Raw genomic sequence first — 144,179 nt, forward strand, 5'->3', positions numbered from 1 at the left:
AAAAACAAAGCTCAAAAATTTTCGGGTCCCTTCCAACTCCCTCCCCTTTCCCCCCAATTCAGTTCCTACACAAAAAAGTTCTCTTGACTCTCTTTTTCAGGACCCCTTACGGTCAGGACTTTTTTCTTCTTTTTCAGGAATTTTTGCTTTTCCCCACTTTTTGCTCCGTACCGTGCGAAGGTTTGGTTTGGGTCCCTTTTCTTCCACTTATAGGCTGATTACTGAATAGTCTGTGGCCTTTGGCTCATGCTATTTGGGAGTCCCAAATTGGCTCAAACTGTTTTAGCAAACGGCAAAAATTGTAATGTTTGGCTACAAGAGGGCCCCGAAAAAAATGTCTGGCCTGGGGCCCCCGATATTTTAATCGGGGGTTCATGTCGACAGATTCTGGGGGTTCTAGGGATCCCAGAACCATTATAAGCTTTACAAACTAAGTTTGATTTACAAAATTTTTTAATAAAATTGAATGACGACAAAGTTTAAAAATTTTCGGGTCCCTTCCGACTTCGGGCCACTTCCGCGCTGCGGAGTCGTGCGGTACGTAGTTACGCCAGTGTGATATAGATATCGTGAGGCGGGTGCTTTGGGGTTTTGAAATGTACATTTATACTTGATTTCCTTGTAGAATAATGCATTGAGATCGTTTTCATTTCAAGCTCAAATTTCTGAAGAACACACAAAAGTATTTAAGCAATAAATAACTTTTCCTAAACATTGCACAACTTCTATTTTACAATTTTATATCATAAAACAATTTAAAAAAAAAAGGACGGGAGGAAATATCACTTTACATACGTGAGAAAGTTTGAAACAATTTCACATTCATATTAAAGAACCAAAATGTTTAAAGTTATTATAGTACAGTAAGTAAAGATTGCAACAAAAGTTTTTCATATAAAATGCATTTAATACCATAACCTAAGAATATACATTAAAATGTACAACACAAACATTAAATTAAAAAAATAATAATAAGTTTACTTATTATAATTGGGCACATAAAAGTCCTGATTTTCCCCTACTTAACTAATACTTTCTACTGTAATAGACACTGTCCAGAAATTTTTGCCATTTTTTGGGAGGGGGGGGGGATAGGCAATTCCATAGTGTCGGACGTAAAAAATGAAGAAATATTTCTCAGTTTTAATTCTATTTACCAAATATAAACTGATCCAAAATGATTAAATTTATTTACAAGATACTTACTACATCCCACTGAATAAAAAATCATGTTAGTTTTTCAAAATAGATCCCTAAAGTATAAATTTCAAGAGTTGGTGTCAGACGTAAACACACAAATAGTAAAATTGATGGTTCACTTATTAAAAGTCTGAATTGGCTTACGTTTTAGTTTTAAAAACAGCTTAATTCTTAAGTATACTTATGATTGAAGCATATTTCAGTTTTCAATTGATATTATAAAGAATAAAATTATTAAAAAGATTTTTTTCCCTTGGTGTCGGATGTAAATTTTCGGTGTCGAACATAAATTGTCCATATTGTACATAAACTATTGCTCTTAAATGTAAATGCACAACAATGACTTCAGTTATAAATATATAAATTATAGGTTACATATACTGAAATAAAATTTAACAAATAAATTCAGAAGTAGGGCTGGTTGGGGGAAGTGGGTCACCTCCCTAAAAATGAAATATGCATATGGTTTTTAGAATTTTTTCTATTGATCATCTCATGGTTCATTACACTGATTGGTTTTGCAAAAATTTGGGTTTCGTGGAATTTTTTCTAGGTCAGAGAACTTAATCAAAAAAAAAAAAAAAAAAATTCTGAAAAATATTTTTTGGCGAGTTCAAGCAACATTTTTCAAAGAAGTATTTCCCGATTAGCTTTTATTATTCTCTTATGATCAATAAACCTTCATATACAGTTTAACTTAACGTACATACTGCAACCAGAATATTAGAATAAAATATTATTAATAACTGTTTTCATGGAGGGGTCCAACCTACGCTGCAAATTTTTGCTATAAGCAGTCCTCTCATTATGGGGTAAGTGGTTCCCTTCATAATAGTGAGGATTTGAAAATCGAATGAAATATTTGTATCAGTGAAATACAAGACTGCCATGATGACTTAGTAGGAATTGATAGTTAAGCTATAAAAACTGCTAAAGCTGGTAACTATTTGTGAAACTTACATGAAAAACACCCAATAAGATTTATGTAAGTCTAATGTTGATAATGGTTCTTCCATAGCCAAATTTACAGACGCATTTTTATTTAGTGTTTCCAAATTCTTTTTCAACTTAGTTTTGGCTAATTTGCTAAAATTGATCTTAATTGACTACATTGCTTTCATTTAACACTCCTTTATATGTAAAAGTAAAATATGTCTAAAAGCTTTCAATAAATTTCAGATGAAATTGTTTTGTTTTTAGTTTTGAAATTTTCCTTGATACAGATTTATAAGATAGTAAATACCTCATAAATGGATGCATTTGCTAAAAATTAATTCACACTAAAAATTTATACTTTATCATATAAGACTCCCCTTATCCTTTTTTTAGATATGCTTCATTTAAGTTTAAATAAAAGGGGGATGACCCACTTACCCCTTACTATGGGGTAAGTAGGACATCCATTCAATTTTTAAAAAAATATAATTGTAAGGAATATTTTAAGCATTATTTTAGAAAATAATGATAGACTTTTGTTTATTAATAATGTCCAAAATAAAATAAGACAATAAGTTTTTTTTTTGTTTCAAAACTTTTGTATAAGGTTTCAAAAACTAACTATTCTTGAAAGGGGTCCTACTTACCCCTACCAACCCTATAATTTCATAAGGTTGTTTTTGATGCATGTTTCACTTTTACTTTGAAATTAAAGGCAAAAAAGGAGAAACAAAGTTCAAAACATATGCTGTTTAAAGGAATGCAACAGTGTTGGATGTAAAAATTCTTTCACGTCCAGCACCTAGATTTTAGTAAAAATTATTCACTTGTTACAAAATGAAAATAGGTTATTTCAATGAGATTAAAAATCTTACTTTGTACACAAAAATACATGCATGTAGCTTTAAAATTATTGGCTCAGCATAATTAATTGCGCATTTTGGTGTCGGTTGTAAAACACGTAATGTACCCCAGAGGAATTCTTTTATAAACCAAAATGAATTATATTTTGACACATTTTTGCAACATCACCAGCAATACATTGTATATTTAAATGGTTATTCATCTCAATTCATAATTTTAGTATATATTTTTTGGAAAAAACAGAATTCCTTTGAGAGTCACCAAATATGGTTTGAAAATACTCAAGATGTTGACCTTAGTTTAACCTCCTGTAACTTATTGATAATTGAAGTCGTGAAATTTTAGACAGGCATTTCACAATGTAAAACTTGTTACCTTTAAAATGATATCTTATTTGTTTAGAAATTTTAATTTTGAAAATTTGGTCATCTGGTTGACCTTATCATGGAATTGACCTGAAGTATGTACGGCAAAATCAGAAACACAGGGGAAATATTAGTTTCATGTGAAGTTAACAATATGTAGACAATCAAGCAAGCAAATATCGGCAAAGTTGGGACTTCAGTGGCTGAGTGGTAATGTCACTGAGAGCAGAGATTTGATTTCTGCTTTTTTCTAGGGTTCAGTTTTCAACTGCTTTTAGTTTTCAGCTTGTAGAAGAAGTAAGATTTGTTTATGAAATCAGCAAGTAAATTGTAAACTTTTTAAAAAATGTAATAGGACAATGTTATGACAAGATACATTCCAAATTGCAAGATACATTCTATACAAGCACAGGCTGTATTTAAGAAATGTTTGAAGGAACTCACAAGGGACTATATCTTGAGGACAGTGCTCCCCCCCCCCCCAATGACACTGAATATGAGGCTTATTTATGGGAAACTATGTAGAGGCAAAAGATTTTTTTACCTTCTGACTGTATTATAAAAACTATTTTTTATTTTTATATAAGACTAATACTTATAAGACAAGTGTGTGAAAGTTTACAAGCCTGAGCATACACATATAACTGAATTAAATAAATATCGCAAAACACATGTTTGGAGAGTACAACTAAGCCAGCTTATTGGGATTGGTGAAAAGAATGTCCGGTTTCATGTAATGAATTTTTCAATGTCCCAAACTGTTGCAATTTGTCCTTTTCAACCTAGATATAGGAATATCTTGCTTATTAGAATAACTTTTCGTGGGAAATTGTCTATTCGATTAAGCAAGCACAACCGTCCAAGAAAAGTCCTTATCAATTCAAGAATTCCTCAGCTTAGATACAGGGTATGGCGATATATATCATCATATATATCACAATATATATCCGATATTTTTGAAAATATCATGATATTTTGATATTTATTTTTTCAACTACGGTGTATTTTCAATGTAAAAATTATATTAATCATACTAATGTTGTTCATTTATTATTAAAAATAACCAAAAAGTTATGTACTATATTTCTAAGATGTATTAATACATCATTAATGCAGCAAAGTAATTTTTTTTTGTTTTATATTCATAAAATTATCAGTAATGTTAAAATTTTAATTATATTAAAAGTGCCTAATTAAATATTACATGTTGGTCGGAAAAAAAGAAATGTCTTATGACTGTGCAGTGACAAATGCATATTTTTTATTTCTGAATTATATAACTGTGTAAAAGTAGCTAATAGAAGAAAAATGAATAAAATAGCTAATGCTAAATTAACTCCATTAAACTTGATAAAAATGTAAAATAAAATATTAAATTATAAATAATGAAAGTTACCTTAATTTTAAGATAATTTCAGAGTGATTTCGGATGCATTTACTATTTTAAAGACTTATATCAAAATATCTGATATATATCAAAATATCTGATATGTATCAAAATATCGGACATTTTCTATATTTGGAAAATATGATATTTTTTAACCCTGCTTAGATATCAAGTATTTAGCATCAGAAGTAGCCCAATCTATGACTTTCAAAAGCTTTTTCTCATATTTCGAGGTACATATTACGATTATCCCCTAAGATCAGGATAAAACCCGATGACAAAAAGCAGTTTCAAATCAAAATTAACTCGATCTATGAGTTGTAATTTAGAAGTCGATGTAAAACACACAGAAAACATCAACATTGTTATGTAATGAATTGATTCATCAATCTACATTTTTGGTTTTATAGGATATGTGGAAGATATAAAAATTAAATACCACATAATTTAATTGGAATTTGTAAAGAAAATGAGAAAAAAAAGGGATGCCCATTTTATAAAATTTAATTTTTTTCACAACCTGAAATATTTCAAGCACAGAAGCAAGTAAAAATTCTCAAAGCAGAAAGTTTTAAAAATACAATGAATGCATTACGTACATGGCAGTCAAATTACAATGCAATTTTGATAAACTAAAATCTTGCTTTGTAAAAAGAAGTAAAAACATATAGTCATGATTAAATTCCATTGTTTACACCATAATTGAACTATGCCTCACATAACACATTTTTTATACTGCAAAATTATTTAATGATTGGTACTTATAGTGTTAGGTAAGGAATGAAATTTTAATGATTCTGACGGCGACGCAATGCTCTTTGCTTGTCAAATCTCAACTCCATTTCCTCAAGGACTTTAGGAGTGTAACGAACAACTAGTTTAACTGTTCCTTGAGCAGCTTTCAGTAATTCCACAGCCTTCTCATGATTTTCTCCCTCCACGCTAACTCCATTGACAGACAGAAGTTGATCTCCTCTTTTCAAACCACCATGACGATCAGCAACCCCACCAGGAATTATTCTGGAAATATAAATTGGTGAGTTTTGTTCACGGCCTCCCATAACATTGAATCCCAACCCTTCATCAGTTTTTGGTAATTCAACAACACGGGGATGGGCGTGGCCTTCACTCGCAGCAAATGCAGCCACAGTAGCTTTAGCTGTAGCACTAGCTCTAATATCAGGACTACCAGAGATATCAACTGTTTCATACACATGTTCATAAACTTCTCTAACTGCAGTGCAAAAATCGCTTTGTAGAACTTTTTGAAGAGCAGCTAACTTTTGGTTTGGAAGCTCTCCACTTTTTTGTAACTTTTCTAACAACTCTATAGCTCTCTTCACATCTCTTTCAAGGGTCAGAGGTTCAGCAACAGATGCCATTCTTTATATTTGTTCTTAAAAAACGTCAAATCAAGTAAATTTTCCAAATAACAACACGGAAAATTTACGTTTGTTTGCAAATTCAGCATTCACAATTTTGACAGTTACAGTCATGGTCTAGTTCTTGTTCTTAAATAATTATTCACTGGGTATGTTCCAATATAGTAGCCGGACAACCACGGTTAATTGATGCTGTAATTTTATTGAGGTTTTCATCGCAAAATCATAAATTAGATCACTTCCACAATGCTCAGAATGTTACTAAAACTAACTATTGAACAATGACTCGTGTGCTTCAAATGTATAAAGGTTTGATTTAAGATTAAAAAAAATATATCAGTTTTGTTAACTGTCATTTTTTACTCCCTCTCCGGCAGAATTTCCATAGATCCCTTCAACCGTAACCATAAGCGCTGCTTGGATTCAACATTGTCATGGCCACACAAATGCTTGATGTTAAAAATGTCAGGATTCCAACTCCTGGGGATAAAATTTATAAGGATGAATGCGTTTTGTGTTTTGATACCCCGGTATTTATAATTAACTGCTCCATTCTTTGTTTAATGGTTTATGTAAAGAAAAAGCATTGCTAATTTTGCAGTGACAAAGCTGTTTCGTTAATCTTCACAGTTATTGTACGTTTAGCTTTAATAATATGAAAGAGTTTGCGTGTCAGATAGCCCTTTACATGAAAAAATAAAATTATACTTTTGCCATTGTAATAATTTTCACGTGTTTACCTTTTTGTCCACAAAATATTTTGTAATTCTGTAAGCTTCCTTTGCATTGTCAATCGATGATATTATTGACGAAACAAAAGCAATTATTCCATGTTCTCTCATTTAAATGGGTATTATACCAATTAGCCGTAAAGGTCTTGGAACGGATCAGTTACATCATTAAAAACTTGATTTCCCAGTGTTTGTTTCACTGGTTCTGAGAAAATGATGCGTATTTTCGTGTAACTAGAATAATGTTTCAGCTTCTGTATATATTTTTTTAAAAAATTACTTAAGGAATCTGTTCAATAGTGTTGTGTTGCAGCGACTAAAGTAAATTTAAGCGAAAGGCAATTTTTGATGTGGAGGCCCCAAAGCAGAATTCTTCAATTTGCAACATGTGTTGCAAAAGACAATGCTGATTCCTGCTGATTTTCTACAAATTTCTGATAACTAAGCAAATAATTTTGCAGGTATTCTGTACATTTTCATCATTTCTTTAAACAAGAAGAAAATTTAAAACTTCCGCAAGTTACGCTTCATGGGCAGGAATGTCAAATTTTATGGGCCATTTGAAAGAATTTTCAAATTTGAAGTAATCTGCCGAATTTCTTCAAATTACATCTAAAGTTAGAAGATATTTGCAGAAAATCAGTGGAGGTTCTGCATAAAATCATCTTTGACTGCTCCATGCCCCTTAAGCATCCTGGGTGATCAAGCCATATGATGGCTGGGTCAAGCAACTATTTTCTATTCAACGTCTTTGTGTAGCAATTTCTTGGTCGCATTATTAGCCATGTGCTAATACTGTGAGGGGAAACACTGCTTCTTAGCGAGACGAGATACTTGAACATTGTCAAAGTCACTTTCCTATGCCGGGCTGATGAGTGCTAATAAGCACGAAACTGCAGTCCTCGGCTGGAAATGACTGAGCTGGCAGTGTATTTCATGTATTGTCAAAATGTTCGGAACTGTTCCATGTTTGGAGGAACAAAAACCAAAGTGCCAAGAATGTGCATGAACTTTTAATTTGTAAATGTTTTTTTGCTGTAAGATTGCAAACCTAACAAATAAATGAAATTATTATTTTTTTCTCCTATCTGTATAAAACAGTTTTGATTTTTGGGTTAAGGTTTTTGAAAGAGGTCATGTTTCTCTGTATATAATTGCATTTTTTGTTTACCATTATGTTCCATGATATTCTGAAAGTAAATTTATCTTATTCTGCTTTGGAATGTGGTGGTTATCGGAAATTTGGGTGGAAGAATAAGTCGCAATATGTTTTGGTTTCTTGAACTTTAGTGTCTATTCTTGGATTTAAAAGAATTTTCAATGTCCCCTTCCCTCCCCCCACTTCTTTAAAAAAAATTTTTCATTATAGTCAGACAAATATTACATAATTTAATTATTATTTTAAGTTCTAAAACCAAAGTACTTAACATTTTACAGCAGTGTTGATCAGTGAAGAATGTCAGTTCTTGTAATTTATTTCAGCTGTTCTTTTCCAAACACATTATGATTAACTTGCCTCAGTTCACTGACAACTCCATTTTTGCATTGATAAAGAGGTTCTGTCACAATTTTGAAATAGCTATCTATCTATAGCTCTTTCTTAACAAATCATACTTTTATACTGTTTTTTCATGTTACTTACATTATCCTTATTTGTTTAGGAAAGTGAATTAGGTTTATATGTCTGCATGAACACTTTCTTGGGCTTTTGCCGGAAGCATGTTGATCTTTACTTTGCAAGAACCTCAAATTCCATTTTTCTTCATCTCAAACGATACAAAATTGAAGTAAGTGTTTTTCATAACTATAAAATGTCATATTTGAAAATATTTAATATTGTATTAATATATGTTTTTAAAATATTTTCTCAAAATGTACACATGAATTAGTGTTGAATTATCATTTAGTATCACATGCTACGTACTATACAGCTGGGTTATCACATTCAGAGACTGCAGTTTTGTTCTAACTAGAACTCATCAGTTTGGAATAGTGAATTACCGAGCTGGAGGCAGATGTCATCTCATTGAAGCTGAGAGTGCCATTAAACTGGTATATAAAGTGGATTTATCCTCACCAGCGAGGGTTCGTAGCAAGGTGCGGTTCAACTTGTGAAATGAAGACAAAGCTTGGGTATTTAGCAGTAAGTTATCGTCCCTAAGCCAGGGCTAAAGCAGAACTACATGCAACATAGCAGACAGTTTGGTTACATTATAGCCCTGGCTTAGAGGCAATAACTAAACTGCTAAATACCAAAGCTTTGATTTCAATTCACAAGTCGAATCGCACTATGATGTGTACACTCGCTGGTGAGATAAAATTCACGTTATCTACCAGTTTATAATAGCACTCTCAGTTTCAGTGAGCTGACATCTGCCTCCAGCTTGGTTATTCACTATTCCAGACAGATGAGTTCTAACTAGAATGAAACTGCAATCTCTGGATGTGATAACGAGGCTGTCTGATATATTGCAAGTAGTTCTGCTTAGCTCTGGTTTAGGGGCGGTAATTTAAATGCTAGATTTAGTACTAGTTTATCAAATAGATCTCAATACATTCAAGGTGCAATTGTACTACAGTAAATAAGTCGAGTCATTCACTTGGTTTGTTTTAATCAAAAGTTTTTCCTTGAAAACGATGAATTCTTTTGTTTGCATTCACATCCATGATCTACAGCAGCGTTTCTTAATTTCTTTAATTTGCGAAACCCTTTTTAATGCTCACTTTTTTTCGTGGAACCCCTGGTTTTTCGCCAAAAGTTTACAGTGGTGTAGTCAGGATTCTGTTTCAGAGGGATCTCTGAGAGACTATCGCATGAACTATTTGTCATTAAATTGCTAATTAAATAGAGTTCTTTATAGATCATCCTAATTATTGATAATTGTTATTTGTTGTAGAATACCAATGCCCTCCTATTTGTGATTCTGAGTATGTGATTATTTTCTTATTAGGACAAGAATAACTAATGTGTTTTACCTTCAATAGTGTCAATACTTTACATAAATGAACACAGAAAGGTTTTTTATTCTTAAAAACTAAAATGCCTCTTATTTTTCAACAATTTTTTAATTTTTTATAAATCAAAAGACTTTGTTGTCACTGTGTAACAGACTCAGACACAACTAGAAAATTTAGACGCTTTTGACTAGTACCGCTGTGTTAAGCACAAAAGCTGAGCTCAAAATAAGAAACGCAAAGTTTTATGCGTATTTGATTCAAGTTCCACTTTTTCAGAATTTTTTAAAAAATATTTCCCATTCACAAATAGCCCCAAAGCATTGTATAGGATAAGTAAAATGAGTTGAGAACCACCTCGTGACAATAAATCAATTTTAATAAAAAGTACAGATATGACTTTTGTGCTTATCATGGCAGAGTACTGCTTCTTAAATTGGTCCTTACTAGTTAAATATTGAAATTCTCCTTTCAACTGCTGTCATAGATACTGAGAGAGTAGCTAGTATGAAGAGCAGAAAATTTGAAATTGAGATAAAAATCGTAATTTTAGGAAATATTTAGTAATGTTGTAGGAAAAGGAGTTAGGGATGCCCTCCCGAAACTTTTTCAACATTGAAGTCACTTTTCAATAACTTCTTTCGGAATTTTTTCAAAATTAAAGTTTTTAAAATGCATTTTTAGGCTACTTTTCGAGCCATGAGGTGAGAAGTGAGGAGTAATAATGCTCAGATTTATATACAAAAGTAAAAGGGAATTTACTTTTAAAATTGAAAAGGCATTATTTTTATCAATATTTTGAGTTAAAAATTTGAAATGTGAAAAAATAACATTTATGTCTCACGGAACCTCTGAAAGAGCTCTTTGGAACCTTGGGGTTCCGCAGAACACAATTTAAGAAATGCTGATCTACAGTATGGAACTGATTATCTGAAATGATTGTCTCAAAACTATTCTGGATAATTTTTAATTGGGGCAAACCTAACCTGTCAGAATTGTGAAGGCTCTGCAGATCCTTAGCACAGCATTATGAAGCTGCTAGGTTAGGCTTGCCCCAACTATATTTGTCTTCTGTCTTTTTCATTCCAAATAAATGACAAAAGAATAACTAGATGAGGAACAAGATACAATCAAGATGTAAAACAACTCTCTGGAAGCAATAACTACTATGAGATAATGCGGAAAAATAGTGCTACTTAAAAAAACTTGTTATTTCTAATATTTTTATCTTTTAAAACATTTGTCTTTTATATGCTGAATTATTTGTTTTTGACTTATTCGTATATGTTTTTTCGGCGCTACTTTGTATGTCTAATATTAATTTTTTGCTTTTGCTATATTTATTCATCAATCTTTTAGCATCTGTTTTGAGTTTCAATAGCACACAACAAAAAGCGCCCATGTAGGGGGGCAAGGGGGGCTTGAGTCCCCCCCCCCTTTGAAATTAGAACTTTCGTGCTTTTAGTACTTGTTTCTTTTGCAAAAATGTAAAAACATTTTTTCTCCAGCCATTAATGAATAAGTTATTAAATATGTCAAATTTCAATGACTCTAATCTGCCCTGAAATCAGTTTCCACATGGTAAATATCCAGCTAAACCACGTCGAAAATATTTGAGCCCCCCTTTCAACTTTGCATATGGGCGCCCATGCCGCTTAAGAAGTTGCTCTTTTTCTTTTAGTATCATTCACAGAGTAGTGTATTTGCTTAGACATCTTTAATTGTAAAGAAAACTCACTCTGTCTCTCAGGAACTTATTAGCATATGATCGAACTAAGGAATGGAGTGGAACACATCTTAACTTAGATCCACTTTAAATAAAGGTAAAATCAGTTGACTTGACAACTTGACAGCTTAAAAGCAAATTCATAGTCCAGTAACAAGTCAAAGTGCAAACAGTACAGTACAATAAATTTCTTTCTTTTTTTTCCTTTTCGTTCTTTTGATATAAATCTCGAATCATCTTTGAAAAACAGTAATATTCAGTGATGTTCCCATCAATTTTTCTGAGAGTATACTCCCAGTAATCTATTATGCACAATTTATGTATGTGATCATATCAGGGTTCGTACGCTCCGGGAATTCCGGGAAAACCGGGAATTGTCAGGGAAAATGACACTGCCAAAAATGTCAGGGAAAAGTCAGGGAGTTTTCAAATTTTGTCCACCAAAATTTTTTTTTCCATTTTTTTCCCAAGGAATTAAGTACTATGAGATCTAGTCTTCGTTTTTATTGTGATTTCACGAAAAAAATTGTAAATTTTTATCTAAACCGACGCTGGCACTTAAAAACTGCAATCGAAAAATGAACGTTTTTTTTTCACAACGAAAAATGCGCCAAAAGAGCGAAGATTTTCTTACATGGAGTCAGTGAGGGGAACGCATTTCTTTCTACTGCCTTAAGTTTTAGATGGGTTGCCACAACATTCTGTTCGGTTCAGGGTTCGTACGCTCCGGGAAAACTTGGAATTATCAGGGAAAATGACTTAATCAAAAATGTCAAGGAATTTTCCAAATGTGCCCCCAAAATTTTTCTTTTCCCAATTTTTTCCCAGGGAATTTCGTTTTATAAGATCTAATCTTCATTTTTATCGATGTATTTAAAAAAAACTGTAACAATTTTAAAGCAATGAAAAAAGTGGCGACCCAAAAAATCTTCAGCAGCCGCCATTTTTGGCTCTCAGTAGTTCCCAAGGGAAAAAAAAATCAGGTGAACAGCAATTATGCACAAACTCAACAGGAGAGAAGACAATTTACTGCTTCGGAAGCACAACCTGTAGATGGGAGGGTCGATCGGGGAAAATGTTTTTTTTTTTTGTTGATCGGAAAATCATTTCAGCTACGTGTTAAACGTAGTCGCCATCTTTGGTCATTCACAAGATGGAAGTAGATACGATCCAAAAATGCCTAAGTTTCTAAAAACAAAGCAGAATTGGATGTTTTCTTTAATTGAAAACTGATGAAAACAACAAAAAATGGTCTGCAAATTGTTTTTGTATTATTATTTGAAATAATTTTCTTGAGAAATGAAAAATTTTGTTCTTAAAACTTAATCTTATCCTCACTGCCTCGGACGCAAATGTGATAAAAACTTTTCAATGAATTGTAGTATCATGAAGATTTATTATTTTTTAACTGTCTTCATGCAACAAATTAAAAAAAAAGTTATTTCTTATTTTTGGGCATAGCCGCCATATTTGGTCATTCCCAAGATGGAAGTACACAAGCCTTTTTCAAGTGCCTAAGTTCCCGAAAACGGCATTAGATGTTAATTGCAATGCAAACTATTGAAAACAACACAAATTGTGCCCTTTTTTCCGGATAATTTGTAATTATTTTCTGGAAAAATGCAAAATTTAATCTTCATAACATTTTTTTTGTTTTAATTGATTTAGACTCTTATGTGCTAAATGCTGACTATTTTGCTTTTATTGTAGTTTTTTAAGGATTATTAATTATTTATTACTACTTTTATACTACAAATCCAAAAATCTACTTATTATTTTAAATTTTTCACTTTGTCGCCATATTTGATCGTTTGCACAATGGAAGTAGACTTAAACTTCCAGAAACAGAATTGGATGTTTATACCAATGTGTAATATTGAAAATAACATTAAATGTGCAAAAAGTTATGAATTTTTGAAAATTAACTATTACTTTCTGGAAAAGAAAGTTTGAAATTTTAATGTAAGCGTCCTTTAATATGTGAAAAAAAAAAAAGATTATTGGCATTGGCCTATGATTGGCGGATGTTGATTTTTGTTACTATGCATTACATGGTACGCCGATTGATGCAACAAGTTAATCATATTTATACTGAAATTTAGCTTTGCATTTTGCTCAATATGTCTCGTTTAACCTACTTATAAGAAAATAAAATGTATTGTAAACCAAAAGCGGATGCTAAAAGGTTGCTGCAGGACTACAGCAAAATGCTATAATATTACGCGTGACATCAAAGAAACGCTAAAATAAGTTGAAAGTACTCTGTTTTCAACAAATAGTAAACAAATTAAAACAATTTTGAACAAAATGTTTAAAAAAACTTAAAATTTTGACAGAGAAAACAAACAAAAAAAAAAAAAACAAGTTTTTTTTTTTAAATCTAAGGGGAGAAGTTTCAGTTCTTCTGCATCGCTACTTTAAACAATTTTAATTATTTTGAAAATATTACTATTTAAACTTAAATTTTGAATGAAGCGAGTAACCTGGAATTTTCTAAAAAACAACCTGGAAAACCTGGAAAAGTCAGGGAACTTTTTTTAACCAAAAGTGTATGAACCCTGTCATATGCATAGTATGTCATAGTATGAAAATTTATGAAGCTTGAGGGTATATGCTAGGGTGTCCCAAGAAATAACGGCAAAAAAAAAAAAAAAAATTGTAAATTGAATACGCATACACTCCAAATTTTTTCCATTTCACCTCAGAAACATGAGAAAATTTTTTAATTACAATAAAATAACGGGAACCCTAGCTGACTTGAGGTCAAAGTTGGACCTGAAATCCTGTACGGCGACTACAATGGAAAGATTGCTAACAGTATAATTCCTTACTACAAGCAACATCCATTTGCTTAAAGCAGATATTTACAACACTGCAAGAAATATTACTGTACATATTTTTGTGTCAATGTTTGGTTTTTGCAGTCTGGATAGATCTTCCGATGCTCTTGAACGCAGCGTAACACAAATCGTTTTTGTTCCTCATCAGCTTTTAGCAAACCATGAAAGTCCTGTATCATTTTTACCGCTCTTACTGCTACTTCCTTAACTGCTCTAAGCAATGAGACTCTTTTTTGCATCCAGGAATGAAATATTAACCCATAAAGAGAGATTCTCGTTGAGAAAACGTTCATCTATTTTAAGTCAAGTAAACAACGACTGGCTTTTGGCTGATGTGAAATCACCAGTTGTTTTCTCTGCAAAATAATAAAATAACTGTTAACAAATACACAATATAAAGGGATAATTAATTAAACAACTAGATGAAATCAATGTGCAAAACTTACCATACCTACAATGAACCACAAACATCTTCCTTTGATGGAATGTATCTTTTCTCATGGCTCGAGAAGTCCTCTCTACGTAAATCTGTCATCATTTTTGATTTTGTTTCTTCTTCTACTTTATCATAAAAAAGAGCTAAGATTGCTATTTTGTCAGACAAATACCATAAATGTTGGGTGAGTTTTTGTACAGCAGCTTTTGAGATAATTGGGTCCACGTTTTTGTACGCTTTCAAAGATTTCAAAAAGCACAAATTTTCGTTGGGTGCTTTGACTGGCAAAATGCATTGAAGCCATGGTTTTACGTATATTGTCACTACAAACAAGCAGACATCCAAAAATGCTTCATTTGCCTTCGTATCTAATTTTAGTTCTGAACTAAATAGTAATAGTTTTAGGGAGTAAATCACTCGAGCTATTCATCGAGCTTTATGTATGGCTCCAAGTGGTCTGATTTTTAAATTTTTCTGTATCACACAGAAAAAGCCAAGTAAATTTTCAAGTTCGAGTACAGTTCTAAACAACCCCACAGCCCCTCTATAGCACTGTAATATAGTGGGATTGATGGTTTTTCCAAGACTCTCTGAGATTTTTAAAGAGTGGAATATCAGAGCTTGTTGACTAGCATTATTTTAACTTCGAATACTGCCTTTAATACCAGTTCATGTATATGATGGCAGCAAGCAAAAGAATGCATTTCTCTATCAAATATTTGCTCAACAAGGGCGCGAGGGGTGGCTTTCCCTATGTGACTTCACTACAATAGGTACATCGTATTAAAAATCAATTTGTATTATTTCCGCGCGCTCCTTCCGCTTTTTGGTTCTCTTTCTTTTAATTGACAATTTACTTATCGGAAACCCATCAATGTTACACCCAAGTGCGTCAATAGTAGCTTCAAGAATAAACACAGAATCTCGTATACTTAACTGACACCTGTCCAGTGCAGCAGCTACTTTGGAGTTATAAAATCGTGCCTCATTACATATTTACTTGTTCCAGGTTCTGATTTACTTACTCCAGATTCTGATGTACTTGTTCCAGATTCTGATATACTTGTTCCAGATTCTGATATACTTGTTCCAGGTTCTGATATACTTGTTCCAGGTTCTGATATACTTGTTCCAGGTTCTGATATACTTGTTCCGGGTACTGATTTATATGTTTCAGGAAAATCATCTAAATGTATATTTAGAACAATGTTCACAAAATTCCGAGGATGTTGAAGCCAAATATATTTCAACATGACTATTTTCTTCATTGAAATCTCGAAATTGAGCCCTTTCCTCTTTGTCGGCCAGTTTTTTTATTCATTCCACCTAAGTGACCGCGTCAGCCAGGCTCTTTTTGGAGTTGCTAGAAAATCCTATCTTCCTCTATTTTGATTAACTGAATTGCATCAGCATGTGTGATATCGAATAAGTTGTCACTCACAAATTCGTGTTGGCACTACCTGAATACTTCTTGTAGTTTCTTTGCATTTATTGGACGTTTCTTCAAACTTGATACAGGTTTTTAAGTTTCTGCTCACAATTCGACAACGTTTTGGTGGAAATGCGTGCCTTTTCCCAGATTTGCACTTTCACTGATGGTTAAATTTACTTCTCGAATGTTATAAAACAAAACACACAGAACTTGTTCGTTATAGGGAACTTTTGAGCCTGTAATTTGATGTTTTACCACTCCTATTAAAATTACCTCTTTTTTTGAACTATGCAACTCCACTGCCATGTTTCGTTCACTATGGAAGTACTATACTGCGCTCGCTGATCGGAGTGTATTCGTACTGACACATTTGAGGGTTTGCACATTGCCAATGATAAGCCCCCAAACATCTGTTTTGACTTCTTTTCTGTGAACCATATATAGCTGTTTTTAGTTTCTCAAAGTATAGCGTCGCCAGCGTTCGCTCGCTTAGGAATACACGTGCTAGTTACACGTTTAGTCGCAAGTCGGCACAGGTTACCGTTCTTCAAATCGTCTGAAACTTTTTTTGCTATGGTTTTGATATAAAAGTAAAAAAATAAGAGGGTATTTGTTAAAAAAAAACTTTCATTTTTTTTGGGACACCCTAGTATACGCTATGTGTCTAAAAATGTTATACGGAGACCCTGTATGGGAACACCACTGGTAATGTTCGAGTTATCGGACTTTGAGTTATCACGAATTGACTGTATATTGTGTAGTAGACATCGTTAGAAATCGGTAAAAAATCCTACTAGTCCTTCAGACCACCACCATGAGTACTCCGCAGACAATATCACTGTTCCACTTTAAATTTAGCACAAAATTAGATAACCTAAAATTAATGATGGTATTGTTTAAGGTATTTTAAATATAACTGTTTCGTTTTCAGCGAATTAATAAAATATGAAATATGACGTTAACTTGTAGCTATAAATATAGAGATACTTAAAATATGCAACATTGCTGTTCTGCAAGAAAGTTCAGAATGTAAACATAAAATTAAGTTACAATGGGAACATTCAATATTAATTAGCAATGCAAAACGAATAAGCAAAAAACAACATTTTTCTATTGATGAGTATTTTTCAATAAACTTAATGTTTCAAAATTAAAAATCTTTTGTCTGCAAAGTTTGGCAATAAACATTCAAATCTGCTATCTGAAACAGCCAAATGAACCTAAAAACCGATTTCATTAAGCATCCTATAAAATAAATTACCAAAAATTTTACACTTTAATTTGTCTACTTTTATTTAGAATCAGGACATTATTTCTCTCCTTAAGTGTGATAAACATTGAGGAAAATGGATGAATGTTTTAAAATTATATAAAACTATTTGAAAAAAATAAAAGAAAATCTTTGTAAAAAAAGTCAACCAACGGTTTTGCTTATAAATAGCCAAACATCGGCTAGGCTAATGCTTTCAAATTTTTTCTACTCATGTGTGATCAAAAATAGGTCCCCCGTACTACTGAGTATTTTTGTATGGTAGTCTGAGCCAAGTTTCACTGGTCTGGGACCAGTGGACCAGCAGTGATTCTGAACGCTACATTTGTTTCTATTAGGTATTAAAAAACATTCTTAGACACGAGTAAGTCACGATGCAGATTATATGGCAAATGCATGTTTTAGGCCAAAAAAGGCTGTGTGTTTCTCACTTTATAGTAAAATATCTCATTAAAAATATTTATTAAAATAACATTAATGTTTATTAGTAAACGATAAGGTTACATTAGTAAATTTGAAAATTATTAGCATAATTGGGACCTTTTAATATAAAGATTCAGCAATTGATCAAAATTAAAATTCTGGTTGATTAGTTTTTGGTTAACTGGTTTCAGAATAAGAGGTTTTGATCTGAATTTAATAAGTTTAAACATTTAGTACCGCTGATGTAGTTCTTAATGGGCATTTTTATTATCTAAAAATCAAATGAAGAGTTGTTAGCAAACATTCAAGAACTGTCAGCAAACATTCAAGAATTGTTAGTGAACATTCAACCTTTATTTCTGTAATCTGATTACAATAAATCTTTTATGTAAAACTTTTTTTTTTCCTCTTTCAAATTTCATGCATAATTGAATTATTTTATTCCTCTATATCGCTTTTATCTTTTAAAAACTTTTTAAGTACATTAGGGCCATGCCATGAAAAAGAATAAATTTTGTTCCATATGTGGTAGATCTTTGTGTAATTTCAAAATGCAATAAGCCAAAAAGTTTCTCGAAAGAAATCAGACATCCATGTGCGTTTTCTTGGGCAAAACATCTTTGTTTATTGCATTTCTTAAGTACCCACTACTTTTGATAGGAAATATAGAGCTATCATGTGACCCAGACCAGTGAGAAATTTTAAGTAAATAGAGGAAATCGTTAACTCATGAATCTTTCAATGAAAGTTATATTGTGATTTAATTATTATTTTAAGTTCTAAAACCTGAGCAGTTTCTCACAAAATGGCCGATTTTCTATGGAACGGCGCACTTTTTTTTTCTTTTTGGTACTATCACTAAAAAAAAAAAAATTAGTAAGAAAGCAAAATATATATTTAATAAATTTCTAACTACAGAATCGGAGGATATATTGTTATAATGAAGGCTGAAGAGCTTTAAACTTCTCTGGTTCAAAATGTGTCCCTCATGTGATAGGTAAACTTCATTAAAAAAATGACTATTAAAAAAAATTAAGATTTCTTTTTCGCTCATCAAAACGTTTGAGTCAAGTACTTTTACTTGTTCACCAAATTTTTAACTTTCAGCTTTTATTATTTTGTATATATTTGAAATTGTTAGAAAAATTTAGTCAAAATTGTTGTGACTGTGGAATTACCCATAACATTAATGTTTTTCCAAAATAACTCCACAATGTACTTATATTAAATTGAAATGTAACTTAAATACAGTACCAAATGTACTACAACTATTTATTTTGTTTTATTTATTAATTATTTATTTTAAACTCTTAAAAATCATTACTTTACTTTTAATTCTAGATTGTATCATAAATTTAGTATTTACTTTTGCTTTTTTGTTGTAATGTGTATTGAACATTTTATTACAGATTGAAAATAAAGAGGCAGAGAAAGTTCCAACCAAGCTAGCTATTGGTAATAATACAGATTTTTAATTTATGTAGTATTTTTTAGCGTGAAAAATAGCCTTTGAATCATTTCTTACTTTATTTTGCCAATTTTATTGCTCTTGTAGACAAATTGAAGCTTAAAATTTTAAAATTGTTGATGGGAAAGTTTTTTTGATGGCTGTTTGAATTCCTTTAAACAAAAATATTTATCATTTAAAAATCACTAAAAAAAATAATAATGCTAAATTATCACAAAGCTTTCAAAAAAAAAAAAAAAAAAGCATTTGCTTTTTTTTTTTTCAATGTAACAGAATTATGAGCTTTTTTATGTAAAAACATCCATCAAAACTGGGTGTCATAACTGGGCTGTGAGTATTTTGCATGGATGGATATTTGTTTAAAACTAAAAAAGGACTTTTTTTATGATTTACGATCAAAATTTTACAATTGAAATTCATGATAATCAGAAAAAAATGCCAAAAAATGATGAAACTGAGAATTGGTCATGGATTTGGAGTGAATTTGGAACAGTGGTGACCATCTTACAGGCCGTAAGTTGATCCTTGTGGCCTGTTACGTTCAATTTTATAAATTGAAAACCATAATTAGTCGTTATATATAAATTTGGACCCAAATATTCTGAAATTCACATCTGGAGAACTGATTACGAACTTAATAAATAGAATAAGCATCTAGTAATGATGATAACAGTTCATTGTTTGTAATTGTCTTTCATTTCCATGTTTCCAAATATTGTTGTTGCCATGTTTCCAAAATTATATGGGCACTGGCATGTGTGAAAATCTTAATATAAGTTGCTGTCCTTTGATAAGAAAAAAAAGGTTGGGTGCCACCGTGCTAGAACAAATAAAGTACCAAATGTTGTTGACCAGACATAAATTTTATGCTTTTTTTTGTTGCTTTTTACACTTCAGTGCTTATGTTCCCATTTTTAAATGCATTTTCCATAAAGCTCTCTCGTTTTTGTGTCATATGTGATTCCATTGCATCTACTGTATCTGTTTCTGTGATTCTGCAAATATATTACATGTTTCTGTTTGATTTGCTCACATTACACGAGATTTTATTTGTCTTTAGGCCTTGAAGGAGGTTTTGATGTTTGTGGAAAGAAATATGAATACGAAGACAAAAATAGTTTAGTTCTATTACCAGCATTTAATGTGATTTCTCTACCATGTGAATCTTTAGCCGAAATTGTAAGTTTCACTGGATATTAAGTAATATAGTATAGTTATTGTAAGGTTCCCTGCATGTTTTTACTATTATATTTATTTAAAAAAATAATTAATTTCGGTGGATTTAGATCTGTAACTAATTTACTAGATTTATCTTTTCGTTAGCTTTTGAAACTTGAGTTTTGAGTATGATTAAAATGTTTTTTTTTTTAAAATCAGTATTGAAAAGATTTTGGTTGAATAATATTTAAGAATGAAATTTTAATTTGAAGAAGTGCACTATTTTTTGAGGTATAAGTTTAAATCTGAGCATCAGCAGGGGTCTGACCAGAGGATGTTTGGGTCCGTTAACGGACCCTTCGCGAAAATCCGATTAACCAAAACGAACCTTTCACAAAATCCCTATCAACCAAAACAGACCCTTCACAAAATTCTGATAAACAAGAACGGATCTTTCACAAATTGTTTGTCGAAAGAGCAAATCTGAAAGCCAAATAACACATATTTGGGTGGATAAAACGGATAATATTTTTGGAACCTTTTTTAAAGTCAAATTAGAGGGATCAGCTTATACAAAATCTGCTAATTTTGCAAAGAAAACAAAAATTGGCATTCTTGTGATGCTCCTGCAAACGGTAAATAAGTTACAGGATTATTTTGCTGCTGCCAAATAAATATCATGCTTGTTGTTTGTTTCTTGGAAGGAAATTTAACAGCTGAAAATAAGTTTGGTTTTAAATAATTTTGTTTGTTTTATCAGAGCTAATTAACAGCGGTGTTGTTGTAAACTTTTCTGAAAAGGCTTTGGTACTAAGCACTTTTCTCCCCTCTCATGATTTAATAAGCAATAATAATACATATCAGCGAAATGAACTTAGAACTGCAAAGGGATAGCAAGGGTGATGGGGAAAAAAATATGATTGCTTATCGCCACTTATCCACTTATCGTTTGGTGTTAAACCTTTATAATGACTTGATTAGAAAATGTTCTCAACATTTTACCAGCTCGTCAATGTTTGCATTTTTAGTGTGGTGCGATATTCAACTTATTTTGGAAGAAAATTTTATGGGTTTGATTTTTGGGTGCTAACAAGGATGATTAACTTTAAATCAACTCTTTTACTTACCTTTTTTTTTCTTTAGATGTCTACATTTTGAAAAATGCAATATTTTAACATTTGATATGAGAATCATATTTTGTTCTTTTTTCAAGTTAACTTCGCTTTATTAAGATGCAAATAAATGGAAAGTCTTTTTTTTTTGTTGTTAGAACGCTCATTTCAAGTTTTTAGAGCAAAATTCAATTTTCTTTTATGAGTCAAAAATTGAAATGCTGAATCGATTGTTTAATTTTTTTTTCTTCGCTTCAATTGTGTCCACAAATATTAATGATATGTTTATCTTAGGACTCTAAAATGCAATTTTAAAATAATTTCATCGAAAATATTTCTTTTACTAGCCGTTTTTATACTTTTGATGAACTTTGAGAATTACGATCTCTTTGCATCCGCTATGAGAATCCGATTTTTTGAATTTTTGATGTTTAGTACACTTTGTTAAGAGGTAAACAAATAAAATCTCTTTTTTTTTTGTTAAAATCACATAATTTATAAGTTTTAAAAGAAATTCTGTGCTTTTAAACAATGTCTTTGATCAAAAAGTTAGATGCTGAACCCTTGTTTGAATTTTATTTATTTTTTTTTTTGTTACAATTATTTGAAATACTGTACAGAAATATTTCTGGTATAATTTTAACATAGTGTAAAATGGTAGATGAATATTGATACTTGAGAAAGCGATGCTGTCTCTCCCCCCCCCCCCTCCCCCGTCAAATACTATAAAAACATCCCAGAATGATATTCTCAACAAAGAAAAGGAAACACTCGACTTTAAGTTTGAATGATGCAGTTTGTACCATCTCTAAATTCTAAAATTTCGTTTTAACAATTTTTTTTCGTTGCGAAATTATTCGACTATTTACAAAATTTATTTTTTACAAAATTATTTGATTTTTCACAAAAAACGGACCCTGTGAAAAATCCTGGACAGACCCCTGATCAGGTACCAAGGACAAATATTGTAGAAGTAGTGTAATTGCTGCACCAATTGCACCATACTGTATCATTTTGTTGAATCCTGTGCCATACTGCTCCCAAATGAAAATTTTTGGTAGGGTTGCACTAGTTTATGCCAAAATAGGTGTTTTTTGTTCGCAAAGTTGCATTATCATCAAGGTCTGAGTACTAAAGAAGCCTCTGGATCAAGGTTTTTGTTACGGTCGCAATTTTTACAAAATGCGAAAATAGTATCTCAAGTACGAAAATAAAGCAAATCATTTTCACTTTTTTGCTAAATAAAAAATTAATTGAAAAAAAAAAAACCTGCATGATCCGAGAGAGGAAGCATGATGATGGGTTACTTAATCTTTCTAAAATCTTAGCTAAGATGTTTAAATTAGTTTTAAGTTGATCAATACCTAGTCTTAATGGGCATTATATCCCTCCGAGAATTGCATTCTTTGGAGGATTAGACTTACAACGTTTTAAAAACCAAACATATGTTTTCATAATAGTAAGAATAATCAAAGATATTTTATTTCTTTGAAGATATAAAGGAAATTTGAATTTAATTTTCAACTGGAAATAGAGCACACTAAGACCTTCAGAAAGATATGAGAATGTGTAACACTTCAACATTTTGCTAAAACCTTTTTCTTAATTTTAGCTTTTGTGCTAAAGAACATTAAAACTCAACTTAAATTAGCCCTACTCTGAACCTGGTAGCAATCCTTTAGCATCTGATTTGATTTTCCCCTCTTAAAAGCATATAGTGCAAAGTAAATTTAGCTTAAATGTACTTGTATTTTTTTGCAATTTTTCGGCCCTTGAGGCCTCTTAAAACTGGCCTCAAAATATAATATTGTTATTCAACTAAAAGCAAAATGTACTTTGGAAACAGAACATGATGAATCCTCTCTGAATTAAAATTAAAAAATAAATAAATAAAATTGTCTTTATGGCCCCCTCTTCACCAGTAAATTTATTATATCATCATTGATACATATTTGAGGATTCTTTTATTCTTGGAATCCAATTTAAAGTACAGTCAATTTGTGATAACTCTTATGTCCGCTAACTCAAATATTACTGTAACTCGAAGTTTTTATGAAGTCCTGACCCCTTTGTCTTTAATTACATACTAATTATTCTCTATATCTCAAAGTTAACTTCCTTTAACTCAAAGTTTTTTCAAAGATGACTCAAAACTTATTTTGAAAGAACAAAAAAAAAAAAAAAAAAAAAAAGTGAGAAAAAAAAATTAATTCACCTTCACTTGCAATTTCTGCACAATAGGACTCGAACAGTCCGAGAGCCAGGTACAAATTTGGTCAATCATTTCCTCTTGAACGATAACACAAGTCAACATGAATTTTGTTTCTGGCTTCTGAGTATTAAATTGTGGTTTGTTTAATGTTTCTAATAAAGAGAAAAATAATTATTTAGATCAAAGTTTGGTTTTGTAGAAACTAGAAGAATATTTTGAATTCTTAAATAAAATATAGGATTTTTTTTAAGGACTCAAGTAAAAACTTTTTTTCCGAACACTAGTGCTTTTAATTTAAAAATAATACAATAAATAACAGTTCATAAACGTAAAATAATAAATAATCAAGCTCAAAAATTAATAGTTTTGGTGAATTTTTGTGTTTGTATGGACTGTCTTGTATTAAACCCTAAATATAATCCCCCATCATATTCTCATTATACTGCCCTTTGTAACATTTTTCAAAGCCCAGCACATCTTATTGAAAATGTTCTCCTTGCTCCTTTGAGTGGACACCCATATTATCTTTAAATTGGTTTGGTAACAGTTAGATGTCTTAGTGTTATTTCTGGGATTAGATATCCTACTGTTGCTCTGAGGCGACAATATTAAGTTTGAAAGACATTCTACAGCCCCTAATTTTAAAGCATTTCAAACATGTTTTCAATCAATTTTTGATAGTTGTTAGCTCTTTTATTTCCAAGAAAACCATTCACTACTGCTTTAAGACTCCCAAGCTTGTTTTTCATTAGGATTGAGTAATTGTGTGAACTCATCACTGTTTATTATTATTTTTTAATTTGTGGGCCAACGAAAATACTTGATTTAACGTTAGCTTCAGATAGTTTGGAAAAGAATTTCTTTAAATATTTAAAAGCTTTAAAATTTTTATCCAGAGTTTTCACAAATTGCCTCATTAGGCCTAAATTTACATGTAATGGCGGCATCAATATATTCTTAGGGTCCACAATTGGTTCCCATTTGACATTGTTTCCCTATATGAAATTCGACTTGATCAGGCCATGTACCCTGTAGGTAATGTACTGAATCTGCTCTGCTATCCCATTAGCAAAGATACTTAGTATACCCGCCTTGGATTCTCACCAGAAAACCAACCATATTGAAATCTTCTACTACTGGCCCAATCATATTCTGTATATTTTAATTTCTCCAGTACCATTTTAACACTAATGTATTTTTCCTTGCACATAACCGAATGTGCTAAGGGAAGACTGGGTAATGGATTACCATTGTGAAGAAGGACTGCTTTTAAACTTTTTGAGGAGGTTTCGATGAAAAGTAGCCAGTCAGAAAATATGCATGGTATGCCTATGTCCTCCAACAAACCCGTCACATAATTACAGTAATAAAATCCATCATCTTTGGTGAAAAAACACAAAAACAATTTATGACGATCTCTTTGATCAGTTATTTTTACATCATTTTCAAGCAAATTCCACTGTTTTAATCAAGAAGCAAGGATCTCTGCTTTATTCTTGGGCAGGTTGAGGTCTTGTACTAAGTCATTGAACTCTGTCGAGCTGATGAGTGGGGCTCTGGTGTTGACGCTATGAAAATTTCTCCAAGAATCTTTTCTTTTATTTTAAAAGGGGGGAAAGGGTACCAAAACGAAGTCTTGGCCTTGTTCGAAAATGAGATAGTTACGTCCCTGAGCAGATGATAAATTAACAAAAAACAGATTCAAACAACAATTTTTTTTCCCCACGCTAATCAGATAAAATCTTCAAAACATACTTAAAGACATAAGCCAGACAAAAACAAACTTTGAATGCTGTGGATGGATATTTTAGTGTTTTTCGATGCATAGTATCAGAATTTATGCATTAAAACAGAAACACACAAAAAAAAGTTTTTTTTGTTGACCTGTGTAATTGGTGAGAGGCATCAGGGAATGGCCTATAAAAGATGCCTAAGCAAGTACTCTGTCAATGATATTAAAAGAAAACTAGTATGTTGTGGCCATCACAAAACTTTCTTCTATATTTTTCTTTTTTTTTTCTGATCCTTCCCCATGCTTGATGAGGAAGCAATATTCCCAACAAAAACAAAATTACACATGCAAAAACTTGACAACCATCCCAATGTCTGAATTGCAAAAGCAAAGCAAAGAGCGAAAATTGAAAGTTATTTTAAAAGCCTTGCTTGGATTAATAACTACCGATTAATACTTGCTGATAAATTTTTCTTCCATTCCATTCATTATTTCTTGAGATACAGCAGTCACAATTGACGACAAAAAAACGTTCTATAGCTCAACCCCCGTTTGAGTTATTGACACCAAAATTGAATCAGCACCTGTTCTTGTTAATGGCAACATATGGACCAAATTTTGTTTGATTCCGCCTGTTACTTCCTGAGGAATAGCAAGCACGCCTAACTCAAAAAACCTCCCATTGCTCCACCCCCCTTGGAGAAATTTGCGCCAAAAACCAATGGGCATATTGTGCTTAAAAACTTTTAAGTTCTGTAATTTTGTCTGTTATATGTACATATTAATTAAAATATTCGATGGTTTTTAATAATAAAATGTCGAAAACCGAAACTAGTTGTAAGTCAAACTTCCAATAAGTCGAAGTTTTCGGTCATTCCCTTTAGATTGAAGTTATCAAGAATTAACTGTATATATTTTTAGTGTTTGAAAAAATTATTTTGTATTGTATCAGAGATTTTTCTGAGAAAAAAACATTGTATACATAATTGAACTATTTTCCAGGAAAAAAGAAAATTCACAATTTTTTTTTAGAAAAATAAAGAAAAATCTCAAAAATATTTTTTTTTAAAAACAAAATAGGGCCCAAAAAATGAAACCTGGATTTACCCCTGTAAATAACAGGTTATGCTGATTGCTATGTAGATACTGACAAGGAAAGAGCAATAAGAAATAAAGTGATAACTCGGGTTGTTGTTTTTTTAAAGCATGGGAGATGGAAATTTTTGAAAAAAATATTTTTTTGAGATATGGCATTGTGTAGGACTATATTGAGTTGGCTTCATTATAGATTGCTTTCTATATGGAAGCTTTTTGTTTAGACACAATTATGGCCGTATAACAAGATTGGTGCTTTAAAACAAGGACACTTAATCTAAGTTTGACTGATTGTTTGTATTGTTATTGATTTCTACATCTATATTTTGCAATAATTTTTAATTAATTCAAATTGTGATTTTATAAATTTTGAACTATCTAAGGATACTGATATTGGGTACACCGTAACATAGAAACTGACCATCTCTGTGCTCAAAGTGCCCAATGTAAATTAAAATTTAAAAAAGAAAAATATACTCTTAACGTGTTATGAGCAAAAATTGTGCATTGGTTACCATTGTTGTCTATGGGTATTTGAATTCTTGTGGTGCTGTTACTTTCCCATACATCGCACTGTATTGTTTTCCTCCAATTGGTTTTAGATTTTGCTTAGTATTTCTGCAATTCTTGAACACGATGCTGCAAGTAAGCAAGAAGAAGCTGATGCAATGGCAGGAACATGGGATGGCATGCAGAGAGAAGTCACTAAGTATGAAACTATGAATTTATTTGTATAAATAAATATAGCAAAGAAAAAATTAGTTCAAAAAGAATAATAACAGCTGCTCCTCTTGTTTTTCAAAGTAGAGGGTGATATTTTATTTAATCCTTTTATTTGTTGGTTTTTCGAACTTGATAAAAATTTGAAAAGTCCTCCCCCCCCCCCCCCAAATTAAATATTCCTCTTTATGTTTTCTCTTGTACTTTCATGACGAGCTGCAACTCCCTTTTGTTTCTTATTGCATACTTTATCAAAGTCTATTTCATTTTGTTTTAGGCATGCAAATACTTTAATACAACTTGATAATGGTGTTAAAATTCCGCCAAACAATTGGCAATGCCAAGTTTGTGGCTTGAAAGAAAACCTTTGGCTCAACCTAACAGATGGTGCTATTCACTGTGGAAGAAAATATTTTAATGGCACTGGTGGTAACAATCATGCTGTTGAGTACTATGAAAAAACAAAATATCCCCTAGTTGTGAAATTGGGAAGTATCACATCTGAAGCTTCAGGTATACTTTTTTTTTTTTTGTTGATATAATACTTTTCTCCTTCAGAATAATTTGTTACAAAATATCTTTTAAACTTATCTTTTCAAAAAAAAAAAAAAAAAAGATCAATTTATAAACTTGTGTCAACATATTACAGGGTTCCCACGGGCCCTCAGAAACCCCTATAAATTGTTTTTCTTACAAATAGTGAACCAAATAAACCCCGTTTAAACAAAAAAAAAAAAAAAAAAAAAACCCTAGTTGAAACCAAAAAAAAAAAAAAAAAAACTTTTTTTATTGACCCTATTTTGTTCTTTGCTAATATATATTGAAAACAATGCTGGCAAGAAAAGAAAAAAAGGCTAAGAAGATCAAATTAAACAAAGCTGAAATTTGCATTGGCGGCTGGCTCATTTACATTTAACTGTTGTCCATTTGACTAGCTCAAATTTTCTGCATTCTTTTTTCTCTTGCTGTAGCATTTTATTGATATAGACTGTTTACTTGTCACATAAATTTCTAAAATCATTTATTAAATGAAATTGTCTAAAAATATTCTTGAATCAAATAGGGTGTGAGAGAGGGGAACATTTATGAATGAAGCATATAAGAGCTATTGACATTAAAATTGCGTTAAACTAAAAAGTGGGAGGACACTTGTGTTGAAGTTAAAAAAAAGGTTGGTGAACCTCAACCACACACCATTGTTTAGAATATACTGTTCAGTATCTAATGTCAAGATAGTTTGACGTTTGTCCTTATAAGACACTTTGTTTGGAGCAGAACTAAAATGAGAAGTTTAAGTTTAGATGTGCTGTTATATAGTTATACAATGATTTAAAACTGAATAATAAAAATTTTTGTTTTTAAATTAATATCACTCTTGCATATTTTTATTTAAAAAGATATTTTAACTTTTAGTTTTAAAAATAGACATTTTCTTTTGATAGTTTGTCATTTACAGCAATGCTGGTGTATGAGAAATTTATTTTATAGGTATATTTCCTTTGCAGATGTTTACTCTTATGATGAGGATGCTATGGTTTTAGATCCAAATCTTCCTGATCATTTAGCACACTTTGGAATTAATATAAAAGAATTAAGAAAGGTAATTAAAAATGTAACAATGTTGTAGTTTTACTAAATTGATTTCTAAGCTTATTGTTTTCGTTATTCTAGTCAAGTGGCATTCAAATCTATAAAATATTTAAATGGTAAAACTTTTGAAGAAACTCAAAATGCACTTGAACCTTAATTAACATAAACATATTAAATATGAAAAGTTTGTGTTTTCCATGCCAAGTTTACTTACTCTTTAAATTCTTGGGAAATGTTAAGAAATTTTTGTTCTGTTTGATTTTAATAATTATCATACATGAATACTCGTTTGCTGTTAAATAACTACCTTTAAAAGAAATGCTGCATATGAACTGTATAAAGCATATTTGTATTAAGCACACAATGCCTTGATTTTAGAATTTACAAAATAATATTAATTTCTATGTATTTATTGATTTTTAATATGGATTTTTAAAAATTATTCATGCATAGTTTAAAAAAATTGTTCAATTTTTCATTGGGGAAAAAATAAGGAGGGTATTTTTTATTCAGAGGGTAAATCTCTCCCCAATGGTGGAAATCTAATTTTATGCACCCTCCCCATTTAGAAATATACACAGTTGAAATTTCATATGCATTTAGCATACGAAGTTTGCCAAATGATATGACATGTTTTGTCTGTCATATCAGACAAAAACATGAGAAATTTGAGGCAGCGAGGATGAAAAAAGTTGAGTAAATTGTGTGCTAACTTCAATCCATAGCTAGGCTTTCATGGAAAAGTTGTTCTACATCGTACTGCATAGCATCTCATAATGCAAAACAGATGAGTTTCTTTAATTATTTGTACTAGTTATCCCCTAACTTTTAGCTTTGGCACTTACACCCCTTTTCATCTAGGTTCTTTATATGTTATGTAACCTTTTAATTAACACTTGATTGCTCTAGATCAGGAGCCTCTAAACTATGACTTGCATGCCAAAAGTGGTCCTCAAGCATACAAAATCTGGCCCCCTGGCTTACAAGTGGTTCAGAAAGGCTGAGAAAAAACTAATTTTGTTTCAATTTGCTTTGCAGTTTTTACCATTGGGTATTTTTTCAGTGTCCATGTATAGCGCACTTAAGCTCTTTTAGTTATTATTTAATGGTACAAAGAACTCCTACTCTTAATATACGTTGTGCTTAATGCATAATTATATGCTAATTTCCAATCCCATATGCACAACAAAGTTGCAGAGAATTAGTCCCAAACAGGATTCAGCATTGTTAACTAGATTCAGCTCTCATTTTTTCTCCTGGGAATGTAAGACTATCATTCCTTAGTTAGACAAAAGATCTATAGTTTTTTTCTAACAGTTTCTTTTATTGTTTTAAATCTAATAAGTATTTCCTTTTTTTACAAATGTCTTTTATTTTTTAAATGATAATTATTTGTAAGATTTCATGAATGAAGATAAATATTGTTTCACTGTTTTTGTATTGTTTTATTGTAATTTCATGTTAAATATTTAGTAGCTTAATTCCAGAGTATAAATATGTTTTGGTTAGTTAAATCTGTATAATCTAACAATATCGTTTTTTTTTTTTTCACTTGCACCGTTCAAGTGCTTCCCTGTAGTGTGGTTAACTTCTTCATGATTTAGGAGAGTGCTTATTTTGTGTTTTACAATAGTGTATACCCCGTATCATCAGTGTATTTTCACTACTACTAAACTTCGTTTTTCTGTAATTTTTAGTTAGAAAAAAATGATTATTCAGGTCTTTAAATATTTTTTCTTTTTTATCCAACAAAAGTGTTCTAAGTTTTTAAATTAATTACTTGTATTTTTAAACATATCAAATTTTATTAATATTCCTCTATTTTTGAAATAACATTGTGTTACTTTTAATAATATTTTTAAAAAGAAATCTTATTTTAGACAGATAAATCAATGACAGAACTTGAAATTGATTTAAATCAAAGAATTGGAGAATGGGCTATAATCCAGGAAGCAGGAACCAATTTAGTTCCTTTATATGGTCCTGGTTACACTGGTCTTGCTAATCTTGGAAATTCCTGCTACCTCAATTCCGTAATGCAAGTTGTTTTTAATGTGCCAGATTTTCAGAGATGGCAAGTATTATGTTTTTCTTTTAGTGCAACCAGCATGCTGCATAATTTATTCTAATTAATGGATATTATTATACTGAGGAAAAGGCAAAGGGCTGATCATCATAATGTCTGTCAAATGTATTTCTTTTAAGTTTTTCTGTATTTCTGGGAGGAAATGATTGTTGTTTGATGCTAAAATCTTCCACATTTTCCCTCCCAATTTGGAACAAATTTTCATATTTCCAGCTTCCCTTCTTTCCATTTCTGTTATATTTCTTCTGGTTTCAGAAGTTCAGTGTGAAGTGATTAAGTTAGCGCCAAAGTGAGCCTCTCTGCACTGTAGTGAGCTCCATACCAATAAAATCTAAAGTGCTGTGCAGTTTAATAGACTTTTCTCTTATTAGTCAAAAAACATAGTGTGCTTTTTCAATGAAAACTTATTTACACTGCTGTGGTGACGATCTTTCACAATCTGAAGAAAGAAATATGTTTAGAATATCATGACTCATTTTTGCCATGAGAAAAGCTTAACCCAAAACCTTTTTATCTCTAGGCAATATTCTTATTTGACTATGTTTTTCTACATTGCATTATAATTTTGAGCCAAAATATGTCTAATTTTCAAACTGAACGTGCACATTAAATATGAAAAAGAAAAAAAAAAGATTTTGAATGATTTGAAATAGGTAATTTGTAACTTATGCGACCTTTACATATTTTTAGGTGGATCTCCTAAAGTACCAGTTATTAGAGGGGAGAAGATTTTTTTTTTTTTTTTTTAACAAGTGCTTATGTATGAATCCTTTAGTTACTACAGCAGTTTTGGCATTATTTTTACCCTTTAATGGTCCTGGGTCATGAGTAAGATGTGTAACATTCTTCACCATAAAAATTTTTTTTTGGAGTAACTTGCCATGTAAATCAAGTGCCCTACCTTCTATCAATGCCTAGCTAACGCCCTGCGCCTCAAACCATCTGACATTGACCATTTAGCATCAGAAAAATAAGTGTAAAATGCTTTTGAAACATGCTTACTAGGGCATGATAAGACTAGGGCATGGTTCGAAACCATCATAGAGTTAATAAGCTGTAGAGCTTCATTAATTATTCCACTCATGACTTGAACTCCATCACTATAGATATCAATTAAGTTGTGTCATAGAATTTCATTGTCTTTGAGAAAAAAAAGGAAAAAATGAAAAGACCAAATATTTCCCATCCAGAATCACATTTCGGCATTGATTTGTTTGACAAAGAGCCTTCCAATAATGAATTTTTGAACTAATACCTAATGCTGTCAACAACTTTGTGAGTCTCAGCTATAGCAGTAGATTTGCAATGAAAATTGCACAGTTTGAGAGGAATAATGTGTCCGTACTTTTTATTGCTTATAGGATCGGAAACTCTGATCTAGTTAATGAACGAAAACAAGTTTGTTAACATTCTTCTTTTTCTAAATTTTGAAAATTATTTTTATGGATTTTTTAAGGGACTTAAAGGTTAGAAAAATGAAGAATGAGTTTTGTGGAAACCTTTATTGATCTCTAACTCTGGGTTAACTAAAGCAGAACATGCTTTAGTTAACTCAGCTTTGAATATATTTTCTCATTTAATTAATATTTAGCTTTGGTAGTATGATTGAACGTTTTTTTTTTTAGTTACTTTCAAGCATGTGATGAAATATTTTCACAGTCAATTCTTGATGCACCAAGGGATTTTAACCTGCAAATGTAAGTGCTAAGTATCTATCACTGGAGATGTTTTTTGTTGTAGTCTGTTATATATATTATGTAATTTTGGTGTATTTGTTATGCTAAAACACATTTGTGTAAAAGTATGTATGTATATCCTTTGAAATACAAAAATTCATTTTTTTAGGGCTAAGCTTGCATATGGCCTGTTGAGTGGTGCATATTCTAAAGCTCCCGAAGGAAAGTCAAAAGAAATACCAGAGGTTTTACTTTACTTAAAATTTAATTAATATATTGGGTTTTTTTTTTTGGTTGAAATTTTTGTATTTAGTTGATGTAATGTTTCGATGTAAATCAAAATTATTCCTAAAAACAACTTCATTAAAAAGCGGTTGTAATAAGTGTTTTCATGTGGTGAAAAAACTGATGTCCTGATTCTTGACTTTTGATTTGATATTCTTGACTTTTTAAAAGCAGTGGTGTTCCCATAGGGTATACTCCATATATGCAGTATACTCTCAAACATTTTTTAGACATATAGCGTATACCCTCAAGCTTCATAAATTTTCATATTATGACATACTATGTACAGGTAGTTATCAAAATAATGAAAACACTTGAGATTTATAAAGAATTCTTTATTAGTATGATTATGGACCACCATTGGCATTTATTACAGCTTGGATTTGTCGAGGAATTGATTCATACAAGTGTTGAATAGTGTTCAACGGAATTTTGTGCCATTCTTCATGGAGACATTGAGAAAGCTCTGGAAGAGATGCTGGTGGAGGATTCCGTATCGATTGCTCTAAAATAGACCATAATGGTTCAATTATATTGAGGTCAGGTGACTGTGCTGGCCGAGGCAGATGTTTAACTTCGTCTTCGAGTTCATCAAACCATGATTGGACAAGTCCTGCTGCATGCATAGGTGCATTATCACCTTGGAAAATTCCATCTCCCGCCGGAAACAAAAATTGTATCATAGGATGATCTTGGTCAGCTAAAATGTCTCTATACTTCTTGCCTGTGATCTTTCCTTTTAGAGTTACGAGAGGTGCAGCGGAAAACCAAGACATAGCTACCCAGATCATGACAGATCCTCCTCCGTGCTTGACAGTTGGGAGGAGAGCGTCACGTTCTTATGCTGGTGTCCTCCAAACGTATATCCGTCCCGTAGTAGGGAAAAGTGTGAAAGACGATTCATTAACTTACTTTTTTCCAGTCATCAATCAACCAGGATTTGTGAGTGTGGCACCACAGTGGATGACGTTTAACGTTAACATCTGTGACAAGTGGCTTGGGAATCCCTACTTTGCCATAAATATTTTGTTCATGAAGGTGCCTTCTAACTGTAATCACTGACACTAGTGAATTCAGATGTTGATTGAACTCTGCGGTCACTTTTGCTGCGGTTCTTCGCTTTTCAGACATTACAATCTGCTTTAATACCCGTTGGTCTCTTTCACTGAGCTTCTCCTTCCGCCCACTATTTTGCTTTCCCGAGCTTGTCTTACCGCTCTGTGTGTATGCTTTCATAATTTTAGACACTGTACCTCTAGAAATGCCAAAAAGTTTAGATGTTTTAGTTACACTTGCTCCAGCTAGATGCACTCCAACTGTTTGACCTCTTTGAAAACTTGAGAGGTCTGACATTTCACGTGATTGAAAAATCTCCAAGACTTCCAGAACTTCAATTAAGCTACCATACACTTCCAGAACATGTACATTGCCATTTATGAAAAAAACCTGGTAGCTGTTTTTATTCTTTTATGCTTACAAAGCTTATTAAAAAACATCAATTTTATTCACAGATGTTTCCATTATTTTGATAACTACCTGTATATGATCACATACACAAATTGTGTGTAATGAATTATTGGGAGTATACTCTCAGAAAAATTGATGTGAACATCACTGATTAAAAGTACATATTATTTTTATCAAGATAGTCTAGTCCAATGGTAGAGAAGTTCAATTTGGAAGCATAATGGATATTGTTTTAACCTTTCAATATGGGTCTGAATACACAATTGAATATACTTAATGTTCCCCCTTTTACTATGTGAGCTTTAATTGCTACATGTGGATTTAAATATACATTATTTTTCATTAACAGGGTTCCCAGGGCCTTTGAAAATTCTTGAAAAGGCCTTGATTTTTATTTTACCAACTAAGGACCTTGGACTTGATTCTACCACGGGTCATTGATTAATCTTGGTACATTATTTTTCTGACGGGTCTTTCAAAATAAATGACAAACTATTTTCAGGCTTTTCTCTTTTTTAAAATTACCTGTAAAATTTATGAGTTTCTATAATTTTTTTTTTTTTTTGCACTCCAGTCCCAATTTTATATCCAGTTGCGTTCACCTTTGTGAAAATAGACTGTTTTGCTTTATATGTGTGGACATTACTGAATATATGTTTACCATTATTTTCAAACACATTTTCTGCAGTATAAAGGACTTTCATGCTGGTCATTTTCCCACCCCATCAAAAATTTCGATTAAGTGTTTTTCTTAAGTTTATAATGATTTTAGAAAATGAAATTGTTCAGAAAGGTAAAGATGAAAGAATGTTTAGGATGGAGATAGCATGTTTAAATCTGGAAGTTTTGATATTGAAATTATTCATAAGTTGGAAAATTTTGAAAGTTAAACATTGTGTATTTTGACTTTTCTTAACATTTCATAACAAATTGCAAAAAAAAATAAAAATAAAAGTGATGTTTTTATTTTGTTTAACAAGATAAAAGAGCAGATTTTTAGTTATTTTTAGTTACTCTAATCTTGAGACATTTACATTAAAATATAGCTTTCAACCTTTTCTTGATTTGATTTTGAAGACGGGCAGTAGGCATCATGTTTGTATGTAATAGTTCTTGAAAATGACCTTACTAATTGTATAGAAAACACAGAAAGTGTTATTCATTAATTTTCCTTCCCTAGGAATTGCCAGGCATTGCACCTCATATGTTTAAAAGCCTTATCGGTCAGGGACATCCAGAATTTTCTACCAAGCGACAACAAGATGCCCAAGAATTCTTTTTGCATCTCATTAGCATCTTAGAGGTGAGAAAATAAATTAATGCTTGGATTTTTTTTTCTTTCTCTATATTTTGTAATAATACCAATTGAGTTGTAAAAAAAGATTTTCAGGTTATGTTACTAAGCCATGCCCAATATATAATGTAATTAAGTTTCTTATTCATTATTTTTGTAAACTAATTTGTGCAATAAATCTGAAATTCTTTTGGAACTGAAATCTTAAACTTTTACTTAAATCAGATATCACCACCATACTATCTATTTTGCCACTTTGGGGGCTAGTTAGATATTATAGTGTGTCATATTGTTTGAATTTAACAGAAGGTTTTAGAAGTTTCTGTTAAATTCAAATGATTTCATGTGAATTTAATGAAAACAGAAATCATTTCAAAACTAACAAAACTTTTTAAAACCCATTGTCAATTATAAAATTATTTTTCTTGTCTCTATTTTATAAAATTGTTATGGGTACAATTAGAGACATCACAGTTGTAATGATATTTTTGTATAATAAACTAAACAGTATTAAAATTGTAAAATTTTGAAACTGGTTCTTTGTAAGTTTGTGTAGTAAAATGTAAAACTTGAAAATTCTTCAAAATCACTTTTCTAATTAAAACTTGAGTTTTAATGTAGCTGAAAGATTCTTGACGCAGAAATTATTACTAACTGCATATTTTTTTAAAAAAAGAATGTTAAATTTATCGCTGCAAAAGTTTGATAAAATTCCCTAGAAAACCTTGAAAAATCTAGAAATTTTGTTGAAAAGGTTAAAAATAAATTTGCTTAGTTGGTGGACAGTGGACACCCTGAATAAACATTTTGTTATTGATTTATTTTATTGAAACTAAAATCTAATGAACAAATTAAAGATTAAACTTGTGTAAGATTAAATTTCGGTGCATGTATCTGAGAGATTTTTTTTTAATGATAGGGATTTTTGGTTTTGTGTGTTGGCAATTTTTGTTTATTTATTCTATTTCCTTTGCTATTCTCATTGACAATCTAACTTGAAGAAGGAAATGAAAAGTGTTCAGAATTCTTACTTGAAAGGAATTCTGGGATAAAAGGGTGGGAGCAAAAGTACTTGTTAACTATTTTATGGCAGATTCTTATTCAAAGCCACATTTTGGATGGCATAAATTTGATTTATTAAGATCTGTTTTAAGGGCACAAACGCATAATGTTTTGTGTGTTATTTATTTAGCTTATGAGGTTTTTTTTTTCCCTTAAAGTTTGAGAGCTTTTTTTTTTCCTTTTTTGCACCAAAAGGCTGGTTTTTTCGTTATTGGTTTCCTTTGACCCATGTTGCTGTTATTGAGACCTAATACTAAAATTGTATACTGATTTCCAATAAACCTTCTAAAGCTTTTCACTGTTTATTAATCTACTTTGTCATAATTGTTGTTTTGTTTTAGCGTCATGCACGTAGTAGAGAAAATCCTGCAGACGCACTGAAATTTGAAGTAGAAGAAAGGTTGCAGTGTGGCAAATCTGCAAAAGTGAAATATACTACAAGGACAGACTATTTATTATCACTCCCTATTCCTTTAGATGCTGCCACCAATAAAGGTATAGTGTTATTTTTGAAATTTTTCATCCATTTTATCGAAGCTTATTTTTTAATTTTTGTTTTTTTAAAGTCAGTAGAGAAATCTTAATTATATTGAAAAATAAATAACATTGGTATGGGTATAATATTACTTTTAATAATGTTCTCTTTTCATGTTTATACACACTAAAATACAGTGGGGTGCAAAAGATTAAGCACAATGCAAATTTTTAAATAAAAAGAAACCTATTCAACGGAATGCTTTCAAATTTCTACTGTAGATGACTAGTATAATCCTAAACATATGTCTGAAAATTTGAAAAATATAACCGTAACCAATATTAGAAAGTACAAATGACAATTTTTTGACTGTCGCAAAAGTTTGTGCACAAATCAGATTTTATGCAAATATCTTTTGAAACGTGATGTGCAAAGGACCAGTGTGGTTCTGTTCAACGAATTATAAAGTGTAGCAATGGCTTAAGGTCTTAACAAGATGCTGAAGTCTCTACAGTCCTAGCCTGAAGAAGTTGCGAATTTCTGGAAGTTGAAAGCTGAAGATAAATCCGTTATGGAAATTTCAGTGGTTTCAAATCGGTTTAAACGTGGTATTTATAATGTTTTGAAATATGGAAAGCAATTCAAACCTGTGTATTGCTCTGGAAGAGCGAGAAGAACTACCTTTCTTTAGAATAGAAGAATTAAAAGAATGGCTCTAACTGAAAATTTGTCTCTTAATCGGATAAAAATTCGATTTAGATCAAAAATATCACTTGGCACCATACGAATAACCGAATCAGGATTTAGCAAAAAACAAAAGCTAGCTCATAAACCTTTTCTAAAACAGAGTTACAAACAAGCAAGACTGCAGTGGGCACATGCATTATAGTGACGAATGGATTATTATTGTATTTTCAGATGAAAAAAATGGAATTCAGATGGTCCAGATGGGTTCTCATAATATTGGCTTGACATGAGGAAAGATCCAAAGTACATATTCAGTAGGCAACAATGTGGTGACTCGCTCATTGTATGGGGCACTTTTTGTTTCAATGGGCAAACTTCGCTTAGCTTTCTAAACCGCAGACAAAACTCAGAAGCGTATCAAAATACTCAAAGCAAGCATTTGTTGTCGTTTGGGGAAGTCCAAGAGGGTACTAATTGGATTTTCCAGCAAAGCAATGCATCAATGCATACTTCCTGGAGTACAAAAGAATGGCCTGCTTCTCAAAATATTAGTGTAATGAACCTCGCTCACGTGACGCATGCCGGAATGGGAAGCAGCATCCCTCTGTATAAGAGCTCATATCTGCAATCCAGGAAACCTTGTACAGACTCACTCCCGAAACATTCCAATATCTCGTTCTATCAATGGAAAATTGGGTATTCGAGCACATCAGATGCAATGGTAACACCATATACTATTAAAATACTTTTATGCTTTCTTAAATGTAAATATTTTGTTGTTTTGTGCCTAAACTTTTGTGACAGCAAATTTTTTATTTTTTTATGAAATCTTACTTTGATTTCTATGAATTGTTTCCAAATTCGAAACATGAATCTGTAAGCTGATTGTTTAGATACAGTAAAAATTTCAAAGCTATTCCTTGTAGACTTTCCTTTTTATCACAAGATTTCGGCTGTGCTTAAATTTTTGAGCTGCACTGTATTTTATGTATGTATGTATTTATTTATTTATTTTTTGCAGATGAAGTAGCTTTATATGAAGCAAAGAAAGCTGAAATACTTGCCAGAGGTGATAAACTGTAAGCATTTATTTAAAACTGGAGTAAATTTTTAATCCTGACAGTGTAATCTATATAGAATTTCTTGATTGTATGGATGCAGAAGATACTTTTATTTCTTTTTTTTTCCCCAAATGAAGACAATCAATTTGTTTTTTAACTAAAGCAGTTAAACCTTTTGCTGATAGGGATGAGATTTTTCTTGCTTTCTGTGTTAGTTTTTAAAACCTTTCCTCTTTCTTTTTTTTTTTTTTTTGTCTTTTTCAGATCTCACAACTCATTCTTTTTTTTTTTTTTTAAATCTGAAAAGATTCCTATTTTTCCTAATTTTTGGTTCCCAACTTCTTATTCTTTCTATCTTCATCCTCTGATTCTTGCAAAAAAATCTAGGTTTGGGAATCCTGCCAACGACGTCAAGCACTTGCTGCGCCAAAAATTTTATGCATTGTTTGAGATCCTTTTGCTTCCTACAAACATTCTAATTAATTTTAATGGTGGAAATTTTTTTGTCAAATGCTACTGTAAATTTACTTATTTTATTCATTATTTTAATAACTTATTTATTAAAGTTATTATAGTTGTTGGTGCAAGATCAATCCAAAACTGTTTGGTTCGACATTCACAGCTTCCGATTTTAATGAAACTTGTCATGGTTACAATTTATATGCATTTAAGAAAGCATACAAAATATTTGATGGAAATCCCAACTGGTTTAGGTTTTACAGCCTATTAAAATTTTTAGGATTTCATTGGTTTTCATGATTAAATGAGGAAGCTGAAAGTTGTTCTTTTGATCCTAACATACTATTAAGAAAAATTTTCACACAAATGTGGAGTTCCACTCTACGTGGAATATCAATAAGGAGAAAAGAGCAACCTAACATTTATCTTCTATTTTTACTATAAAAGTATGTTCTACCACATAAAGAAAACTGCTAGAGAGTTTTAACTCAGTTGTAAATTTTGTACTTAACCAACCAAAATTTAAAAGTTATGTTTTCATTCTCCATAATTATGAATTAAATTTTTTCGATTAAAAACATATATTTCTCTAAAAATTTGAAAAACTGGCAATATTTAGTGATGCAGCCAAGATTGCACTCTGGCTTCCTTGGCTCTTTGTTCGGGGAACTGAGGGGTGAAAAATTGCTTCCCTTATTTTTTCTTTGAAAAATTTAAATTAATATAGCAATCAACAAACAATGTGCACTGCGAGAAATGGTGAGATGCAACATTTTAAAGGAATCAACTAAATCTATATATTTTGTTTAAAAAAATTTTTTTGGTAAAAGTATATATATATATATATTTTTCATGTGCATTATGTATTCTTTATGAGTAAATTTGTTCAATATTTCATTGATTCACATTTTATAAAGTCTCTGCAGCTTTTATGCTGTATACAAATGAAATGTAACATCCAATTTATCTAAAAAATGAGCCAAGCTTGAAAATTTCCACTCTTGAAATTTCAATATAATTGGCACAAATTTTTTTTTTATTTGACTGTGTTATGGACAAAATTCTCATTGCGCTTGCCTTTGTAAAATGTTATTGCATTTCATTGCTTTACTTTCATGTCTACATTGTTTTTTATTTTAAACTTTGTAATTTTTTAAGGAATCTCGAGGACTTGGTTAGACCTAGAATACCTTTGCAAGCATGTTTAGAATGTTTTGCTGCATCTGAAATAGTTGATGATTTCTACAGTACAGCTCTAAATGCGAAGTGCATTGCATATAAGTAAGTCTGAAGTTTCAAGTAACTGTTTGTGCACTCCAAAAAGCTATAAAACATATGGATTTCAAGTAAAATTATATGCTCTACACTATCTTTTTTTCTCTCTCAGTTTCAACATTATTGACTAAAAAAAGTAACTAACAAAATTGAATATTAAGTCTTAAATGATTTAAAATTGTGTTTTTCTTATCTGAATTTTTTAGTAACAAAATTCTTTAACTAAACTAAAAATGTCTGACATGAGTTTGGGGGAGAAGGACATTTTTTTATTCAAATTCCGTGAAGCTCCAGCTTAATTCGTCCAATGCATAATGTGTAATTTAGCATTTTTCAAACAGGTGGTGATACTTGTTTCTAAAGTTTCTCGCAAAAAGTTTGAACGTTCGTCAGATATTTGTAATTTTACAGTTTTTTTCTGAACTTTATTCAAACCACATTATGTTTGCAATGTAGAACCAGGCGATGAAGAATACTGCTTCCCACTTATTAAAATCTGAATTTGTAGCATTGTTTTACTCAGGGGGGGGGGAGGCTAAAATGACACGTGATAGAGGCAATGAATAAGTTAGGTCAGTAAAATCCAGAAGGTACCCCCCTATTTTCAAAATCAAATTGTTAAATTTAAGTTGGAGGGGGCCATAATCAATTTTTTTTAAAAACATTTTTTACTGTTAGGTTATTTCTAAGTTTCATGACAGTTTTTAGACAACGTGTTTTCTATGTAGCATCAAGTTGAAGATTGTTCCTTTTCACTAATTAGTTCTTTTTGTAACACATATGAAGCAGTGAGGAGCAAGAAGATGTAAGTGGACTTTTTAAAATTTCAAGAAAAACGCGTTTAATGTTCAGATCCTAGGTAGGCTTTCATTGAATGTTTTTTCTAAATCTTGCTGTGTAGCAGTACCTCCAACTTAAATTCAACAATTTGGTTTTAAAAAGAGGGGGGGGGAGGGTAATTTTCTTGAATTTACTAATGTAACTTATTCATTCCATCTGTCAGGTGTTGTTTTAGCCCCCCCCCCCCTCCCCCCAGAGCAACTTGTACCTTATCATGCCCTAAAACAGAGGACAGGTTCTCTTACTATTTCTACTGATTATCTCAAAATTTTTAATTTCGGCTCTTACATCGCTTTGCTTCTCACTGCCTCATATGAACAAAAAGAAAAGGTTGCCCTTGCATCACAATGTGTCTAGATTAGGTGGAAGGAATGAATCCCTGAGACTGGCAAATTGTTTCTTTGCGTGATTTTTAACATTTGTAACAAAGTAGTTGTAGGTCGCTACAAAAAATAATGTAATTTTTCCAACCACTGCTTGTTAGGCTCTTTCTTCATGCTCTAATACCAGTATTTCTACTGAAGAGTTGGATTTTTTCAAAAATGTCAATGAAAGTGAAAATCTTTTTCTAAACCTGTATGCCGCTTGTTTGAATAACCTTCCTCCAGCCCCTCCAAGATTCACATTCAGACAACCACAAGTGGGTGTATTAATCGACACTTCTACTTTTACTCAAAGAAAAAAACAATAATTTGAACCAATTTTCAATGACAATTTGTTTTGCACCGTTACGAAAAAACTAGTAGATACGTGCAACAATGCACTGACAGACAGTATCTGAAGCCAAAATGCTGATGAAAAAAGTATCAATGACAGTGAAGTTGAACATTTTTGTTCCAAGCTTTTACAGGACATTAATGAGAAGCCTGATATCTCAGTGTTTTGGTCAAAATAGATGTGTCTTGAAAGTTCATTGTTTTACAGTGTTATGTCCTACGACATATCAGATAATTAGAAAATAATTATTTCTAGCATTTTAATGATATTAAGCAAAATGAGAGAGAATGAAATATTTTCTATTTTTGGCACTTTCTCCTCAAATATGTTCCACAGGCAAGAGGTTAAAAATTTCCACATCAGTTTTGTCCTGCCCCCCCCCCTCCCGTTAAAAGTTATCAAAAAAAAAAAAATGCATCAATTTTCAACTATTACTTATTATTATTTATTTGTTTCTTTTAATTTGCTGTAAGCTCGAGCTAACCAACTTGTGTCTGTTAATAGGACAGGGTTCATACGCTCCGGGAAAACTTGGAATTGTCAGGGATGAGACAGGTCAAAATGTCAGGGAATTTTCCAAATTTGCCACCCAAAAAAATTTTTTCCCAATGAATTTTGTTCTATGAGATCTAATCTTCATTTTTATTGATGTTTTCTTAAGAAAATTGTCTAAATTTGAGGCAAAATGATACTTGCAATAAAAAAAAGTGGCGACCCAAAAAAAAAACCGCAGCCCCCATTTCTGACTCTCAATAGTTCCCGAGAAAAAAATTCCTCGAGTGAACAGGAGTTATGCACACACTCAACAGGAAAGATGACAATATACTGCTTCTGAAGCACAAGCCTGAAGTTTTTAGGATTCATCGGGGAAAGTTTTTTTTTGATCAGAAAGTATTTTCAGCTACGTGTGAATGTAGTTGCCATATTTGGTCATTCACAAGATAAAAGTAGACACGACCCTTAAATGCCTAAGTTTCCAAAATCAAAGCAGAACTGGACGTTTTCTTTAATTTCAAACTATTGAAAATAACACAATGTGCTGCAAATTGTGTTTTTCCTATTAAATTTTATTATTATTATTATTTTAATTTAATTTTTTTATATTGTTTTCCTGTTACAAATTCAAAAATATATTTCTTATTTTTTGTGCATAGTTGCCATATTTGGTCATTCTCCTAAGATCTAAGTACACAAGACTTTTTATGTGCCTAAGTTCCTGCAAACGGCATTGGTTGTTTACTGCAATGCAGACTATTGAAAACATCACAAAATATGCCCTTTTTTTTCTGGATAATTCATAATTATTGACTGGAAAAATTCAAAATTTTATTGTCAGAACATCTTTTAATCTAATTGATTTAGACGCTTATGTGCTAAAAAACTAACTATTTTGTCTCAATTGTAGTTTTTTAAGGATTATTAATTTTTAATTACTACTTTTATGCTACAAATTCAAAAATCTACTTATTATCTTATATCTTTCACTTAGTCGCCATATTTGGTCGTTTACACAATGGAAGTGGACTTTAACTTCCAAAAACAGAATTGGATGTTTATCTCAATGTAAACCATTGAAAGTAACATAAAATGTGCAACAAATTATGAATTTTTAAAATTAATTTTCTAAAGGAGAAAATTTTTAATGTAAGCATATGCGAAAGAAAAAAATGATTATTGGCCTATAATCAGCAGATGTTGATTTTTGTTATTTTGCATCACATGGTATGCGATCAAGGCAACATGTTAATCATATTTATACTTAAAAATAGCTTTGTATTTTGCTCAATATTTTTTGTGTTATATAATAGTAGAAAATAAAAAGAATTTTCAACCGAAAACTGCCGACACGAATTTAGAGTGTCTAAAAGGTATTTGGTGATTGACTTGTGATCCACCCTCCCGCAAATAAATCAATGTATAAACAAGTTGATGTGTACATCACATGACTTCCTTTTGTGCCAATTTAATGATAATAGTAGTGCCTTGGAGTAAGCAAAGGAACACTTAATATATTTTGCCCCAAGTTTGTTGCGAACTGAAGCAAAAAACGTTTTATACAAATTAATTTTCACAATATTGGACATTTTAATTTGATTCAATGGTTAACTCTCTAATATTGCCAATAGTGGTCAAAATGAAACCAAAAAAAAAAAAAAAGTGCCAAGTTAGTGACCAAAATCTTGGCAATATATTGTCAAGTGTTTGCCAAATTATAACACCACATGATTTTGCATTGAAATTAAATGATTCCCTCCAAAAAAGGTGTAAAAGTCCCTCTTAGGAATATCCAAATGCAACCAAAAGGGGAGGTGAACAACTAGACCCGGCTAGGAGTCTACGAACCAAATTTCAACTTTCTAGGTCATAGCATTTTTGAGTTATGCAAAATACATAGGCTCATACATATGCACATACAGACGTCACGAGAAAACGCGTTGTAATTAATTTGGGGATCGTCAAAATGGATATTTCAGGTGTCTATACGTTCTTAGACATATATCCATGTGTGGTCGGGTTGAAAAAAAAAAAAAACTCATCATTCATTCAGGGGCGAGCAAAAGGGAAATAAAGACCTATTTTTGGGTCAAAGTTTTTTGTGAATACAATACTTCCTTTACTTCGTAAAAGGAAGTAAAAAAGTATGAGATTCTGACAGTTTTAAGTGGATGATTATTTTGTTTTAGTATTTGAAAGTATTTTATTCAGTAAGTTTTTATATGAAGCTATCTGAATAAGTAAACAAATATAAATATATATCATCGCCTCAAAGCAACAGTATGACATCTTAGTGTTATTTCTGGGATTCAATGTCTTACTGTTGCTTGAGGCGACGTTATATTAATGTGTTATTTAAATTTTTGAGTCACCCGTTCGAATACAAATGCGTGTAATTGAATAATAATGTCAATGATAAACATTAACTCTACAATATTACAATATAGTTACAGAAGGTTTAAAATTTTAAGCTTGATTGTAACTATTTTATAATTTTTTCTGTTTATTTTAAATATATACTTATGACTTCTTTTTTAATACTTTTGATGCTAATCCTTATTTTTCAGAGCCATTCGTTTACGTACATTTCCTGATTATCTTATGCTGCATTTAAAAAAATTTACCATTGGTGAAGACTGGGTTCCAAAGAAGCTTGGTATGTTACATCTAAGGATTTATCTATTAATAACCAATTTTCTGTTGGGCACTATTATCAAAACATTGAATCGAAAATTTGGGACTTAGTAATAAAAATGAGCACAAACTGCTTGTTAGCTTGTTAACATTATGAGGGAGATTAGTTCTTAAAAGTTAATTATTATGATAATATACATTCACTCCCATTCTACTAATCTAGTCTTTCAAAGTAGAAAATAGCAAAAATATTATTAAAGAAGCTCTGATTTTTTCAACATTTCTATTTTTTATTAATTTTAGATGTGTCTCTTGATGTCCCAGAAGAATTAGATTTATCTGTGATTCGTGGCAAAGGAATTCAGCCAGGTGAAGAAGAGCTCCCAGAAACTGCTGAATCAGGTAGTGCCAAATAGGTATCTTTAGTTATTTTATTCAATATGTAGTTAATACTTCATTATAATTAGTAGATATTACTGTAGATATATTCTTGAAATATCTTTTAGTTTTATATTAAACTGTTAAAGTGAAATGTTTTTGAAAAATTTGACTGTTGTCAATCCGAGTTTTCTCTGTTAATTAATAAGAATATTCATTTTATAGAAATATTAGCTTAGTGACATAAATGTGGTAAACACTTCTTTTTTGTTTGTTGCTAACTGTTCTATCTCTTGTTCATAACATATTCTATTTTGTCAGTGGCAATTTGTGTAGGTTCTTCCTTGAATAATATTTACAAAGAAACTTCTATAAGCGACCAATTTTCCAAAGCACCAATTTTCCCTTCTATCTACTCAATGTTAAAAGTCTTCTAGAAGCGGCCAGCCAACCAACCATAGTGAACCCTCTATGAAGAACCACTGGCTGGTTCTTCATTCGAAAACTCTCTTGCATACTTTTCCCACCGAAAAAAAAAAAAAATCCACACTTCAAACTGATCAGTCGACCTCGACCCATTGTTAACTGATGGGCAACAGATGCAAGGAAGGGACAACTAGTGAAAAATCGCTTTGCTGATAATCTCTAGAGTCGTTCTATTCCTAGGTAAGCACTTATAGTGTGAATTTATGAGACGTACAAGAGGAATGACAGTGCACTTTAGCTAAATTTCTTACAGGGCTCTCAGTCCCCCTAAAATTCCTAAATTTCCTTTAAAAAATTTCAGCTTCTACAATTCCTAAAATTGTAGTAAAATTTTGTTGGTGTTCCTAAAAAAAAAATTCATAGTAGTCTCTTTAGGAGAATTTAAGTGGTCTTTTAGGAGGAGGAGACCCTTCACAAAATATTTTATCCCAAAACAAACTTTACAAACTTTTCTCTAGATATTTAAATCTAATGAATAGACAGTTAACGAAATATTTCGTTGAAAATCATACCCTTCACAATATTTTACCTTTCATAACAGACAGTTCACAAAATTCTTCCACTGAAAAAAGCAAACCATTTGATATTTAAAACAGATGTTTTACAACTCTAACTGAATGAAACATACAAGACCTGAAAATTTTAGCATTTTAACTTTCTTACACGCCTATCCCGATCATTTATGAACTTCAGAAGTGATTTTTGCATTCTCTTCTCAGGGCTCCCAAATGGTCCGCTTTTGCCGCCAAAGTCTTTTTTATGGTAAAGTCCGCTTTAGACCACTTTTTAACATTTTGGTCCGATTAGTCCGCTTTTATATTGTTTTCCTATTCCTATTCAGAGTCACAACTGACTACAACTGTATTTATGTCGAGGACTGCATACAAAGTGCCTTGCCTCCATTATTTTATATACCGATAGATGGCAGCACCATCACTGGATCGAACAGTTAATCAGAATTTAGAACTAGTCCAGGAGCTAATAGCTACCCGGTGTTAGCACCCCCAGAGGTATCGTTTCACTTGGAGGACATTGAGACCACAAGCATATTTAACGTCGCCCAGTCCCCTTTAATGACGACGGTGTGTCTTCGACCATCGAGGTTCGAACTCGGGACCCTCCAGCCCCGAATCCGACATTGTACCGAGCGGGCTACCACGGCCCCTTTTTATTGTTTTTACTTAAATATCAGATTTTAAAAGTTTTTCATTTCGTTAAAAGTTACAGTACACCCAAACACGCCACTGCAGCGTGTGTTAAACAAGGTTCGTACGCCCATAAAAAACCTTGAAACGTTCTTGGGAGAAAAAAAAAAGTCACGCATTTTCAGGTGCTTGAAAACCTTGAAAAAGTATGAAAAGTTTCTTTATTACTTGAATTCTTTCAAAAATCATTGGATTGTGCTTGTAATTCTTTTAAAATATTTCATTAGTGCAATTTTCTGGACATATATATTCAATATGATTTATTGCGAAAAATTGCTTTCGTGTTTGAGGTTTCAAACCTTTTGCATCTTGTTAATATTTTGATGCTTTTTACAATCCAGAGTGATTTTGACATGTGCTTACCTTCGCTTAGCTTATTTTTCGTTTAATTTCAATAATTAACGAAAAAATTGTTTTTTAAACCATGTCTACATTGAACTTACTTCACGTAGAAATGCTTCTCGCGTTTGAAATTTCAATCCTTTTGCATCTTGTAAACATTTTTATGTTTTTGACAATTGGAAGTTATTTTGACATATGCTACCTTAGTTTAGCTTATTTTTCGTTTAATTTCAATAATTAACGAAGGAAATATTATAGAAACCATAAGAACATTGAGCTTATTCGGACTCCGCGGAAAATTGCATCTCGAGTTTGAAATTTCAATCCTTTTGCATCTTGTAAACATTTTGATGTTTTTGACAATTGGAAGAGGATATTAAATTTAAACATTTGAGCTCATAACATTTTAAAATAGCGTGATTTTATGAAGTTGAATTTGTGTACATCATTTCACTGTCATGATGCCTGCCAAAGGGGGGAATTTTGTTTTCTCCCCCATAAAAGTTCAAAGTACTCATGGCCCTGCAATTATGGAGTATTTTTTTTAATGTAAGCTTTATGATTCTTGAAAATATACTTTGAATACGAAAATTGCAAAACTAAGTCTCATGTGATCTGCTTCTCTTCGTGATTGAGCATTTCAGACCATTTTAGGAAAACTTTCAATACAGTAGATATGTATGGTGTGTGATAGATTCATATTGGTTGAGAAGCTATACAGTGAAACATCTAAAGTTGACCATCCTTGTAAGTTGACCACCTGTCTAAGTTGACCACTATTTTCAGGCACAGAATTAGATCTTATCATATAATTCAACCTCTATAAGTTGACCACTAAAGTAGTGCACCGCAAGTGGTCAACTTACACAGGTTTCACTGTATAGTGCTATTAAGAAGCATTACAAGACAGAAAAACTCAAAAATAATTTTTAACTAAGCTTCATCTATCCTTCAGGGAGACTACCAGCATCCCTGGTTCAATTCAAAATGTATCATTACAGGGTGGCGACAGATCAGGGAAATCAGGGAGATCAGGGAAAAGTCAGGGAACTTTATTAATCAGGGAAAAGTCAGGGAAATATCAGGGAAATTTGAAAAAATTACAAAAAATCAGGGAAAATTGATTTTGTGAAGAAAAAAAAATTTTTTTTTTGCTTTACAAAATTAAGTACTTTAATTCCCTACTCACTTTCCGCCAATTATCTGTTCAAAAAAAAAAAGTAAAATTAATGAGGTGCGATTATACACTGCCGCATATTTGTGCATCTTTTTTCCTCAACGTCAAAGTATTGAATCTTACTTATTAACCACAGGATGAACTTCCTAAGATTGCTTCTGTGTCTGTTAGGTTGTTTATGTTACCTAGCTTGAAATTTCCTTTTAAGCTTTTAATGTTACGTAAAATAAACAACCATACAGGCAAAGAGGAAGCCTTCATTATAATGCCTTAGCTCCTTTGCCTTTATTCCATTGTCTCGAAGTAATTAGCGTCTGTAATCACGATTTCAAGAAGAAATCTTTGGTTTTTGAATTAATGCTGATAAAAGCTTAAAAGTTATAACTTCTTCGCGTTTTTAATTTAATTGCTAAAATTGAACTAAACTTTGTTTTTTGCCGTTATATTATTTTTTGTCACCGCCGATTATAAAGGTTTTCTTTTCTTCAGACTTAAGTGATTCTTTAATTTTATAACCAAGTTATATTCTTCTTTTATATATTTTGAAATTAACTAATTGCTTTTTTTTTCTTTTATTTCAAAGTTGTTTGTTACAAAAGCAATCTAAGATTTTTTTTCATTACATACTGTTAAAATCATTTGAAATAGAGTTAACTTGTGTGCTTAAGTAAATATCTTTTGTCGGATGTCTTGATGTCTTTTCGTTCATAAGCTCATTACTTTTTGCATTGAGAAAGGCGTTCCCTGAAACGCCGAAACATGTGTCTGCTGTAATCGGCAATTTGTGCTTTTTTGACGTTGTTTTTCTTACTTTAAATATCTTTATTTTTTTATTGTTAAAATGCTGTATTCATTCATTAAAACCTATATTCTTGATTAGAGAAAAGCTCCCTATGAATGGATGTCCAATGGTTTCATCTGTTTTGCATAAATATGTCAATTAGTTATATAAGAATAACTACATTCCTTCTATTTTTTCACTATTACTTGTTATTATTGCAACAATTATTATACAGTTTGGAAACTTAGTTCAAAATAATTTCAATTACTTTTTAGTTCTATCATAAATGCACATGTTTTTGAGGGAAATTTTAATAGTTTCTTAAAATTCTTATGCTAAGTGGTTTCTGGAAGTAAAGTATTTTTTTTTTTTTTTTTTTTAATTTTCTCTGATCTTTCCATGTAGAAAAATTTAATATACTGTTTTGTAGGGTTTTTCCAAAAAAATTGACTTGATATGTTTTTTTTAAATCATTTTATTAAAAAAGTAGCATCTTTTAAAAATATATCTTTAGTTCAACAACTTTACACAACTTAAAACATTTAAAATACTGCATTTTATACAAATATACAATGGATTTCAAGTAGAGCAAAGAAAAAAAAACCATTACTATTGGTAACGTAAATCAGGGAAATTTGGTGAACTTAATCAGGGAAAAGTCAGGGAACTTTTTTTCACAATTCCTGTCACCACCCTGCATTACGTCTATTTAGTTCTAAGGAGGCTGCCTTAAGTGCTAAGCTAAGTGCCGCTCCCCCCTCCCCCCCCACTCCCATCCAAATGTTTGTGTAAATATTATTATTATTCAATGGATAAAAAGATCAGTTGTTCAGAAGGTGATAAAGGAATTGTATCATTAAAAATCAGTATTATTGTTAGTTAACAAATTATCTTCATGGATTTAGTAGCAGGCAGCTAATTTGCCTTTTGGTGCTTCCTTGAATTTAAATGAATGGTCCTCCCAAGGTCCTCTTTTTAATCCTAAGTGGTCCTCTTTTTGATTGAAAATGGTCCTCTTTTACCCTTTTCTAAAGCTAAAATGTGTTGGGAGCCCTGTACTTCTGTAAAACTCGCTTATTTTAATTTACTTTATAATTTCAACATTTGAACATCAATTATTTTATTCTTACCATTCGTCTGAACCTTGCTTAGTTTTCTTTTGTCTGTAGAGAACTTGTAAACTCGTCAGTTTCTTAAGTTAGTTCAAAAATGTCAATTCTGTTGCACTTGAATCGAATCAAACTATTAGAATTCTTAAATGTTATCATTAATGTCATCAATATTCTTTGTTTCATAAAGATGCTGAAAAATTAAATTGATCTAAAACGTTGATTAGGGTGTTTGTGATAGCGTTAGAATCGAGAAATTATGGAATTCAGCAGGTCTAGTAAACTTAGGCAAATGTAAAATGTAGTGAGTAAGTAGCACGAATCTGGGAATTCTTTTCTTTATTTTAGTTGCCCATTCAAAATTTTGTTTGCTATGTCAGCTATGATAATAATTGTTCCAATAGTTCTTAATAATTTCTGTCTACAATTTTCTTCTGCATTCTTTTTCTGCTTTAAAAAATACATTACTGACATTGGAAAATCCAAGTTTCATTTGTATCATCTCTTTGTCACTGTATTTTTGATAGCTAAAAGCAGTGAAGGGTTATCATAAATCACACAAAAAGTACATTTACTCAATAGGTCAAAAAAAAAAAAAAAATTAAACTGTAGGCCTATAGTTATAAAGATGAATCTTATTGCCCAGAGCATATGTAAAATTTATTTATTTTTAATTTTCTAAATACTGGCGTGATTCTAATAATTCCCATAAATTCACTATTTCTAACAGTGTGGATTTATGAGGCGTACAAGAGGAAAGCAAGGAAGGGACAACAAGTGAAAAGTCACTTTGCTGATAATCCCTAGGGTCGTTCTATCCCTAGTAAGCACTTATAGTGTTAATTTATGAGGCGTACAAGAGGAATGACAGTGCACTTTAGCTAAACTTCTTGTCTAAGCTAGTGCTTAAAACGTGTCTAATTAATGAGTTACTTTAACATTGGGGCAGGGGATAGAAAGCTTTGATTATTACAAATTAGGAAATTCAAAAGAGAAGTTGGCAGATGTTTTTGGTTGTCGGAAAACTCAAATTACTAAAATTTTGAAGAATTAAATTAAAATTTCTAAAGAATGCGAAACTTTCAAGCATGGAGGTGTAAAGAGAAGTTGAACAGAAAAATTTTCTAGAGAGAAGTATTGTCACAAAAAGCAAAAAATATGAAACAATCTGAAATTTATTGATATTTGAAAATTTTAAAAATACGTATGTAGTAATGCTTATATGATGCAGTATTCGATAATAAGCAAAGGCAATTAATTTTCATGTTTCTTTATTTTATAAAATTTGGAAATTTACACTACTATCTTTGGGGAAATTCTTTTGGCAATTTTAAGTTGACACTTCTTTTAACAATCACATCTCTTAACGACCACTTTTTCGCGGAACAGAGGGTGGTTGCTTTAGAGGAGTTTCACTAGTATCATGCAAATAACAATAAATATATATATATAAACATTAATAGAACAATAAACAGACAAGGTTACAACACAGATAAATGACTGAGATGAAGCCAGTATTCTTCAGCAGTGGGAACTTCATCCTATGGTTGAAAGACCAAAAAATTTAAAATATAACTAAGAATAGGATGTCCAATTCCAAAAAAGGCAACATTCATGAATACATTGGGCCCAATTTTGCCCAATGTATTCATGAATGTTGACTTTTTCGGAATTGGACATCGTATTCTTAGTTTTAGTATTAAATTTTTTGGTATTTCAACCATAGGATGAAGTTTCCGCTGCTGAAGGGTACTTACTGGCTTCATCTCTGTCATTTATCTGTGTTGTAACCTTGTCTGTTTATTGTTCTATTGATGTTTATATTTACCTGACTTATTTGTTTGGTTGCTTTGCACATATATATATATATATATATATATATATATATATATATATATATATATATATATATATATATATATGAACATAATTTCTTTTTGAAAGAACCCATCAAAATTACTATCTAAATCTACAGAATCTGAAATGTAAAATATATTTTTACCTGACTCTATTAAAGATTTAAATTGGGGTCATTCCATGTCAAGTGATCCAAAATTTGGGAAATTTTTTCCCTCACCCTTTTGTATTTCTTTGAAATTTGGCTCTTTGATTGTACCCTTCGAGGTAATCAAAAGTCCAAATTTTTAGATTTTTATCGCTATATTTTTTTATTTATGACACTTTGATTTTTCGAAAAACCCTCTTTTTTTTCATGGATGTTTGAACATAAAATGGACGATAACTCAGCACCAAATATAGATAGAAAGATTTGGTAAAAAGCATTTTAAAGTACATTAGTTGCTGTTTAATTAGATATGCAACATGACTACTTTCAGAAAAATTTTAATTTTTAAAAAATGAAATTTAAATTTTTAAATTTAAATTTTTTAGAAAAGGTATAATGAATTTTTTTAAAAAAAAATCTCAAATTTGTGCATATTTTATCTTTATTTGTGCAAAGTTTCAAGTTGGGATCTCAATGGGATCATATTTTTATTAATTTTTAAATAAAATTTGACTTATGAAATAATGACATTTTTCAGATTCTAACTAGTTAAGTATGGGGTTCTCTTGCTGGGGATGGTCTAGTAAGTAGTAATTGATCATGATTATGCTTGAAATGAGCTGACATAAATTTGTAGATTGGTAAGCCCCCCCCCCCCCACTGTTAATTTTTTTTTTCAAAACATTTCGAAAATTAAAATTAAATAAATAAATAAAACAAAATAAATAGTAAACTTATTAAAAGTTAGTAAATAATCTTCTTTAAAGCAAGAAAAAGCCCCCCCCCAGCACCACCACTTTTTTTTCAAAACGCAAAAAATAAATAAATTAATAAAATAAAACAAAATGAATAGAAAGCATATAAAAAGCTGGTAAATGTTCTTCTTTAAAGCAAGACGAAGTACATTCCCCCCCCCCACCCACACATACGATTAACACTATAATAGTATCACGCCTCACCTGATGCTTTTTTTTTTTCGGACCAAGTGTTTCTTTTTCAGTCCGAACTTCACAAAGTGTACTTGATTAATTCACTATCTGATAAGGAAAGTTATGATTCATTTCATCCCCTACCCCTGCGCCAACTTTCAATTTTGGAGGGAGGAAAGAAATAGTTTGCCCCAAGATCATAGCAAAATAGGAGTGTCTCCCCCCATTTTGTTTCATTCTTTTCACACTAAACTAAAAATCAATCTCAGTATCAGATCATAGGTATCTCCGCATAAAACTGTCTTTCTACAACATTTGGAGTGCGGCGGTCTTCTTATCTTTAATGCTAGTTTTCTTTTTAGTTTCAGTTGTAAAGGAGAGCAATGCAGCGAGATCTATTTATGTATATAATTAAAAGCAGTTATAGATCAAACAAATTTTGCTAGTTTGAGCATAACCTTCCATGTTGTTAAGCTTCATTCCAGATTGCTCTTCCCCCTCCCTTTCCCCCTCCCCCATCGTCCCACTTTTCGGAAAAAAAAAAAAAAAAAGCTGCAAATGAGTGGTTCTATTTGTCTGTTAAAGTTTTTCTGATTTTTATTTTTTATGACCCCCCCCCCCCCTCCATTTATAAGCTTTACTCACTGCTGATGTTTAGCAGCGTGCATCCCACTTTATTATGATTATAACTCTTACGTGCCAGCTCTTTTTTCTTTTTTTTTTTTAAATACAGTTTTGAAAAAAAAAAAAAATAAGTAAAGGGTTGTGTGGCAGGGGGTGGGGTTACCAATCTACAAATTCATGTCAGCTCATTTCAAGCATAGTTATGATCAATTACTACTTACTAGACCATCCCCAGCAAGAGAACCCCATATTTAACTAGTTAGAATCTGAAAAATGTGATTATTTCATAAGTCAAATTTTATTTAAAAATTCATAAAAATATGATCCCATTGAGATCCCAACTTGAAACTTTGCACAAATGAAAATAAAATACACAGAAATTTTTGAGAATTTTTTAAAAAAAATTCATTATACCTTTTCTGAGAAATTTAAATTTAAAATTTAAATTTCATTTTTTAAAAATTAAAAATTTTCTGAAAGTAGTCATGTTGCATATCCAATTAAGCAGCAACTAATGTACTTTAAAATGCTTTTTACCAAATCTTTCTATCTATATTTGGTGCTGAGTTATCGTCCATTTTATGTTCAAACATCCATGAAAAAAAGAGGGTTTTTCGAAAAATCAAAGTGTCAAAAATAAAAAAATAATAGAGATAAAAATCTAAAAATTTGGACTTTTGATTACCTCAAAGCGTACAATTGATGAGCCAAATTTCAAATACAAAAAGGTGACGGAAAAAACTTTGGATCACTTGACATGGAATGACCCATTGGTGCATAATCGTGATCTTCTGATGTTGTGGAATTTTACTCTTTTCCAAATTCATTAACTCATTGAACATAGTAAATCTTTTTCTTTCTTTATTTTTCCAGAAAATGCTTCAAAATATTGGTTAGTTTTTTTTTCTGTTTAGCGAAAGAGAGGCATTTTTTAAATTTGTGGGGAGCCACGTGAGTGAGAATCCAAGACTCCTCTTTGCAACTCCTGATAACCAGCGATAAACAGCAGAGAACACGCGCGCGTGCTACTCAACTCGGCTCTGCTGAGACGCGAGCAAAGATAACACACGTACACTGAGTCGGAAGCGGAGTTCTCTTGGAGCGTGTGCAGTGTGTATTCGCTTGACAGCGAACTTTTCTAAATGTTACTTTTTAACCTTTTAAGTCTTTAATCTTTTAATAACTTTTGCTCATTTTAATGTTTATGTAGTTTTAGCACCAATAAATGTTATTTGAAGTATAAGCATCACTCGTCGTTAAATTTAATGTTACCCCCCTTCCCTTTTTTCTTTTAGGTAAAACTGATGCTGAATTTGTGTACGATGAAGCACTCTTATACCAGTTGTGTGACATGGGCTTTCCTGTTGATGGTTGTAAAAAAGCTTTATACTATACACAAAATGAGAATATTGAAGCTGCTATGAATTGGGTTATGGAACATATGAATGATGCAGGTAAAAACAGGCTTAACCTTTTCATTCTGTTAAGTATGGCATTAAAATAATTCACTTACTGCACTTTTAACCTATCTTCTTTTTCTGCAAAATTTACTATATTAGCAATGTATTCTAAGTAATGTTTGTGTATTATGTTTTGGTAATTATATTGTCATAGGTGTTATGTTATTATGGAGTGGCATAAATCTACCTTGACTAATATAATTCCACTGAAATGTATGCTAAAGGGGTTTTGAATGCATTAAATACTTTTTATTGAAAAAAAAAACACTTTACATTCAGTAAGTTACCGTCCTATAGCCAGAGCTAAGGCAGAAATACATGAAATACACCGCCAGCTCAGTCAATTCCAGCCGAGGACTGTAGTTTTTATTTTCAAAAGCTGCCTTTACATCCTGTTGAGACTTTTCATCCTTTTTAAAATGGATGTTTAGTTGTTTAGTTTTGCCTCCTTTTGCAATGGATTTTGTTGTGGCTTGCAGGAACTGCAATTGTATTATAGTACAGTTTGACCCCAATTTACCGATTGTCTAGGGACTCGAAAAAGTTATTGTTAAATCGAGGAGCATTTAAATCCGGGCCAATGGAATGTATCATTAAATTGAGGAAATCTCTAAATCAGGTATCACTAAATAAAAGTTATACTGTAGATAAATGAGGAACAACATTTTTTGCTTTTAGAATCTCAAAATGACATTTTATTTATTTACAACATGGTGCAGTGGTTAAATCAAACTCCGGTTTCAAGATCCTGTGAAAAGTTTTCATTTTTTTATTCATCTCATTATTGTTCAATATTGCAACATAACTTGTATTAAGACATGAATAAATATTAAACCAAAAACTCATATTTGTCTAAAACTTCTCAAATCGCTCGTTTTGATACAAGTTCTGGAAGGGTAAACAAAATTAAATATTTTTAGATGTCTACTTAAAGCTGGAATGAACTTTGAACCCCTTTCTTTTTCTAAGTATATTTTCAAGTAGTTAAAGAAGATAAGAAATATCAAATGTTTTATTCTTGTTAGTTCAAATTTTTTCAATGCTAATTATGAAGAGCTATAGGATGCGACAAAACTACATTCATGGATAATTCTGTGCCATTTTTCTCCTAAGCATAAAATGTAGATACGCCAAAAAATGTCATACCATAGCTGCTAAGTACTCCATTTTCCTCATTTTTATTTATGTGCTGCAAAAATTCAATATTTTTTTCTGAAGGAAAGAACCAACTATTTCCAAAAAAAAAAAAAAAAGTACTAAATTTTGATTTTGCAGACTTCAATGACCCATTTGACCCTCCTGGAGTAAAGAAATGCAACACTAATTTCACAGCTAATCCAGAAGCAACTGCTACGATAGTTTCTATGGGATTTACTCCTCTTCAAGCTGCAAAAGCCTTGGAAGCAACAGTATGTTAAAAGCATTTACCTTTAATTTATCTGTAAATTTTTTTTTTGTGTGTATGCATTGTATGTTACTTTTATCTAAACTCTTTAGACCAATGAGTTGAATATTTTTTCAGAATAATGACTTGGAGCGGGCAATCGATTGGATTTTCAGCCATTCACAGGAAATGGACACTTCTGAAGGAAATGACTCTCTTCAACCTCAGTTTAGGGACGGGTCAGAAAGTAAGTTCTAGTGTCAATTTCACACTTGTGAAATCAAATGTGATACAGCCATTGCATCCTTCATTTCAGAGCAGGTCTTAATTTCTAACAAAAAAAGTGCAGAAGTACTGTTACATTCTTCGAAACATGTAACTTTTTTGTAATTGATTGAAGCCTTGAGTTCTGACAACTAAAAAAAATAAATAGGTTTTTTTTTTAGTAGAAAAAAGTGTATTAGCTTTTTTTTTTTTATTTTTTATTTAACACTTTTGTATCTGGGTGCACTCATAGACATTTCAGTCCTGGAATGTTTAATATGTTAAAGCAGATTGCAACTCAGCATGCTGGGTTCTTCTAATGAAAAGTGTAATTAATATTGCATAAAATACACTGCCAGCTCAGTTATTCCATCCAAGGACTGCAGGTAATTAATATATTTATTTTAATGAAAGCTTGACCTAAAAATGGAAACTAAGCAAAAATCAATGTAAAATATATTTTTTGAAAAGAATATTTTCACAGAAAAGCAGTAGCAGAACGTCATTCTGACCCTAATGCAGATTATTTCTTAACTTACATTGTTTGTCATAATCCTGTGTTTTGCTTCTGGTTTTGGATTGTTGCCTTAAACAATGAAAAATAATAGTAATTATAAATTTAAAATATTTCTGTTTTTTGTTGCCATAAACAATGAAAAATCAACAAATGAATTGTCAGTAAATTTAACAAATCAGTTTCAAAGCTGAACCTAAGCAATTATGTACGAATATATGGGCGATTTATAAGCTTTCTTTTTTTCACTGTACTTGAGCAAAGTTGCTTTTAAATTCGAGCATTCACACCAGCAATACTGAAAAAAGATTAATAATAATTTTTAAAAAACGCAATATATTTATATTAAAATGAAAGTCCATACCGTTTTTCTTCTTTTAAGGATTGGTAACAAGAAAATATATTTTAACTTTCAAAAACTTTCACCTCAAATAAACTTTAAAACAAAAAAACTTTAAAATAAAATGTAAAAAATGTTTTTTAATTCTAAAGACTATTTCTGTAAGCTTGGATCGCACTAAAAAGTATGAAATAAACTAAATGTACGATTTCTTGGTTGCAACATCAAAAACTTGAAGTTGATCTTAATATCTGTATGTTTATGTTAATTATAAAGCAGCCAATAGAATTAAAATTAAAAGTTTGAGAGAAGAAATATAGGCAATATAATAAAAGCTGTTAGTTACAGAGCTGCTTACTGCCCTAACACTAAAATCTCACCCATTCATTTCTAAAATGAAGATGTGAAAATGTATGAAATGGAGGATTGATAAGTGAAAATAATTTCTTTTTATTACAAGAAATATACTGTACCAAGCTTCTATTATTCGATGGCACTGTATAACCTATAAAGGCTCTAAACCTAATAGAACCAACCAATCTATTCAAATTAGGATGCAACTTATCACTGGTATATGAGTGTGTGGAGGGGAAATGGGTGACAGAAGTAAGAAAATAGCAACATCACCAAAACCTATGATGCTTGAAAGTAAAATCTAATTCAATTGCATGTTAATTTTAATGATAGTTACAAAAAAAAAAAAAAAATCTGTAGACATAAGTTGGTATTTACAAGAAATAAACAGTTGAGTTATAAATCAAAAATAGTTCTCTGAAAAAATAACCAGAATAAATTAAAACAACTGTAGAATTATGAAGAAAACCTTCAATGTGAATATTTGCTGTTTTTCTTTCCGTTGGTCACAATTAAAAGAAGTAAAAATAAGTTTTTATGCAATGTTAGATGAAAATATGTTTTTATCTTAACTTGATAATAGCTTCTAATCATTTTGGAATTCATTCTTTGTTAAATTCGGTTTTGTGTGCGTAATTTTTGTTGTATTGTAATATTCAGTTTTAACCCCAAAAGTGTTCTTTTACAGAATACAAGCTTGTGGCCTTCATAAGTCACATGGGAACATCAACTGTCGCAGGTCATTATGTTTGTCATATCTTGAAGGAGGGCCGTTGGGTCATTTTCAACGATAACAAAGTTGCCTTATCTGAACACCCTCCCAAGGACCTCGCATATCTGTACCTGTATCAGAGAATTCCTGCACCTTAAAGTGATATTTATTCTGCATCAAGAAGTGACTCAGATGATGCTAATAAGTGTGTAATTATCATTTGTAACATGTGCATTATTGAATTTCTATAAGACTTTCTCTTATAATGCTGGCATTGTTTACTTTTTATAAGTACTTTTTTCATACCTCACAAATTTAAATATGTTTTAAGTGAAGAGGGTTTTTCTGCTCTTGTATTAATAGTAATAAAAATATATAATGATTTAACTAATTTTAGGATTTACATTTTTTGAATAAACATATTAGCCTTATTTCTGTTAGTGCTAATATTTATACGATTCGTTGAAGGGGAAAATAAATAAAAGTACTGTAACCATAGCAAAACTTTTATTAAATCTGTAATTTTAGTACATATATTGTCTAAAGTTAATCTCTGTTATGTACAGTTTGATGGATTAAATGGTTTCAAAATAGACATGTCTCTTGTCTCTTTATTTAGAAATTATGACTGCTAATTGCTCTTTTGCCATTATTAATTTCTTCTCAAGATCGATCCAACCAACACCACACTAGAGACACTGTCTCTAGAGCCCCAATCACCGAGGTATCGAAGTGGTCTGACTCCCCTCGCGGATTTCTTCAATTCACTTCGAGAGGGAACAAAAAGTCTAATCTTAGCTCCACTTAAGGGAAGTCGAAAAGAGATTTTGCGCATTTTCAGTCTCGAATTGCTGTGTAACTTTGTCCTTAAAATGACATCATTTTCATACATCAATGAAACTGGGAACCAGTGGGAATGCGTGTTTTTTCGCGACTTTACTAATTGCGCCAATTTTTTTCCCTTTTAATGTCCGTTTTGCTTTAAGGGATTGAAAGAATCTTGGGCACAGGCAAAGGCTTGCTCTCCCTGGCTTTAAAAAAGCTTTTCATTAAAATAAATATAAATTTGATATTTTTAGTTTAAAAAAAATTAATTTTTTGAACAAAGAACAAACTTTAAAATACCTCAACAATAAATACACCACAAGGAATATTTTGCCAAGTCTATAAGTTGATAAGGGGCTGCAAGGAATGCTCTTTCACACCCTAGCCTCCAAAAATTATACATAATGAATTAAATAAGGACAAACTACGAAATAGTTTCAAAACAACAAAATACAACACGAAAATTATTATTCTCAAGGTTATGCTTACAAGCAATGTTAGGAAGGAGCATTCTCGCATTTTTTGGCTTTTAAAAATAAAATTTAATTAATTAAACCAGGAGAAACTACAAAAGTTTTAAGTCCACAAAATAAACCATTACGGATATTAATCTCAAGTTAATACACCTGCTGGGTGATGCATGGGGATGCATCGCTTGGCTTTTAAAAATAAAATTAATCTTAAGCAGTAATATTAAATTAACATGCTTTAATGATGTATTTTTAAAAATAATTATTAATTTTGAATAATTGAAGTTAAATTCGGTTGAAGCATAGGTCAAATTTTAAAAATTTTTTGAGAAAAAGAAAAGAAAAACTTATTAATTGAATAATTTTAACAAAATTGAAAATACATTCCAAATTTGCTTTGAAGTAAACAAATAAAATTAGTTAAAAAATAACAATAAAAAACAAAAGAAAAATAAAGAAATAATAATAAGGAAAAAAAGAGTAAATAAACTTGAACAAAACTCTTTGTTTTGTGATTTACATGCAGATGGTTTTACACGTAATTACTCACATTTCTGCATTAAAAAATTGGTTCCTTGAAACCCCAAAACACGTGTCCGCAGTTCTCTTCAAAGTTGTGCGATTTAACATTGTTATATTTTCTCATGCAGTTTTTAATGTTTTAATAACTTATTTTCATTCAAATTCTATTATTTTAATAAATCTAGTAGTTTTTAAAATCATATAATAAATTTACATCTTACAGTAATATTGAATGGTTTTTATTCCAGCAAGTTAAATTTCAGTGTAGTTTTTAGAACATGCATTTTTACATATTTTTTACTGGTTTCCTTAAGATTGGGGCCTGAAATTAAATGCCTGTCATAAAGTGAGTTTTTTTATTCCCCAATTATTTGCAGCTTGTTTAGTTTTTCTGATAAAAAAATATGATTTTTCTTACACGTAAGGAGACAGTGCAGGTTGGGACTATTCAAAAACATAATGTGTAACCTTTTCCTGTGTTGTCTCAATAATTTTGTCATTACTTTTAATTACTTTTATACTTGTTTGTGCTTCCACAGTTACTTGTACCACAGTATTTTCTTTCGGAAAACCGGGACAAAACGCAAACTAGTAGAGGATAGCACATTGGGTAAGAGCCAATTCAAATGTAAAATTTATTATGTCTGAAAATATATTACTACATTTTGATTTTAAGAAAGCAAGGTAAAAACTCTTATTCTAGATCAAGCACTATATTCTTTTTTGAAGTATTTAGTAATAAATCAAATTTCGAGTCTTATTTTACGAAATGGAGAATTTTTTTTCCCCTTTATAACAGGTGTTCATGAAAATAGCATATTTTTTCTGCCAGAACATTTCTGTAAAAGAATCGGCAGGCTATCCCTCACAAATATTCATTTAAATATTATTCACTATTTTAAATTAGGCATTAAAAGTTCACATTTAATAAATAGTAAAAATCCGGACTAATTATTTTTTTAAAAACCTTCAACATATTTCTCATTTTTAAAACGAGTTGTGACTTTGTTTCTTTTTGAAATCAAAGATATTTTTCGAATACAGTAATTGAATTTAACAGGATTTATTGATCCTAAAAATTATGTTTCAGAAAAAGAAAGTTAGAAAGAGAAAATAGTTAAAATAAAGCAAACTGTTAGATTGAAATTTTTATTTACTCATTTTACTTTTCAATGATCACCCAAAAACAGCAAGAACTTGAAAGCAATAAATCACTCATTAGTGAAAGTTATTAATACCACAATTAATATGTGATTAATGCTAAGAAATAAGTAGTCTAAATAGATCGCATACTGCATAATAAAAGTTCCAATCACATAGTTTTTGAGTAATTAAAATTTGTATTGAGCGAAGCACTGTGATAACAGACCATTGATTCATTTCTTTCTTGAACTTTATCACTATTTTTTTGTTGCACAATAAAATTTTATTAAAAGTTTCTCACAGCAACTGAAAGGCATTTTGTCAATCTCAAAGGAATTGGTTCGGAATGTTTTCAAAACATTCATATCTTTCAATTTAATGAAGAAAAAACAAAGCTATGCTCCAACCGTTGGGTATGGAATTAGATACGCCACGCAAAACAGCGTGAGCTGTTGTCTGACAGAGGTGAGAAAACGTCGTTGAACTAGTTCTACAGAAGTGAAGGGAGATTGCAGGTTATCAAGTTTCTGTCAAATCATGACGTCAGCATGAACTGGTTCCGAGTTCGAGAGACGGTAGATTTGGGCTCCTAGTATGGTGTTGATTAGGGTTCCCAATTTCACCCTAATTTCAATCATGCAGGATTTCGAGATTGTTGGGAGCCAATTTCGTGGGATTGACTTCATCCTTCTAAAAGTTGAATTTTACTGTCAAATAGAAAAAGTTCTGCTTTTTCTATTGCTTTTGCCACATGAATTAGTGGTTATCTTGAATTCCATACACCAATTGTAGTGTACTACAAGGTCATATCTCAATTAGCAACTATCGTTTGGTTGTTGGTACTCAAAAATGTACTCTAAAAGAGTCCAATGCATTTCAACAAAGCATCGCTTGTATAGAATGGGAAAAGATTTTTGAGCTAAAAATGGCTTGATGAGAACAGATGATGTGACTCCACTACAGTTGGTTTTACTGAGATTAAATAATTTTGGACATTTAGCAAATGATCCCCAAAAACTTAACTTCTTTCTTTTCTTATACTGCCGTGCTAAGGGCAAATGTGGTATCTGCAGTGAACTCAAAATGAGAAATTCATGGTTAAAGTTTTACAATTTGTTTCTTTTTGTTTTGTGACTTAATTAAATGTTCAACTCCCGGTAGTTGTTTCGTAAATAACTTATCTTTCCTACCTAAGAGCGTATTTTTGTAAAAATCTTAATTTAAAATTAATGAATGCAGCTACGATAAATTTTCTCTTCAAAACCTTTTCATATACTAGGTTAATTTTACTGTAAGTGACTATTACTAGGCAGTTTTAAGGGTAACTGAACAGATACGACAAAAATAGCTTACTAAAACGCACTTAATGTATCTTTGAATAATCCTCTGCTTTATTTGGGCTTAGCTGCTGCTTTATTTTGTTAATACAAATTTAACAGAATCAACCTTCAGAAAAATACCATTTTCTAAATTTTAGTCATTTAAAACTAAACTATAATTTTCTGTTCTTTATATTCAAAGAATGTGTTGATGCTACCATTTATAATGTCTTATTTTCTAGATTCATTTTTACCCAGCATGAAGATAATTTTGACTGCAGACTATACTTAAATAAAAATATAATTGGCTGTAGAATGAAATGCTTTTTTTTTTTGCATGAAAGAATTAAATATGAATATTTTACATGCATTTCGTTTTTGAGATTCAGCATTTTAAATAAAAATTTAAATAGAGAAAACTGAATATTTACTTGAACATTTATGCAAAGTTGTATTAGTTTTTATTATCGACCTATATCAACTATTCAACGGTAAGCTAATTTTAATAATTTGTTACAATAAACTGCTACATTATTAAATATGCTGCTTTACGAAGGTATAGAAGTCATATCTACAAATTACTAAGGAAAAAAGTGGTAACTGTGCAGATACCACTTGAAAGGCACAGTATTTGTCACGTACAATTATTGCCTTAGCAAAGTACGCAAAATATGCAGTTACGACTTTTTTCTTAAAACTTTTTTTAATATTCCACATTCACAAATCGCTAAAAAAACTTGAGATTTAGGTAAATTAAATTACTAACTATCACCTGGTGACAATAACTCAATTTTGATAAAATGTGCAGATACCACATCTGTGCTTAGCACAGCAGTATAGGGGTCATGCTCATGGACTTCAAATTTCGACAAGAATGATGTCTTATTTGTGCATTTTTATATCCAATTCAACTTGCCTTATGGTTTCATAATTGTTGGTAATTGTTTTCAGTGCATTATTTGATTCGTTACAGCAGGGGGTGAATGCTGATTGTGTCGCAGATGATAAATTTTACATAACCTAATGATTTAAAACAACATGTTAAGGTTACAAATCTACTTAGCAGAGTCAATAATGAACTATAAATATGAAGAGACGAAGATATTATTAGCGAAACTTTATTCCAACTTACTAAATGATGGCCATTGTAAAACTTCAAACAGTACTTAGTGTTGCCAAACAATAATATGTAAATATACAGTCAAGTCCGGACTTATGCGAGGGATGCGTTCCCAGATCCCTCGCGTAAGTCAAAATTTCGCGTTGTGAAAAAGGGTATGTATACGACTTTTTGATAAAAATAAACAAATATTTTAACACCCTTCGGACGGCTGCAAGCCATTCCTTAAGTATATGACAATGTTTTTCACGTAAGAGACTGAATTTATACTGCATTAAAAAAAATATATATACAAAAAAACTAATATAAAATACTTATATCTACTGTTATGATGCACAAAATCAATGAGCAATGGGAGAGTGAGACAAAGTGCAATACTGTATTTACAGTATGAAAAAATAATAAAAACGAAATGCATAACTATTACACTATTCTACAGTAGATAAAATAATAATTATTGTAGCTAAAAAACTGAAGATGATGATGGTTGGTGCTTTGAAGCTTCTCCGTTAATATCAATGTTCTTTTGCATATGTAGGATTTTCCCTTTTGCTTAAATTTTTACAAACTTTCTCGTAACTATCTTAATCTGAAACAGCACGCTTAGATACAACTATGTTAAATTAACTTCCACATTTTGAGTGGAAAATACCGAGTAATTATTTGTTTCCACTAGCAAAGCGATGTCCATGAATCGACTAGTACGTTGTTTCAACTTCCGCACTTCAGTTATGCCAAAGGAATAAAGTCCATTCACGGTACCAATAGTTAGCAAGTACTGAAGACGATACTTAGCCGAGCTATTCCTTAACGAAAATTTTCGTGTTGCGGGCGAGGAATTCGCATTAGCTCTAAAATTCGCTATACGTGAAAAACTTGCGTTATTGCCATTTCGCGTAAGTCGAATTGCGTTGTAGTGTGAGTCGACTGTATGTAAACAGTAATACAGCTTTAACACTTTCCCTTATTATTGTTTAGTGTTCCTGACTTTAATTTAGCAGTTCTTAATTCTAAACCAGTCCTATTTTGTTGCTCAGATTTAGAATCCTAGAGTCATAAAGTGACTTAGTGAAAAGGTCAGCTAATTGTAGCTCAGTAGACACCAGCTTTACAGTAGTTTCTTCACTCATTACCATTACTCTCACAAAGAAGTGTCTAATCCAAATGTGCTTTGTTCTCTTATGGTATTCTCCTTGAATCTGTGATAATTTCACTGCTGCCTCGATATCCACTTAAGTCCTGGTACCTGCTTCAGATTTGTCATTTCCTTGAACAGTCACTTAAGCCAAACTAATTCTCTGGCTGCCTCACTTGCTGCAACTATCTTTGTTTCTGTTGCGGAAATTACTACAGTAGTCTGCCTTTGACTGCACCATGTTACAGAGGTGGCTTGTCACTATAGGCCAGATGGGCTTGCCCCCCCCCCCCAACCACCAGAAAAATTGTGCACAATTAAATAAATTATTCAAAAATAACATTTTGTATTGCTGTTTAAAAAAAAAAAAGAATTGGGGCATGAAACAGATTTTAAATCTCCAGCATTTTGCATATTACTAATATAAAATATAATTTTTTCATGTGTTAGTGTTCGCACTTGCAAGCTTTGAGAATGATTTTTTGGAACATTTTGACTGTTGCCCCGGCCACAAATCTGCTCCTAATCAATCACGACTATTCAACCTAACACCAAAACTGCAAGTTCGCATCACCCTGATTCCTGCTGCATGGGCAGCAGCTTCTTTGCTCCTTGGAAAAATATCTTCGCCCAATAGCAGTTAGAAGGGCAACAGTTGGTGGGAAATATTTTTTCTCCTGTCACTTGTACGAAGCAACAGCTCAGAGGGCAGAAAAAAGAGAGCCCATGTGAATGAAAAAAAGGTTTCTTTTCCCCTTTCGTCTTTCATCTTAAATGGCTGTTAATATCTGGAAAAGGGATTTACAATTTTATGGATTTATCGCATCTCATGCATATTTTTATTTTTCTGCTTGGAACTAATATGAGCGGTATTCTCAGAATTTCCGAATGGAGATTTTATTTTCAAGTAGCACACAGCACAGATCAGTTGGTTTTGAGTGTGGTGCTAATAAAAGTTCTGAATTTGTCCGAAACTTTTACAAAACAGCTTCAATTGGGTGAGATCTATTCAATATTCTTTGTTCTGATAGTTGGCTAAAGTAATAAGTATGACTCGTAAAATAGGCTTTATTTCTACATTAAAATATTTTATCGCGGAACAAACTTGAATTATATCAGTTTAACCCAGTACATCTCTTTTAAGTGTTTAAAGACATAGCTGCTACATTACCTCAAAAATGACCAAACTATTGATTTTTGGTTAGATAAAAACTTCAGATTGTTTCAAAAATTATGGGAGTTTCAACGCTCTAGCTTAATTATTTAAAAAAATTATTGGCTTTAGGTCACTCAGGCTAGGTGTGTGTTTTCTCGATGAACTTCTTTTTGAGCAATCACGAATTGCTTATTGTTTTCACTTGACTGTTGAATGACATCCGTCCTTTGATATTATTTTTCTCTGCCAATAATGCAGGTGTCCATGTGCTTCGGAATTGAATTATTTATAAACGACACTTCTCGCCTTCACACAATTCTTTTTACATGAAAACAGTATCCAACACATAACGTCCAACCAACACCCAGCGACTGACATTCATTTGAATTTTGACGTCTTAAATTCAAATTATGGTTGCGATAAAAGCCATTAGTAGATGCAAGAAACCCAACGAGTAGTGTCCTATCGCTATTGCGAAAAGCATAATTTGAGAATTCAAGATCTCAAAATTCCAACTTTTTTTGTTGTTGTGTATGTGGGCAATTCCATGATAAGGTCAACCAGATGATCAAATTTTCAAAATTAAAATTTCAAAACATATGAGGTGTCATTTTAAAGGTAAAGAGTTGTATATTTTGAAATGCCTGCCTAAAATTTGATCACTTCAGTTATAAATAAGTTACAAGAGGTTACACTAAGGTCAACATCTTGAGTATTTTCAAACCATATTTGGTGACTCTCGAAGAAATTCTGTTTTTTTTTTTTCAAAAAATACATATGAAAATTATGAATTGAGATGAATAACCATTTAAAGATACAATGTGTTGCTGGTGATGTTGCAAAAATGTGTCAAAATATAATTTATTTTGATTTGTAAAAGAATTCCTCTGGGGTACATTAAGTGTTTTACTCCCGACACCAAAATGCGCAGTTAATTATTCTGAGCCAATAATTTTAAAGCTACATACATGTATTGTTGGGTACAAAGTAAGAATTTCAATCTCTTTGATGTAACCTATTTTCATTTTGTAACAAGTGAATATTTTTTACTAAAATCAAGGTGTCGGACGTAAAAAATTTTTTATGTCTGACACTTATATTCCTTTAAACAATGCATGTTTTCAACTGTGTGTCTCCTTTTTTTGCCTTTAATTTCAAAGTTAAAGTGAAACATGCATAAAAAAGCAACTTAATGAATTTATTGTATATACATTTAGGGTTGATAGGGGTAAGTAGGACCCCTCTTGAGAAAAGGTGTGTTGAATGAACGTAATGCAGTTGATTAAGATCAATTTTGGCCTATTTGCCAAAACTATAAGTGGAAAAAGAAATTGGAAACACTAAAAGACTGTGTCTATGTAAAGTTGGCTAAGGAAGAACCATTATCAACATTCAACCCATATAAATCTTGGTGGTTTTCTTTCAGGTAAGTTTCACAAATAACTGATCACCAGCTTTTGTAGCTGAACTATCAGTTCCTACTAAGTCATCATAGTTGTCTTGTATTTCACTAATACAAATATTTCATCAGAGTTGCTTTTGATTCTCAAATCCCCATTTATGGGGGGAACCACTTACCCCATAGTGTGGGGACCTCTTATAGCTAAATTTTACGGTGTAAATGGGGCCCCTCCTCTAAAACAGGTTTTAATAATATTGTAACGGATTCGGTGCGACTTCCACTTTCTTGAAATGAAGACACAGTTCTTGATAAAAGCACAGGAAATTTATTTACACTATGTACAGGAAAGATCGTCAACAACTGCAAAATTATTCATCAGCAATTAAGCAATTATCACGCAACACCGTAAACTCAACGTTTACACACGTATTTACTTCCAAATACGAAAACAACACAGCGAAATGCCTCGCTAGAAACAGAGCTAATACACACACTCAGTTACAGATACAGATCGGGAGGTTGCGTCGCGCCAGAACAATTGTTCTTTTACGCGGGATGATGGATTTGTATGTTGAAGGAGTTGGCATGAAGAATGGTGTGACCTGAAAAGAGAGAAAGCAGGGGAAAGGGAGAGAAGGGGGGGCAGCCGAAAGAGCCGACGCAAGGGAGCGGGGCTAGTGGCTGGGTGACTCAGCAGGAACATGGCTGCGAGGAGAGTTGCAGACACCTCTGACGTTGAACGGCGGGCAGGGTTTGAGCGAAAGGCTGATGTGGGTGGTGGGAGCTTCATCGTTGCTGGGGGTTTTCTCCGGCAGGTTGGCTGGGAGAGGTTGCTGTTTAGGAGGCTCCTCATTGGTCTGCTTGTTGGGTAAGGTGCTCACGGCAGTCTTGATAGGTTTGTCGTCGCCTGGAGGGCGTGGCTTGGGCCGACGGGGACAATCACGTGAAAGGGCGAAATGCTCTCCTGAGCAATTCCTGCATTTTGGCGGGTCCGTCTTCGAGGCTGGGCAGGCTCGGCTGTCGTGGTCCCCAGCGCATCTAACACAAGATGGCGGGAGGTTACAGGAGGCTGCTTTGTGTCCGAAACGCTGGCAGCGGTAGCATTGGATGACGAGTCCCTTCCTAGACTTGGGCAGCTCCGTCCTTACTCGATAAACTGAGATGGACCTCAGGTCGTGGATGGAAGAGTTCTTCGTGGTCCTCGGGAGAAACACCAGGAAGAGTGGGAGGGGGGCAAAATTCAAGTCTTTTCCTCGGGTGAATTGTATGATTTTGTCCGGGGAAAACCCCTGGTCCTTGAGGTCGGCTTCTAAGTCCTCGGTGGGAAAGTCTGCTGGGAGGCCTCTTATGACGATCTTAATCGGGCGTTCAGCAAGCGTCCTATCTGAGTAGTTTGGCAGGTTATGATCTTGTAAATATTTCTTCACTGCTTTAAAATCTTCGTCATTTTCAGGGTAGATTTTTATGGCGTCTCTGACAACTGAGGCTTTGATTTTCACTGCAGCTTCCTTCTGGATTTCCTTTAGGAGGGCTGTGGGTTTATCCGCCCCGACGATGGAGATCGTGGGGCGAGGAGTTGGAGGGGGTCTCCTGACCGCTTGGGCGAAGGATGGTCTTGCGGGCGTGGACCGAAGAAGCTCAGTTGGGTGGGGAATCTGGGCTTTCCTTTCTTTGGAGAGCGTCTCTTCAAGCAGGGTGATGAGTTTCTCTTGGCAGTAAATCAGGTTGTTCATCAATTCTGGAAATCGGAAATCAGTATAGAGTTCCTCCGGGATATCGCTCTTCATCTTTTGCAAGGTGGTTGCCATGGCTTTTAATTTATCGAGGTCTTTACACTCCGAAATTTCCAAGAATACGTTCCCATCCTCATATGAATAATGTGAATAGAGCTTGTTGAAGAAATCCGTGTCGGAGAGGTCCATGTTGTGGTTTGAATTGTCGTCATCGGAAAGAGAGGAGCGATTTCCCCCCGGGGCGGTTTCGTTGACGGGAAACCCGCCGGCCCTGACAAGGGCCACTACGCCGCTGTCCTGGGTTCCTTCGTCCTTCCCCTTCTTTTTCACCTTGGGCTTCATCGTAGAGCGCGTCCGATCAGCTCGGGCGCCAGGTGTGTCTAACAATAAAGATGTGTTGTGACACGTGCGAAATGGCACACACTCAGTTCGAAATCTGAATCGAAACTAAACTGTTTATCCATCGCTAACGGCTTAAATACACCGAAAAGAATTTTCTCAAATATTCCACACGCTTCTCGAAATGCGTTGACCGTTATCAATGAAAAGAAAGAGAATAGGGGTCGTATACTTTAGCCGAATGAAAAAGGGGTTGTATATTCATTACGGGAAACTATTTACAGGTTACGTTCCTACAATAATTACTATTTACAGAATTTGTAACATTGCCCCCTTCCTAAGGACTGCACGTCCCGGGCAGTACAATCCCCAGAAAGGGTGCCAAACTTCTATCACAAGTTTACAAATATACACATTAATTAATAACTAACAGATACAGAAAATACAATAATAACAAGAAATATTACTAAACATTAAAAGCAAAAATTATCTACAACTTTTATGTTATCAACCATGGTTGTTTACGTAATACTCATGAACTATGGCCATAGTATGGGGCTAACCGATCATAATGTACAACCCTAGGTTTTGCATTAGGTGATTTTTGGATCCTCACTACGACGTCATTCAGTCGGTTAAGGACTTTGTAGGGTCCATCCCAATGCGACTGCAATTTGGGTGACAGACCTTTCCGTCGGATGGGATTCCATAACCAAACCTTGTCGCCTTCGTTGAATTTATGTCCAGTAGACCTTGTGTCGTATCGGGTCTTCATCTTCTCCGCCGCGATGTTGATTCGCTCTCGTGCGAAGTTTTGAACGTCTTCCAACCGGGCATGGAGATCCTGGATGTACTCCTCAGGCGATGAAGGCGCATCCGGAGGACGACCGAAGACGAGATCACAAGGTAGCCGAAGCTCTCGTCCGAAGAGCATCTGAGATGGGGCATATCCGGTAGTCTCGTGGACAGCACTGCGGTAGGCCAGCAGGAACAAAGGTAGCTTCTTGTCCCAATCCTGTTGATTTCTGGATACCATAAGTGAGAGATTATTCAGGATTGTGCGGTTAAATCTCTCCACCATGCCGTCCGATTGTGGGTGTAGTGGTGTTGTCCTAGTTTTCTCAATTCCGAAAATTTGACATAGGCCCTTAAACACAGCAGAGATGAAATTCCTCCCTTGATCGGAATGAATCTGCAAAGGTGTTCCGTATCTCGAGATCCAATGTTGGACTAGAGTCTCTGCTACGGTGGTAGCCTCTTGATCTGGAATGGGATATGCTTCCGGCCATTTGGTGAAGTAGTCGATGGAAACAAGAATGTATTTGTTCCCATCAGCAGTTCTTGGTAGAGGACCCAGGATGTCGATCCCAATTCGTTCGAAAGGAGCTCCAACGTTGTACAGATGTAGCTTCCCTCTGCTTCTCTTCTTCGGTCCTTTACGAGCAGCACAGGCGTCACAAGAATGGCACCACTTCTCCACGTCATCCTTCGCCTTGCTCCAGAAGAAGCGCTCCCGAACTTTATTGAGGGTTTTCAAGACACCAAAATGTCCTCCAGTCGCACTACTATGTATTTCTTTCAGAACATCTGAAATCCTTGATCGGGGAAGTAGTAACTGCCACCTAGATGTTTTGCCGTCGTCAGATTCCCATTTCCGGTGTAGCACGCCGTTCCGTAAATGGAGTGAGTTCCATAAAGCCCAGTATCTTTTTGTTGCAGGACTGAAGATGGAAACGTCCTGCCAGCTAGGGCGTCGACTGTCACTTTCCATGAACTCCAAAATTGGTTTTATGTCGGGGTCTTCAAGTTGATCTTTTCGAACTTGGTCGTCACTCCAGGGATCAGGTTCTGATGATATTGGAGTCACTGTCACCTGATAGGCGGTAGGGCTAGTCGTTCCATACTCTTTCTCGATTCGGGAACAATAGTGGCAGTTCTCAGCACAGGGTCTCCTTGATAAAGCGTCAGCATTACCGTGAGATAACCCTTTTCGATGCTTGATCTCCATGTCATATTCCTGGAGCCGCTGTATCCATCTGGCTATCTGGCCTTCTGGATTCTTGAAGTTCAAAAGCCAAGTTAACGAGGCATGATCTGTCCGAAGCAGAAATTTTCGGCCGTAGAGGTAATGATGGAAGTGTTCTACAGCTTTCACTATGGCCAGTAACTCCTTTCTGGTGACGCAGTAATTTCGCTCCGACTTTGATAAGCATTTGCTCCAGTAAGCGATGACATGTTCATTTCCGTCAATTTCTTGGGATAAAACAGCTCCGATGCCCTCGTTGCTCGCATCAGTGTCCAGGATGAAGGATTTTTCAGGCTGAGGATAGGCGAGGATAGGCGTTGATGTTAAAGCCTCCTTCAGTCGTAGAAATGCATCTTCGCATTCTTTGGACCATTCGAACTTTTGCTTGCTCTCCGTCAGCTTATGCAAAGGTCGTGCAATGTTGGAAAAACCCTTTACAAACTTCCTGTAGTAGGTGCAGAGCCCCAGGAAACTTCGCAGCTGATGGATGTTTTCGGGACGACTCCAACTCTTGACAGCAGACACCTTTTCTGGATCGGTTTGTACACCTTCAGAAGAGATGATGTGACCAAGGTAGTTCACTTCCCGGCGGAACAAATTACATTTGGACGGGCTTAACTTCAGATTGGCTTCCTTAAGCTTTTGCAGCACCTTCCTAAGATTTGCCAGATGTTCTTCGAAACTGCGTCCCACTATGATGATATCGTCTAAGTAGACCAGACAGGATTCGTAAGAGAGTCCTCTTAACACTGTCTCCATAAGACGCTCGAACGTAGCTGGTGCATTGCAGAGGCCAAAGGGCATCACTTTGAACTGCCATAAGCCTTGTCCAGTTGTAAACGCTGTCTTCTCTCGGTCATCAGGGTGTATCTCAACCTGCCAGTAGCCGCTCTTCAAGTCCAGGGTCGAAAACCACTTGTGTCCGGAAAGAGTGTCCAAGGTGTCGTCTATCCGTGGCAGAGGGTAACTGTCTTTCTTGGTGATTTCATTCAGTCGTCGGTAATCGACACAAAATCTGGTGGAGCCATCTTTCTTTCGGACTAAGACGATGGGGGAAGCCCAAGGACTGGATGATGGTTCGATGACATCATTCTCCTTCATCTCTTTCAGGAGGGTCTCAACTTCTTCCTTCTTGGCGAATGGTAGTCGTCTTGGATGCTGCTTAATAGGGGGGTGTTCTCCAGTGTAAATCCTATGCTGCGTTAAATTCGTACGGCCGACATCCTCCGATGCTGATGAAAACAGATGCTTGAAGTCATCCACCAATTGTTCCGCAGCAGTTCTTTGATCTTTCGATAATGCCGCACTCCCAATTAACTTCGATGTCAAGGACTCGGAAGACACAGTCTCGGGGGAATTGATTCTTCTAATGATGCAGTTTACTGGAGTACAAGTTGCCAACACTTCACCTTTTCGGATACTCCTTGGCCTTTCACTCACGTTGGCGACTCTCACAGGAATTACATCCTTGGAAAGGTCCACAAGCGTAGATGCTACCAGCACTCCTTTTAGGTTATTGCTTAGGTTAGGGTATTCAATGAGTCCAAATCGAAAACTGTTGCTTTCTTCAAGGGAGCCAGGTATTAATGATTCTGACCTTGAGGGAATCGATAAATCTGTTTGGGCTATTATTTGATGAGCGGATTTTACATCACTTTCTGCGGGAAAGACTGCTATGTCTTCTCTCGTCGAGTGCAGCTCGTTAGTCTTTAAGTCGAGGTTGAAGTCATACTTCTTTAAAAAGTCCAATCCGAGAATGAAGGGGTCTGTGATAGCAGCAACGAATGCCGTATGATGGTAAGTGGCATTTCCAAACACAATTTCTAAGTTTACTTTACCTTCAATCTCGATCTTGTCACCTGTCACAGTTTGGAGGGTCACGCTGGGCGGCGTCCACAGAATGTTGAGTCCAAATTGACGAGCCACATCTGTTCTAATGATCGTAACATTGGCTCCAGTGTCAATAATCAGTTCGCATGGAAACCCGTTTACATATGCGTAAACAAACAGTCCATTACTGCCGCCACTCGTCGATGAAATCTGGAAAACTTTAAGATGGGGCTCATTCCAATTTGGCGACCTCCGCCCCGCGAGATTGCCATGGCTTAGTTTTCCTGGACCTGGGAGGGAGAGGTGCTCTTCCCTCTGGTTTCTTGGCGAGCTTCACAGTTTCTTCGTAAGTGACCCTCGCCGCCACATTTCCAGCACTTAAGTGATTGTCCATTTTGGTACTTGGGAGCCGAAGTCCTTTTGAGGATTCCTGCAATTTCTTTTATTTGCTTTTCCAGTTCAGCAAAGCGTGACGAAACCGGATCAGGCTCATCAGTTTTCACGCCGCGGATTGAATGGCGATCCTTGCGGGTTGCTTGCTGGGCGGCCTCCAACTTCATCGCATACACAACAGCAGAACTCAGGTCTTTGACATCCGCCATCCGTAGAGCTTTCTGGATTTCCGGATCTCGAACCCCGTCGATGTAGTAGTTGAGTGCCAGGTTGTCTCGAACATCCGCAGGACAGTCGCAAAAAGCAAGATGAGACAGTCTCTCGACGTCCGCCGCTAGCTCTTGCAGGGTTTCCCCGGTTTTCTGGAAACGGGACTTCAACTGGAGTCGGCTGAAATCTTTCTGGCACTTCTCACCGAAGCGAAGCTCCAACGCAGATGTGAGGGCGGCGAAATCCAGGCGCTGGCTGTCCGGAAGGGTCTGAAGAATGTCCGCTGCGTCACCTCTCAGGGATGCTGCAAGATGGCAGGCCTTGGTAGCAGAGTCCCATCCGTTCGCTTCCGCCACTATCATGAACTGAGTTTTGTAAACCTGCCACGAAGTTTTCCCATCAAATGTGGCAAGTTTAATAGACGGTCGAGCAACCGATGTGGGAGCGCCAAACTGTACAGAGCTGCTTTCCGCGGTCGCCAATCTCCTTTCCAGGTCTTTAAAGATGTCTTCTTTAAGTTGATGAAATTTTCTATCTTCTTCTTCCAGTTTATTTTCTACAGCATTGCATCGGCCTTCAACGGAACTTAATTTTTCTTCAAATTTCTCTTCGATTTTATTTTCCACTGCGATGAATCGGCCTTCAACTGCCTCAAACTTTCCTTCAATAGCATCAACTCGATGCTCTATCTCATTAAATTTATTTTCCATCACAGTCTTTACCGAAGTAAGATCGTTTTTAATTTCCTCTTGGTTAGAAACTAGGTCATTTTTCAGCACCGTTAAATCACTTTTCAATTGGTTTTGATTAGCCGCCATATCATTTTTTAATTGTTCTTGATTAGCTGCCATATCATTTTTTAATTGTTCTTGATTAGCTGCCATATCATTTTTTAATTGTTCTTGATTAGCCGCCAAACTTTCGGTCAAGTCACTTTTCACAGCATTAATTGCTTCCAGAAGTTGTTTTAATTGGTCATCCATTGCGCGAGTAATCACCATAAAAACAAAGTCTATAAATTCAAACAGTCTTTATGAAAAAAAATGTCCAAAGTCACACTTACTCCAAGAAAGTCCAGAAGAAGCCCCACGTTGGGCGCCAATTGTAACGGATTCGGTGCGACTTCCACTTTCTTGAAATGAAGACACAGTTCTTGATAAAAGCACAGGAAATTTATTTACACTATGTACAGGAAAGATCGTCAACAACTGCAAAATTATTCATCAGCAATTAAGCAATTATCACGCAACACCGTAAACTCAACGTTTACACACGTATTTACTTCCAAATACGAAAACAACACAGCGAAATGCCTCGCTAGAAACAGAGCTAATACACACACTCAGTTCGAAATCTGAATCGAAACTAAACTGTTTATCCATCGCTAACGGCTTAAATACACCGAAAAGAATTTTCTCAAATATTCCACACGCTTCTCGAAATGCGTTGACCGTTATCAATGAAAAGAAAGAGAATAGGGGTCGTATACTTTAGCCGAATGAAAAAGGGGTTGTATATTCATTACGGGAAACTATTTACAGGTTACGTTCCTACAATAATTACTATTTACAGAATTTGTAACAATATTTTACTCAAAAATTCTGATTGCAGTATGCACTTTAAGTTAAACTGTACATGAATGTTTAATGTTCATAAAAATAAATAAGTAAATAAATAAATGCTAACCGGGAAACACTTTGAAAAATGCTGCTTGAACTCACAAAAAGTATTTTTCAGTTTTTTTTTCTTTTTTTTTTGACTAAGTTCTCTGATTTAAAAAAAATTCCGTGAAACCTAAATATACGCAAAACTAATCACTGTGATGAACCATGACATGATCAATGTAAAAAAGTATAAAAACCATATGGATATTGCAGTTTTTGGGGGTGACCCACTTACCCTAGTGTCCCACTTCCCCCAATCAACCCTACTTTTGAATTTACTTGGTAAATTTTGTTTCATTATATGTAACCTATAATTTAAATATTTATAACTGTAATCATTGTTATGTATTTACATTTAAGAGCGATAGTTTACGTCCAATGTGAACAATTTACGTCCGACACCCAAAATTTACGTCCGACACCAAGCTAAAAATATTTTGTAAATAATTTTATTCTTTATAATATCATTTGAAATCTGTGAAATATGCTTCAATCATAAGTGTACTTTAAAATTATGCTGTTTTTAAAATTAAAATGTAAGCCAATTCACAGACTTTTAATAATTTTTAAGTGAACCACCAATTTTACTATTTATGTGTTTACGTCCGACACCAACTCTTTAAAAAATTTTAATTTATAATTTAGGGATCTATTTTGAGAGACTAACATGACTTTTTATTCAGTTGGATGTAGTAAGTATCTTGTAAATAAGTTTGATCATTTTGGAACCGTTTATATTTGGTAAATGGAATTAAAACTGAAATTTTTTTCTTCATTTTTTACGTCCGACACCATGGAATTGCCCAGGGCCGGATTAGCCATAGAGCAGAAGTAGCAAATGCTACAGGCGTCGCGCTTCTGGGGGCCCCGCGCCATGAAAAAAAAAAAAATTCTAGAAGAAAACTAGTTTTACCTGTTTAAATTTCTCTATTTAAATCTAGCTTTTCTAAATTGTCAGGTAAATTAAAAATCTTTCAGGTAAATTAAAAAACATTTTTCATTAAAGCGCAGACTCGTTGCGGAATAATACCATGCTGACCAGTATTATCGGTGCAGAGAGGGCGGGGGGGGGGGGGGGCTTCTCTCGTCATTTGGAGACGGTAGGAACCTTTAAATTGACAAAGATTCAGAACGCGACTCACTACTTTATAACTCCACATGTCACATGTGTGCCCGTTAGCCTATCTAGGTATAAGAGGCTTTGAAGTAACAATATCTTTAGTCACGTCAGAAGAAGCACGAAGGGGATGTGGGAGATCGCTGGATGCTTTCCAGAAATTTCTCTTTATTGAAGTCTTAAAAATGCAATTTTAGTTAATCTTTCTTAGTATTAGGAGAAAAGGCGCAGTTGGCAGTTGGGTCAGCAAATTTTTAAAACTGACCTAAATATTATAATTTTAGGCAATGTTTGGTAGTGTTAGAACGGATAATAGGGAACTCTTAGATTTTTTTTTTTTTTCAAAAAGGTATTTTATTACATTTTAGGTATCCTCTCTAAAACTTTCAGCTGTTCAAGCCTTAAAAAAAAGCAAATTTAGGCTGTTTGATTACAATAGAGGAAAGGAGTTGGAGTTCTTTCCTGAAATTGTGTTCAAAACTCAAGTCAATTTCAGGCTATATTTGGGAAGAAAGGGTTTGAGGGATCAACCTATAATATAGCTGAAAACAAAATTTCAGGCTGTGTGGGAAGTTTAGAGAAAGGGATGAGGAACTGAACTCCCCCAGAAAAATTTCTGACTTGAAGTTTGAAATCGCGATTTGGGATTACCACTGGAGACGTTATGGGGGGGGGGGGATACGGATTTGCTTCTCAAAATGTTATAAACTGAACTTTTCAAACACAGGCTATCTTTAGTTCGAACTTTAGGTAAAGAGTAGTGGTTTGGATCCTTTTCCCCGAATGTTTGTTGATAAGCTATGGAAATAGGTGGGTGTAAGTTTTTTGAAATCGAGACGGTTCATTGACCCTCTTTGGAATTTAGGATCTAAAAAGACAATTTTAAACAATTTTGGGGGAAAGCAGGAAAAGGAGGATTTTGAAACTCTTAAAGCACAAATCCTAAAAACACAGTTTAAAGCTCTCCTTGGCGATATTAGGCAAGAAGGAGAAAAAGGGTTACCATCCAGAAATTGTTTGAAAGCGGCTTTTGTCTTAAAGCTTTCGAAATTGGAGTCCTGAAAAGGTTATTATTAGTCATCCTAAACTCTCTTTGGTCACTTCATGTCAATTTGTCACCCTCAAAAATTGCCGCCCGCGACACTATTGTGAACAATGAGCAAAATTAAGAGATCATGACATAACAGGAGAAAAAGATTCTTAGTCTGTTCACACGTATGCTGACTGAAATAAAGAAATTGTTAATAGAGTATTATTTGTTGAAGAACTTAACTATGTGTAGAAGAAAGACTTTAATTCTCGTTTTTAATTTTTTTTCTCTGAGTGGGAAGGAACTAAAAAGCTGCCGCCAATGCCCCGAACCAAACCCATTTCTTTTGCATCACCAAAGGTAGCTGAAAACTTTTTATTCAAACTTAAAATTCAAAAAATTTCAGGGAGAAAATTGTTTAACATAATTGAAAAACAGCTAAAGCTGCTTCCTGGAACTTCAGTTTCGTTAAGTGTCCATGGGTGAAAACCCGAGCCCGATCCTTTCCTATAACGTTATCTAAAGCGGCCTAAAAGTGCGTATTTTGGACTATTATTTTAAAAAATTTCTATGGGGGTGTACCTTTTTCCCTCTAACATTGTTAATGATGGACTAATTTGTACTTTTAAGACTTCAGTTTCAAAAATTTTCCGGGTTGCCTTGGAGAGTGCCTGAATTAAATGACTCTATCCCATACTAACCGTAACCTACCTGCGATTAGCTACAATCACGTTTTCAACTCTTCCAATTTCGAGAAATCTCCAGGAAATGGCTTTCGTGAAATCGGAGGGAGTTCACGAAAGCCATCTCATGGCTTTCGTGATTTTGGTTTCCGATTTGCTGATTTTGGGTCGGGGGTGAGGGACCCCCGAACAGAATCATCAAAGATCGTATAATATTATCATTTTATAGTCTAAAAATGTTCTGCTTAAAATTGTGTTTTTAGATTAATAATCTATACATATAATAAAATAAGATGTTTGTGTGTGTGTGTGTGTGTGTGTGTGGCGCGCTTCCCGGGAAAACGGTAAGGCTTAGAAAGATGAAATTTGGTATACAGGTACAGTTTCTGCCGAAGATGTGCACCTCGGGCTTCGATTTTTGATATTTTAATTAGAAAAAAAGTTATTTAATGTTTTATGTGTTTTTTTGCACTTTTTAGTATTTTTTACCTCACAGACCCCGAACCAATCGCACCACACAAATATTTTTTGTACTGTAGTGTTGAAAATTTAATTTTAAATACAATGAATGAAAAAATTTTGAAGATAGAGCAATTTTTGTATTTTTTATGAATTTTTGAAAAAATCTTCAATTTGCATTTTTTCCTGGGTTTTAAATTTTTCTAATATCATCCTGCGAGAAGTATCAAAGCCTCATTTCTGAAATTTAAGTTGGTAATCGTAAAAACATTTCGCCCTCTTCAGAAGAAAAAAGTTCTTAAAAATACGCAATAGTTTTTTTTTTTACAATTTTTTTAATGCTGAACACATCATGTCCTTTCACGCATCAGTCGAAAAAAGCGTTCTTCAATCTTTTATTCCTGTGACGTCACTACTTGGGTTTCGATTCGATATTTACGATGGAATCTTAATCGCAAGCAATGGTAATCTTTTTTTTTACTATATAGCTTACTTCTACATTTTCTGACGTGATGACAACGTGTTTTTTCGGCAGCGCTTGCTTTTTTTCTTTCCTTTTTTTTTTGTTTTATTTAGGGATTGCATTTATTTCTTTCTCCATCCCCCCCCCCCAAGCTGGACCTTTCGCTGTATCTATATTACGTTACATTTCATAGTTGTGCGCATTAATTCAATAAAAACAGCGAGATTTTTTTTATCTTTGTCAAACGCTACTTTTTGCACACTACGGGGAATTTGAGCTTTTTTTTTTTTGCTCTACTTAAATAAAAAAAGCGGTTTTTTGAGTGTTCTTTGTTTTTATTAGGAGATGGGTGAGGAGGTCAAAATAAATAGAGACGGATAAGAAAGGTAGATTGTAAAGGTAGATAGCCGCCGAAGGCGGCAATCTTGGCGTAAAAATGGGAATGGCACAAAAAAAAGATAGAGATGGATTGATTAATACTGCTGCCAAATTTATTTAAACAACCGCCGAAGGCGGCAAACTTGAAGTAAAAATGTAAATGACAAGTTAGCCAAACAGCCGCCGTAGGTGGCTGCTTGCACATTGGATGTCAATGTCCCCCTCCCTGCCCCACATACACCATGACTTTGAAAAAACAATGCTTTCACATAAAAGTGGAAGTGCTTTTTGTTATTTTTCGACAAATTTGCATGAAGAGTACGTCGTTTGTGTCTCCCCTCCCCCTCCATTAAAAATATTCCAAACGACGAAACTGGAGACAGATCTAGAAAATATTTTATTCAAATTATTAATGATATAGATAGACATAGATTGATTGACACCGCCACGAAATTTATTCAAGCAGCCGCCGAAGGCGGCAACATTGGCGAAAAAAAAAACGAATGATAATACTGATTTATAAAGAAAAACATTGATTAATGTCGTCGCTAAATTGTTTAAGCAGCCGCCGAAGCCGGCACCGCTGGCGTAAAAAGGCGAATGGCGTTAAAAGGCGGACCAGCTGGTCGCCGCAGGCGGCTAGTAGATAATAAATTCGAAAATTTTCCAATGGGGCCTCTTTGAACAACCCTCTCCCCTCTCTCTACAACATCATTAAAGATAATCTACAGTTTTATTTAAGACTTCAATTTTAAAAAAATGCCTGGACAGAGTCGCTGTAAACCCAAATTTTCCCCTTTAAATTTATCTAAGATGGGATGCACACAATCGCGCTTTTCCACTTCAGTTTCAAAAAATCTCCGAATAAGGAACTCCGAAACTTCCCTCTTCCTAATGTCATCACGGGTCGTTAGAAATGAGTTTTAAGAATTGAAATATCAAAAATTTTCCGGGGGTAACCCCCCGAACCCCCCCCCCCCTTTTTTAGATCGTCAAAAAAGTGCGTTTTTGGAATTAAAAGCTAAATACGTGTAGTGACGGGAAAGACGAGGGGTAAATATATGGCTATAAGGGGTGGGGGGGGGGGGAGTTATAACCCTCGTAAAGCTCTAAAATCATATCCGTATTTATGTATTCATGCGTGTTATAAGTGCACCTCGTCTCCATGAAGAAGTGTACTATTGTTTACTATATCATGTAAAAACGAAGTCCCTTGGAAACATTTGCTACGGGCCCCGCGCTGGCTTAATCCGGCACTGGAATTGCCCATGTGTGTTTCGATGTTATTGGATAGCTAAGGATATGATAAAGCTAAGGATATAGCTATATTGAACATATACAGCTTCAAAGTAATACGTTTTGCAGTCAGGAAAATATATTTAACGAAATTGTGCATTGGATAAGCACTTTATCAATTACTAAAATGATGAGAGTTTTTTATATTCGTATAAAAAATTTACTTGAAAGTTTCATGTTTTTCTACATAATTAATTACAGAATATTTTTAATTAATAGGATAAGTACACGACTGCACAGCTTTTTAGAAATGATTATTATGATCATTTAGCAAAAAAGATTTCTGAAATATGTGCAAAAACAAAAAAAAAAAAAAAGCCTAATAATATTTTATAAAATTGAAATATTCTTAAATGTTTTGATTTTTTTAACGGCATTAAAAAATTACTGATTAGTCAGTAAGCGCATACAAAGATTTCAGAAAATTGCATATTTTTTTTGAATGCAAAAAAAAAAAAAAAAAAAAAAAAAAAAGAACTATGAATGGTGATGTGACCCCTAGGTATTGTGATGTGGTTTCACACAATGAAGCTTAAAGGCAATTCCAGCATGGTTAAATCGAAATTAATGCTACTGCGAGATCAACTTGATCATTATTGCTATCAAGAGCGTAATAGTAGTTTGATTAATGCTGTGTGTTTTTTATTACTAGTTGCATGGGTTGGGTGTCTTTAAATTTAGATTGTTTACCTTGAAATTAAAAAAATAATCTAGTAGATTGTTTTCTAAAACCACAGATTTCAACTTAGACGCTTGGAAAAAAGCTCGAAATAAACTGCAAAAGGACTAGATTTTGTTGCTCAGGATTACTAACTATAAATTCTCTTCATTTTATCTGTATAAATATTATTGTGAAAACATTACACAGCGGCAGCGGGCCCACTCTCTAAATTAAGGCACGAGCCACCACCAGCATAAATGCACACAACACTTGTGGTTGACCGCCCTGTTGTGGTGTCTCCTCCATGGTCAGCATCACTATAACTTTCTAGAATTCCTTTCTTGTGTCCTGATTTGTAAACTAATCCTTTATCTAATGTTCCTTGAAAAATTTAAAATTAACCGATTCGGCAATTTGAGAAAATAAATATCGAATTCAACAACGTGGAAATGGCTGCTTAGAACTACGAACTACGTAATTTGCATTAATTTTTGACGTTTAGTAATGCTTCTTGAATTCTCATTTTTTTCTACGTGGGCCAGAATATCAATAAGACTTTGAAAATTAATTTAAAAAGAATAAAGCGAAAAAATCATGCATACGAACAAAATTTACTAGGATTATTAGCATTTTCTTCGTTACCACGTGCGTTTGTTTTACCTTTTTCGTCCGCCATTAGAAAGTGGCTACAGTACCCCCTATAGTTCGTTGGAGTTGCGAATCTTTCTCTGCGTACTTGAATGATCTTCATATATTTCTAAAAAAAAATTTCCGCCAAAGATAAAAAAAATCTTCTTCTGCACTGATCATTTGTGTACAGAACTACCCTGGATGTAATTTCTCTGGACGAAAATAAAATTTGTTTCGTGTTTATTTCACCGCCTTTTCCTTTAATAATGTACTGATTAGTTTGATAATCCTTAAAGTATTCTTGCTATTGGTGCCCAAACTCGGATGGATTTGTATGCAGAGAAACAAATATTGCAAGGTACGGTACTTTTGGTTAGTGAAAGAAACCCGATTTCTTCCAGGACTTAACTTTAAAATAGTATATCACGGGACTTAAAACAGTTACTTTTAAGAAATGAAGGCTTCACTCTCTCTCTCTCTACGTTTTATCTATTCTCAATTGACGTGTCACAGTAGGAAATTTCATTACAAAAAGCAGAGCTGGCTTTCTTATTGTCCTTTGGCAACGGGTTAAATATTTAATTCAATTCTCGCTCAACAATAGGTTAAAATAAATATTAACCATCTAGGAGTTATAACGATCCAATATTTAAATAAATAAATTAACAAAAACTTTTCCTATTCAATCCAATGCGCTTCGAATGTTTTCCTGAATGGGGGGGGGGGGAATCAACCTACCGCTCAACATATGAGACACTAAGTTTTGCTTGTAGATATACAGGAAGGTGATTAAAACTTCCGATGATACCTGTAAAAATATATTTGTTTTACGAACGGCAAAAATTGGGAAACGTTGTTTGCATGCATCTTTGCGGAATTGGAATCTCGCGGGATCTCAATCCCACGGCATTAATCCCGTTAAATATCATTCGGGATTGGAAACCCTAGTGTTGATCCGACACCATGCACCATGCTTGATCTCGTTTCAATAATAACACGAAAAGAAAGCTTAGTAATAATATTGAGAAAGGCCTTGTCCCATTGATTTCCCAGTAAGCTTCTGGTGGCAGCTACGTGAGAAGTTGCTTACGTTACGTTGTTAACACTTGATATGCTAGTTAGATTTTGGTGAGATGAAAGGTCAACAACACCATTAGAAGAAATGTTTTGTGCTCTGTGGGAAAAAGAAAGTATAATAAAAGTACGTGTTTTTGCACCATTATGAATCTAATAAAATACGTGAAATTTATGAACCAAGAAATATAGTGTAGCTATGCCCATTCGGATTTGAATTTTGGTCTAAAAAAAGTATGAACACTGCAGTGGCTTCCGAGACTCGTTCGCCACGCAATGGAGATTTTCCTCCAAGAAGTTGGGTGGAATTACGGTAACCGGGTAGTGGAGATAAATATTTTATTCTGGTAACCCGCTACCTTATTTTGGCAACGGAGCTTTCTTCCCCGATTTTGGCAACCGTACAACAAAGCTAATTTACAATTCGTTTGGCAAATTACCGGTTTTAGAGCTCGCTGTACAAAATTCTTTTTGTTTTTTTTGTTTCAAAAACTGCATTTTTAATTTTTTCGAAATTGGCAACACATATTGTGTTTTTTTTTAATTTTTAGAACTTCAAAACGTTTTGTAAAATTTTGCATCTCTGAATGTTTTTAACTTTTTCGTGTTTACTTTTACTAAATTTTTCAATATTAATATGATTTTAATTGACATTGATTATGAATTCTTCCAAATGCTTTAAGATTTTTCTGTTTAAAAATTAGTTATTTCATATATTTTGTATTTTATTGTTTTGGATTTTTATAGCAGTAAGTACTTTCCTTCATGTTTTGTTGTTCCATTTTCAATTCAAATTTGGGAAGTTTTATGGTGCGAGTCTGGAATCACCCCCTGCTTGGCGCAATTTCCAAAAATCGCCAACTCTTCACGCTGGCGCATGACAAGTTGGAGCGATTTCAACCAATCACACGCCTCAGACGGCAGAATCCAAAAAAATAGCTCGATTTCAACCAATCACTAGATTTGGCGCACTATCACCATTTGGTGAATAAGTGAGCGATTCCAGGAATCAAACAGTTTTACAACTAAGCATTGTACAAACAAGTACGCACAAGTGCTCAACATTTTACGGCTAAAACCGTTTTAACGTTATGTGAGTACAAACATCGCGATTGCTATATTTTTTGACAGAAAAGGCCATTCTAATTCTTGTCAGGAAAAATGAATTTCGAACTTAATAGTGGATACAAAAAGATTTTTTATGCTACAAACTGTATGCTTTTGCATTAAGTTTGTACATTTGTTACACATTATATGTATGTAAGAAGTGTAGTTAACAATTAATTCAAATTTCATTCATTAAAATCACAAGCAACGATAAAATTAAAAACTAAAAAAAACCCCGACTAAGGCGCAACTGTAGAATCAAGAGGGAAAACTGAAAATAATTTTAAAATCCTTATATTATTTAAAACTAGCCGCCTGCGGCGACCAGCTGGTCCGCCTTTTTACGCAATTCGCCTTTTTGCGTTAGGGTTGCCGCCTTCGGCTGCTGCTTAGACAATTTAGCGACGGAATTAATCAATGTTTTTCTTTATATATCAATATTATCATTCGCCTTTTTACGCCAATGTTGGCTTCTTCGGCGGCTGCTTAAAAAATTTTGTCGATGGTATTAATCAATCTTTTTCTTTATACATCAATATTATCATTCGCCTTTTTACGCCAAGGTTGCCACCATCGGCGGCTGCTAAAATAAATTTTGTGTTGAATAAAGTATTTTCTAGATCTATCTCCAGTTATATGTCCTTTGGAATATTTTTAAAGGGGGGGGGGGGAGGCACAAAGGGCATACTCTTCATGCGAATTTTGTCGGAAAATAACAAAAAGCACTTCAACTTTTATGTGAAAGCATTGTTTTTTCAAAGTCATGGTATGTGTTTGTGTGTGGGGGGGGGGGGCGGCTATTGATCCCCCGTTGAAGTTCCTCTATTTCTTACTGTCTATCTACTGTATCCATCTCTTTATTTGTTCACCCTTCTTTCTCTCTATTTATCTATCTATACGATCCATGCATACCTATCTCTGATAGTAGTTAACAATCCTTTTCTTTGTAAAAAAAAACATTTTTTGCCCACTTAATATCATCTCTCTGTCTACCAAACCTAACCACCAATCCCTACAAAAATCATGCAAAAAACCGCGGAAGGCCATGTGTTCTCCGTAGTGTGCAAAAAGCAGCGCTTGCAAAAGATTTAAAAAAAAAAAAAAAAAAAAAACACCGCTTTTATTGAATTAAAATGCGCACAAATATTTGACCAAAAATAAATATAGCAAAACGTCCAGAAAAAAAGTTGGAGAAATAAGGTATGAAATCTCTGAAAGTTAAAGGAAAAAAAAAAAGTGAAGAGAAAGCAAACGATTTCAGTTAGGTCACGTGATGAGGAAGTGCGGAACTCAGCCGGCAATGCTTACAGGTCGCGTCGCGTTCTGCATTTAAAAAATTGTAAAAAAAAAAACTTTTGCGTATTTTTAAAAACTTTTTTCTTCTGAAGGGGGTGGAATGTTTTTACTATTACCAACTAAAATTTTGGAATCGAGAGCTGAATACTTTTTGCAGGATGAGTTTCGAAAAAGTAAACCCAGAAAAAAAATGCAAAATAAAGGTTTTTTAAAAAATTTATAAAAAATACAAAAATTCCAATATCTTCAAAATTTTTTCAATCATCATATTTAAAACTAAATTTCCTACATTGTAGTACAAAAAATATTTGTGTGGTGCGATTGGTTCGGGGCCTGTGAGGTAAAAAGTACTAAAAAGTGCAAAAAAAAACGCATAAAACATTAAATAACTTTTTTTCTAATAAAAATATCAAAAATCGAAGCCCGAGGTGCACTTTTTCAGCAAAAACTGCACCAGTATACCAAATTTCATCTTTCTAGGCCTTACCGTTTTCCTGGGATGCGCGCCACAAACACACACACACACACACACACACACAAACATCTTATTTTATTACTAACCGCCTGCGGCGACCAGCTGGTCCGCCTTTTAACGCCATTCGCCTTTTTACGCCAGGGGTGCCGGCTTCGGCGGCTGCTTAAACAATTTAGCGACGACATTAATCAATGTTTTTCTTTATAAATCAGTATTATCATTCGTTTTTTTTCGCCAATGTTTCCGCCTTCGGCGGCTGCTTGAATAAATTTCGTGGCGGTGTCAATCAATCTATGTCTATCTATATCATTAACAATTTGAATAAAATATTTTCTAGATCTGTCTCCAGTTTCGTCGTTTGGAATATTTTTAAAGGAGGGGGAGGGGAGACACAAACGACGTACTCTTCATGCAATATTGTCGAAAAATAACAAAAAGCACTTCCACTTTTATGTGAAAGCATTGTTTTTTCAAAGTCATGGTGTATGTGGGGCAGGGAGGGGGGCATTGACATCCAATGTGCAAGCAGCCACCTACGGCGGCTGTAAAATCAGAGTAAGCACAGCAGTTTTTCTTTCTTTAATTTTAAGTTCCCATTTAAATGAGGACAATAGTACAAAAAACTTCTCATTTCGGAAAGAGAAACATTCCCTAAAGTCTCTATTAGAATGGTGATATCAGCATTTTCAAATAACAACTCCCTCTGAAGATCTCCTTCACGATTAATTCCAAAAATCTTCATCAGTACAGGTCCGATAGCATAAAAAACAAATAAAAAAAAAAAGAAAAATTAATTTGAATTTTGACATCTTGAATTCAAATTATGTTTTCCGCAATCACGAGTGTGTGTATGTAGGCGTGTGTGTTAGTGTGTGGGGGGTATGTGTGTTTGTGTGTAGGGGGTATGTGTATGTGTGTAGGCATGTGTGTTTGTGCCTGTGTGCTGGCATAAGTGTGTCGGTAGTTGTGTATATGAATATGTGTGTGTGGGGGGGGGGGTTATGTGCATGTGTGTGTAGGCATATTTGTTTGTGTCTGTGTGCAGGCATGAATGTGTGGGTAGTTGTGTGTATGTGTTTGTGTATGTGTGTGTAGGTGTATGCGTGTGTGTGTAGTTGTGTATATATGCGCGTGTGTAGGACATGGATGCAACCTGGAGACGGTTTTCGCTATGGGAGCAGCATCGTGAGGACCCGGTCGACGGTGATGCTGCAGAGGGTGGCGGTGAGAAAATAAAATCAAAGGACATCAAAACAGTCAAATAAGAACAATAAGCAATCGTGATTGCTCAAAAAAAAAAAAAAAAAAGAAAGAAAGAAAGAACAATACTCTCTATTGTCGATTCCTCAAAATCCTAATTAGCACCCTTAATCCTTAAAAATACACACACACACACACGAAAAAAAAAAGAAAAAAAAAGAAAGAAAGAAAAGGAAAAATTAAAATTAAAAGTTTCGTTAAAATTTAAAAAAAAAATCGCCCGCTAACGTAGTTGCCTGGTGAGTCTGGAGAAATAAAATGGATTTGGTGAATTAATTTACATTTTAATAGCAGCTTTAATGTTATTTGAGCGTGTTGTTTCACTAATTTGGTGGATTAATTTTAACTGCAATACACAAAACATAGTATTTAATGATATTTTTACCAAAATTAGTTTGGCGAAGTTTTTACACTTTAATGCAAACTTTGTAATGGCTGTAGCGCCAAGATTTTTGAACACTCGTCCCGACCGCGTTATCATAATTCTGCCTATCGAATAAGTTTTTAAAATGTCATTTTGTTTTTTGCAATTAAATTCATTTTCTTCAACGAATGCAATCTAATTCATTATCTATTTTTACAATTAAAAGCAGCGTAAAAATGTAAAATAATCCAAATCCATTATTTATCAGAAAACGAACCACAATGCCATACATTCTCCAGAAACTTGCGAAGTTTATAAAACTGCGTAAAATGTTTGCTTAATCTACATTCATAAGATATGAATTTTAATTCCGAACAGAAGATGCTACAAAGAAAATGTTTATATATATATATATATATATATATATATATATATATATATATATATATATATATATATATATACAGGGTTTGTCCGGAAAGTAATGAGCCTCATTTTTTAAAAAATACTTTTAATGATCAGATTCTTACAAATACTTAAAAATCTTCAAAGTACGACTCTTCTGCGTCGATACACTTTTGCCAGCGCGATTTCCATGAATTGAAGGCTCCCTGGAAGTCCTCGACCGATAAGCTCTTTAGAAGTGACGTCGTAGTAGACTGGATGGTTTCCACGGTGTCCCAATGTTTCCCCTTCAGCTCTCGTTTCAGTTTGGGAAACAAAAAAAAGTCGGGCGGGGCCAAGTCGGGACTGTAGGGTGACTGGGGAAGCGCGTCGACGCGAATTTTGGTCAAGTAGGAGGTCACAACAAAGCTGGTGTGAGACGCGCCCAATGATTCGCATGCCCAATTCTTCCGACACAATCTCATGGACAATTGTTTTTGGCAAGTTCAACGAGTCTGACAACAAACGAACACTCATTCGGCGGTCTGAGTTCAACAATTCGCGCACACAACTCACATTGTTGTCCGTTTTCGAGGTTGAAGGGCGTCCAGACCGGGCCTCGTCGGTGACATCCTCACGACCCTCTTTGAAAGCTTTGTGCCACTTTTTTGCCTGCGAATAGGACATGCAAGCCTCCCCGTAACCCTCCTGAAGCATATCGAAGGCTTCCTTGGCAGTTTTGTTCACTTTGACACAAAATTTTATCGCGTAGCGTTGTTCAATCGTTCTTTCCATTTTTAGTATGACAAGGGCGCGAAACAGGGGTCTCTTTAAAATGACGTCCTCACCGTTTCAGAGCTCGGAGGCGACTGAGGCATGGCTCGCTGGAAAGCTTAGGGTTCCCCCCACCACTTCCAAGCGGTCGCGCCGCTCGGCGGTGTACGGTCGCGTCACAATAAAATAAGGCTCATTACTTTCCGGACAAACCCTGTATATATATATATAATGTTACAAATCCTGTAAATAGTAATTATTGTAGTAACGTAACCTGTAAATAATTTCCCGTAATGAATATACAGCCCCTTAACATATGGCTAAAGTATACAACCCCCTATTCTTTTTTTTTGTTCATTGATAAAATTTGATAACGGTCTACGTTTTTCCAGAAGCGTGTGGAATATTTGAGAGATTTCTTTCGGTGTATTTAAGCCGTTAGCGATGGATAAACAGTTGAGTTTCGATTGATATTTCGAACTGAGAAGATTTTTGCTCTGTTTACAGCGAGGCATTTCGCTGTGTTGTTTTCGTATTTGGAAGTAAATACGTGTGTAAACGTTGAGTTTACGGTGTTGTGTGATAATTGCTTAATTGCTGATGAATAATTTAGCAGTTGTTGAAGATCTTTCCTGTACATAGTGTAAATAAATTTCCTGTGTTTTTATCAAGAACTGTGTTTTCATTTCAAGAAAGTGGAAGTCGCACCGAATCCGTTACAATTTGGCGCCCAACGTGGGGCTTCTTCTGGACTTTCTTGGAGTAAGTGTGACTTTGGACATTTTTTCATAAAGACTGTTTGAATTTATAGACTTTGTTTTTATGGTGATTACTCGCGCAATGGATGACCAATTAAAACAACTTCTGGAAGCAATTAATGCTGTGAAAAGTGGCTTGACCGAAAGTTTGGTAGCTAATCAAGAACAATTAAAAAATGAATTGGCGGCTAATCAAGACCAATTAAAAAGTGATTTGACTGCAAGTTTTACTGCAAATCAAGAACAATTAAAAAATGATATGGCGGCTAATGAAGAACAATTAAAAAGTGATCTGACTGCAAGTATGTTGGCAAATCAAGACCAGTTAAAAAGCGATTTAACGGTGCTGAAAAAGGACTTAACGTCTAACCAAGAAGAAATTAAAAACGACTGTGATGGAAAATAAATTTAATGACATAGAGCATCGAGTTGATGCAATTGAAGAAAAATTTGATACCGTTGAAAGCCGATTCAATGCTGTAGAAAATAAATTTGAAGATGAAGATAGAAAATTTCATCTACTTAAAGAAGAGATCTTTAAGGACGTGGAAAGGAGATTGGCGACCGCGGAAAGCAGCTCTGTACAGTTTGGCGCTCCCACATCGGTTGCTCGACCGTCCATTAAACTTGCCACATTTGATGGGAAAACTTCGTGGCAGGTTTACAAAACTCAATTCATGATAGTGGCGGAAGCGAACGGATGGGACTCTGCTACCAAGGCCTGTCATCTTGCAGAATCCCTGAGAGGTGACGCAGCGGACATTCTCCAGACCCTTCCGGACAGCCAGCGCCTGGATTTCGCCGCCCTCACATCTGCGTTGGAGCTTCGCTTCGGTGAGAAGTGCCAGAAAGATTTCAGCCGACTCCAGTTGAAATCCCGTTTCCAGAAAACCGGGGAAACCCTGCAAGAGCTAGCGGCGGACGTCGAGAGATTGTCTCATCTTGCTTTTTGTGACTGTCCTGCGGATGTTCGAGACAACCTGGCACTCAACTACTACATCGACGGGGTTCGAGATCCGGAAATCCAGAAAGCTCTACGGATGGCGGATGTCAAAGACCTGAGTTCTGCTGTTGTGTATGCGATGAAGTTGGAGGCCGCCCAGCAAGCAACCCGCAAGGATCGCCATTCAATCCGCGGCGTGAAAACTGATGAGCCTGATCCGGTTTCGTCACGTTTTGCTGATCTGGAAAAGCAAATAAAAGAAATTGCAGGAATCCTCAAAAGGAATTCGGCTCCCAAGGACCATAATGGACAATCACTTAAGTGCTGGAAATGTGGTGGCGAGGGTCACTTACGAAGAAACTGTGAAGCTCGTCAAGAAACCAGAGGGAAGAGCACCTCTCCCTCGCAGGTCCAGGAAAACTAAGCCATGGCAATCTCGCGGGGCGGAGGTCGCCAAATTGGAATGAGCCCCATCTTAAAGTTTTCCAGATTTCATCGACGAGTGGCGTTAGTAATGGACTGTTTGTTTACGCATATGTAAACGGGTTTCCCTGCGAACTGATTATTGACACTGGAGCCAATGTTACGATCATTAGAACAGATGTGGCTCGTCAATTTGGACTCAACATTCTGTGGACGCCGCCCTGCGTTACCCTCCAAACTGTGACAGGTGACAAGATCGAGATTGAAGGTAAAGTGAACTTAGAAATTGTGTTTGGAAATGCCATTTACCATCATACCGCATTCGTTGCTGCTATCATAGACCCCTTCATTCTCGGATTGGACTTTTTAAAGAAGTATGACTTCAACCTCGACTTCAAGACTAACGAGCTGCACTCGACGAGAGAAGACATAGCAGTCTTTCCCGCAGAAAGTGATGTAAAATCCGCTCATCAAATAATTGCCCAAACAGATTTATCAATTCCCTCAAGGTCAGAATCATTAATACCCGGCTCCATTGAAGAGAGCAATAGTTTTAGATTTGGACTCATTAAATACCCAACTTAAGCAATAACCCAAAAGGAGTGCTGGTGGCATCTACGCTTGTGGACCTTTCCAAGGATGTAATTCCTGTGAGAGTCGCCAACGTGAGTGAAAGGCCAAGGAATATCCGGAAAGGCGAAGTGTTAGCAACTTGTACTCCCGTAAACTGCATCATTAGAAGAATCAATTCCCCCGAGACTGTGTCTTCTGAGTCCTTGACATCGAAGTTAATTGGGAGTGCACCCTTATCGAAGGATCAAAGAACTGCTGCGGAACAATTGGTGGACGACATAAAGCATCTGTTTTCATCTACATCGGAGGATGTGGGCCGGACGAATTTAACGCAGCATAGGATCTACACTGGAGAACACCCCCCTATTAAACAGCATCCAAGACGACTACCGTTCGCCAAGAAGGAAGAGGTTGAGACCCTCCTGAAAGAGATGAAGGAGAATGATGTAATCGAACCGTCATCCAGTCCTTGGGCCTCTCCCATCGTCTTGGTCCGAAAGAAAGATGGCTCCACCAGATTTTGTGTCGATTACCGACGACTGAATGAAATCACCAAGAAAGACAGTTACCCTCTTCCACGGATAGACGACAATTTAAACACTCTTTCCGGACACAAGTGGTTTTCGACCCTGGACTTGAAGAGCGGCTACTGGCAGGTTGAGATACACCCTGATGACCGAGAGAAGACAGCGTTAACAACTGGACAAGGCTTATGGCAGTTTAAAGTGATGCCCTTCGGCCTCTGCAATGCACCAGCTACGTTCGAGCGTCTTATGGAGACAGTGTTAAGAGGACTTTCCTACGAATCCTGTCTGGTCTACTTAGACGATATTATCATCGTGGGACGCAGTTTCGGAGAACATCTGGCAAATCTTAGGAAGGTGCTGCAAAAGCTTAAGGAAGCCAATTTGAAGTTAAGCCCGTCCAAATGTAATTTGTTCCGCCGGGAAGTGAACTACCTTGGTCACATCATCTCTTCTGAAGGTGTACAAACCGATCCAGAAAAGGTATCTGCGGTCAGGAGTTGGAGTCGTCCCGAAAACATCCATCAGCTGCGAAGTTTCCTGGGGCTCTGCACGTACTACAGGAAGTTTGTAAAGGGTTTTTCCAACATTGCACGACCTTTGCATAAGCTGACGGAGAGCAAGCAAAAGTTTGAATGATCCAAAGAATGCGAAGATGCATTTCTACGACTGAAGGAGGCTTTAACATCAACGCCTATTCTCTCATATCCTCAGCCTGGAAAATCCTTCATCCTAGACACTGATGCGAGCAACGAGGGCATCGGAGCTGTTTTATCCCAAGAAATTGACGGAAATGAACATGTCATCGCTTATTGGAGCAAATGCTTATCAAAGTCGGAGCGAAATTACTGCGTCACCAGAAAGGAGTTACTGGCCATAGTGAAAGCTGTAGAACACTTCCATCATTACCTCTACGGCCGAAAATTTCTGCTTCGGACAGATCATGCCTCATTAACTTGGCTTTTGAACTTCAAAAATCCGGAAGGTCAGATAGCCAGATGGATACAGCGGCTCCAGGAATATGACATGGAGATCAAGCATCGAAAAGGGTTATCTCACGGTAATGCTGACGCTTTATCAAGGAGACCCTGTCCTGAGAACTGCCACTATTGTTCCCGAATCGAGAAACAGTATGGAACGACTAGCCCTACTGCCTATCAGGTGACAGTGACTTCAACATCATCAGAACCTGATCCATGGAGTGACGACCAAGTTCGAAATAATCAGCTTGAAGACCCCGACATAAAACCAATTTTGGAGTTCATGGAAAGTGACAGTCGGCGACCTAGCTGGCAGGACGTTTCCATCTTTAGTCCTGCAACAAAAAGATACTGGGCTTTATGGAATTCACTCCATTTACGGAACGGCGTACTGTACCGAAAATGGGAATCTGATGACGGCAAAACGTCTAGGTGGCAGTTACTACTTCCCCGATCAAGGATTTCAGATGTTCTGAAAGAAATACATAGTAGTGCGACTGGAGGACATTTTGGTGTCTTGAAAACCCTTAATAAAGTTCGGGAGCGCTTCTTCTGGAGCAAGGCGAAGGATGACGTGGAGAAGTGGTGCCATTCTTGTGACGCCTGTGCTTCTCGTAAAGGACCGAAGAAGAGAAGCAGAGGGAAGCTACATCTGTACAACGTTGGAGCTCCTTTCGAACGAATTGGGATCGACATCCTGGGTCCTCTACCAAGAACTGCTGATGGGAACAAATACGTTCTTGTTTCCATCGACTATTTCACGAAATGGCCCGAAGCGTATCCCATTCCAGATCAAGAAGCTACCACCGTAGCAGAGACTCTAGTCCAACATTGGATCTCGAGATATGGAACACCTTTGCAGATTCATTCCGACCAAGGGAGGAATTTCATCTCTGCTGTGTTTAAGGGCCTATGTCAAATTTTCGGAATTGAGAAAACTAGGACAACACCACTACACCCACAATCGGACGGCATGGTGGAGAGATTTAACCGCACAATCCTGAATAATCTCTCGCTAATGGTATCCAGAAATCAACAGGATTGGGACAAGAAGCTACCTTTGTTCCTGCTGGCCTACCGCAGTGCTGTCCACGAGACTACCGGATATGCCCCATCTCAGATGCTCTTCGGACGAGAGCTTCGGCTACCTTGTGATCTCGTCTTCGGTCGTCCTCCGGATGCGCCTGCATCGCCTGAGGAGTACATCCAGGATCTCCAGGCCCGGTTGGAAGACGTTCATAACTTCGCACGAGAGCGAATCAACATCGCGGCGGAGAAGATGAAGACCCGATACGACACAAGGTCTACTGGACATGAATTCAACGAAGGCGACAAGGTTTGGTTATGGAATCCCATCCGACGGAAAGGTCTGTCACCCAAATTGCAGTCGCATTGGGATGGACCCTACAAAGTCCTTAACCGACTAAATGACGTCGTAGTGAGGATCAAAAAATCACCTAATGCAAAACCCAGGGTTGTACATTATAATCGGTTAGCCCCATACTATGGCCATAGTTCATGAGTATTACGTAAACAACCATGGTTGATAACATAAAAGTTGTAGATAATTTTTTTGCTTTTAATGTTTAGTAATATTTCTTGTTATTATTGTGTTTCCTATGCATTATTGGTTATTATTTAATGTGTGTATTTGTGAACATGTGATAGAAGTTTGGCACCCTTTCTGGGGATTGTACTGCCCGGGACGTGCAGTCCTTAGGAAGGGGGCAATGTTACAAATCCTGTAAATAGTAATTATTGTAGTAACGTAACCTGTAAATAATTTCCCGTAATGAATATACAGCCCCTTAACATATGGCTAAAGTATACAACCCCCTATTCTTTTTTTTTTGTTCATTGATAAAATTTGATAACGGTCTACGTTTTTCCAGAAGCGTGTGGAATATTTGAGAGATTTCTTTCGGTGTATTTAAGCCGTTAGCGATGGATAAACAGTTGAGTTTCGATTGATATTTCGAACTGAGAAGATTTTTGCTCTGTTTACAACGAGGCATTTCGCTGTGTTGTTTTCGTATTTGGAAGTAAATACGTGTGTAAACGTTGAGTTTACGCTGTTGTGTGATAATTGCTTAATTGCTGATGAATAATTTAGCAGTTGTTGAAGATCTTTTCTGTACATAGTGTAAATAAATTTCCTGTGTTTTTATCAAGAACTGTGTTTTCATTTCAAGAAAGTGGAAGTCGCACCGAATCCGTTACAATATATATATATATATATATATATATATATATATATATATATATATATATATATATATATATATATATATATATATATATATATATATATATAGTTACTTTTATTCGTTTTCTTCTGTAACTGAAATAACTCAAAACACACCGCTTTGACGTGATTAAAAATCGAGCTTTTTCCATTCCCATAAAAGTAAAATGGCAATAAATACGAAGGACAAAATAGCACTCTTTTAGAAACGAAAAAACGACATTTAAGAATATACAAATTTGAGGAATTTCCAAAATATAAATTTAAACTTTACTTGTTTAAAACGATTTCCTTTTTTTACTTTCTTCTATATCTAATATATAGAAGAAAGTATTGGATTCGTGCAAATTTTCGAATTTCCAATTTTGACGGATTCGAACGTTTTGAGGTGTGCTGAGTCCATTTCGACTATTTTTGGAAAATGTCTGTCTGTCTGTGTGTGTGTATGTGTCCATGTGTGTGTGTCCGTGTGTATGTGTCCGTGTGTGTGTGTCCGTGTGTGTGTCCGTGTGTGCGTCCGTGTGTGCGTGTCCGTATGTGTGTCACGTCTGTGTGTGACCAGTTTTTGTGGCCGCTCTACAGCAAAAACTACCGCATGAAATCGAACGAAATTTGGTACACATATGTGCCCCTATGTGAACTTGTGCCCATTGGTTTTTGGCGCGAATTCCTCCAAGGGGGGTGGAGCAATGGGACGTTTTTTGAGTTACGCGTGCTAGCTATTCCTCAGGAAGTAACTGGCGGAATCAAACAAAATTTGGTCCATATGTTGCCATTAACAGGAACAAGTGCTGATTCAATTTTGGTGTCAATAACTCAAACGGGGGTTGAGCTATAGAACGTTTTTTGTCGTCAATTGTGACTGCTGTATCTCAAGAAATAATGAACGGAATGAAAGAAAAATTTATCGGCAAATAGCACTTAGTGTAATAATCGGTATCTTGAGTTTAAATTTCAGGTAAAAATCTTACCATTTTCCGATTCTTTCTGGGCGTTTGCATCTTTTGACTTTATGAAGAGTTATTAAAATTGACTAAAAAAATCACAGTACTATCAAACGAAAAAAAATTCAATATATTAACAATATTTACAAATTCAAAGAACAAGCTTTGCAAATCGGACTGTATTGAAAAGTCATTTACCGTTGTTCTAACGATTCTATTTATTTTTTATCTCAATCAGTTCACTTCAAATCAGAAAAGCGGTGGGCGGAAGGAAAAGTTCAAAAAATAAAAGTTCAAGGCTAACCTTGATCGCGACACTTAGTGGGTATAAGAGCTGATTTTATTTTGGTCTCAGCAGACAGAAAGGGGGTAGCGCAATCACCCGTTCTTTTTTTCCATTGTGAGTGCCCTATCTCAAGAAGTAATGCTACGTTCTGGTTGAAATTTGGAATATATGTGAATCCATATGTAAACAGGCTTTGGTCCAGTTTTGACGCCAATCGCTCCAAGAGGTGTTGACGTTTGAGCAATCACGATTGCTTATTGCTTTCATTTGACTGTTTTTTGATGTCCTATCATTTTATTTTCCCCCCGCCACCCTCCGCAGCATCACCGTCGACCGGCTCCTCACGATGCTGCTCCTATAGCGGAAACCGTCTCCAGGTTGCGTCAATTTCCTACACACACGCGCATACATACACAACTACCCACACAATCATGCCTGCACACAGACACAAACACATATGCCTACACACACATACACATACCCCGCTCCCCCACTCATACACACAACGACCCACACACTCATGCCTGCACACACATAGACATACCCGCCCCCCACTCATACACACAACTACGCACACACTCATGCCTGCACACAGACACAAACACACATGTCTACATAGACATACACATACCCCTACACACAAACACACATACCTACATACACACACACACACACACACTCGTGATTGCGAAAAACATAATTTGAATTCAAAATAACAAAATTCAAATTATTATTATTATTATTATTATTTATTTTTTTTTTGCGAATAAAAATAGCTTTATTAATGCAACAATAAGAAAGATAAATCGTAATAGATTGTCGTCTGCGTATTTCTCGTGATTTTAATTGTATGGAAATGATCACTCGACGTTAAATCCCGGTTATCACAAATTTGCCATTTCAACTGCACTGTAAAAAAAATTCGGAAACGTTTCTGAGTATATCGTGCAGCTGCGGTTCATGAAATTTTCAAAAACGTTTCTGAGTATTTCGGAATTCTCTTTCTGTAATTTCCGGAAACGTGTCTGAGTATTTCGGAATCCTCTTTCTGTAATGTCCAGAAACGTGTCTGAGTATTTCGGAATCCTCTTTCTATAATTTCCAGAAATGTTTCCGAGTATTTTGGAATCCTCTTTCTGTAATTTTCAGAAACGTTTCTGAGTATTTCGGAATCCTCTTTCCGTAATTTCCAGAAATGTTTCTGAGTATTCTGTGCAGCTGTGGTTCATGAAAGTTTCGAAAACGTTTCCGAGTATTTCGGAATTCTCCAAACAATTTTCAAAAACGTTTCCGAGTATTTCGGAATTCTCCAAACAATTTTCAAAAACGTTTCCGAGAATTTCGGAATCCTTTTTCCGTGATTTTTTCTAAAAAATAATTCTTTACTATAGTATTGCATGCCATATCAGTTTCAATTCTTTCATATCTAAGAGCAATGAAACAAGCAATTTTAGAATAATTCGTGGATTTTTTTTTCTTCTGAATTTCTAATGACAAATAGCATGGTTAACAGCATAACATATGCACAGTTATAAATTTTTGAAAATTTATGAAATAATACAGTAGTTAGTCACAAAATCGTCGGGGGAGGGAAGGGGAGTACTTTCTCAAAAGTGGGATTGTTTGTTAAACAATCTTAAACTTCAGTTTTTCTCTCAATATTTTCAAGACAAAATTATCAACATATTGTATTTTTAATGCAGAACTTAAAAACATATCTTGTATCAAACTTGATAGGTTCTATTTTCGGATAAAATTTGACAAAACTTACCTACACTTTGCGTTCCGAAATTCGCTCACGTCAAGTCAATTTCTTTGACGAACAAAGTGTACCGAAAAGTACCAACAGAGAAATTGATGAATTTAAATATGACACCAAAGTCCCCCTGCTGGAACCATTCGGGTTTATTCTTCTGTTCTTGTCCTTTTCCAGTTTATCACAAATATAGATACTTAAACAAAATAGGTTACTGATTTTATTTTTAGAGTGTGCGCAAAATGCATTATATATTTTATTTATTAAAACATTGAACTCTATTACATGATTATTCCATTTCATATATACGAGAGTCCCCCCCCCCCACACCATAAGAGTGATGGTGCACCCATAAAATGATATAAAGCGCCCCCCCCCCCCCCCTTAAAAAAAGAAACCCCTTGAAAATGTCAATGGCACAGTCTGCGTGGTGAACGCCCCTCGTCTACTCCCCATATGTGCATTGCATATTAATAACATAGTATTTAAAAAATGATCACTTTTAAAACGATGACATGAAATAATATTACTTTTTATTTCGGCATGTAAATGCAGCTGTTCAATTTTTGCCACTGACTCATTCCTCCTGACTGTCCTACATTAAACTAGTCTATCCACGAAGGAAATGTTTTTTTCGGAACAACTAATGTCAAGGAATTTTTTTATTGTTAACCACATTTAACAAAATGAATAAGCAGATGAATTAATTGCATAACTATGTTCTTACTAATAGATAATATGGTCATTTTCTAATGGTATAAATATTTTTAAACGAATGAATAAATTATAATAAAAAAGATAATAATGGCACATCTTTGTGAAGCATATTACAATACTAGAAAATATTTGCATTACCATACTTTTAATGAATTAAACAATTGATTTTTTTTTTCTTTTTGAACCAAAATGTATGTACATCCAAGTATTTCGAAAAAACTTTTCTGTGATTGCTTCTCAAATATAAATCTTATTTCTTTTGCGTAATTAATCAGTTTCAGTTAGTTACAACAAATAGTACACCGCGCACATGTAGGATAACTTGAAATTAATTCGATAAACCCAAAAACAGTTACAATTTTAGCCTCATCAAATGCAAATCAACAAAAATATAAATGTATATAACAACATGTTTTAAAATATTCTTTAATACTTACAAGTGAACATGAGCGGAAGAAAATCTAAGTACCTCCATTACAACTGAATAAGTAATCCAAAGGGTTTCGTTTCATTAAGTATAAACACGGGTGTTGAAACTATTCACGCTTGAACACACAATATATATCTAATTATGGTCGCATTGGAAATTATAAAGAAGCAAATGGTTATTAACTAACTTAATAGCTGCGTACATCGTCTAAAAAATCAAGGGCAGTCCAAAATGCAAAGGCGTAAAATTAGTTTCGACACATTTACTACTCTCTAGACATGAAATAACAAGTAATCCTAGTGCCAAACAGTTGCTGACTACAGCAACTATAGATAAGAAAAAAATAAGTTCTCGTTATTTCCGACTCATTGGCGCCCGGGTTGGAAGGATGAAATAGGTTTCGAAGCGTTGCGTCATCACTTCCGCTTCTAGATATCTTGAAATAACAAAAAGTTTTCTGAATATTGAGGTATTCGCTATTGGATGAAGGATTCCTACTATTTCGGAAACGTTTCCGATATATCCAGAAACGTTTCCGAAATTTGTTACAGTGTGCGCTTGAGCGCGGACTTAGCTGATTTGAAAAATCTTGCTAAAATTAATTAAACATTTTAAATTTGTTAATAAATATGTGATGGCAACAGATAAAAATTAGAAATCACAAAGCTTTCTCTGATTTAGTTTTTAGGTCTCGGTAATAATTGCGTTTTGAGTCTTAATTATTAATGGATTCGGATTCGGATTTTTCTATCAAAGGCCCTTTCCAGAGTCAAATTTTCAACCTCAGAAGAGCTTACTAGAATTTCAGCATCACTTCTAATACAAAGCCGAACCATCAACCTAAATAAAAATGTGTAATACTGCTGTTTACGCCTAACGTAAAATATCTGTAAAAGACGGACATCTGTACTCATATTCCAATCATTTTTGAAGTACACAACGTGTTTTACATTTACGTTAAGTAAATATTTTCAAACCAATAAGTATTGAAGTGTCATTTTTCCCTTTACATTATAAAGATTATCAGGTATTCATATCCGTAGTTTCATATAATATATCACGAAATCGCTGTGAAAATCTTCTAATCTCGTTCATCAATTTGTTGGGACTCTAGCTCAATTTAAATATAAACAAGCAACACAAAATCTTAAAACAGAAAGCCCAAAAAGCTAAGTCCGAGCGCAAACGCAGTTGAAATGGCAAATTTGTGATAACCGGGATTTAACGTCTACTGAAATGATCGGAAATATTCTATTCTATTCTATTCAAGAGTCACAACTGACTTCAACTGTATTTATGTCGAGGACTGCATACTAAGTGCCTTGCCTCCATTATTTTTATATACCGATAGATGGCAGCACCATCACCGGATCGAACAGTTAATGAGAATTTAGAACTAGTCCAAGAGCTAATAGCTACCTGGTACTAGCACCCCCAGAGGTATCGTTTCACTTGGAGGACATTGAGACCACGAGCATATTTAACGTCGCCCAGTCCCCTTTAATGACGACGGTGGGTCTTCGACCAGCGAGGATCGAACCCGAGTCCCTCCGGCCCCGAGTCCAATGCCTTACCGATCAGGCTACCACGGCCCCATCGGAAATATTATCTCAATGATTTAAAATTTTTAATTGTTGCCATCTTATGTTTGTTAACAAATAAAATATTTGTAATTAATTCAAGCAAGGCTTTTAAAATAACTTTCAATTTTCGCTCTTTGCTTTGCGTTTGCAATAATTCAGACATTGCATGGTCGTCAAGTTTTTTCATGTGTAATTTTGTTTTTTGTTGGGAATATTGCTTCCTCGTCAAGCATGTGGAGGGATCAGAAAAAAAAAGAAAAATATAGAAGAAAGTTTTGTGATGGCTGCCACATACTAGTTTTTTTGAGCAATCACGATTGCTTATTGCTTTCATTGGAGCGTCCTTGATGTTCGGTTCCTTTTTCAGAATGGACCAGGGGCCTCTTCAGCACCGCTGTCCACTGGAGGACGGAGCTGCTCCTCTGGTCCTAGCCTCAATATAGCCCCTCCACTGTCCACCGGAATCCCCTCCTCCTAGGCGGTGGCGTCCATATCCTGCATACACACACTCCTACATACACACATGTCTACACACAAACAAGTCCTTACACACTTACAACCGCCCAGGAGGAGGGGCAGGCTTGGGAGGGCATGAGCCATTTCTAGAAACAATACTCTCCAACGAATAGGGTCCTGTCGCAACTCGTGATTGCGAAAAACATAATTCTAATTAAAAGTGTCAAAATTCAAATTAAATATATATTTACACACACTATTATTTTTTTTTTTTTGGAACATATTCTAAAATTGTCTCTGTATTGCTATTGAAGTACAAACTTTTAAAAAATTTAGCTGCCTGTAATCTCTTACTGCAATTTAAAATGTCACGAATTCTGCGGTAATCGTTTTGGGATAGCTTGGATAAGTCTCCCCCTCCCTACTTTGTAAAACTGTGCGTTACTAATTTTATCGAAGAGATAGTGTCGCCAAATACTGAGATACTTCTGGTGACCATGAAATAATGCTATCCGAAATGTTTCCAAAATAGGTAGTTAAGTTTGGCAATTGTGTTTGAAATTGTGCGCAAACTTGTTATATTTATGGATTTAATTAATTTTGTTGGCGGATCATTTTACATGTTAAAAAAAGATATAAAGAAAGAAATATTAAAGAAATGGCGATATTTTGGTTATATGGGGAAGACCGAGAAACAGTATTCGCGTAGTTTTGAGCTTCAAAAACAGCGACAATTGAAAAAATAGCCACATGCCTTAGCTATTGAAATGATTCCGCAAAAAAAAGTTTGGCGAGATTCCTGCTGGTCGATCAAGCACCCAGTCAACACAAATAAATTAAAAAAAAAAAAAAAAAAAAAAAAAAAACAGTAATTGGCACAAAGTTGTGTAACACTGGAAAATTATCAGCCAAATCCATGTATTAGTTGCCTATCTTGTGCAAAAAATCTTACTTCAAAATTTAACCTGAGAAAAGCCTTGAACAGTCAGACGAAAAGCAAAAATAGTCAACAATGCAACAATTGTCATTGTCGACAAGGGGTTGAGATGATACCCTAAATACTATATTGTGTTGAGGAAAGCTTTTGAACATGAAACAAAAACGCTCATAACTCGTTTTTTATTCTACTTAGAAATTTAGAATAGGTGCTATCTTCAGCAGAAAAATCAGAGCTTTCGATGAACATATAATGTTAATATGTGCAAGTATTTTTTCATCCTCATATTAGAGAATTTATACGAAAATTGGGTTTTATCGCCCCCTAGGTGGGTTTTGCCCCTCATAACGGGGTGAAAACTACCATACGTGTTATTCTGATGCATAAACTATTTTATTGTAAAGTTTCAACAAAATCCATTCTGTAGTTTTTGCGTGAAAGAGTAACAAACATCCACATATATCCATACAGACAAACTTCCACATATATAATAGTAGAAAGATAAATATTTTCTGTTAAGTTTTAAATATAATGTAATAATTTAGTACTTCTTTTAGCTAGCCTCAGAGCCAACTGATGAAGAAGATGATTCAGATAAAAAGTAATTAATTTTCCATCTTTATCTTCTTTATCTTTATCTTTTATCATAACGTGGAACCGTAACATGGGTACAAGCCAATTGGCGAGAAAATTCACCATACATTGTTTGTAAATATACAAGCGAACCAAAAGACCTTTTAATTTTTCTATTACGGGCAAAGCCGTGCGGATACCACTAGTAAATGAATAAATGAACTTGTTTAATGACAAGATAGTTCATCAACGACGCAATAAATATCGATGGAATAGTAATTTCGAAAAAAAAAAAGGGTTGAAGTTTAAAAACTATTTTGATTCAATCCTCATCATTATATCTACATAATGCACAATTATTAATCAAATATTTTATTTACGAAATATTTTTAATTTTAGACGATATCTGATTTAACCTATTCGGGGAGAAAAATTGATAAGATTGAAATTCACAAATCACGCTATAGTCTGAATCGTCTTTAAAAATGATAGATAACGTTAATAAAGGGCAAAATTTGATAATTTTGGAGGTTACAAGCAGTCCCTCTTTCAAAACACAAGATGTGAGCTAATGGGGATAAGGAAAATTCGTTTTTGTCTGGTGCTCTTGCTCTTCCATCTATAAGCTCAAGTTTTGTGTTGAAACAAAGGGCTGCTTTTTACCTCAAAACACTCGTGAGCAAACACTTGTAAACTTTATGCTTCAGTAAGATTGTTTTTATTTTAATTTTTTTTTCAGCGCAAGTCATATTTCCTACTACTTCAATTTGATATCTACGTTTTGTAAACGAATGTTCTATAGAAAACCGAGCCGTTTATACAGGTGATTCAAAACTCTTGGTTGAATAATTTAAATGGCGATATAAAAGCTCGAATGGAGCACAAATCAGCATACGTAGATCTGTCCTATTGCTCTCAGGTTAGACCAAAAAATGTCTAAATCTTTAAAAGTTCGCCATTTTTTGAAATTGCGAAATACACTATACAGAATTAGAGTGCTTGAAAAGTGTTCAATTGATAGAACGAAGCACCAAGTCACAGAAACTGGTAAAATGCGCTCCCACTTATAGTAATGCATACAAGATCCAATTCTGATTTCAGGGGGCCTTGTGCAAAAAAAAAAAAAAAAAAAAAAAACAGTGAGGAATCCACAAGATGGTTCTTGATCCCCCCCCCCTGTAAATGAACCTCTTTAAGCACCCAACTGCGTTTTTGGGACTTAAACTTCGAAAAATTTACCACAACTCCCCTAATTTTGCCCCAAAATGACACTGAAGGAACCCTTTGCCTTGCGGAAATGACTCCAGCAACTGGATCCGCTTTTGGCTTCACAGCAGCTTACACTATATTGTTGCCAATGCGAACCAAGCATTATAGAGAGAGCCCTTAGAATTACAAATGTTTCTTAAATTTATTTTATTTCCAAGTTTGAATTTGTTTGAGGCAAAACGTTTTGAAACTTAAAACATATTTACCTGTTACCCATCCGTATCAAAAACAAAAAGCAATAAATAAATAAATAAACAAAACCGGTATTGGCTTTTGATCTTAATATATAAAAATCTTTTGTGCGTACGTTTGTCACCATAAGGCTTTTAAACGGCTGGACCGATTTTGATCAAATTTTTTGTGGGAATTAATTTGTGGCAAGCATGGTTTCGAAGCGCGATGGATCGAATCCGTAACGTTTTTGTTAATGAATTAATTTAAACATTGGATGGTTATATTTCCCAATGATTAATATATATTTTTACCTATTGTTGAGCGAGAACTGAAATAAATATTTAACCCGTTGTCAAAGGACAATAAGAAAGCCAGCTCTGCTTTTTGTAATGAAATTTCTTACTGTGATATGTGATTGAGAATAGATAAAAAGTAGAGAGAGAGAGAGTGAAGCCTTCATTTCTCTCTCTCTCTCTTGAAAACAACTATTTTAGGTCCCCTGATAGATTTTAAAGTAAAGTAGAACTGGAAGGTTCACGCAAAGCGTGTGTTCTGTCGCCGTAGTTGAACCATGTGACAGGATCGGTGCTTTAGGTTTTCCTAACTGAATGATCAGAAAGTACCGCACCTATAGCAACATTTGTTTCTCGGCGGAAATCCGTCTGATTTTTGGCACCAATGTCAAGAATACTTTAAGGATTATCTAACTAATTAGTACATTATTAAAAGAAAAGATGATGGAATTTAAAGACGAAACAAATTTCATTTTCGTCCAGATAAATTACAACAGAGTAGTTCCGTACACAAAAGATCAGCGCAGTGGAAGATCTTTATCTTTGGTGGAGAGAACGAATTATGCAATATATGAAGTTTTAAAAGTTTTCGTTCAAAAGATCGGACTACTAATCCGTCGGAGTTGGCTTCGCTCGTGCATTACAGTAACGTGGTGACTTGGCGACTTTGGCTATAAACAATATAGTTGCGTGATCATTTGTTTACATTTTAAAGCAACTGTTAATGTAATTTATTGTATTTTTTGTTTATTTGACGAAATATTTCAAATTGCAAAGAATTATTTTTTGTTTTTAAAGAGTTTTTAGTCATTTTAGTGGACGAATGTGTTTTTTTTTTTTTTGTATCGGGAGGAAGGGGGAAGGGAGACATGAGTGATTTTCGCTTACTCAGAGAATTGTTTTTACCTTTATCATTTTTTTAAACGATATCCTTTCGATTTTTTTATTCTTTTTCATATGGGGGATGTTGCAGCGGGATTTCCTGTTTGTTCTAGATGGGTAGTTAGTTTTTTACACTTAATATCTGAGGAAGCTTTTTATCCTTTGAGTATGGCTGAAGGAACAAACCATCAAGTACAGGAGAAAAAATAGTTAATAAAACAACTGCTCAGTGGGCATTAGATAAATCAAGTTGTAATAAATGTATACATTCTGACACCAAACAGCTTAAAACATTTTCTTTTTACTTATTTTTTTCAACAAAACGGTTCAAACACTTGATGGTTTATTGAAATTTTTTAACTTTTCAATTTACAAAGTTTGAAGAGAAAAACGTCTGTCGGATCCTCTAGTTTAACATATAATAACTTAAATGTATATAAACAGAGAGTAACTTTTTTTTTACCGTTAATCTGCTCTGAGAATTTCAAGTTTGTATGCTCGAATTTAAAAGCAAATTTTGAACAAATATATAGTGGAAAAAAAAAAGAGCTTTTAAAAAACGTTTTAAAACTGATGGCTTGACTTGAATCAAAGAAAGCCTCGAAAACCTTCACTATTTGAAAAGTTAAACCCAAATTCCAAATACAGAGTACAGTCGACTCCCGCTACAACGCGATTCGACTTATGCAAAATGGCTATAACGCGAATTTTAGAGCTACGCGAATTTTTTGCCCACAACACGAATTTTTTTTGGAAGGAAGTATCAGTTTCGTTATTGGCGACTAAATACTGATTTCGTGATTGTTATTGCATCCTTTTCAGCATCACTGACAGCCAAAGTTCAAACACCAAATTAGTCTATTGCATCAAATAACCACTCAGCATCTTTCATTTATTTATGTTTTCATTTTAAATATAAAAGTCGTTGAAATATAAATGGCACCTTAGTGTCACCTTCATCTAAAGTTTGAGAAGATGGGAAGAAAAAGAAGGTGCATGATTAAAAAAATAATAAAAAACGCTAAAATTCTCGATATGCTTGAACAACTACAAAACTTCGACGGTAGCGCGACAAAAAGTATGAGTGAATCTTCCATACGTACAATTAAAAGTCAAAACTTAAAAGGTATCCGTAAAATTTCAGAACTTAGTTTCAATATTGAAACTTGCAGAGCAGTCTTGCAAAGTAAAGATTTTGAAAATGGAAGCTGCTCTTGTATTGTGGATTAATAAAGAGATCAGGAAGAGGAGATGTTGCCACAAATTGAAACGTTGTAAAGGCGAAGCAAACGCATTTAAAATTGTACAATTAGATAAGAATAACGATCCGATCATGGAGCATAAATCATCACTATCTTCATTTTTTAACTCTTAAATATTGTTACTGTATCTACTGTAATAATATAGTTTTTCATTTTAATTTTGAGTCTTTCATTTCCATTCGTCATTCATTTTGTTCATCTTTAAGTATTTCATGTTAAATTACAGTTTTTTTATTTTTTAAATACAGTAAAAGTTCAGTTCTTTATGCAAGAAACTGTAGTGTATAGTTAAGGAATGCTTTAGAGCAGTTTGAGGGGTGTTAATAAGTATTTGGTATGCTTTAAAAAATTTTTATGCATGCATTTTTCCACAACGCGAAATTCCGACATACGCGAGGAGTCTTGGAACGCATCCCTCGCGTTAGTCGGGACTCGACTGTTTGCTTACCTGCAATTTTTGGCCTTCAGAATTTTATAACTAAACAACTGCAAGTAAACCACATGGGAACATAAAAACACTTCCTCCCGACAGTGACTCTATCTTTGCTATAAATTTACAATGATGTTAGTTAAATGGTTCTATACAAACCGCGAGTTTTTAATTCTGTTTCATTGAGAGATATTTGGGAGAGATCGTCCGCTAAGCGTCATGACCCTTCTACCCCAAAAGTTGTTTAAGATATCAAAAGTTCCCTCTTAGCAATATAACTTTCATTTATGAAAAATAGCGTGGATATACTGAATGGATTTTGTTTCATAGTGAAAATCTACTTCTGGTGTCTTGTTGTTTTTAGATATGATTTCCCGAGACCCAATGATTCAATGCTCGATGGCGGCCATTATGCTCGGTACGTGGTCAAAATCTACAAAGCTGACCGCATGATGAAGGTGGATTTCAGTATCATGGCTCAAGTGCGGAAGACTTTTCACGTAGAAAACGAGGACCTTTGGGACCCGTATGTGCAAGTATTTTTTGGTGGACTAAAGGTAAGTATGTCGAAAACGGAATACATCAGTTTATTGTACTTGCCTACTAATACGTACTGCTGATATTCTTTTTTGCCTAGGGCAAAATCATCACAAATTGAACTAAATCTCAACTTTACAGTAAGAACTTAAATGATACCTCATTTTAATGGTGAAAACTTGTAGATTCTGAATATGTGTTGATAATCCTATAATTCTTGTACTTGCAATAGAGTTTTCATTTTGAGTTCATGTTTATGATTTCTGTTTCGGCATTTCTTGATGTCAAGAATGGATGAGTGTAGATTATTGATATGGCAGAAGACAAGAATTTTGTAGGTACAAATACGATTGAATTTGTGTAAAATGGTGACATTTATATATGTATACCTTGCAGTAACATTAAAGCATTTAACATTAATGTGTAAATAACTTATAACAAATGTGCGATGACGCTTCTTTTCGTTTCTCTGCAAGTATCCCGTCGTTAAATCAGTTTTTGCAACAGATTTGTTAGCATCTTTTCGTCGATCAAATTAATTGCAGTGCTGATTCTTGTTCAGTAATGGATGCAAGAAGGGGTGGAGTCTACACTTAGTCCTTTACAAAACCTTATATGCTGAAATCCTGCGATGATAGATCGGGTGATCGCTGTGGCCATTGAATAACAAACACTTCCTCGACCAATCTATACAGGTATTTCAACTGCAGGTCGCAGCAGTTTTTTTCAACAAAAAAGAATGCGCCAAAAATTCTCTGAATAAACTCAGATTATGATTACTACTAATTTTACTTCAAACTGATTAATTTCGTCTACGTAAATTTAAGTGCAATGAACATCGTAAAATTCATTGAATCGACAACAATGTGCTCTGTTAGTTCGTAAATTTTATACTCACAAAATTATCATTTTGGTGAGCAAATGATTCGCATTCAAATAAGGGTAACTTGGGCTACAATTATAAGATTGAACGCCTAACCGTTTGATTGTTTTGTATTTACTTACTCCAGAACGTCGAAGAAACTTAGAAAAAAGGATTTCCAGAACTTCAAATTTTCCTCAAACGAACTAATGGCATTTTAAAATATGTGCCATTATATTAAGGAGTCTCAGCCCCTTTAATGAAAATGCCTGAAGTCCATGGAAGTAGTTGAGGGGTGCTGTAGTCCTCCACCCTCCTCATGGAAATTTTGTCTCTCAAAATATTTGGCTTGTTATAAGGCAAAATTTAACACAATTTGTTTTCAAGCCACATTTTTGAAAAAACATGCCTGCTGTGAAAATTGATAGTGACCTTTTTTAGCCTAACAAAAATCCATCAACCAATTGATTAACCCTAGAACTACAAACCGGGGTAGATACCTTCGGTAAACTGGGTTTTCAGCACTTTTAGCTGTTGAAATCGTTTTTTCTCCAACTAAACCTTGATAAATTTTAATTTGCTCTTCACCATCCTCTTCGGCATTGAAAAACAAAAGACGTCCTGTTGTTATGAGTTAGATTACAGCTTTCAGGAGAACTTTACGAGCACAAAACCCATTGGGTAAATATGTACCCCAGTTTGTTTACAGGTACAAGAAAAGGGTTTAGTTTTAGGATTAAAACGGTAATTGTCATGTCTTTCCTCATTATCACATTTTATGAGTTCTTTACAAGCTAATTTCATCAGAAAAGTTCCAGGGAAAAAAGAATTATTTTAATATCCTGTATTTTACCTGCTTTATTGCTTAGGGCTCAACTTCCAAAAAGAAGAGAACTCTAACTCCTTGTTGGAACGAACAAGTGGTATTCACTATGAAATTTCCTCCTCCGTCAGAGCCGATGGTTATCCAGGTTCGAGAAGACGATTTCGTTGTTGATAACGTTGTTGGCACATTTTCGATACACATGGGGAAAATATCGGATTCAGGAGATGAAGGTACACTTAGTTTTTTTTCTTCGAATTAAAATATTGTTTTTATCTACAAGTCCGAGTTGATTTCCGACGTGCATTTATTGTCGATGATAAACAGTTTTTATGTGTTCTAACCCCCTCTCCCTCCTTTATCTTTATGATTTCATGAGGAAAATAAGAGTTGGCCTCACGATTTCATTCCTCGTTTCATCTTTCTTGAAGCAACTTCGGTGCAAAGGCATGTGCCGAAAAAATTCTGCATGAGTTACTTCTTTGCCATGACATTTTCAAAGTGAGAAACTGTCGTAAGGGGCCATTGATTAATTACGTAAGGACCCCCCCCCACCTCCATGTAAGGGTACATAAGATTTTTAAAACCCCTCCCCTTATTCTTACGTAAGATTCCATGTCATTTTTCAAAAAGACGCAAATTAAAGATTATATTTATCAAATATATTATATGATGCGATACTAATTAAAAATAAGTATGCCATACATAGTGCGATTCTTTTATTACATTTTACACTATACGTTCTTTGTAAAACAAGTAAAAGGCAGCTCATGCTAATTCTTTTTTACCTTCCAGACGCAAATGAAGTAGGATCCCTGTCAAACTACTTGACCGCGCGATTTCTAATATAAAATATCGACTTGGAAAATAATACGTAAGAATGGGTGTGCCCCCCGCCCCCCAAGTAAGGATAAGTAGATTTTTCTAACCCTCCCTTCCCCTTGGGACCCTTACGTAATTAATGAATGGCCCCTAATAAGTTAGTAATAACTCTGCAGTTTAAAACATTAACACACGTTTTGAGATCTCCCTCTAGTTTTTAACTTCCTTTTACAAATAAGGAAGTATTGTATTCGCGAAAAAAATTTCACTCGAAAATCGGCTTTAATTTCTATTTTGCTCACCCCCGAATAAATAGTGAGTTTTTTTTTTCAGCTCGACCACACGTGGATAAGTGCCTAAGCACGTATAGACACCCGAAATATCCATTTTGACTATCACCGAGGTAATTACAACGAGTTTTCTCTTGCCGTCCGTATGTACATATGTATGTGCGTATGTATGTCGCATTACTCAAGAACGGTATGTCCTAGAAAGTTGAAATTTGGTACGTAGACTTCTAGTGGGGTCTAGATGTGCACTTCCCTTTTTGGTTGCATTCAAATGTTGCAAAGGGCTCTTTTACACCTTTTTGGGGGAAAATCATTGTTAATTTCAATGAAAACTCAAGTATGTTATAATTTGGAAAACACTTGGCGATATATCGCCAAGCTTTTGTTCGCCAAGTATTGTCGCCAACCTAGTGACAAATTTGGCGATTTTTTTTTTTTCAAATCTGTTTTCATTTTGGCCACTATTGGCAATATTTAGAGAATTGGCCATTGAATCACATTAAAATGTCCAATGTTGGGAAAATTAATCTGTATAAACGTTTTTTTGCTCTGGTTCGCAACAAACTTGGGGTAAAGCTATTTAAAGTGTTTCTTTGCTTAATCCAAGGCAGTACTATCATTAAATTGACGTAAAAGGAAGTCATGTGATGCACACATCAGCTCGTTTTTTTTTAAATACTTGCTATAAGGTATCTACGTAATTAAAAAAAAAAAAAAATACACGAAAAAATAGTACGCAACGTCTTTAATGGTTTGTAACGAGGTTTCTTACAGGATTTTTACCGAGCTTTGGACCAGGATATATCGATTTACGCGAAAAGAGATCTGAAAAATCTGTCGAAGATGACACATCATACAAAGGAAGATTGCTATTAGCTATAACTGCCGAAATGTTGGAAGGAGCCAATTTTACAAAGGCACACGTGAAAGTTGAACCTACAGCGCCGTTATTAGAGGTAACGTTAAATTTATTTTAATACAACTCAAAAAGCAATAGTAATTTTAATACAACTCAAAAAGCAATAGTAATAGCAAATCATAAAATGCTTGATTTGAAGAGAACTCGATAGTTTGATAAACAAGAAAATCAAGTCAAACTGTGTCATGATATCATCCTAAATGTTTAGGCAGCTCATGGTACAGTCAATCGCCCGTAATTGGACTGTTTAGTAGCATATTAATCATATGTTTTCAATTCGAATAAGACATTCAATTTTATGGAAGAGCCTCAGTACTTAACCTCGTCAGGACAAGATATAGATGTTTCGTTAGGAGTCCCATTAATATAAAATTAAAAAAAACCATTGTCTTAGGTTAGAAATTCTCCCCCCTAACTTGGGACACCTGTTATCATTTTAAAGAAGCTGTTTTTTTTTACAAATAAATAAAGAAAGAAACATTAGATAGAAATAAGTATTGTAAACTTTTACAGATTTCAGAATGCATATTTGCTCCTGAAAATTTTCCCCTGTCCCCCTAATGGTTGACCTGTGTAATAGGACCCTAAGAAAACATAGGATTTTTATCAGGAGTAAATTGTATTGCTGTGAAATATGAATTAGTTGAGGTATTTACATGAGTTTAGATAAATTATTGATAGTTTTTTTCTCTTAATATAGTGTATTTATATGAAGTTTCGTGATGGTAACATCATACTATTTTTAAAACACATTAACGCTAAAAAAAAAAAAAGAAAAAAAAGACAGAAATGAACGACTTCAAAACTACAGCTGTAAGTTGCTCTAAAAAGACATACATATGGTATGAACCGACAACTGCCCCCGTTTTGACATCGGTTGAAAAGTAAAAAATAATCTTATTCTTTGAACACCGTCGATACTACTTTTAACATAATTTTTTAAGTTGGCGAAAAATGATGAGTAAAATGATGACTATTCTGAAAAATATGAACGAAATATGGTTAATCATAGTTTTTGCCCATAATTTTTCGCCGTCTGCAAAAATTATGTTTAAAAGTAGCATCTATGGTATTCTAAGAATAAAATTATTTTTTTACTTTTTAGTGCAATTTCGAGCTGCAGTTTTAAAGTCGGATCTTTTTTTTTCCCAATGATATTATTATTAATATAAGTTTAGTTTTAAATTTTCCCAGCAAACCCTTTTATCCCCTTTGAGTTTTTTGATTGAAAAAAATACGAATATAAAAGAAGGAAATTCGAAAGATTTTTCAATTTTTCTCTTGGGGTGATTTTACTTTTGCGACTAGCCAATTTTACTAATTGTGACTACTAGTTGTGTTTCCCATGTCTCTCTAGAAAAATGCAAATGTATTTAAATTTTATATACGTTTTGACCCGCGCAGTTCATCATAGTATGAGATCGGCAACCCGGAGCGGTAATTTTTGGAATTTTAAAATTATTATTGGTATACTTGCTTATATAAAATCGTTCTTTTGAATCCCATCTTTTCAGACACCTTCCCCCATTTTTGTTCCCCTTTGGTGCCAGTTAAACATTGACGTCAGGCAGGGGCAAGGGAGCTTCATATACCAACCCTTGGTTTTCAGTCATTTTGCCAATCTTTGAAAGCTAAGAAATACAATACAGTAAAGGAAAAAAAAAATCTTTACATGTGGTTGGCAATTAAAATCCTGCATGGAAACATCTTGTCATGATTTTACTTGGCATGCACACTAGTGATTTGGCCGATACCGAATATTCGTCCTAAATTGTGGCCGAATATTCAATATTCGGCCAAATCACAAGTGAGCATGCCAAGTAAAATCATGACAAGAGGTTTGCGTGTCAGGTTTTTAATTGCCTACCACATGTAAAGATTGTTTTTGCCTTCACTGTATACACAAAAAAGGACTGCCTATGCTGTTACCACTTTGTCTTTGCCGATACAGTACTGTCTTACTTCGTGTATTCAATTAATTTACAAAGGACCTACGTTGTATCATGTTTTCGTTGCTTTTTAGGGGTCTTACAGTCAAGAAGCAGAGTTCTTACTGTTTGGATGCATTAGAGAAGCATCAATGATTGATGCAAAAGTAGGTGAAGAAGGAGATGTACGCTTCTGCTTTCAGTTTGGTAAGGAGATCATATTGATTCTTTACTCTTTTTTGGAAGGAAATTCTTAAATCGATAAAGTATCAGAACCTCCTCGAAATGACAGATTTTATGTTTTGCTGGTTGAATAAAATGTTAGAGCGAATTTATGTTGTTCAGTACTAGGGTTTCCAATCCCGTGGGATTTACTTTATTCTTCTGAGAGTTACTTTTTAATGTCAAATAGAAAAAATTTTGCTTTTTTAGGAAGGACTGCTTTTGTCACATGAATTAGTAGTTAGCTCCAATTCCGCTCACCAAGTTATTGTAGAGTGCTACGAAGTAGCATCTCAATTAGCGACTATCGTTTGATAAAAATGTACTATAAAAAAGTCTAATGCGTCTTACCAAAGCTTCGCTCGTATGGGATGGGAAGAGATTTTTGCGCAAAAAATAGTGCGCTTTATGAAAACGCTTGATGTGACTCCACTGCAGTTGGAGTGATTATTGAGATTAAATAATTGTGGACAGTAAGCTGAAGATCCCCATAAGCTTCACACCACTTTTTAAAATAAATTTTCTTTTCCTTTGGAGATAATGTTAGGGATTTTTGCTCATAAAGTTCAAATTTCGGACAAAAGTGATATCTGTTTGATCTGTGTATTACTCTATCCAATTTAACTTTTCTTGTTGCTTCATTAACGTTAGTTATTGCATTAGTGTATTTGATTCGTTACAGCAGGGGGGGTGAAAGCTGATGGGATCGCAGTCTCAGTAAAAGTTTTTGAATCAATTCGCTAATTTTACTTCTAACTTCGAAGAGACAATCAAAAACTTGAGTAGCTGAACGTACTGCATTATAATTCAAGTCGTCCTGTATTTCATCCAAGTTTCTGTCGCCTCTTTTAGAGTCGTGCCGAATATATTGAAGAATGCTCATCTAATTCATTCAACATAATTTTTAGGTCCCCACCCCATTTAAAATATTAACTTTGCGATGACAAAGACATCGGCAGGCACTTTTTGCAGGTTAGAGAGCATGAATAAAAAAATAATATTACAGAATTGTTCCAACATTGCTTTCAGGCTACTGTAGCGGATTTTGAACTCTAATGTTAACTTTCTGGATTTCTTCCAAGCCCAATTTTCTGATTTCAATATTTAGAGATGGTTTTAAAATAGGCTTATTATTTTTACACATTTTCTCGATTGCTGAAAGTATGAACACTGAAATTTCGAATGAGAATACCTATTCATTCACAGAAAAATATACTCTATTTTTATTGTTTTCTTAAATGGTATTTCTACCGTACATCATAAGAGACTAAGTCTTTCTTGCTCTTCTTGAACATAAAGGCGATTAAAAGCTTCAGATGATACATGTAAAAATATTCGTTTTATGGGCGGCAAAACTTTTAAAACGTTTGCATGGATAACCTTTGCGGGATTGGAAATCCTGCGGGATTTCGCTCTCAGTCCCGCGGGATTACTCCCGCTAAATATCATGCGGGATTCGAGATTGGAATCCCTATTCAGTACCATGGTGTGCATATTTTTACCTCCATTCATGACATTGAATCATTTTTCAAATTTTTTTCTAAATGCTGTGCTTATTTAATTAAATTGATACAACCTTTGTCAAATACATTCCATTTGTGTCATAAACTGGAAATGTCTTAATTTTCTAGCATTTTAATGTCACGCTTAAATATCAGAGCAAAATTTTTAAAAAAGCCTGCAATTGACGCTTCTCTTTTGGTTAAAAAATGCTTAGACCGGCGGTTTAGTTGTCTGCCCGAGGTTCAAATCAATTGGTGATTACGATTGCAAGAAGGTAATGGACGATCGAAATTAGGACAATTATGGAATAAGTGGGATGGAATCCAAAGCATTTGAAGCTTTCAGTATGCACTGTGAAAATATTCCAAAACGTCACTGCCCGTGGAACGTTTCGTAATTTCACTGTTTTTCATAAATTTCCTGTGAAAATCAAGTATCTTTATTAAAAAGTTTCCTGAACTGCCACAAGTTGACGAATGCAGACTTCTCACCGTTGTGAAAAATATTTTCAGCTACCAGATTAAAGATTTAACTCAGCGTATGTATTAAGTGTATCTGCTTCAGTTCGGTTACGACCCGCCCGGCCCAGACTAAGTTCCCAATGCGAGCAAATAAGTCTCTGGATATGGTAGCTTCACAATAATTTCCGGCAAGTGAGATACTTGGTACTTTGCAAATTTGTTTTGGCTTTGGTCATGGATTTTGGAGCCTTCTTGGGAAATCAGGAAGGTTCTAAACTATTACTGTCGGCCCCGCTTAATCGAATATCGTCGGTTCCAAGAAATATCATTCGATTAAGCGGGGAAATATTTCTTGCCTTTCTAAATTGACAACATTTGTCTTAAAATGTAATAGTATTAATCAAGAGCTATATAAAGGAAATACTAATTAATATTATTGGTAAAGAGTTTTTTTTAAATAACATGAATAAACAACAAAATAGTTTAATAGTCAGTGCACACGTATATTACAAGCACGTATGAAAACTATAAAAAGTAACTCACAACTAGAGTTATGAAATCTTTGTTTTAACACTTTTTTTGAGCACATTATTTTTTGAAAAATAACCTTGTTCAAGGTTATTTTGGGAACACTTTTCTGACTCCCTTTTACCCCTCCACTTCTACCATGTTTTACATTTAATGTTTATCAATTTACTATCTTCTAAAATGTGTACATTTCTTCGTATTATTTAAATTAGTTATCAACTGCGCTATCAATTGTTTTTTTTTTTTTTTTTTTTTGTAATGGCAAAGAAAAAAAGAAATTTTATAGACAAGTGGAATTATTTTGATGGAATATGAATTGTTTTTCTCGCTCGTTATCGGCGAAAAATTTTAGTTTATATTTTTACATTAATTATTGTTCTTACTTAATTTATTTCTTATTTATTCAAAAAAAATTTCAGCAAAAATATTTGAGACAGCTGTTTGATATTATTCGATTATCCAGGGAAAGTATTCGATTCAGCGGTTATCGTTAACATTGCGTCTATGGGAAGTATTCGGTTCCGGGAGGTTTTATTCGTATAAGCGGGGTATTCGCTTATCCGTTACCCGATTAATCGGGGCTGACAGTATTTTAAACCTACCTAATTTTTCTCTGGAGGTTTTAGAGACATGACTGACTTTAACCGGGAAGATTTTTGAATTCTTCGCAAGATTATAGGATAATTTCAGGAAGGTTACTGAATTTCAGCGGAATAGTTCCTATTTTTTTGCAAGACATGTTACTGGTACATATTGGGCACATTAGCTGCCCATTGTTTTCCAGGAACATTTCTGAATGGTTTTTACAGTGTAGCTAAGCAGTAGCGTACCTACGGGATCTGGCGCCCCTGGCGAACTTACGAAATTGCGCCACGCCCCCTCAGGGTCACACAGTGCTGGGAAGTCATCGGAGGTCACTGTGACCTCTCATTTTGGGGGAGGAGGGGACATTTGACTAATTGATTCGACAAATTAGGAGACAGTATTGCGACTTTAATATTCTTATTTTCTTTTTTTTTTATAATTATTTTCAATGATGCCCAATGTTCCTTCATAGCAATGTATTTATTATTTTTTTCAAAACAGCTCTAACTTTTAATATGAAATTTGTTTCAAACCACTGGGAGAATGTACAATAAACATAATTTACACAGTTACTAAAAGAAAGAAAGAAACCTCAAAAATTGTTTTAAATAAAAATAAAAGCATAAAATTCTATAATAAAAAAATCTATGATAATTAGGAAAGCAAAGCAAATACAAAAAGCATTGCTAATCTGAAATTGACTAAAAAACATGACCATTTGCACACAGGCAAAATAAAAGCACTATATATCCGCTAATTAAGGCCTCCCAATATTTTGTTCAAATAATACTTTTTATGCTTATATTATTATTATTATGAGAATATATACTTAGAGTAAGAAAAACTGTACGATTCAAATCATACACGACTAGCTGCGTTGCCCGGCTTTGCCCGGTCCACCTTGAAAATAAAAATTGTGTCAAGTGATGTATATTCAACGATCAGGCGTAAAAATTAAAAAAGAAAATTAATTTGAATTCTGAAATTTTGAATTCAATTTATGTTTTTCGCAATCACGAACTGAGACAGGACCCTACTCATTGGAGTTATTGTTTCTAGAAACAGCTCCTGTCCCCCCCCCCCCCCCAAGTCTGCCTCTCCTCCTGGGCGGTTACTTGTGCATAGTTGTGTGTGTGCGTAGACCTGTGTGCATGCACGTAGGAGTGTATGTGTGTGAAGTCGTGTGTGTGTATGTGTGTGAACATGGTGTGTGTAGGACATGGACACCTCCGACCAGGAGAAGCGGATAGCTCAAAACCGGAGCAGCCGCGCCGCGCTGCCAGCAGAGGACGGTGGGCGATGGTACTGCAGAGGCTTTTGGTCCAAGTTGAAAAAGGCACGGACACCAAAAACGGTCAAATGAGAACAATAAGCAATCGTGATTGCTCAATAAATAAAATAATAGTTTAAAAAACTGAAAAAACACGCTTTCGTAGCAAAATGAACTAAAAAGTGAAAAATAATCTTTGGATGATATTAGTGGACCAATCACTTAATTTTAATGTAATATAAAAAACCGTGGGGTGCTGTCTATTTACATTTTTGCTTTTACAACAAATGGAAGAAATTCAAGACAACTGATAAGAAGCCCCCCACGCTTTTTCGTATTACATTAAAATTAAGTGATTGGTCAACTACTATCATCCAAAGATTATTTTTCACTTTTTAGTTCATTTTGCTACGAAAGCGTGTTTTTTCAGTTTTTTAAACTACTATTTTATTTTTCTGTTTTTTAGTCTTATGTTGGAGGATTATCAGGTGACGAAATTATTTATAAAACGAGTGCGAGGTAATATCTTAAAGTTAAGACAAGGGCACCCCGATGGGAAGCTACTGTGAGTCATCGATGTATGTTTGCGGAAATCATATTTATATTACTTTGAAAATTTGAGATGCATTTGAATAAAAGTTTTGTTCAACAATGGTCTGATCAGCAATGAATTTCCATTTGAAGGCTCACCTAAATTTTGGCATGAAATTAGATAAAAACAATTATATTTCATGTTCTAATTACCTTGGAACATTGGAACAAATTTTGTCTGATGCAGAAAAATTAATGGTTTTTGTAGATATTTTTAAATAATTTTTGCGAGCATTTTTAAATGTATTTCTTAAAATTTTTCCTTTTTCACATTGTTGGATTGGCCAAAATATTGATTAAAATTGGAGGAAACTAACAATTAAAAGAGTTAATTAATTAATTTGATTATAGAATATTGCATTGTCATCAGGTCTGAGGTCACGTGCCAAATTTCAAAAGAATCCGATCGCAGGAAGTGGGCGAAATTTGAGCTGCAAGTTTCCGTTACAAGATACATACATACATACATACATACATGCATACATACATACATGTGAAGCTAATAAAAGCGTGTTAATAAAAAAACATTATGATTTCCCTTCCAAACAATGACGACAGATATTAAAATACTTTTAAGAAATTAAATCGAGAAAGATGGATTTAAAATGCGTAACCATGGAAACACAAAATAAAATAAGTTTAAGAAAGTAAAATGCGAAAGAAAATGGTTCACAATTTGAATGGAATCGAGATTTCTAAAATTTGTTTTAAAAAGTCTTGTAACTTTTTATCCTTTCGAGATAAAAGCTTACTTTTTCGACCATAGGTCGAGTTAGAGCTGGAGTAAAAAAGGTCGCTTTTTTCAATGGCGTCAAAAAGAAAGCTGTGGGACAATTCCTTCACTTTTTATTGATTTATTTAATTAAGGAATTAGTGCCTAAATTTCAGCTATGCCTAAAAAAATTCGAGCTAAAAACGCAAAAAACTCCTGCCGTAATGAAGTTAGAGCATTGAAACAAATTGCGTAGAACGCGGAAAATTCTACCCTTTCTAACGATATGTAATATTAGTATGTGCAAGTCATTTTTCACCCCCATATTGAGAATTTATGTGAAAATTGGAAGCAGGGTTGGCTTTTTGCCGGCAGAAACTGGTTTTTGCCGTGCCAGTGGCAGAAACTGGTTATAACCGGTAAAAACCGGCAGAAACTGGTAGAAACTGGCAAAAACTAGAAAACGTTTTTAATAGCTCTAGTAATTACTTAATGACAGGCAATTAAGTAAAATGAAAAATATAACTCTATTTCGTCATTGCAAAAACTTAATATAATAATTATTTAATAATTAGTGTAAAAATATGTTAAATAACAAGACTGACATTTCCACAGCAAAGTAAAATTTATCATAGTTGAAATTGCTATGTGTTAGAAATTTTAGGCTTGTAATGTTGTAAACGTAACAAATTTTTCAGTTTGTTGTTTATAATTATTTTGTTTGTATTTAATATAAAGTGTGATATATATATATATATATATATATATATATATATATATATATATATATATATATATATATAAACTAAGCAAACAGAATTACAAATATTAAACAAATTATAAATAACAAATGATGATAAAAAGGAAAAAATGCAAACAGCTATTAAGTAGGAATAGATAGAGTGAATCCAGAGCTCATCAGCCATGGAGGATTCATTAATTATGGTCAAAAGATCAAAATTTTAACTATAAACTAGAAGAGAATGTTTAAGCTCCAGTACATGTAATATAGAGTAACAATGGGCAAATGCACCACTTGCTAAACTAAAAACAATAAACTAGAGCTCAAACCTAAAACTAAAAGCAGAAGGTTTCGCCTCGATTAATTAGGAAAACAAGTTCCGATAATTAGTTACGTTACCGTGGAAGGCTAATTATCGGAACTTGTTTTCCTAATTAGTTGAGGCGAAACCCCCTGCTTTTAGTTTTAGGTTTGAGCTCTAGTTTATTGTTTTTAGTTTAGCAAGTGGTGCGTTTGCCCATTGTTACTCTATATTACATGTACTGGAGCTTAAACATTCTCTTCTAGTTTATAGTTAAAATTTTGGTCTTTTGACCATATTTAATGAATCCTCCACGGCTGATGAGCTCTGGATTCACTCTTTATCTATTCCTACTTAATAGCTGTTTGCATTTTTTCCTTTTTATCATCGTTTGTTATTTATAATTTGTTTAATATTTGTAATTCTGTTTGCTTAATTTTATATTTACTTGGCTTTTTAGTTTTGCTGCATTGCGCATCTATGGGCTCTTGGTGTGGTCTTTTCAATATTTTTCACTTTTATTATATATATATATATATATATATATATATATATATATATATATATATATATATATATATATAATATTTAAATAAATACAGATTTATTTTACTTCATTAAAATCTAAGATACAAGAACTTGTCATTTTACACTTAATATAACTGAATAAAGCTATTCTCAAAGAGCTTAAGCAAGCAGTTACTGATAATCATTTACTCGCCTATATGCTCCATCCAAAGTATTTGGGAGTAAATTTATCATGTAATCAAGAGGAAAGTGCCCGCACTTTACTCACAAATATTAACCCTGATTATGTACCTTATACCATTGCTTTACAAAACAAATCGACCCCTTTTCCCAAAACCTATTTTTCCAATCACGTGGTAACAACTACTCCAAATACCGCATGGTGGTGCAGTTTGAAAAAATGTGCTATAGATGAAAGTTATATGAATCTTGCTTGTTCTTTGAGGATAATGCCAGCTAGTTCTGCTGGGATTGAAAGAATCTTCTCAAATTTCTCCTTTGTGCACAACAAATTGGGAAATTGGTTAGGTTTAGAAACAGCGTCAAAACTTTTATTTTGTTAGAGGCTGCTGCAGTGGGGAAACAATGTAAAATTTGATTTTGAATGGTGGTAGTGTTGTAAATAAATTGTATTTGGGTTAATATTTAATTATTTTTCTTATACATTTTCTATTGTATGTCAGAAGTTGCATTTATGTCATTTTTTGAGTTTCTGCCAGTTTCTGCCATAAATGTGGCAGAAAGGGGTTTTTGCCATTCCGGTTTTAACCGGTTTCTACCAGTGGTTTTTACCGCCTCGGCAGAAACCTGCCAACCCTGATTGGAAGTAAATTGGAATAAAAAAAGAACTATTCATCGAATTTTATTCGAACTGGTCTGAAAACATTCTCAGGACTTAAAGGAACAAACTGAAAATTTCAGTGCAACCGGCCGGGTAGTTCTCGAGTTTTGCGAGTTCAAACACACAGACGCTTTTGGGGGACTTCATTTTATACTATGTGGAGATAAAACGTCGCCCCCTCAAGGAAAAAAAATATGGAATCATATGGCATAGAACACATTCCACCACCACTTCCAGGTGTACAAATAGTGAGTATAAGACTTTGGCTAACTCAATGAACTGGAATAAAATTTCCCACGACGGGTAAAATCCCCTCCTCCTTATTTATTTATTTATTTATTTTTTGAGAATTAAGGATTGTTTCTTCCTTCTAGCTGTTTTTCTTGCGAGTTTTTATTATAGCTTTTTCCCATTTATATGATCAGTTTGTTAAAATATTTCCAAACAAAATATAAATAAACTAGAGGACCCGATAGATGCTGTTCTCTTCAAACTTTGTAAATTGAGAAGTTAAAAAATTTCAATAAACTATCAAGTGTTTGAACCGTTTGTAGAAAAAAATAAGTGAAACGAAAATGTTTTAAGTAAGCTGCTTGGTGTCAGAATACGTATATTTATTACAACTTGATTTATCTAATGCCCGCTGAGCAGTTGTTTTATTAAATACTAGCAGTACCCGCACAGCGATGCCCGTGCTAAAAATTTAATGGAAGTCCGTTGAATAAAGAAAATTGGCGCCCCCTCCCCTTCTAATGTGAAATGATAATTTTTCTTTGTATAAAATGCATACACACCTGTTACCTGTTCAAAAAAAAAAAACTATTTAAGTTTCTTTGGAATTTAAAATTTTTCGTCAAATTATTAAATTAGATTTACAGTTGTTTTAAAACTCTATTTAGCGAGTGAAGCGGTTTTTACTACAGCCAAGTTTAAATCCGGGATCAAAGAAAGTAAAAAATTGTTTTCAAAATGATTTGAAGAACACGGGGCAGTCCAGTTTCCATGAGGAACTGCTATGGAACTTGTTATCCGTTGAGATCAGAATCTTGTCGGTGACACCGTCTACCCAGAACCTCATCTCGATCGAACTTGGCTACTTTTCACATTGATATTTTGTTTGGATATCATTAAGTTTCGAAAGCTAAATCATAGTAATGTTGTTCTTTAGAATTAAAGTAAAAGCGCGTGCAAATACAACTTCCATCCCCCCTGCTTTTACGATGCAGTGGTTTCTTTTCATTAGTAATTTCGAAGATATTTCGATAACTGGGGGGTTTGGCGCTATCGTCAATTATGGACTGTAATTGTTTGCTTCTGTCACTATGAGCAAGGCCATGGCCGAAGTACATTAGCCCTTGGTCTTTGGCGTCCACAAATTTGGCGACAAATGGGAAAATTGCTAAGACTCCTAGTTTTTAAACTCTTTCCGCAATTTCTACATTGTCTGGGGGAATTATCATAACGTTGATCGTAAAATATGCAGAACTGGCGAAAACATTTCCCCACTGCTTATAATTCCAGGGCGCCAAGTTATTATCTTGTGGATCTTTAAGAAATTAAAATGAAGCGAAGCAGCTAAAAGACGTAACCATGGCAATCTTCTTTATCTTTATCTTTACTAATAATAAAGCTGAATGTCTCTCTGTCCGGAGGATGTCTGGATGTCTGGATGTCTGTAGGATATCTGTAGGATGTCTGTAGGATGTCTGTGACGCGCATAGCGCCTAAACCGTTCGGCCGATTTTCATGAAATTTAGCACGAAGTTAGTATGTAGCATGGGGGTGTGCACCTCGAAGCGATTTTTCGAAAATTCGATGTGGTTCTTTTTCTATTCTAAATTTAAGAACAAAACTATCATAAGATGGTTAAATTACGAAATTACCTTAACGTGTAACCGTAACATGGGCACAAGCCAATTGGCGAGATACGAAATTATCATAACGTGTAACCGTAACATGAGTACAAGCCAATTGACGAGAAAATTCACAATACATTATTTGTAAATACAGGCGAACCAAAAGACCTTTTAATTTTTCTGTTACGGGCGAAGCCGTGCGGGTACCACTAGTGCGAAATAAAACATCAGCAATTTTAATGGAGATTAGATTTATTTGAACTTTATTTTAACGGTTTGTAACTTTTTTTTCCTTTGGAGATAGAAGGTTATTTTTTCGACCATTGGTCTAGATATTTCTGGAGTAAAAAATGTCGCTTTTTCCAACGGTGTCAAAAAGAAAACTGTGGGACAATTCCTTCACTTTTTATTGATTGATTCAATGAAGAAAGTATTGCCAAAATTTCAGCTAAGCCTAAAAAAGTTCGAGATAAAAACGCAAATTGCTCCCGTCGTAATGAAGTTAGAGCATTGAAACAAATTGCTTAGAACGCGGAAAATTCTACCCTTTTCAACGATATAGAATATTAATATGTGCAAGTAATTTTTCACCCCTTTAATAGCCAATTAAACAATACCAGGCAATTTACGTGAAATTTGGGCCTAAATTTGAATAAAAAAAGAACTATTTATCGCATTTTTTTTGAATTATAGCCTGTGTTACTCAGTGAGAAGGCACCTTTCATACAGTGAAAGAATTTTTCAAATAGGTGCAGTGGTTCCGGAGATTACCTCGAACATATAAACACACAAAAATCCGCCCTCTCTCTTTATAATATAATTAAAGATTTTTCTCCCATACTTGATAGTTTGTTCTTTCAGCCATCCTCAATCAAAAGCGTCCTCAGATATTAAATGTAAAAAACTAACTACCCATCTAGAACAAACGGGAAATCCCGCTGCAACATCTTCCATATAAAATAGAATAAAATAATCGAAAGGATATCGTTTAAAAAATGATAAAGGTCAAAACAGTTCCCTGAATGAGCGGATATCCCTCCCTCCCCCTTCCCGATGTAAAATAAACACATTCTTCAACTAAAATGACTAAAAACTCTTTAAAAACGAAAAACAATTCTTTGCAATTTGAAATATTTCGCCAAATAAACAAAAAATACAATAAATTACATTAACAGTAGCTTTAAAATGTAAACAAATGATCACGCAACTCTATTGTTTATAGCCAACGTCGCCAAGCCACCACGTTACTGTAATCCAGCGATCAGGCAGCGAAGTCAACTCCGACCAATTAACGATCCGATCTTTTGAATGAAAACTTTTAAAACTTCATATATTGCCTAATTTGTTCTTTCCACCAAAGATAAAGATCTTCCACTGCACTGATCTTTTGTGTACAGAACTACCATGTTGTAGTTTATCTGGACGAAAATAAAATTTGTTTCGTCTTTAAATTCCATCATCTTTTCTTTTAATAACGTACTAATTAGTTAGATAATCCTTAAAGTATTCTTGACATTGGTGCCAAAACTCAGATGGATTTGAGCCGAGAAACAAATTTCGCTAGGTACGTTACTTTCTGATCATTCAGTGAGGAAAACCTAAAGCACCGATCCGGTCACATGGTTCAACTACGACGACAGAACACACGTTTTGCGTGAACCTTCCTGTATTTTACTTTAAAATCTATCACGGAACCTAAAATCGTTGCTTTCAAGAAATGAGGGCTTCTCTCTCTCTCTCTCTCCGATTTATCTATTCTCAATTCGCAACTCCAATAATCTATAGGAGACACTGCAGCCACTGTCTAATGGCGGATGAAAAAGATAAAACAAATGCCGTAACTCATAACTTGCATCTACGCTTCGTGAACGGCAGTAATTCTTCATCTTGGTTGTGGGATGCTTTCTTTTTTATTCTTCTGAAATTACATTACACCATAAACTGTCTGAAGCCTGTAATTTACCCCAAAGAAAACACGTGGAATGGAATGTTTTACCTTTTTCTTTAGTATTGTTTACCACCACAAGGTAGCTTATTCGAGCTCTGGAGTTGCGAATTGACATATCACAGCAGGAAATTTCATTACAAAAAGCAGAGCTGGCTTTCTTATTGTCTTTTGGCAACGGGTTAAATATTTATTTCAGTTCTCGCTCAACAATGGGTTAAAATAAATATTAACCATTTGGGAGATTTAACCATCCAATATTTAAATTAATTAATTAGTTAATTAACCAAAACGTTTCCGATTCGATCCATCGCGCTTCTATATATGTATATACATAAACCATGCTTGACACAACTTAATTACACACAAAAAGTTTGATCAAAATCGGTAAAGCCGTTTAAAAGCCTTATGGTTACAAGCGTTCGCACAGAAGAAATATATATATTACTAGTGGCACCCGCACGGCTTCGCCCGTAATAGAAAAATTAAAGGTCTTTTGGTTCGCTTGTATATTTACAAATAATGTACGGTGAATTTTCTCGCCAATTGGCTTGTACCGACGTTACAGTTCCACGTTATGATAATTTCGTATCTCGCCAATTGGCTTGTGCCCATGTTACGGTTCCACGTTATGATAATTTCGTAATTTATGATAGTTTTTTTTCTTAAAATTGGAATAGAAAAAGAACCACATCGATTTTTCACTTCGAGGTGCACACCCACATGCTACATACTAACTTTGTGCCAAATTTCATGAAAATCGGCCGAACGGTTTAGGCGCTATGCGCGTCACAGACATCCTACAGACATCCTACAGATATCCTACAGACATCCTCCGGACAGAGAGACTTACTGCTTTATTATTAGTAAAGAAGATAAAGAAGAAGATTTCCTTTTTTTTTTAAATTTAAATCAGTCGAAATGCCACCCCTCCTGGCTGTTGCGCCCCTCGCGAGAGTCACTCGTGCCAACTCCTTGTTACGCTACTTTAGCTAAGTAATTAATTCTGCGTGGTGCTACAGAAATTCTAAAAAAAAAAAAAAATCAGTTCATAATTACTCTAAATAATTAAACTATGGATCCTTTTTTATTGCTATTAATGCGATAAACTTGCTCGCACCTTTCTTAGTTCGATTTTATTAGTTATTTTATTCCAGGAGATTGTGGGCGAGACATCAATGATATTGATTCAGAGTCAGAATTAGCCACTCCATGCATTTTTGCGCTACCAACTAATAGGTAAGAATTGAATATATATTTTTCTGCTTGAAAAGTAAACTAAGATATCAACGTCTTATCGCACAAAATTACAGATTACTGGTGTTTCGAACTTCTTTTTCAATGCAAGGAAAGTGAGCTTATGGTTGAAAAGAGCTTTTGTCGAATGTCCTTTATGCACAAGATCCCTCTTTTTTCATTGAAAAAGGCGTTCCTTGTAACGCCGAAACATGTGTATGCACTAATTTGCAATTTTATGCTACAAAACGTTGGTATATCTTATTTTACTTAACAGTTAAGACACTTACAGGTATCGCGGATTAATGAGCGACATTAGACATGTGAGTCGAGAATGTTCGAATGAGAATATACAGTGGCTCCCAAAAGTCTTCGTACACCTACGACTTTCAACGAAATAGGTTCCAATCCATTGGTTAGAATTAATATTTCAGAATAGGTATTTAATTATAAGATCTATGATCAATTTTCAACAAAACTGCATGATTTTTTTTTTAAATATTAAAACTTAATTTTTTTAAAAATTAAAAATAAAAAAGTGCCGGAAATTTTATCTCACAAAAATCTTCGTACATTTTATAAAATGTCTATATATTATTGAATAATCTAACTTTTGATTAAGTTATTAATTAGTAGAATATCATACAGTATTCATAACACCTTTCAAACGTCTGGGAATAGATTTCATTCTTTTTTCTTTTATTTTTTAGCGTAATTTCTGAGTAAGTGTTCAACTACACTTCGAGTCTTACTGTTTCTAGCTCTATTTTCGTTTCAAAGCCGTATTTTCGTAATCTAGCCTCCAGATACCACTAAATATGTTACATTAAGTTAAAATCTGGAGATTGAGGGGTTATTTTCTGAACTTTAGGACAATTTTCGAGGCACTATACGCAAGCGTTGAAAACCGTGTGCTTCTCATCGTTATCTTGATAAAAAACTAAGTTGTTTCTGATAACCAAATTTTTGGCTAAAAGTTTAAAATTTGTTTTTTAAAATATTTAAAGGAACAACATGATTCATTATTTCATCAAAAAATTACATACTACCAAGTCCTGATCACTCTCAGAAATGGACTTTCAAATTTGACGAAATTTTCTTCGTTTTTGACGAAACCACTTCCAGGGATATGCTCCGAGCGAACATTTCGTCAAATTGAAGAAACTGCTTTTGTTAGTGGTTTGAGGATGCGAATTTCGTCAAATGTAACGAAATATTTCTTCATTCAAATTTCGTCAAATTAACAATCATTTTCGTAGTTTTGAGAGCATTAGTTTCGTCAAATTAATTTCGTCATATATGAGGACGTTAATTTCGTAAATTTTTAAGAAAATTTATTTCCTTTTTTTTTTTTTTTTTTTTTTGAGCACATTAGTTTTTTTTTTTTTTTTTTTTGAGAATACAGTCGAACCTCGTTAATTCGAACACGCTTAAAACAAATAACTGCTGAATTGAACTTTTTTGCAATCATTGTCTTATTGTTTATTGGATAAAGCGAACCACGTTTTATAATAATCGATTTTAATGGTCCCTTTAAGTTCGTTATAACGAGGTTCGACTGTATTTTATAAGATTTGTGTGCGTGTGATCAAATCCTAACTTCAGAATCTTACCACCGTAGTTTCCCACTTTATTGCGTATAGTCACTTTCACAGGCCCGTCATTTACGGGGTCTGGGGGTCAATTGACCCCCCCCCCCTCCTGTCTTGATTTTTGAACATTCATGTTTTTACACATGACTGGCCGTTGTTTTAGTTCGTTTTCTGTAAAATTTTAATTGAGTACAGACTCTTTGTCATATTTGGGAAAAAATTGAAACAACGGGCCTGCAGCCCCCCCCCCATAAAAAAGACAAGCAATTGTTAAAAAAGAGGCACATAAAATATGTCAAGCAAATTTTTATTTATGTAAAAATGCAAACAAACAACTTCTTTAAAAAGGTAAAACAAATCAATGCAGATTAAACTCCCCATGGTATCTAATTAAACCCCCCATAATGGGGGGTTTTCCTTTAAACAATCTAATTTTTGTCGGATATTTTCCAAATTTGGCACAGAGGTACGTTATTGGAGGCTCGGGAATTCACACAAGGTTGTTTATGTCCCTCTATGTGTGGGGCGGGGGGACAGAGAACCCTGCATTGGGGGTTCTCCGTATTAAAAAAAAAGTTTTTGTCCCATCTTTTTTAAATTTGCCGCAGAGGTTCTTACATGCTCAAGAATCACGCAGGGTAGTTTTCATCACTTTATAAGGGGAGGAAGAGGGGGGGGGGGTTCCTTGAAAAAATCCAATTTTTGTCGGATTTTTCCAAAATTTGCACATAGACTCTTTGATGCACGGGGATTCACGCAGGGTAGTTTTCGGCCTTCTATGGGAGGGGGGGCAACCCCTATGGTAGTTTTCCTACAAAAAATCCAGTTTTTGTTGGATCTTTCCGAATTTGGCAGAGTTTCGTTATTTGATGCTCAGGAATTCTCATAGGGTGGTTTTCTTTCCGCTATGGGGGGCAACCCCCATACGGGAGGGGTTCTTATAAAAAAACAGTTTTTATCATATCTTTTCCAAATTTGGAACAGAGGTCCTCTGATGTTTGGGAATTCACACATGGTAGTTTTTAACCCTCCATGATGGGGGAGGGGAGCAGTCCCGCATTGGGGGTTCTCCTTATATAAAAAAAAGTTTTTGTCCGATCTTTTCTAAATTTGCCATAGAGGTTTGATGCTCAGGAATTCACGGAGGTTAGCTTTCGTCAACGTATGGGTGGGGGGGGAGGGCAACCCCGATGGGGGTTTTCCTTGAAAAAAAATTCATTTTTTGTCGGATCTTTCCAAAATTTGGCATAGAGTTTCGTTCATTGATGCTCAGGAATTCTCATAGGGTAGTTTTCGCCCCGCTACGTGTGGCAAACCCTGTAGGAGTTTTCCTTATAAAAATCCAGTTTTCGTCGGATCTTTTCCAGATTCGGCCCAGATATCCTTTGATGCTGGAAATCCACATAGGATAGTTTCCCATTGGGTAGTATTCATATGGGGTACTACCCCATGTGATTAAAGAATTTATGTGCCGAATTGGAAAAAGATCTGACAAAAGCCTGGATTTTTGTAAGGAAAACTCCCCTAATTGGGGAGGGGGGTGCCCCTAAAGCGGAAAGAATATTTCAAACTGTTTGAACTACGTCGCAAAATCGCGATGTGAGGATGGCGATGCATCACGATGTGGAAATTCCTACATCGCCCTGCCCCTACTGGGAATATAAAAGTGCTACTTCCTCAGCAGACATTGGGTTCTGGAAAAAAAATCATGTTCCCCCCCCGTTTATGCACAGTTAGATCGATATATGCTCGGGAGAAAATTGCTGAGAAGTTTCTTCTTCATTGCATCGCATGAAAAAATTCCAGAAAAAAAATTTTTTATCTAACTTATACCACAAATTTCAAAGAAAAAGTACAATAAAATGGACAACTTTAAGTTAGTACATATTTGTTCTAAAATTAGATAATCTTAAGAAAAAGCTTACCTTTTTCTTTTTGCAATTAAATATTTGTTTTATTAATTTTGCTTGTATGGAGAATGTTTATTTGGCCAAATTTATGTTTAAAACAGGAGCTTTATTATTGCATGCAATTCATACTTCATACTTTGAAAACAATTCTCTGCCAAAATTGCAAAAGGTATTTGAAAATATAAATCTTAAAAAAACGCAGATGTGAAATAAATCTTTTGGTAAAATTAATTTAGTGTAATGTTTGTTAAATAATTACAAAAATATACCTTTGCTTTTTACCCCTAAGTTTTTATTCTCCTTTCCAAACATGTGTAACATGAAATCAATGTATAATATACGAACATTTAGAATATTGTTATAATTATGAAAAAGTCTTCGTCTGTCCTTGTTCCAATTATCTCCGTGATGTTGGATCCATCCTAAAAAAGTTTTAAAAAGAGAATATATACATAATAAGTAAAGGTTTAAGTCCATGGGTGTATGCCCTCATGCACATGGATCTTTTTTCTATTTCGAGGAAAGTTTTACGATTAAATTCAGCAGTTTATTTCTGAAATAAAACATGTTTTCACGATTTCTTTCAAAATCTGAGTTTTTTTTTTTTTTTTTTCTTACGTTAAAAAGCTATACGATTCGCTTGTGACTTTGAAAAGCATCTGATTTAATTTTCATATTTTTCAAAATATATGATTATTTCGATGCTGACAGCACTTTTTTCAAGCAGATTGCAAGAATGAGTTATTTTTACAGCGGATGAACAAAATTTTTATTTAGGCAGCTAGACTCTCAGTTAGTTTCTGAAATTAATTTCTGAATAATATTCTAGAATTAGAGTTTCTTCAATTTATCGAGAATCAGCATTATTTAGCCATTAAACGAGTTAATTCTTTTGCTCATCAAGTCGTGAATTTTTAATTTTTTTTTTGAGATATAAAAAAAATCAAAAGTGCGAAAATTGTTGATCTGTGATTTTTTTTTTAAATTTATTTTTTATTTTAACCCATAGCCAAAATACACCCGTTTTTTTCCGATTTTCGTGTCCCGTTTTCTTCACGAATGTTTTCTGAAGTACTCCCCCCCCCCCTACCCAAATTAGTTCCAATAAAGTACTTATGAATTAAGTAGTACTGAAACTGGTGATTATGATTTTATTTGCACTTTTTTCAGAGATTTTATTGTGCTATGTTATCAATAAACAACATTTACTTACCGAGCTTTACCTCCTTAAACTACTATCAAATTAGAGTCCAAAACCCAGGGCTCCAACACTCGAAGCCACGCTCCATTTCATAAGTTAACTAGTAATTACATAAAGCTACCTTCTAGCTGATGAATAGGGATTTAGTAGAAAAAAAAAACTGATTTTTCTGCTACACTGGTGGTAGAGTACTTACAAAATGGGGCGTAGCTTAAGGGCGTGTGTACTTCGGATTTTTTTAACTCAGCTGGTAATGATTTTAAGAGAGAATGCTTGCCAAGTAAAGTTGTTAATTGATAGTATAGTACCATGAAATCTTTAAAAAATATTCGAGCAAAATCATAAAATCATCAGAATCAATCACTAGTACAAAAATATTCAAACGTAGCTCTACTTACTAGTTTGGGACGGAGACGAAGGGAGTATCAACTTTTAATTAAGCATATTTTATTTTCAAAATATTCAATTTTCACGCAGTAAATTAAAAAAAAAAAACGCCAAGGGAGAAGAGCTGCCAAAGATAGGGGAAACCCAATAACAAAGTGCATTTTCTTGTTTGTTTGTGTCTTGAGAACTAATTGACTGATAAAGCTTGACCGCGAAGAGAAGGCGGTTGACCTTGAAGCAAACACATCATTTGTATCGTTTGTAATAGATTGATTGTAATTATTTTGTGATAGATAGGATCAATGAAAACGACTCTCACTTTTAGGTGCTTTCTGGTTGATTCTACCTATTACAAATGATACAAAATGAGGTTTCGCTTCAAGGTCATCCGCCTTCTCTTCGTGGTCAAGCTATATCAATGGATTTTTTTTCAAAGGTACATAATTGAAATAGGGACTAGTGTAGTGAGCAAAGCTTGTTACATATATAGAGCCTAACATATATTTTCATTATCCTTTTAATTTTTTATATATTTTCATTATCCTTTCAATTTTTCAATTGAAGTTCGGGTAAATTTTCAGACATTTTATTTTATCTGCAGCAAAATCACAACTCCAGCTGAAAGATTTGGATTTATTGGAAGTTCATCTATAAAATGCTTTTTAGTCTGATTTAATGTAGACCGGGATTTCTCAGTTTTTGTTGACAATATCTTGAGGCGGCAAATATGGCAATAAAATTAATGCGGCATTTATTTTAGCTGTAGAAACTATGTATAATGGAAAAATTCATAATTATGACAAATCATGTAACACAAATTGACATAGAAAACTTATAAATTTAGTGCATGAAGTGGGAAAATAAACAACAAAAAATTCTTATTATTGTTATTACAATTTTTAAACATGCTATACTATCTTTTCTTTTTTTCTTTTTAAATCGAGGTTAAACATTAAAATTTCACTTCAATAATTTATTTTAATTTGCGAAAAAATTGAAAAAATATTGAAAATATTCTGCTGAAATATAAAACACAAAGATAGAGTTCTTTATGGAAATTAATATTTTCTCTATCTTAAAATGATTTTATCAAATGGATATTTACTTTACTTCATGTTTTCATGTTTTATGCAAGTAAAAAAAAAGGCTGCACAAATAAGAACATAAGCACTTATTGCTAGAAACATCTGCCGCAGGGAAAGAGATTATATAAACAACGTGGGGTAAGCTGGTAAGCATATTGGGGGATTGGTATACAGTATTTGTTTAAGAAAATAAAAATGCAGAATGAAACAAATTTGAACTATTAAACTAAAAAATACACTTCGTTTAACAGAATTATTTTTGTAAAATTCATGGAGAAGAATGAAAACACATAACCATGTAATATATTCCATGTTGAAGTTAAAAGCTTCCAAGTTCTATGCCTTTTATAAAAGCGCTGTATTTATTATCTGTTAATTAAAGCTACGGTGGAGGGGGGGGGGGTTGTAAGTTTAAATTCGTACAAACTCTTTAGTCATGTTTGTAATTTTTTTTAACGAAATAAAAGGAAGTACGCTTTTGGAAACAAATGTCAACGTACCAACATTTTCTTTTAAATAAAAAAAACAACGCTAGCGAAGCCTAACGTGGAGGTAACTCAAAGTTAACACACAGAATTCTAAACCTAATCGAACCGTTCGTTTTCAATTTTAATGTGTTTTAAATACAACTATAAACACAACACTATACAAAAATATAACAATACATAAAAGAAGGCACATTGCACATACAAATTTCAATAAATACTAACCTTTTTTATGAATCCTTTAGAATAATTGAGATAAGATAATTTAACGGGCAAGTACAAGATTGAAACGAAAACTCCCAGAATGCACTGCAATGTGACGAAATCGGGACGAAATAATTTCGTGAAAAATTTGAGATTTCTGGTTTTGTCAAATATCACGTGATTCAGTGACGAAAGGATCGTCGAAAATAACGAAATAGTGCTCGAGGATTGCCGAATCGTCAAAATTGAGCGTTTCATTTTTGACAGTGATGCTCATATGCACCCTCACACTAGAACACCTCCACCGTACTGATTAACTGATCCAAATAAGTTCTTAAGATTAAGTTCCTAATTTTTCTTCTACTTACAGTTATACAACAATTTAACCAAAAATGTTGAATTAATTTTCATCTGTAAGTAAGACGTGATTCTAAAACGTTTTTAGCTTATTTATCATTGATTTTGCGACGAAAAGCGTAAGCTTTCTGTTTTTCGCACTACCCAGAAAATTTCTGCGGGAAGAGATCCCATTTAATCCAGCTAATCAGAGAACTTGGCGGACAATTTTAGGTGACAATTAAATGTAAAATGTTTCATTTAACTCTGCAGAAACTTTTACAGCACTCAAATGTGTATTTTTCACAATTTTTTTAACTTTAAATCTCCGTTCACGTTTTGTCAACTTTGCCGGTTGACCTTTTCTTACCTTGTTTTTGGTCCGGTTCCTTTCTTTAAAACATTTTATCAAGCACTTTACTATACAAACAAATAAATTAACTAATTTAGAGACATTTCAAACCAATTTACGACAACTGTGGGAAAAAAATTCAAATTTTGAATAGTGTTTGCGGTTTTTTACGAATATCAACCATTTTACAGTAATAAGCACAATATTAAGGAATAAATAAACAAAAAATTAAAGCCAAATGACTTATAAGGGTCAACATAGTGCAAAAATATTAATAAAACGGCATTTGATAATTTTAATCATGAATTTATTCGAAAATATTTGAGTGTACGATGACTTTTATGGCGTGTTATTTCTCTGTTTCTTCGTTTTCTGACCCATTTCAAAAAGAAGATCCGTCAATATTTTGGAAAAAACCAATGGGTTGTATTTAGAATGACATAGGAATGATGTGAAAAAATATTGGACTTCACATTCGAATTCAGTTTTGAGTTATTTTGGTTTTATTAAAAAATTTAAAAGTGTACGAACACTTTTGGGAGCCACTGTATACTCTGAACAGCAAAAATATTCTCTTGAAAAATATTTCGTGAGAATGAGAATGTTCCCCTGTTTCTGAAGGAATGTTAAACCGGTCTTCGCTTAATCCAGACAGCTATTAAATCTACATTCTCTATGAAAAAAAGAGAGTTAGCGCAATAGTGCATTTTTGTGGGCCATATTTTGTGTTTTTGTAATGCATTTTTAATTTTCGCTAATGCAGTTTTATATCTCGTTCCCTTGAATTTAAAATACAATTTTTACTGTGTACATTAGTTTGCTTATGCACCTTGGCTCAATGTATAAGTTATTTTGTTTAATCCGAACTTTTATAAGTTTAACCCCCCCCCTCCCCTAATCTGTATTAATGAGGTTCTACCGAGCATTGATAATGTTCCTTTCTCTTAATAATAAGTGAAAAAGGCTATGAAAAATTATTCATTCAACAAACTCAAAACATGTATATAAATTTGTCTTTGGCTTTACTCGCTTTTTTTTTTTTTGAGAGAGAGAGAATTTTCTCTTAAGATTGTTTTCAAAGCATTTTTTTCGGCTAACTAATTGCTTTTCTTTCTAGGCAGTACCTTTATATTCCATATGGACCACAGAAACCTTGTATTTGGTTGAAAAGTAGTTGGCCTGATAACAGAAGACGAATCTACATATCTAATATTCTTCTAAGAACGGCGAATAAAATAGTAAGTCTTTATTAAGTTATTATTTTGTTTGCAATTGCATGAATAAAAAGTTTTTGAATGATATTGCTAGTAAAAATGCCTCTCAAATTGAAAAGCAAAGGCAATAATTTAAAAGATCCTGCAGACGATTACACAGTGTACACATCATCCTTTTTAAGTAAACGAAGAAGCTGTTAATCAAGCAGTAAGTTACAGTCCCAAAGCCAAGGCAGAACTGCGTGCAATATATCACACAGCGTATTTATCACATCCTGAGACTGCAGTTTTGTTCTTATTAGAACTCCTTAGTCAGGAATAGTGAACAAACGCGCTGGAGGCGGATGTCATCTTATTGAAGCTGAGAGTGCCTACAAACTAATAGATAAAGTAAATTTATCTCAGGAGCAAGTTCCCGCAGTAGGTGTGGTTCGACTCGTGAATTGAAGGCAAAGCTGGGGTATTTATCAATAAGTTACCGCATCTAAGCCAAGGCTAAGGCACAAGCTTTGCCTTCAATTCACGAGTCGAACCACACCATACTGCGGGCACTCGTTTCTGAGATAAATTTACTTTACTTACCAGTTTGTTGGCACTCTCAGCTTCAATGAGATGACATCCGCCTCCAGCGCGTTTGTTCACTATTTCTGACTGAGGATTTCTAATAAGAACGAAACGGCACTCTCACGATGTGATAATCGTGCTGTCTGGTATATTGCACGCATGAAGTTGTTAATCGTTTATTGATTGTCCAAAAGGTTTAATTATCTTGTCTAAACAATATTTATCTATATCATAGTGAACAGTACCTCAAAACTATTTGGAACTCTCCAGGAACCGACGGTTAATTTCATGGTTTCGAATTCTTATTTCATGGAGTCTGTTAAGTGGACGTACTGCATTTTGGCGTCGCGTCGGTTGCCGGTTTCACTCGTCAGTCTTCCGCTTTTCAAAATTGCTAACAACGACAGATCGTTAACAACGTGCCAGTCGTGCAGTTTCGGATATACTCATTCCTATTCTTCGAGACATTGCCATTTGCCGGCACTCTTCGCAATATTAGGTGATGGAGCAGCCACTTGCCTTCGCCTTTATTGACATCAGTTAAATAGCATTTCCACTTAATTACGTGAACTCCACGTCGTCTAGCTGAGTTAATTGAAAAATGTGAATGTAGTCATAATGTTTAGGCTCTTCAGTTAATCCCCGATTCAACAGGATCGGCCATTAACGCGTAGGAAAATAATCTAACAGTTTTTCTATTTTGATTGTTTTTAGTAGCACGAGTATATTGTGTTATCCTGTCATGTGTATTATTTCTGAGCAATAGATTTTTTTATAACCTCACGTAAGTATGATTAAAACGAAAAAAAAAAAAAAGTTAAATAAAGCACGAAATCATCAAGGAAAAGTTTCTTGACAATTTGTGCTTCATTTATGTCGTTTTTCTCGCTGTAATATATTGCTACAAATTCTGTAGATAGTAATTATTTTTATGATTAATTTGTTGTAATCTGAATACATTTGGCGTTTATTCCATTATCTTTCACCTAAAATTACCTTAGTAACGTCACCTGTAAATATAGCTTCTCGTAATGAATATACAACCCCCTTACATTCGAAGGAAGTATATGGTTTCCCCATTTTCGAATGATAAGATTTGTGAATGGAATAAAAGTAAAGCATCCAGAAGGAAATCGAATTTTGTGGAACTTTCTAAAGCGGTATAAAACGCCGTGCCTCTTGTAAATGGGGGGGGGGGGGTCAGTCAATTTTCTTACTAACGCAGGCTCGTTTTCAGCCGTTGCGCTGGGAGGTGTATTAGCCTTTGCGCTGTGTTTTTGCGTATTTTGATGGAAATATGTGTTTTACCGTTGGATTTACGGTGTTAATTGATATTTGCCTATTTGCTATGGTTAATTTAGCAGTTGTTAACGATATTTCTTGTACATAGTTGCAAATAAATCTCCTGTGTTTTCTCAAGAACTGTGTCGTCATTTAAAGAATTTCTTGAAGTGGCTGGACTCGTAACAATATTTTTGCACAAAGCACGTTTGATCATGCTTCATTTCTTTTGAACATGATTTATTAAAAACTTCTCAAAAATGTTTATTTTTATTTTCCTAGAAGTTTTATTCCACGTAACATCGTGACGGCTGTAATGCCGTGTGCAAGTAAAGGGCAATAACTGCAAAATTCTCATTTTTCATTTTTTTGCATTTTTGTCATTTATTGTACGTTAGCTTTATTGTAGAAAATTGCTTATTTGGTTTCAGCTGAAAAAAGAGACGCGATAAAACGTCTAATTCCAAGATTTTCCTGTGGTTAATATTGAATACCACACACATTTCTTCAAATATCTCGAAAATTCATTTCTTCAGATACTGCCGTTTACCTGCACACGGTACTATATGTGAGATTTTTATAACTAACACTAAAAGCTATATAGTATTCCTTCAGTTTATAAATTTGTAACTTTCCACTTATAGGAAGAATGTTTACTTGCCTTGAACTGTTTGACAGAAATTGATACACCTGTTTTCACACAGAATAACTCATCTTTAATGAGTCACTTAGAAGATTTAGAAAAAACCGTGACGTAAGCAGCTTACTTTCATACGAACTAAGGACACACTGCTTGTTTTCTAGAAAATCTGTAGGAAACTGTGCTTCCGTAAAGGTTTACAGCTTCTTCGTAAGTAATGCTTCTGAAGAAGGAGTTGTATCGTTACTCGAAACCCTTATGGAATTCTAGTTTCCTAGATATTTTCTAGGGAACGATCAAGGTTTTATTATTATTTTTTAGTACAGACCAAGTACTAATTCAGCTTTCATTACATGTAAACCATTTCAATTCATTTAAAAAAAAACTATGCACATTTAATACAGTAGAAGTAGAGTTTGGGGTCAAACAAATTGCAACAGAAATTATTCTTGTGGTAAATGGTAGGTTACATGCCATTAATGAACACAATAAAAATATACATCCGCACTGTTGGGAAAAATATGTTTTGTGACCGCTATTTTGAAAAATCATAAAGCAAATTTAAAATTAAAAAAAAATCATTTGTGGGATCAAATAATAGAAAATTTTCAGCTAAAAATAACTATCGCAAAAATGGTGTTTTTTAGCCACTATATTGAACAGTCATAAAAAAAAAATTTAAAATTAAAATAAAATCATGTGTGGTATCAAATTTGAGGAAATTTCAGAAAAGGAATATTAGAAGATATATTTAAAGTGAAGTGAACATAGTAAAAATATACAACGAACATTAAATACAAATAGTACAGCTGTCACTGAGGTGCTGAAAATGTGTCTAAGTTCACTATTTTGGACTGAAAACCATTTGGGCAAGTTTATGAATGAAAATATAGGTTAAACGAGCTATACATTAAGCTGCAACACTTATAATAATTGACGATTATTTTAACAAATTAGAACCTAAAGCAAAGGCGAAAAAACTCCCTCTCCCCCATTCGCGCGAACAGAACGATTTACTTGTTATGATTTGTGTCCACATTTCAAGTATTATTTGTGCATAATATTTATGTTCTTAGTAGATTAATTGGGCTTTTGCGAAATTCTAAAAAAGTTTTTTCCCCCTTCTCTCTTTTTTAAAGAGAGAGAGAGAAAAAAAATAAATACTACCGCACACTGAATAAATTTCAGTTATCTGAGTATTCTGATTAAATGAATCTTTTTACTTAGAGGGAGAGTACAATTTTACTTACTTTATAAATACTGTTTAAAAAGTAAAGTGTCATAATCATCTAAGTCTAACTGAGTCAGTCCTTGTCATTATTGAAATCTAAATAATTGAGTCATCAAAAGTTTTGGAAAAATTTGCTGAAGTTTTATAAAAGTTTATAAAAACCTAATAAAGATTGGTAAAATCGTAAAAATCCTTTTACTGTAAAAACTGACGAATTTTCGTAAAAATTACAAAAAATCAAGCAAAAATTTGCAGGTAAGAGTAAATTACAAACAGGGCCGAATTTGCCTATAAGATAAACAAGCTATTGCTTAGAGCCCCTGCTTGGAAGTGGGTCCCTAACTCCCCAAAAATATTTATGATTTGTTCCTTAAAAATGGAAATTGCTTGAAAAAACTAATTTTATATTTAAGTACTTGAAAACCTTGAATATTTGGAAACATGTGGCTACAAACCTTAAATTTTAAAATTTCTAACAAATGGTAAAGGGGGAGGAATGCCAAAATGTGTCAAATTCAGGTCTTTGCCACATCCTGTATTAAAAATGTAAAAATCATGGTTCTCACGTTTGTAACATATTGTTTGACATAAAATTTTGTGACTCACATGTTTATATTTTGCTATTTATTCAATCCCGAATGCAGTATTTTGGAAATTCTTTTGCATTGATTGCTTTTATCTTACTTCTTCTGCATATTGTCTATATGTTTAGCACGGAAAAAAATACACACTACTTCTATTTCTTTTCGTTTTCCGCCCCACTTGCAAACTGAAGAAAAGTGGTTATCATGAGAAATCTATGGTTTCTTTTTCTTTTAAATTTAAAATAGCTATTTCTCACAAAGTTAGAACAGGACTGTAAAAATTTACAATCAAGTACTAAAATATCAGAGACTGGAAAGCACAAATGAAGTGCGATAAATAATTTTATTTATTCTAGAGTCCTTGAAAATAATTAGATAAGTCTTTGAAAATCCTAAGCAAAGTGGGTTCCAATTATTTCTACTGCATATTGTTAATCTGTTTAGCCAGGGAAAGAAATGATACACTACCTTTCTATTCATTTTCGCTTTCTGCACTACTTATAATTAAAAAAAGGTTGTTGCAAAGAGAAATCTATAGTTTATTTTTTCTTTCAAACTTAATATGGCTGTTTCTTACAAAGTTTGAACAATATTGTACAACTGTATAATAAGGTTATCAATTTCTATGTCTATCCAATTAACCTTTATAAGGCTTCAAAATGCAGAATTTTATCTCCATTTTACAAAATTTCCTCTGGGGGAGAAACCCCGACCCCCTAAAATTGGAGATATTCTATTTCCTACTTAAAAGGAAGCTCTTGATACCAGCTCCCTCTCTTAAGGTCAATTCAAAAAGGACAACATGAAAACACTCATTAATGAAAACAACACACAAAAAAGTAAAGCATGGACTTATGCATCATAGGAAACAGACAAAACATGGTAGTGGGGAGCAATAAAAATGTTGCTAAAAAAAAGAAATCCTGCCCCCCCCCCTTCCCACGAACTCAGTCCTAAATCTGCCTATGCTCACTCAAAGCAAGCCCTTGCTCAGGGTTGAACACCTACCGCATTATTCCATGTCCTCCAATGCCATCTAGTACCTCTTGAGTATCATTCATATTTTCTTTTGCAATCCCACAGTACCGTGCGAGACTTCTAACAGAAATCTTGAATTCATCACATACTTTTCTCAATCTTCTTTTTTCAATTATGTGTGTCTCAACAGCTCTCTTTCTATCATCTGCTGTCACTGTGGCCACCTCAATTTTCGGTTTATAGGTCCTCATGATCTGAACAAAAAATATTTACATTATTATAGATAGGTACGGCAGAAAAAGTGAGCTTACAGTAACAGTTTGTTACATAATAATAACTGGGTAACCGTTTTTTCGAAATCGAGCTAAAATTTGCATAGTACTTACATGATGGCCTTTTTTTAAAACACTAAGTTTGGCAAATCTACGTAAAAGTACCTTCAATATGACACCTCAAGCGTTAATATCCATTCAGCCGTTATTGAGTCATGACTGTGAGAAGAAAACGCCTTTCGTATTTATATGTATACAGATAAAAATTATAATAATTTATTGTTATAAAGTACCCTATACTTAACTAAAATTATATCGGTATGAATGTTAGCATACCTTAACTTATCCGTTGTTGTGGAGTTAGTTAGTATACCTAGTCAGCTTATGTCAACTAACCCCAGAGTATGTATGCCAACTAACCACAACACAACAAGTAAAATAAACACGGCGACCAAAACAAATGTTCATCAACTACAGCAGAAATGGACTTATAACTTCTTAGCTAAATATTCAAAGATACTAAAAACTTGTGAATGTTACTTGTGTATGAATTCGCTACTATACAAAATGACAAATGCTGAATGATCAAAATTTTACTTACTGATACGAGAATCACGTTTCCAAACCTGCCACTCAAAGCAATGGCTGGATCCAGCTGGCGTTCTCATGCAAGATAGACGTATCAATGATGATCACGTAACAGGCTCAGTGGCGCTATAAATCAACCGTGCAGTTTCTTAAAACCTCAATACCAACTAACCCCGGTCTCCCCTACTGTACTTAAAATTAGTATGATATTCATTGCAAAATCTGTAAGAGTTTGATTACATAAAATATTCATTTCTGCGTGATGAAATTTTGCTTTTCCTTTTGGCATTTTTAGGTATTATCAGAAGTGTGTGGAAGACAACGTGAAGGATTATTTGTCGAAAACAGAATTGGACAACAAGAAATTTAAGTTATATTTGAAATTTTTGGTGAGCATAATGTTAAAAGATTACTCCTTTCTTTAGTTGAAAAGTCTTTTCTATTTCGAAAACTTGGTTTTTAGTTCAGAAATGGTTATTTTATATTGTACACTCTTGATCTTAGTTTTAGAGACGGGGTTCATTCATTCAAGCAGACGAATTTCGACACACGCATCTCCCCCCCCCCCCAAAAGAAAAGCAATGGTTATAGCTTTAATTACCAAATGTTTATTAATACATTCATACGCTTGAAGATGCAAAAATGTAAGTTAAACATTAATATCGAAGTTTGCAATTGTGGTAACGCAGTATATTGATAAAAAAAATTACCTTCTATTTCTAATAGCAAATTCAACGCTCACAGATGTGTTCTTAAGATTTTCTCATTACAGTAAAACCCTGATTATATTAGAAGAACATGAGAGGTATCGGAAAAATGAAATCTTTGGATTATAGAGGGTCATTTTTTGGTTATTTTTTTAAGCGAATAAGCATTAAATTGTGGATAAATTACTAAAAATAGTCAGTTGCTGCAATAAAGTTTTAAAAAAGAACCTGACAGTTTAATTTTTCCATCTTTATCTTTATCTTTTCTTTACTAATAAT

At 33.9% G+C, this 144,179-nt stretch overlaps 2 protein-coding genes across 2 annotated transcripts; one reads left to right on the forward strand and one right to left on the reverse strand.

Moving 5' to 3' along the window:
* Nucleotides 1-886: 886 nt before the first annotated feature.
* On the reverse strand, nucleotides 887-6,264 carry LOC129234570 (protein lin-7 homolog C). The gene has a single exon (XM_054868592.1). It carries the CDS (start codon nucleotides 6,132-6,134, stop codon nucleotides 5,541-5,543), a length of 594 nt encoding a protein of 197 aa, XP_054724567.1. The 5' UTR covers nucleotides 6,135-6,264; the 3' UTR covers nucleotides 887-5,540.
* Nucleotides 6,265-6,556: 292 nt separating this feature from the next.
* Nucleotides 6,557-60,195, forward strand: LOC129234571 (ubiquitin carboxyl-terminal hydrolase 5-like). The gene is made up of 20 exons (XM_054868593.1): nucleotides 6,557-6,664; nucleotides 8,527-8,652; nucleotides 19,357-19,402; nucleotides 20,476-20,594; nucleotides 27,327-27,433; nucleotides 27,722-27,957; nucleotides 28,950-29,044; nucleotides 30,915-31,108; nucleotides 32,746-32,817; nucleotides 32,966-33,041; nucleotides 35,729-35,851; nucleotides 37,246-37,399; nucleotides 39,088-39,145; nucleotides 40,745-40,867; nucleotides 45,481-45,569; nucleotides 45,851-45,949; nucleotides 55,879-56,037; nucleotides 57,319-57,452; nucleotides 57,566-57,674; nucleotides 59,588-60,195. The coding sequence occupies exons 1-20, from the start codon at nucleotides 6,569-6,571 to the stop codon at nucleotides 59,767-59,769; spliced, it is 2,397 nt and encodes a 798-aa protein (XP_054724568.1). The 5' UTR covers nucleotides 6,557-6,568; the 3' UTR covers nucleotides 59,770-60,195.
* Nucleotides 60,196-144,179: the final 83,984 nt, after the last annotated feature.

This window comes from Uloborus diversus, chromosome 1 (assembly GCF_026930045.1).
Source record: "Uloborus diversus isolate 005 chromosome 1, Udiv.v.3.1, whole genome shotgun sequence".
In the NCBI taxonomy this organism is placed as follows: Eukaryota; Metazoa; Arthropoda; class Arachnida; order Araneae; family Uloboridae; genus Uloborus; species Uloborus diversus.

Excerpts from the sequence above, each read along its gene's own strand:
- LOC129234571 (XM_054868593.1), top strand. The coding sequence starts at position 6,569 with ATGGCCACACAAATGCTTGATGTTAAAAATGTCAGGATTCCAACTCCT. Across the intron at positions 6,665-8,526 it reads TTTTGTGTTTTGATACCCCG|GAAAGTGAATTAGGTTTATA; the intron begins GTATTTATAATT and ends TTATTTGTTTAG. Across the intron at positions 45,950-55,878 it reads CCCAGAAACTGCTGAATCAG|GTAAAACTGATGCTGAATTT; the intron begins GTAGTGCCAAAT and ends TTTTTCTTTTAG.
- LOC129234570 (XM_054868592.1), bottom strand. The coding sequence starts at position 6,134 with ATGGCATCTGTTGCTGAACCTCTGACCCTTGAAAGAGATGTGAAGAGA.